The sequence below is a fragment of the Mytilus trossulus genome, chromosome 5 (genome assembly GCF_036588685.1).
Source record: "Mytilus trossulus isolate FHL-02 chromosome 5, PNRI_Mtr1.1.1.hap1, whole genome shotgun sequence".
Lineage (NCBI taxonomy): Eukaryota > Metazoa > Mollusca > Bivalvia > Mytilida > Mytilidae > Mytilus > Mytilus trossulus.
Genome location: NC_086377.1, coordinates 27,667,666 through 27,811,844, shown reverse-complemented (window position 1 = coordinate 27,811,844; position 144,179 = coordinate 27,667,666). Strand labels below are relative to the sequence as shown.

The 144,179-nt window shown below is 30.9% G+C and overlaps 1 protein-coding gene across 5 annotated transcripts; it reads left to right on the top strand.

Moving 5' to 3' along the window:
- Positions 1-83,483: 83,483 nt before the first annotated feature.
- On the top strand, positions 83,484-143,972 carry LOC134718720 (WD repeat-containing protein 49-like). 5 transcript variants are annotated; one of them, XM_063581402.1, is made up of 31 exons: positions 83,484-83,713; positions 89,976-90,059; positions 91,951-92,026; positions 94,576-94,626; positions 96,223-96,321; positions 97,062-97,216; positions 99,124-99,193; positions 100,274-100,430; positions 102,181-102,268; positions 103,611-103,744; positions 104,604-104,618; positions 107,772-107,885; positions 108,366-108,492; positions 109,266-109,301; positions 114,758-114,822; positions 115,292-115,356; positions 115,692-115,851; positions 118,953-119,131; positions 122,206-122,370; positions 130,345-130,460; positions 131,106-131,361; positions 131,923-131,985; positions 132,985-133,150; positions 133,760-133,894; positions 134,440-134,591; positions 135,688-135,753; positions 136,848-136,977; positions 137,778-137,896; positions 139,640-139,763; positions 141,384-141,493; positions 142,038-143,972. In XM_063581402.1, the coding sequence occupies exons 1-31, from the start codon at positions 83,625-83,627 to the stop codon at positions 142,230-142,232; spliced, it is 3,561 nt and encodes a 1,186-aa protein (XP_063437472.1). In that variant the 5' UTR covers positions 83,484-83,624; the 3' UTR covers positions 142,233-143,972. The 5 variants fall into 5 exon arrangements, with proteins under 5 accessions (XP_063437472.1, XP_063437475.1, XP_063437474.1 ...); XM_063581405.1 differs by lacking the exon at positions 89,976-90,059; XM_063581404.1 differs by lacking the exon at positions 94,576-94,626.
- The last annotated feature ends 207 nt before the right edge of the window (positions 143,973-144,179 follow it).

Genomic DNA, 144,179 nt, shown 5'->3' with positions numbered 1-144,179 from the left:
GTAAAATTTATGTTCCTCAATGCTCTTCAACTTTGTACTTGTTTTGGCTTTTATACTTATTTGATCTAAGTATCACTGGTTAATTTAATATACTGTAAATTTACTGTTAGCAAAAGTATATACTATATGTATTGGTAAATTTACTGTTAGCAAAAGTATGAACTATTGGTAATACTAAGGAAATTTTCTTACCAAGTATAGATTACCTTATCCGAACTTGGTACAACTTTGTAAAATTTATGTTCCTCAATGCTCTTCAACTTTGTACTTGTTTTGGCTTTTATACTTATTTGATCTAAGTATCACTGGTTAATTTAATATACTGTAAATTTACTGTTAGCAAAAGTATATACTATATGTATTGGTAAATTTACTGTTAGCAAAAGTATGAACTATTGGTAATACTAAGGAAATTTTCTTACCAAGTATAGATTACCTTATCCGAACTTGGTACAACTTTGTAAAATTTATGTTCCTCAATGCTCTTCAACTTTGTACTTGTTTTGGCTTTTTTACTTATTTGATCTAAGTATCACTTTCAATTTAATACAGACCAAACAGGTGTCTGAAGTTTCAAATAATACTAAAAGACAACCACGATATCGCGAGTCGTGACTGATTTAAAGTAACTAATTATTTGTAAGACTTATTTTAGCAAGTTTTTTTGTATTGGTATTGTCATCTGATAAAGCCAAGCTGATTACAAAATGCACAGTTTTCTATGCTTAAAGAGTCTCTCTGTTTGAAGCTGTCGACCTGGAACTTATCAATATTATTGGTAATATTAATTATTTGGAAAAACAAAAAGGCCTGGAATGACGTAATTTTTAATTAACATCATTGTCCTATTTTATTGTCTATTTGTTTTTTTCACCTTTAGCCATGGCGTTGTCAGTTTATTTTCGATTTTAGTTTGACTGTTCCGCTGGTATATTACGCCCCTCTTTTAGTTATTCATAAAGTTAACGAATTCTTCAATTCGTCGTGTTTACGTCATGACAGCTAACAAATTTGAAACTGCACCTACGCCTTATTTTAAGTGTAGATTTTTTAGTATTCTTATTGTCATATTATAAAGCCAGGCTGATTAAAATACTACAATAGGAAACACGGTTACAATGGTCGCATTAAGCAACGTCAACCCTTGGATTATGAACCGTTATGAACCGTGTATATAACAAATTCCAAATACAATTTTTAGAAGTGCACCTGGCAGATGCGCAACATAGAGATCAGATAATATGTAACATGTGATATGACACTAAAAGTAAATCGCATCGGATAGTTTCGGACCTTAATAATTCGTCTACTTGTTTATTGTCTGAAACAGTAATTGATGTAAGAGGGTGAATTTTCAGTATACCCTATCGAGTATATATACACGTATATAAGTTGTAGCTTTCTACGGTAATACGTTTATCAGGTGAACATAAAAATGGTCTTTAGATTTAGTAGTATAGAAGCCTGGTGCATTTGATAATTAAAATAACAATTCAATACTTCTCAATCTGCGTCTTTAATCCTTTGTTTTCTCTTATGGAAATAACATGAAATTAAAGAAAATCAAAAGGAAGTATGAATACCTCAAATTAGAGAAAAAATTTACTAGTGTTATAAAAAGGTCGCGTTGTTCATATTCAGGATCACTTATAGAGTGTGATTTGATTAAGGATCTAAATCATCTTTTAGGGAGGTAGCCAGATTTATTAATTTTGATCAAGCCAGTGAAGAACCTAGTCTTAAAACTGGCGGGAAAGCTTGACTGGCAGTAACAGAAAGAGGTATACAATTGAAATTAGATACTGAATCGTACAATACTAAATATGATGCTATTATGGCAGTGGGTAGTGAGAGGTTGTAAATAAAATTGCTCCCGATTTCTGCATTCCTATGTCTACATTGTCAATTTGCTTATTGTGCAAAAATATCGTTCGGGAGAAATGGTTTCAGAAAGAAAAAAAATCCAACTGCAAATTTCCAGATGAAAAAAAAACTCTTTTGAAAAGGTTCAATAAATTAGGGAACAAAATGTTGCTATATCGAGTGAGAAATCTATTTTTGTTACACATTTAGACATTGCAAAATCGCATTTGAATGATCCGATCAGATCTATAATGAAGATAAAACTGGGTTTTCCCCGTTATAACCAAATAAAATGGTGACCTCTTTAGTTTGTGAAAAAAATGTTTGGAAATGATTGCCTATTGTAGTCCTTGGTAAATCTACCAATCTTCGATTGTTTGAAAATGTTAAATCATTATCTACAGAGAATGTCGCCAACAAATTGGCTTGGCTGACTTCATGTTTTACCTATGACTTCATCATGTTGACAAACCAATGATTAAAAGAAAGCAATGTTTATTTATGGTAATGGACAATTATCGAGTTTATCCTCATGATCCTGGTTTAAAGTCAGTTAAATTTCACAACACACTAACAGTGTAAATCAGTCAACGAACAAATGTATAATGCGATAATTAGAACCTATTTTATCGAAAATGTGTTAATCAAAAGCAAAACTCATCATAAAAGCCATTTACAGTATGCCGTCCTTGACAGAATTTGTATGTTTAACTATGCCTTGTGTAAAGTTACACAATCAACAATAGCCAAGAGACATCCCCATGCATGTTTTAATAACCCGTGATTACATTCACTGACGATATCGACACAAACCACACGAGGAACGTCTGCTTTGCTATTTAGCATTTGGTTTACAATCGGTACCCGTATACACAGAGGACTGCAATAGCGTCGACGACAGTTTGACATCGTCTGTCAAGATGATACACACTGACAGACATAATAGAAGATATCATCTGGTACAGATCATCAAGCAACGATCAGAGTCGTCGACTGTAATAGTTGTTTCATTAGTTTATCATCTCAAATTTCACAAAGAGATACAAACGATACGAAAATAACATTCAAACTCATAATTCAAAAATAAACTTACAATGTCATGGTTATAAAAAGAAAATAAACAATTGAACAGACAAGCAATAGTACACAAGACACAAAATAGAAAACTAAAGACTGATCAACAAGAAACCCCACCAAAAACTGTAGGTGCATATTATTAAAAAGGGATAGAAGATCGTGCTTTTCATGTTTCACCGGTCTAGGTGCTGACGTAAAAGTACAATACCGAAAAAGTCTAATTCGGTGATGAAATTCCAATTGCAAGTGAATAATTTGACCTCATAGAATCTGTATTCATGTGAACTTCAATTTAACTCCTTAGCTAGAGATAAATTTATCCTGCATTGGCCATGTGAAGTTCTTTAAAGATAAAGAATGTCAACAATGAAAGTAAAACAAAGGTAAATCATTTGCTTGACTGATTCGATTCAACAAAAGTCATTCATATACACTTAAAAACCATGATGAATATATAGTTGTAATCTATAAAAGGAAATTGAACATACCTAGAAAAATTCGATTGCAAGATGTCAATATTATTATATCAATACTACTATTTCTAGCGCTTATATGGTAACCTGGGGTCGTCGGAGGTCAACTCGATAGATAATTAGGAAGTGTCTGGACTAAATTACACAAGCAAACTAAGTTTCACATGATTGACCACTTAAAACTAAAGTTCACTGAATATTAACTTCTAGGTCTTGCAAAGAAGTAACATGTAAAACTGAAATCATCAGACTTCTGGATAACGTTTCCTGAAGAATAATTAACACATTCAAATACATTATTCCACTGCAAGTGCATTTTAACAACAAAAGCGATAATAAAATCGAGAATGAAAATGAGGAATGTGTCATGGAGACAACACTGTCACGGATGGGTTATCTAATATGTCTGGACATGCAGTAAATAACGTTTGGTTCGTTTGATTTTATTATCTCAACTCCATATAGTTACATGATACATACCAATAGAACAACATTAAAAAAAGACATGGTAACGTTACAATAGATAAATGGCGTTAAAAGCAGTGTTAACGTTTGACGTGATAGCTAAACTCTCTCTAAATCTCTAACAAACACAAACAAAAAAAGACAGCAACAGCAGTAGTATACTGCTGTACAAAAGTGATCAATCGATGCAGAGAAAACAAAACAAGGTTACAAACTATAACTAAGGTCACACATCAACTATACGAACAGAAAACAGACCACGACAGCCAATGGATATTCAAGAGAACGACAAAATCCCGAACCAGGATGACGATCATATTAACAAAATTGTGCTATATTTTAATGAAAATGAACGTCACATTAAAGTCAGAAACAAGTTAAGTAAACCAATGTGGTTGTGTGGCCTAGCGCACCGGTTACAATGCAGGCGATTTGGTGTCACGATATCTCAGTAGCATGGGTTCGAATCCCGGCGATGGAAGAACAAAACATTTGCGAAAGCAGATCTACAGATCTAAAATTGTTGGGTTGATGTTTAGACGAGTTGTATATACATAATGTATACAGCCATGTGTCACCATCATTGCTGGTGATCCAATGGATAAATCTGTTGTAAAGTTGTCAATGACTCAGACGTACTTATACATATAATTATTTTCATTAATTTGTAGGATTCTGTACTATAGATAATTAGACTGATCTGTAACAATAACATCTTCATGCCTTATATATCGTGTACTGTAGTACGACGCTAGATTACAACTGACGAGGAAAGGTAACACACGACCACAGATAGCCTTATGATTGTGGTCGTGTGGTCTTGCGGGACGGCTGCAGTGCAAGCGATTTGGTGTCACGATATCTCAGTAGCATGGGTTCGAATTCCGGCGAGGGAAGAACACAAAAATTGCGAAAGCAAATTTACAGATCTAACATTGTTGGGTTGATGTTAAGACGAGTTATGCATATAAATATATATAACAAAAAACGAGATACACTTATGAACCTACACAACAAATAACTACTGAACATCAGATTCCTGACTTAGGTCAGGTGCAAACAAATGCACGTTTTTATGATAACAAATCTTCACTCTTATCTGTAAGACACACTATGAAATATCAACTGAAATGGTTTAACCTAATCAAAAGAAACATTAAAACAAGTGAGCATACGCTGAACGAAATAAATTTGATCAACGATACATTGCAAGTACAAAATCAATTAAATACGAGACGAATCATTCAAATAATAGTGTTATACTGTTGTGAAATGATAAACAATTTTATAAAAAAACAACATTAAACTTAAACAAAAATTCGCCATTTCTAATATTATTATACAGTGATTATTTATAAAAGCAAGCCGATAAAACCATTGTGTATAAATTGATTATCTATGTCCATAAAGAAAAAAAAGACAGTGGAATACATCCTTTAACTACCCTGCCTGAAGATTTCATTACCTCTTTTTTTTTAAATAGTCATATTTCCCTTTAGCAATGCCCTATCTTAATTTTTCCTTCAGGGAAAAGAAATAATTGAATAGCATTTAACGTTGATCGTTTTGTGAGTTACAATGATAACGACAAATGTATGTGTTGAAAAAACTGACATTCCATTAGTATTTCTAAGTTGTTCTTATGAAGAAAGATTAAAATCTGTGCTTCATTAACTTAACATTTACCATGTTAAACTGGTTGACCAATCCGTGTGTCTGTATAACTTGCAAAATGTTTTCACGCTCTCAGATCTTTAAAAAAAAAAGTTCAGTTTGCGAGGATGGATTAATTTTGTGATTTATGTATACATAGTAGATGACATTTATCCGTTTGATGAAACAGATTTCGCTCCTTTATGGGCGCAAACAGATCCCAACACTTATCTTAACTTTAGTTGCTTCTTTATAAATGTAATAATGTTTCTATATTTGTGAACTGCAATAACCTATAATTTAAAATTGTTCATATGTCTCTTGAAATATTGTAATTGTACCTTTTTTCCTTACAGGGTATTGTGTGGTCCAGGAAATTCCACAATTCGTCAAGGAACAACAATAAACGAATTGGAAATGGCAAGTGAGTGAACATGATAATTTGATTTTTAAATCTGATACTGATCTGAAGAAGTTATGATGACTCCAAATCCCTGTCCATCAAATGTCTGAAACCTCCGTTCGATTCAATTCAAATTTTATTTGTTGTGTAATTTATTACACTTTACAACCTTGAGTTCTTTGAAATAAAACCAAATTAGAAATCAGCCTGGGAGCCTGACTCACTACTCGATAGCAGAGCAAGTCGGAATACAACAACATGTTTTGGGAAATTGGAGATCAGAATGATGCTTCGTGGAATTGCGTCATGTCTTGACACATGACGGGAAATATTGATATTGCCACAAATTAATTCAAAATTGTTTTGATTTCATATCAAATTCAAATTTCCAAAAAACAAATTAGCTGATTTAATCCAAATACCATTCATGAACATCGTCATTACACAGTTGAAAAACGATCTAATCGATACATCCCTTGTTGATAGTACACTTAAATGCGCAGTTGTGCAGCCATGTATAGCGCCGATTATTGGTAACGTGGATTGTATTCACCTGGCCTTATCAACGAAGTATTAGATTTGGTCAGGATGCAAGGCTAATCACAAAAATCGTAACAATTGGAACTCTCGTCTGAAATAATCAAAAAGTAGAAAGACCCACCTAAACTTATTAAACTTCGAAAAAGTAACAGAGAAAGTACTTTATAATTGAGACATATTTAAATTGTATTGTGGTGCGTGACACAAACATTCGATAATAATTACATTAGATGTATGTTTTATTATAAAACGTTATTCTGATTTGCTAACTGCACAGCAGTGTTATTCCTTATGCAATTGCATTACTCAATAAAACTTGTTATTTATGATAACACGAGGTCCCACAATAAAGTGCACAGGTGAATTAAAAAAAAAAGAAGATAAAATTCGTATTTTCATGATCCTAGCTAAAAATGAAATTATAAGTATTGCATGCTTTTTTTTTTACTTCATAGGGTTGTAAAAGCGTTGACCGTGCGCACATTTTGAGAATCACGCACTTCCGCGCTTCATACAAAATGTACTTTTGTCAACGCTTTTACACCTCAATGAATTTACAAAAAGAAACATTCAATTATTACATAATCATCATGTATTTGGTACAAGCATGCTCGTAAACTGTTTTTGTGTATGGGATAGATACACAGTAGCATACCGGTGGTCAAAAGTCATAAATAGATTCCGTGAAAACAAATCCGTGTAACAAACTGAAACCAAGGGGTACATATCATCAATAAGATGAAAACTATGGAACAACATAAACACTTAACTGCAACATTAACAAAACCCAACATACATAGAAACGGAGTATTTAATATCAATTGCATATTTCTGACGCGGTACATGACCTTCGAGAAAAAAAAATGTTTTTGTAGCTGGTATTGCTAACCACATCTCCCGCTTATATGGTAATGTTAAAATTGACGATAAAATGACAATAATATTTGATAGGAATAAAGAAGAACCCAAGAACAACATGACAGAAAATTACATGCATATTTTTTCTTAAATAGATAAGACTGTTGGTTTTCCCGTTTGAATGGATTAACAATAGTAAGCTTTGGGACCCTTCACAGTTGTTTGTTCGGTGTGAGCCAAAGCTCCGTGTTGAAGGCCGTACCTTGACCTATAATGGTTTACTTTTATATATTGATATTTGGATGGAGAGTTATCTCATTGGCACTCATACCACATCTTCCTATATCTATAAATAATGTAAATGTCTTATTGGGGCCTTTTTATAGCTGACTTTATGCGGTATGGGCTTTGCTCATTGTTGAAGGCCGTACGTCAACAACTTCGAGTGTCAATTAGATTCTTAAGAACCATTTTGAAGTAATTTTAAGATGTGAATAAACATAATTGATGACTGTTCCATTTAGCCATTATAGTTTGGTACTTTTTTTGTTTTTGAATGGTGATGAACACATTTGTCGAAAGTCACAGCCCATTACAAATTTAAAGAAATCGCCCTTTACGTTTGAATTTTGACAGTAAGCGTTTTCGCAGTCATATAAACCCTTCAAAAATATGTATTGTAAAAACATGGCAACAGTCAAAATTATTGAACCAGATATCATATAATCTGTCGATACAGTTTTTTCCCGAAACAGACGTTCATGTTGCAGAGAAAATTTACAGCTTTCGGCATGTAAAAATAGTTCTAGTTAGTATATAAAGCATATTTTTCCTTACAAGACAGCTTCATATTTGAAACAAATATATCTGCTATTAGACATTTGTGTTCTATAAGATTGTAATATTGTAAGTATACAGAGTAGACAAAATGTAACTGTCAATCAAGCTAAACTAACCATTCAAATATTTGTATATGCTTTAACAAAAATTGATCACAAAATCTACAACAACAGTATTAAACAAGTTCAAATCGCTGTAAGATTATTTGTTTAACATTTTCTAAATGTCGAGATTGAAAGAAATTGTTTTAAGTAGTTTATTTAGCTAAACGTCTACTGACCTATTTACAGGGTTTGTAATTTCATGGGCAACGAGCCGGTTGCACATGTGAAGCAGTATCTGCTTACCCTTCCGGAGAACCTGAGATCACCCCAGTTTTTCGTGGAGTTCGTGTCTTTAGTTATCTATGTTGTTTCTTGTGTACTATTATTTGTCTGTTTGTCTTTTTTATTTTTATCCATGGGGTTGTCTGTTTGGTTTCGATTTCTGAGTTTGACTGTTCCTCTAGTATCTTTCGCTACTCATTTATATGTATAAGAAATGCAAGGTTACTCGATGTTACCAATATAGAGTGATGTAAAGTTTTGAACGGTTGAATCAGTTAACATACTAGACAAGTTGATCAAATCCTTAGCTCCGTATTCTAATTTGAGAAAATTTATTTCATGAATATCAAGCTTGTCACTACGAGGGAATGTTCAATGTTGACAAATAACACAAAACTGTTATGATACGTATACGCCTATATTTTGGATAAATGCGATACTGAGTCCAACTCGTTTTATATGTTTATTGAATTACTTATCAACGATGACCAACGTTGCATGATAGTATATGGCTACCATTATTCGAAAAAGGATTTAAATGATGCACCGCATATTATCTTAATGTTTAAATCGTGTACAAAATATGAAATTTTTGATCTGGCTCTGTAACTTTAATATTTAATGGATGAAGGAAAAAAGATTTGTTTTTGACGACACAATATGCAATAAAGTATTTATTGCGTAAACGGATTTCGGGAAAATGATACGCATGTATTTTTTTACCGTTTAAATTTCTTTTAAGTTAATTTTTTTTTTTTGCATTTTTAGCTTTGAATTCATATAAAACGATCACTACCATGATGATTAGAAAATATTGTCCACATACAAACCACTGGAAATCTACATTTGCCTCATTTTATTCGACTAAAAGTAAGTACAAAAAGCACTACAAACCTGTAAAAGTCAGAAATAGCCTATATCTGTACCCGACTGTACAGATTTTTACTCGACCAGTCTGAAATGGTCTGCAATTTACTTTATGATACACGACTGTAGTCTGAACCATACTTAATAATCTGAACTTGCACTCTACCTGTACTTAACCATTTTATACGAGTATGAACCATGCAATGCCTTGTGAACCACACTCGACTAATTTTATGTAATCTAAACCTATTTAGGGTATCTATGAACTGAATTTTATCAATTTAGGAAATGTTTTTTAAACAAATTAATTTTGAACAACAACTTGAAATTAAAAATGTATTCAATATTGTATCACAATAATCAATCATAATAGAACTTCATCTCAATATTCACTAATACTTACATGATTATATATATAAACGTTAAAATATAAATAAACCAAGCTGATCAAATAATCTCAAAAATTAATTTTGACTAAAATTTTCAATGTTATTCAAATTTGTTTTATGGTAACGTGACTTGTTTTACCATTAACTTAAGCCTAGCATAGATGTATGGTGTCAGTTGAGTTTAATTAATAATCCACTGAATATTTTTTTTTAAATATATATATATATGAAAAAGTATATAAAGCAACATCATAATTTAAAGAAAAAATAGATCTTTGTTTTGTTTTGTTAAACCAAGTATTTAATATAATCATGATAATATAATGTGAGTATCACTTACGACAAACTCAATTGTTTTAAGACACGGCTTTATAAATGAATGCTGTTTACCGGATAAAATATTAACTATATGATTTCATTGTTCTTTTCAACCTAAGAAAAAAAACAAGGAAAATACATTGCTCTCCACCCGATCCCTCCCTTCCCCACTCCGAAATCAAAAGAATAACTTACTTTATTTTCTAAATTCATTAAAATGGCCCTAAAATATGTTATTGCTCTTGTTTCTTAACATGTTGTATACTGCTTGTCGCTTTGTGTTGTGAATATACATCCATTAGTTTACCTATAGAATCGTTCTTTCGTCATATATCTGCAATTTTATTGTTGAAATTCAGAGAAAATATGTAGTGCTTAGATTGTACCCCCGTGGTAATTTTTCACCCGTTTGAATAAGTTTTCACTAGTGATGTTTGGGCCATAAGTATAGTAACTTGCTGTTCGATGTAAGCAAAGGCTCCGTGTTGAAGGCCGTAGTTTGACCTATAATGGTTAAATTTTTAAATAAACAAGTCAAGTCAGTCTATTTTGAAAATTGCTAAGAGTTCAAAGAAGATATTTTAAAAGAAACATGTACATCTTTTTTTTTTTTAAATAGTCAAGTCAGTCTCTTAAGAAGAAAATATTTGACAAGAAACATGTACATGTTTTATGAAATGTTTCTTTTAAAATTTCAAAGATATTTATTTTTTCAATCATTCACATCAAAGATGATGTAATGATATGGGTTTTTTTTTGTTCTGAACGCGAGAGAAAAAAATTACAAAACTGAGAGCATAGGAAATTTTCAGGAAAAAGCAACATTTTTTTTTAAAACTTTTTAGTTTAATCTTTCTGGTAGTTTTGATTAGCTAGATTTTTCCGATTGGTCCACTTCATCTATGGGAAGAAGTTTAGCTATAAAACTGTGATTTTGTTATTCATGATAATGGACCCAAAAAGGGTAGAAATTAATGAAAAATATGATCAACCGCATTGGGTACTTTAGAATAGCCGTTGAAACATAAAGTGCACAACCTCATTAGTTTTACTTCACACATTATTTTTTTTAAAGTCATATCAACCTGAAAATTTTATTTAAAAAATAATTCTTGAAATGTTGGCTCTTCAGAGGTGTGCATCATAGAAGCAAAATATTAAAATTAACTACAATATAAGAATCATACCTGTAAGTCCCCAAATATGTCCTGTACTAAAACTGTTCAATCATGTCTATTTAAAACTTTAAATTAAAAAACATATCAAAGTTCGAATAAATATACTTATCTGAAGGCCGTACTTTAACCTATAATGGTTTACTTTTTTAATTTGTTATTTGGATGGAGAGTTGTCTCATTGGCACTCACACCACATCTTCCTATATCTATCAATAAAAGAAACAATACAGCAAAAGAAAAATCACTAAAATACTGTACTTCGAGAAATATTAAAATAGGAAAGTTATAATCAAATGGCAAAATCAAAAGCTCAAATACATCGACCGAATGGATAACAACTGTCATATTCCTGACTTGGTAGTAGCATTTTCTTGTGAAAAAAATGGTGGATTTAACCTGGTTATAAAGCTATCTTAACCTCTCACTTGTATGACAGTTGCATCAAACTACATAAGGCAACGTCTTTCCCATATATGATATAATGAATTAAGATACACTGTACTAAGGTAAATAATTGCCCAATTAGTCAGTGTTTTTGTCTTATCAAAACTATGTATTTAAGGCAAATACGCGATTTTATTTAAATTTTAATCACCCAAAAATTTAAAATTCGATATGAAAGATTTTTTTTTAATATTCAACAACAATATATCACATGCTGTTAACAGATTTCTTCACTGGTACAGCTATTTCAGTAAAGATCCCTGTTTGTTAGTACCTTAAGACCAGGGTATCTTCAGGTAGTATTTTTATAATTTTGTTAGTTTATATATTATTTGTCATTTATACATTGTTAATCATCAAATACATTAATTTTCTATAGTTTTACAATTATAACTCTGAATATGAACTTTATATATATATATATTGTTACTATCTGATAGATGTTAGGGATAAAAACAGAATCAGGGGTTATCTTAGCGTGTTCCGAATTGATTTGTGGTTTAGAGTATTTCTCTGTTGTCCGGTAATAACGGTAATTCATTTGTTATTTTTTTTGTGGATTAATTACTTTCACCACGTGGTTGCCAAATTTAAATGATATAGCCACGGAAGGTAGGTTTACTTAAGAATCTTAAGATATGAAAGAATCTTAAACTTTCAATTTTAAGAAATTTTGAAGGCCTTCGCAGCTAATTCAATACTATATCCATCTTCGAAATTAAGTGCTTACTTTCGACATCATCATTCTCGACAAAAAATGCCCCCCCCCCCCCCCTTTTGTTCAATAACTTCGGGTTATCTTTTCCCTTTCAAGTTTAGTCAGATTATCATAGTCATATGCATTCGCTTTGCAAACGAATATTTCCATTTAAAAAAAAATCATTTTCCAAATCAATATATCATTACTTTTGTATCGTTTCTTTTGTTGACTATATAACATTATAACTAGAAGGTTTTTATCATGACATTTGAAAGAGTTTAAATTGTCATAATTTAGTCTTTGTGTCATGCAAGGATATATACAAAATTTTATTTAAAAAAAATATTTAATTGGTATTACGTCTGAATACTTTTTTTAAATTTCAGTTGTAAACCAACTTGATTAATTATAGTGACATTTTGCAATAAAACTAATTACAAAATTTGATTTTAAATCTACTTATTATGAGGGGCACATAGACGGGATTTATTAATAGTCCCAAAACCCATTAACTTTAAAATCACGCAATACTTTTCACATGTTGTTTTCTTTAATATGAAGAATCCATTTAAAAACAAGAGAACAAGGAATGTCATGATACAACTATTAACAGTAGCCGAACCCCTTTTAAAAGTGATTCAAACAATAAAACATCAAATACAGCTCTACCGCATACTAGGTCTGCAGTCATCCCAACATGTTTGGAAGTAAAATTAACACAGAAAACGAAACACAACCACAAAGAGAAAGGCTGACAAAACTAGAGGCTCTCAAGAGCCTGTATCGATCACCAGACTCTACTTGGTTTTTTGATTTCATATAAAAAAAGATAAAATTTGGCTACAAAGTAACAACACTTGGTCAGCACCAGATAAAAAACATTCATGCTATGTTTGGTTTGGTTTCATTCAGTGGTTCTCTAAAAGAAGACATTTGAATGTATTCCCTTAGAGTACTATGTTAAACTAAGTCCCCCGCTAGCGGCCATCTTGGATGATGGATCAGCTACAAAGTAACAACACTTGGTCAGCACCTCATAAGGAATATTCATGCAATGTTTAGTTTCATTTCATTCATTGGTTCTCTAAAAGAAGTCATTTGTAGGCATTTCCCTTAGAGTCCCATGTTAAACTAAGTCCCTGCTGGCGGCCATTTTGGATGATGGATCTGCTACAAAGTAACAACACTTGGTCAGCTCTTCATGAGAAATGATAATGCCATGTTTTGTTTTATTTTATTCAGTGGATCTCTAAAAGAAGTCATTTGAATGCATTTCCCAAAGGATCCTATGTTAAACTAAGTCCCTCGCTGGCGGCCATCTTGGAAAATGGATCGGCTACAAAGTAAAAACACTAGGTCAGCACCTCATTAGGAACATTCATGCCATGTTTGGTTTCTTTCCATTTAGTGGTCTCTCAAAGAAGTCATTTGTATGCCTTTCCCATAGGCTCCTATGTTAAAATAAGTCCCCCGCTGGCAGCCATCTTGAATGATGGATCGGCTACAAAGTAACAACAGTTGGTCAGCACCTCATAAGGAACATTCATGCCATGTTTGGTTTCATTCCATTCAGTGGTTCAAGAAGTTCAAAATGTAAAATGTTAACGACGACGACGACGGAAGACGACGGACGCCAATTGTGAGCTGAAAAGAACTTTTGATAACAACTGACAAATTTAAATGGTTAGGGTATAAATTAACTGCTTTAGATACGCACTTTGAAAAAACGGAGAGCATGTAACATGTTTAAACGGAAATCGTAAAAATAAAGTACAGTTTCATTAAAAAAAATGTAAACCGGTTTTTACAGTAAATTTATGAGAAAATTTCACCATGTATTAATTGTTTGGAAAAGATGGCGCCTATATAGGTTTGATGTTAGTTTTTGGCATATAGTTTTGTGTTTTCATGTATTAAGAAATATTCTTTTAATCGTTTCTTTAACACCGATGTTACTACTAATTGATTGGAATTGATATATTCAGAAAACAGAACTAAAATTAAAAACCAATTGTTCAGAGAACAATTGAAAGTCTTTCCACAATAAAGAAATTTGGATAAGAAGGTAGTTTCTTCGTACTGATGAGATAAATAATGGTTAAATTATCTTTTTGAGTGATGTAAGGGAGATAATATGCTACTTCCGGTCTCATATGATAGCTTTTTTCACACTGATTCCAAAAATATATAGTTTCTATATACTTTTGTATGTAGAATGGGAGATAATTGGTCACTTCCGGTTTGTTGGAAGTCATTTTTAGTCTTCAGTAATCTGTTTTATGTATCTATATGACAAAATATATGGATTATTGGTACTTTTAGGTGAACAAATTGCAAAAAAAGCTACTTCCGGTTTTCTAAAAGTCACTTCCGGTAGCCATTTTTCAAGGTCATTTGTCACTTGACCTTTTGTATGAGGTCAAATGTCTTTATAATGAACTTAATTGAAGTTATAATCAAATAACCTCATATCAAGACATGTCAGGGGCACCAACTCCTATAAGATGCCATTTAATTGTATAAGACTAAATGTAGCATATTTTCATTACAATAAAGCAGACATTTTGCACTTGTTCTTTTATATGTATCTCTCACAGTGTCAGAGAAAATGCAAAAACAAGCAAAAGTCACAATTGAGAACTTGACCTTGACCTTTGACCTTGACCTTATTTTCTAAGTTAGGACCCAGGGAACTCAAATAAAAACATTCCAGGGTTATACGGTTAACGGTTTATGAGATAAAAAAACATACGAACAAATTTATTCTGTAAAGGTAGATAACTCCTATAAAATTTTATCGAATCGCTTCGATCCAAATACGCCAAAAATTACTGAGGATGTAACGAACAATTTGTAAAAAGAATTTTATCGCTATCTTTTTTTGTTACGAAGGAGATACACTCTGATGATAAACAGTGAATAGGGAGATAACTCTTACAAAGAAAAGAGTTTGTCTTAGCAGGGTGAAATTTAAAAGCGCATAAACTATACGATTCAATATGAGAAATATCTAAGCGACATATTGCGAAACAAACATTTATCGCAAGAACAAAATTTGGCGGAAAAAAAAAAAAATAATAATAATAATAATAATAATAATAATAATAATAATCAGAAGAAATACAATAAGTCTTTCCACAGAAAAGTGGAAAGACTTAATTATAAAGATTACAGTTTAAATAACGCGTTATAAAATCGTTATACAATCGAGTGAGTAGTAATTAGCCTATGTTTTTTATACAGATGTACACATAAAGTGAACATTCAATAACACAGCAATAGTTTAAATCGCATTATGAAATATGTCTCAACAACAACAAATAACCAGTTTTATTTCTACTGCTTAAGTTGATAAACTGTCTAATAAAAAAAAATAATGCCAAGGAATCAACATTTACAGAGATAAACAAAATATCATAAATTCAGCCAAACTTCTACACTCCTGTCTCTCACGTTCCACAGGCCACAGTATTTCTAAAGAAAACGAACTTGACGACAACAATGGCAACCAAGCAGTCCCTGAAATATATACCGACAAAATCTGAGATATTTAAACAATTATCCGGAAAACTGAAAAAAAAATTAAAAAAAATGTCGGAAGTCAAGTCATACGTCGATAAATTAAAAACCAATCGATTTCAAAATATTTCATCTACATGACAAATTTAACACTAATGAGTTTGAAAATGGTAAATCACCTTCGAAAAAATGTTAGTCTGCATTCCAATGAGCGATTTTGTTGATCAAAACAATAAGAATGCCACCGGGCGTGTTCGGCTTGGTAACTGGCACGAACGATATTCACGTATAAGAAAAATGTGAAAATGAACCAATTACCACAAAATCGAAATGAAAACCTAATTCATTATCTTCTTAAAGAATTAAAGAACAAAGTCAAATACCAGGGAAAGAATTTAGTTCAAGACCAATTCTTACACAAAAAAATTTAAAATGGATACCAAAATTATACTTCTGCGTTAAAAGAAGAGTAAAACGAAGCGCTAAAAGTTAGAAGTGGTAATAATATTACAAAACTCATCCAAGGTCTCCAAAATAGACTGTACCAACATGACAATATTATCAGCTGCTTATATTTGAAAGGTTATGTATATGGATCAGACGAAGAAGGAACTAGACGTCAGTTCGAAATATTTGACGACATAGACAAAAAACTGAAAAAATAAAATGTTTGTAAATCACTTTGGACAATAACATGTTTTTCATATTTTTTTCATATTGTCAAGGACCATATGTATTTTTTATAATTCCTTTTTATTTATTTTTCTTTTTTGTCTACAACACAATTTTGAACCTTGGGTTGATATTTGTATCTTTGTCTCTCATACCACTCAACTATATAATTTTATAATATTTTCCGGAAAATATAAGTTACCTACTATTTGGTTTAATTTTTAAAATACTCATATTACTGGTTTGGTTGCTGATGGTGAACATGCATATGTTATAATATACATCATTAGGAAACTCGTTTTTACACATGATATTTACTCACAAACAACTGACAAATGGTCCATTGGTTGCAAGAGTAAAGGATGTCACATACATCTATCTTCCTAAATATAGTATTACCAGAACTAAAACATTATTTAATGTGTTTTTCACTTCTCCACTTGTTAATTGAAACTTAAGTCAAGTTTCTATAGATTATTTTAGTCAATTTCACTGCGCATTATTTAATTTTTTATTTTTTTTAAAGTTTTTTTAGTGTTTTTTTCTATATTTTACATTACTATTGCTACCACACATTATTGTAACTCTATTACTATTGTTAAGATAATTGCATGAACACACGCCTTACTCATTTTTTTTCAATAGTATCAAAGAATCAAAATATAAGTGATAATTTATATCGTTAACATCTGTTACTTATCAATGTTTTCCTTTTGTATGTACAAAAATGTATGTTATGTACATGTATGTTTTGTTTTTTACTTTATCTGATCTAGTTTCGAGTGTCCTGTTAATCAATGCATATGCCGGCTTTTGGTTTCAAAGGTCTGTTCAAAGTGTACATTTATATAGATAAGACCGTTGGTTTTCCTGTTTGAATGGTTTTACACTAGTAATTTTGGGGCCCTTTATAGCTTGTTGTTCGATGTGAGCCAAGGCTCCGTGTTGAAGGCCGTACTTTAACCTATAATGGTTTAATTTTTAAATTGTTATTTGGATGGAGAGTTGTCTCATTGGCACTCACACCACATCTTCCTATATCTATCGTGTGTTTATGTTGCACTATATGTTCATTATAAGCTTTGATAGTTTTGACTTATCAATGATTTTAACATTTATCTGTAAATGTGATAACTATAATATTAATCGCAATATAATCCTCTCTATAATAACAAATATTTTTATCATCAGTAGTGTTATAAAGTTTCTGCGACTGGTTGCTGGAATTGAGCAAAATACAGGTCCTGAATAGAGTAACAAAAAGAATTTGAAAATAATGTATGTAGTTTACTTTCTACGTTAGATCTCCTAAATAATGAACTACATGAGTATGACATTACTTGTATATCAGAATCTCATCTTGACAAGTCAATTACTGATGGTCAAATTAAATTAGATAGGATAGATAGAAAAATATATGGTGGAGGTGTTACCACCTATGTGAACAATAGTATACATTTTATTATACGAAATGACATATGTTTAAGCACACTTGAATTACTGTGGGTTAAAATGAGGAATTGAATTTATAAAACAGTTTTAGTTGGTGTTTGCGTCTGGCGTACAAAATTATAATCCTGGTACCTTTGATAAATATTTACACCACTGGGTCGATGCCACTGCTGGTGGACGTTTCGTCCCCGAGGGTATCACCAGCCCAGTAGTCAACACTTCGGTGTTGACATGAATATCAATTATATGGTCTTTTTTTATAAATTCCCTGTTTACCAAACTTTGAATTTTTCGAAAAAACCTGAGAATTTTTTTTTATCTCAGGCATAGATAACCTAACACATATTTGGCACAACTTTTTGGAATTGTAAATATTCAATGCTTTTCAACTTTGTACTTGTTTGGCTTTATAAATATTTTAATATGAGCGTCACTGATGAGTCTTATGTAGACGAAACGCGCGTCTGGCGTACAAATTATAATCCTGGTACCTTTGATAAATAATAATACCGGCCTTCAAACTCAAATTCGTATATATGGGACCTATTGAGTGAGTCAGTAGGTAAACCACTTGATTGTAATTTGCCAACTTTCTTTTGTGGTGATTTATATTGCGATATGATGTCAACCACACGCAACTCTTTTAAAAAGTTACCTTGTCGTGTTAACTTAGAAAATGATGTTTGGGAGTCTAACAACTTGAATTACTTTACAACCCAAAATGAAAGTGTATTGATTTATGTGTGACTAATCGCACTCGTTTAAAAGATAAATTCGTGATTTTAAGCTTGCAGACTATGAAGGGCTTATAAACCAGTTAAAACCAATCTGTCTCAAAAACTATATATAGATATGGGTATATTTGCATTAAATTCATTGACTGGAGATAAAGATGATTGAATGAAATTTAATGACATGATGATATAATTTTGTACAGGAAGTTTACTGATTAGTTGATATATGCTTCTTTTTCTCATCGATTTAAGACTTTTGAACACCGGTATTCTACCGTTGCAATCATTGAATGTAACGAATAAGTATTGATAATTTTCTTTTAATGTATAATTATTATTGACGGAGAGTTTGGAGGATTATCTTAATGAATGATGATCATGCATATTGTGTATGGTGTCATTCTTATCTGAAACTAACAAAATGTAATCAATATACCAAAATCCAAACCTCCTGAATTGTCCGTCAATGATGTACCGATTATCAGGTTATCTGCATGTTGATATCGTAAAATATCAGCTGCGAGACATAATATGAAGCTTTTTGTCGAGTGAGCGTAGCGAACGAGATCAAAAAGCCTTCATATAATGCCAAGCAGCTGATATTTTACAATATCATTATGCAGATAATCTGATAACCGATTTATCGGGCTATATTTGCTTGTTTCAGAAGTGTTTTCTTTGTTTCACCAGCAAACAGAAGATGACTTGATAAGTTCGGGTCAAAGTTATTAACGTCGGTTCAAACATTATGACGTCGCTGATATGTCCGGGTCAAAGTTATTAAGGCCGGGTCAACGTATTTGACGTCACAAAGACCTGATATGGAATAATATTAAGAGCTGAACAGAGTGATATAGACCGGGGGACGACCGATAAAGTGAATTAACATGGAGGATGAGCAACAGATATTTCATTCTTGCAACTTTTATCAGTCAAATTACATTTATACAATCTCTTGAATCAACCAACTTAGATTTGAAGCACATGTCAAGACGACTTACATATCATCTCATATCATCAATTAATCAGCTCAATCGGTGTTTATTACAGTTGAATCTTATCTTTTATATATCTTTAATAATCAACTGTTATTATAGAATTCATATCATATTTGGTTTCGCAATAATATATTTTTGTGAATGTTTAAAAAGGATGGATTGTAGTTTTTTTTTAAATTATTCTTTATTTATTACTTAAAATCATTGTTAATTTATGGTTATGTGTATCAGTTACAGTAAAGTAACCACCGAGACAAGAATTTCGTCTTCTGCTGCTGTTTTCATGAATTTCAATATTATTTTTTATTAAATTGCAGGCCTAAATTTTTTAACATGTTTAAGTTGAAAGCCATACATGACATTTTAACATGATTGCTGAATTATTTCTTACTTCACATTATATTTAAAAAGTCATGAACAAAAATGGTCTCTAAATTTAACAATAATGAATAATGATTTATTTATATCATCAATATAGATGGCAGAAAATTTTGAAAAAATAGGATTTTTCATACTATGACTGCTGATGGGTTTTATTTTAATTGTATTGTGCCTTTTATAATGTTAAAACTTGCTGTTAGAAGTACAAGTATGAACTAGAAAATCGAATTGAATTGTTACATATCATTCTTGTCAACTAGTACCACAGTATGTTAAATACATCTATCTTATGACAGTCGTCCTCCAACAATTCTAACTTAATGTGTATTTAAAGAAACAAACACAATTAACCTCATCAATATTCAAGTAGCAAAAAAAATGGTGAACTGATTGCATCTTTTGTAAAATTTGAGGATTTTTAAACAGATATAACGTGTTAAGGAGAGGTATTTTTTGCAAATACCCCCAAGAACATAATATATCTGTTTAATTACACCGAATGTTAATGATGTTTCAAAACGCATTGATGATCGTGACGTTACAGGCTTCCAATCGGAAAGAGAATTTTTTGGCAAATACCACGGCAGAGAGGGTAACAAAAGACACATCATTTTGGCAAATAGCCCGGCGGCGTTTAAAAGTGATCGATATTCATTTGATAACAGTATATTTGTGAAATAATTACACCTTATATAATAAAGCAAGATTTTGATTGGTTGATAGCCAGTGGTTTTTTTTCGCATATTCCAATATGTTTTCCTCATTTCAAACGAATTTGCTTGTTTATCACCAATGCCGGTGGATTTGACTCAAACACCATGGTATTTGCCATTTTGGATATTCCTTCTTTACCCGCGCAGGCATCTTCCCGCCAAAAGATTTCGGATATGACGTTACATTATGAAAGCAAGCTTTGGCGTTTTAGTACATGTATATTTTCCGCGGTTCTATGGCAATATCCACTTATACTCATAATTATGCATAAACATGTATAGAATTACAGCTTATCTGCACATGTACAGAGAGTTTCAATTTTGGGACAGAATTTCCCTCGCCTGGTGGCTCGGGAAATTTTACAGTCCCTTGACTGGTATTTTTCGCAAATACCTCTCCATAACATGATATATCTGTTCCAAATACACTAGCTATCAACCAATCAAAATCCAGGATTCTTACATAAGGTGTTTTTTTAACAAAACAAAATTTTTGTTTTACTTTTGTATATACAAAATGTATCATTGTAAAAGTATTTGTAAGTGTACTGGTACATTTCAAATCCTTCTTTTTGTCGAGCCTTCGACTTTAGTCGAAAAAGCGAGACTAAGCGATCCTACTTCCCGTCGTCGTCGTCGATGTCGTCGGCAGCGTCTACAAATATTCACTCTGTGGTTTAAGTTTTTGAAATTTTAATAACTTTCCTAAACTATACTTGATTTCTACCAAACTTGGACAGAAGCTAGTTTATTATCATAAGACAGTATCCAGAAGTAAATTTTGTAAAAATAAAATTCCATTTTTTCCTTATTTTACTTATAAATGGACTTTTAAATAGTTTGTTTTCTGTGGGGAAACATTACATATTCACTCTGTGGTTAAAGTTTTTAGAATTTTAATAACTTTTTCAAATAAACTATCCTTGGTTTGTATTAAATATGGACAGAAGTTTGTTTATGATCATAAGATAGTATCCAGAAGTAAATTTTGTAAAAAAAAACGTATTTTACTTTTAAATGGACTTAGATTTTCTTCTTAACATTACTCACAGTCTGCAATTAAAGTTTTCAAAACATTTATTAGATTCATTAACTATACTATATTTTCCTCATTTTTGTTGAGCCTGCGATTTACAGCAAAAGTAGGCGAGATACTTGGTTCCGCGGAACCCTTATAAATTTTTTACTTCAGATTTCACATTTGAAAAGGACAATTATTTTTTAAATATTATAAGTACTTGACCTAGGAAATTCTGTAAGAAAACTTTACATTGTGTAGTTAAATGGAAACAACTCGAAAGTAACTAATTTATTCACAGTTTTGACACCATTCTTTATTTTTACATTTATCTATAAGGGTTTTTGTAATTTTTATACATTTAAAATAGTACCATTTGTTACATTTATCATAACAAATACTCCTTGAGAAGCTGTATATATTTTTTTGCTCTTTAAAAACTGATTTCAAAACAGAACAGAAAACAATGCTTCCTGTCATATCTTCTCTAACGTTAACTGATGAAACTGACATTTTTTTCTTTCAGACTTTGACTTAAAAACTCTGGTACCATGTATTTTGCAAAAAAATGTTTGAAGTTTGTGATAAACTGTTCAGTGTACATTTGGTCAAATACAATTCTTTCTATAAAAGTACCATTACATGTTATAAACAAAAATATCACATCATTGCCTATTACAAAATGCCATTTGAGCTTGAACTTAAAAATATTTATGATTATGCTTACGAGATAAAAGAGAGACGAAAGATATCAAAGGGACAGTCAAAATCATAAATCTAAAACAAACTGACAACGCCATGGCTAAAAATGAAAAAGACAGAGATAACTGTCAATCTGTGCAATACAAACAATTTAAAAGAGTACAATGACAAAACCCTGAAAATTTTTTACACTCTTCAATGTAAAAACATTTCACTAATAATTAATCTTCACCACAACATGAACATGTTACAAGAGCATCTGAGGATTCAGCCAGGTATGAATAACGCTAGAAATAAGCTATCAATCAGACAATATAACATTTGATGATAACAATCATATTGTTGGTAACAAAATATTTTGCCTCAGGTTTTATTTCACTGCCATATTTTATTGACTGTATATTTGCATTGGGTTTAGAATAACCACACAATATACCAAGTAAATTATCAACATTCTCTCCAGGTTTTTTCAATACAGTGTTAACTCTGTTGTTCACAGCATAAAAATTTGATGCTGGTATCCTGCCTTCCTTTAACTGTACCGTTCAGGATTTTGAAATTGATCTTAAGTTGAAAAGTTGATAGATAGCTGTAAGTAAGTTCTGGAATAAAATCCATGAAATTCAAATGTAAATTGTCCTTTGTTGCCTTGAAGTGATGCACAATGGTAGCTAAAAAATGTTATGAGACATCAAATATAAGACGCGATTCCAGAGAATCTTCAGACACATTTTCTGCATGTGATGTATCCATAGTCACAGCTACTGTTGGTTCTGCTTTTTCATAAGGAAATCCTGAAGAAAGAACACATAAATGTATAAATCATTTTAGGCACTGTGAAGGCTTTGGGTTTACAAATTTGAAATCATTTTTCTCTTTGTGTTGCATTTTAACGTTGAGTCGTTTGTGTTTTCTCTTATCTTTGAGATATTGAGATAAGACGTGGCACGGTACTTGTCTATCCCAAATTCATGTATTTGGTTTTCATGTTACATTTGTTTTTCTCGTGGTGTTTTGTCTGATGATTGGTCTGTTTCTGTGTGTGTTGCGTTTCGGTGTTGTGTCGTTGTTCTCCTCTTATATTTAATGCGTTTCGCTCGGTTTTGGTTTGTTACCCCGATTTTGTTTTTTGTTCATGGATTTATGAGTTTTGAACAGCGGTATACTACTGTTGCCTTTATTTAAATAGTTCCAAAGACAGCAATTTTCTTATTAAGAACAAGTAGCTGAGGATATATCTTTGACATTATATGTAACACCAACAAAAAGAAGCTTTGTAGCGATTGTGGTTGAGGTTAATTGCCCGGACAGTTGAGGATCAAATCATTCATGGACCAAAACCATTTCTTCTCTAATACTTTTTACTTTTTTTAAGTCTTAGTGTAAATTGTTCTATTCTTGACAAATTTATATACAGTCTCATCCAGATGCACAAAGAGAAGTAATCAGTATATTATGAAATTATCTTCCCTTTTAACAATTTGTCAAGCTGTTAATCGTTATATCATGCAGTTCATCATTTCTTATTTGTCTATTGTCTTTGGCCACAAATTTTCTACTGTGAATAATATGTACAGTTTTATGGCCGAGTACCATAGTACATTGAATTGGATTTAACCTGTTGACTAGTTGCGTTGATAATTAATCTCATGAACAACAGTATTTGTTAGGTATTTTTTGCAATCGGTTGCTAAAATAACACTTTAACACGAACAAAAGCATGTGATGAAAAAATTTAGATTTAAATAAAGCATACCTTTAAACATACAGGAATTTGGCGTAACCGCTTTGAGGTTTTGGATCTGCTTATCAATATCTGGTATCTCTGTAACTGGTCTGTAATTCATGCTGTGTTCTAAATTAAAATAAAACCAACTTAAATAATCAAACCAAAAAATAACTTTACTGAACATGCTGTATTTTGCAAAGGATATCCAACAAATCTTTAAAATTGTCATTGAACTTTTATAGGCACAACAATTTCTAGTTTATTATATTAGATAGACATCCAAATTTTCAATGGACATTTTATTGAAGTAACTCTTCTTTTCTTTTGGTTTTCTGTCTTGATTTAAAAGTAATTATTTTTTAGAAACATTAGATAACCATGTAATTAATACATGGACATGTATGAAAATGGCTTATGTCCACTAAAACTATGAAATATATATACTTTTTCTAGCTGACATTTTTTTTAATTACCCATATCAAGTACTTTGTGTATACTGAATAGTGTTGAGACTGAGAAATTATCTTATTTTCACTTTCATGGAATAATTGGCTTTAATTATGAAAAACATAACTACTACTAGATATTTTCCATCGCCGTGGCAATATTCACTCATTTCAATAAATATTGATTGAAATTAATGGATATAATAATAAAATCTTCTTAGCCACCCTCTTACCATAAAATAAAATTATTGTGTCCTTGAACATAAATATCAAAACAGACATTATATTTCAATATGTAAACTATCTTGGTGACATTTGACCAGTGTATTGACTGGAGAGCAAACAAATATGATCTTGTTACCATGAAACTTACTTCTACCATGTCTTCACTTCACTCACAATATCTATTTCAACCAGTGGCTTATGGTGTAGTTCACTCTTTTCATTTGGAACGGTCCATTTTCTTTTGGAGGAAGTGTAACTTGTTAAACCAAGTCTGTTTGCTGATTCTATCATGAAGAGCAATCCTGTTACATTATTAAATGTGTTACCAAGCCTGAAATTTAAGCAACTATTAAACATCTTGTTTACCAAAAGGTAGTCTTTTTTTTTTAAATTGATGTAAGCAATTGGTAAAGATGTCGTACAAAAATGTCTACATGTATCTTGTATTTTGTTATCTTAACCATGTCAGTTTTCCATTTATGTTATTTCTTTGTAATATTAGTATAATAGTCCAAGATTCATGGTTATTGTAGAAATTTTTTAAAGAGATGTTGTATGAATGGCAATATGACAACTCTACATATATGCATGTAAATAAATTATACCTACCAAACTGTGCAAGAACAGTAAGCAACTTTAAGATCTCCAGATTCTTTATCAATACAGGCTCATATATCATGGTTTGTATCAGATAGTCTTGGTGATGGGGTACATTTAACTCTGAGTTAACAGGAAGGATGGCCTCTCTTTATGTTGTGGTAAAATACCTCCTTCGACCAGTCACTTTTGAAGTACTCATTGGCTTTGCCAAACTTATATTCACTGAGGTATTTATTAACTATTCCGATGGTGGGGTTCACAGTATTTATGTAAGAATGACATCTGATAAAAAGGTAGGTGGTCAGTGTGTTATACCCTCTTTCTCTTCACATCACTTTTCTGACAAAGCCAATGGGTCGGGAATGTCTTGTGTGGAGAGAATTTTATCATAATCTTCTTTATTAAGCCTAAATACTTCTGATTGTGATGGCACACAAGGTAATGACAATCGAATCGCCGCATATGTCAGTGCAACTAGTTCGGCCTTGGTACCTTCAACTGAAAGTCCACGAGAGCTAAGAAATTCTTTAAGTGAGGAAACATTTCAAATATTAAACTCATCTAGTGATTCTACCATCAATTAAAATTGAATTAATAGTTACAGATATTTACTTTGAAGTTTATCTACAGGTGTAGTATTAATGATTATCGATAAGTTTTGGCGCTATGCTGAGGTTTGTTTAGAAGTTGTCATGGAATTAGCTTCCTCCTCCGATTGACCTATTGACATGCGCAATAAACACTACAAGTGTAAATACGTCTATGAGGAATAGCAATCGCCACCATCAATGGTAAAATAGTTTTATATGGCAGTAATACATGTAGTTAAAACAAAGGCAGTTAAGTTGAGTTAGTCGTTGATAGATGGTAGTAAAGGGTCTCTTTTTATAGAAAAAAAGGAGTAGGTCCGAAAAGGGCCGATTTTGTCCTCAAATTTCAAGTTCATCTAACGAAAAATTTCAAACACTTTTTAAACACTTAAGTGTCTATTTCAACACTACTAAACTTGTGTGTACTTCTACTAAATCAATCACTGGATATAAATCCAAACCCAGGTGCAACACTAAATGAAACAAATTATAACTGTGGCTTCTGTAAAACAGAAGTATGCTGGTCAGATAAAGGATTTATGTGTGACAGTTGTGATCAATGTTATCACACATCTTGTCAAGGAGTAGGAAATGAGACAAACAACATGTTATCAGACAGTAAACACATTTGGTATTGTCTTCGCTGTGCACTACCCAACTATTCAGGCGGACTTTTTGAATCACTCGACACATAGTCGGAGACAAACATTTTTGACTCTCTAAATCTAGATGTATCATCATGTTCTGAGATTTTAGACCCACCTCAAGAACATCATCTCCAAAACCTATTATTAAAACAACCAAAAACCTAAAACAACAGCAAAAAAGGTGAATAAACGTCTTACAATATTAAATATAAACTGTTAGTAGATAAAATCAAAAGTAGCTGACCTCCATCAGGTAGTTGACCCAGTCAAACCAGACATTATAGTAGGTACAGAATCCTAGCTTACACCAGATATATGTAACTCCGAAATCTTCCCTTAAGACTTGTTCTGTATTTATCGTAAGACCGTACATGTCGTAAAGGAGGGGGTGTCTTCTTAGCAATATTAGTTGATATCTTGTCATCAAAACAACTAGAACTAGACACAAATTATGAATTACTATGGGCAAAAGTAGATATAATTGGAGTAAAATCAATCTATATTGGGGCTTATTATAAACTCAGGAAAATAACACTGAAAGTGGCGCTGAACTAAGCAAATCATTACAGAGAATACCAACACACAGTAATGTATGGCTACTTGGATACTTCTACCTCCCTAAATATGAATGGGTTAAACAAGAACTGAAACCAAATTGTAAATATACAAAAACATATAATAACTTTTTTGAAATCATAATCTTGAACAGGTTGTAGACATACCAACAAGACAGGAAAACACACCACATCTGTTCTACCTAAAACAGCCTTCACTCGTACAAAACATAAAAACACTACCAAGTCTCGAAACATCAGACCATGACATTGTCTTCCACGAAATGAACATCACAATGGGTAGAAAAATGAAAACACAATGAAAAAATAGTTATTACGAAATCACAGACTGGGACAAAATACGCACAGAAATAAAAAAAATTCCAAGCCGAATACTTTCCTCTTACCCTTCCTAATAACACCACAGAAGAAAAGTGGACACTGATCAAAAACAAAATACAAAAAATAACTGACAAAAATATTCCATCAAAAACAAATGAATCAAAAACAAGATATTCCTTGGCTAACACCAGAAATAAAGAGACTAATAAGAAAAAGAGACATAAAACATAAGAAAATAAAGGCAACAAAATCAGAAAAAAAATCGGATACTATCACAAAGCTCCGATCCTTAAAACACTTAGTACAACAAAAACTTAGAACATCATATACATACATAGATATCATTATAATTGAAGACAGCAAACTGGAAAATAGTAAACCAAGCAAGAAATTTTAAAAATTAATAAAAAAAAACAAAAAAAATGAAATTATGGATGTATCACCACTAAAAGTAAATGGTATTACAAAAACAAACCCCCAAGATCAGACTGAAGCACTTAATCACCAGTTTCATTCAGCATTTACAGCACCTAAACCTTTGGAATTATCTCACATTTGTGAACTAAAATCATTAAAATCAGAAACACATAAATTTGAAATTAAGCAAATAAACATCACCCCAGTAGGAACATCTAAATTACTAAAAAAAAACTTAAACCCATCAAAAGCAATTGGACTAGACAAAATATAACCTCATTTTCTGAAAGAAGTTCATCATGAAATATCACCTATAATATCTGACTTGTTTAACTCATCAGTAAATACAGACACAGTACCAAACGACTGGAGAGAGGCCTTGGTTACACCAGTTTTCAAAAAGGGAGCAAAATTTAAACCTGAAAAATACAGGCCCATCTCTCTAACCTGTATGTTTAGTAAATCACTAGAACATATAATTGTATCATCAATAATGAAACATCTAGACATTCACGATTTAATATACCCACTGCAGCATGGTTTTAGATCAAAATTAAGCTGTGAAACACAACTTTTAACTTTTACACTGAAAATACTTGATCAAATGGCAAACGGTAAACAAACTGACGTAGTTGTGATGGATTTTTTGAAAGCGTTTGATGAGGTGGACCATCAAAGACTTATCCCAAAACTGAAACGCATGGGAATAAATAACAAAACAACCAATTGGATTGAGGCATGGTTATCACACATATCCCAATAAGTGGTGGTTAACATTCACACATCAAATAATTGTCCTGTATTGTCAGGCGTTCCTCAAGGCTCTGTTCTCCGTCCATATATGTTCTTAATTTACATTAATGACATGCCCGACAACCTCAAAAGTAATATTCGCCTCTTTTCAGATGACACTATTGTGTATCTAACAATTTCATCATTAGATGACTGTCACATCCTTCAATCAATCCTACATAAACTGGAACAATGGGAGCAAGAGTGGCTAATGTCAATTAACCTAGACAAATATGAAATCATTCACATACATGTAACAGGAAAACATAAACTAATTATCTATAAATACACATTACATGATCATATTCTAAAATCAACAAACTACGCAAAATGTCTTGGCGTTTCCATCACTAACGATTTGACATGGAATTCTCGTAAAAATGACATCACAAACCAAGCAAATGCATCACTGAGATTAATCAAAAGAAAGGCCTAAAACAACAGCATAAAAACAAAAGAACTGGCTTACAAAACATACGAAAGACCAAAAAATAGAATACTGTAGTGTCGTCCGGGATCCCTGGCATAAACAAGAAATACATAAAATGAAAATGGTACAGAGAAGAGCTGCCAGGTATACACTCAACCAATACAGCTAGCAAAGCAGTGTTACAGTCATGATTGAACATCTAAGATGGCTTACATTACAACGAATAAGAAATATTGCATCAGTCACCTTGCTATCCCAGTAAGTACATACCTAATACCATCTAAAGAACATAAATTTATACAGCCATTCTTTCCCCCAAAAAAACTATCATTTATATTTTTTTCTAAACCAATAGGTTTGTGGAGTTCCCTACCATATCAATAAGCCTATAGCCCAGACTTAAAAGCTTTTTAGTCTGGTGAAAAAGCACATATGTATTGCTAAACCAAATCATGTTTTTATCTATATACAAAAAAAACAATGAAAAAAATATTTTTTGCAATTATTGTAAATACGTTTAGTTTTCAATTTGTTTTCCTGGAATGTGCCTTCTTGTAATCTTCAACATATTGAAGTTATGAAGTATTATGTAGATGAAGATGCAGACTGTAATTTTAAAGATTCAGTTTTTACTGTACCAATACATTTTTTAGATTTAGTCTTGAATAAATCGAAATAAGACTTCAAAACCTTTTGGGAAATAATACATACATTTTGGCACAGCCAAGAGGACTTGAACCTCATACTCATATAATGAGCCCAACCAGTGACTGTTTGTTACCTCTGTATGTTGTAGTTTTCTTGTATAATATTTTGAAAATTAAAATTAATCAAATTATCGTTAAAATCAATACTCACTACTGAAGGTATCTTTAAGAAATTGAAAAGATATTTGTTCTTCTAGAAATTATACGTTGTACATATCAACACAACCATGATAAGGTTCTTTAGTAACATTTGCAATGATAAACACTACCATATTCTATTGACTTTTAACCTTTCTATTATTAATGCAAAATTGAACACTTTTTGTATGTTTGCTCTCTTTTCTATGTGTATTATTCTAACACTTTTCAAATTAAGTAGATTTTAACAGTTAATAGGGATTTCAACTAAGGGTGGGGCAGGTGAGCTTAAAAAAAAGAAATTCAAATTGGGAATTCAAAAAAAAACAATGTTTACAATCGACAATGTCAAAATATTGAACGAAACATCCTTTTTTAAAGGGGGCAGCAAGTCCATTGTAAGGCTGGTGTAATCAATTGTGTTCAATTCAAACTTTGACAATGTTGACCACGGTAAGTCTTCTCGTATTTTAATGAATTTCAAAATGTAGAGATGCATAAAACTAGTTTGATATATATTCCTTAGTTTGAAAAATGTTAAATGCTAATTTTCCTTTACATTAAAAAAAAACTATTTGCTCTCAACTCTTCTGCCGTCTTTTTAGTTTTAGAAGATTTGTCTAAGAACGTGATTAAAACAACTTTAAAACTATCTTTATATCTTTAAAAAGAGTGTTTCATTATTACACAGTTTTCGTTTAAAGTGGCAAAGAGTTGGTACGGTACTGGCCGATTTCGGTATTAAATTTCAGGTTCAACTGATTAAAGATTTTGGACACTTAAGTGTCTACTTGAGTCGATTCAATTATTTTATGTTAAAAAATTGAAATGATTTAGTCATTTAAGACGCTCAAATTCAAGTTGAAATAGAAAAAATGTGTCAAATATACAATAATATGTCACTGTTGATATGATTTTTGTCAAAAATTAAAGTGGCCGCTACCAACCATTATATATGGTATGTCATATCATAAAATATAACTTAATTTAATAAATCAAGAATTAACATAAATACGGCCACTTTCATTTAAGACGAAAGCCGTCTTAAATTTAACTCGGCTGCTTAAAGTATGAAGATTTTAGTAATTAAGCATGACTTAAGATGATATTACCCGGTATGTGTGCATTGTATTGTAAAAAAAAAAGCCGAAATTTATGAAGCAGAAGTATTACACCTTCCAATTAATAGTTAAACGTGTACATTTCATCAATTTTGTAAAACTGCCATATTTTGGGACCATAAAGGGGTCTTACTGCACCTACTCCTTTTCAAAAAGCATTCATAGTTTTACTTGACAAAATGAAATCCCACATGATGTTTAAGAGTACCATATAAAAAGAAGTAAGAATATTTGGATTATTAGCTATGAGTATTACATTTGCATGATTTCAATTTCCTGCTAAATTAAGAAATATGCCCCTTCCTTTTCCTACTTCTTTTTTTCATATCTAACCAGTGGCTCTTACTTGTCATATGAATTGATTATCATAATGTATTATTTGCCATTGAAATAACATCTGCAACAATTATCCGAGTGGAAATCATTTCTGTAGGAAAATTTGTAATAGGAACACAATTCCTTCGTTGCCTTTTCATAGTAATCTCCCGTTGATTGCCTCTTTATTGCGAACAGATGAAACAAGTGCGTGTGTCTATGCAATCGAGGATCTATGAAGATAAAACAATAATATTGTTATTGCTGCTTTACCATCCGTACGCTTCCATACTTATTTAAAGCATAATTTGTAATTTTCGTAGACCTACACAATATTTCAGAAGAAATCTTCACTTCAAACATCATTTTAAAATTCTAGTACTCCTGTAAGCAATATAAAAAAAATGAAATTGAATTGACCAAGTTTTGATTGTATTAAGTTGTATTTGTGTACGAGGGAAAATAAAACGATACGAGTGACAATAAGCCGTCGGGTCAACACGTTCCAACAAACATATTAACTCTGACCTTCCGTCACGTGATTATTGTCTTAACCGAGGTAGCTATTCAATCATTTGCTGTCCAACTGAGAAAGCTAATGGTAAGTAAGCATGTATAACATAATAGAAAACAAGTTGTCAAACTCAGTATATTTGTTATATTAATGGTTCTTATTTATATTCTGCTGTTTGCATCATAAAGTTCAACAGTAATTTAAACACGTTCATTAAATCAGTCGGCATTTTTTTGTTATTTTCAATTATTGTATAATGATCGGTTTCAGTCTTTTGGAACTATTGACTTTGTTTCGTTTACTCTCTTTTTATCCAACAATTCAAAACGTATGCAAAGAAACAGTCATACTCACACAACTTCACATATAAACATACAAACAACTAAACGTGTTTCAGAGACAAAAATGTTCGTGGGTTTCAGTTTGAGGTTGTTATTTTTCATTCATTTATTCTTTAGATAGAAACCATGAAATGTGACATTAAATTATTATTCATATTCAACAAAAAAGATGTTATTATACAATTTTTATTGCTAGATATAAATGAAATAAGAAAGTAAAAATATAACATGGCTGATTATTTTTTCACATCCGGTTCATCCAAAATTAAATGTATTGGTCACGTAATATCTCATAGTAATACCTATATTTATAATGTTATTTACATAGAATATTGACCCGAATTCTACGTAAGACTTTTAAACTGTCATTATGAGTTCAATACCTTAGATTATTTCTCCTTTAAAGCTTAAAAAGAAATAATGTTCGATTCAAATATTTCAAACAAAGTTCTTTTAAATTTCTAAACACTTATTTTTTATGCTGCGATATATAAACTCCTGTTTATTATCAAATGAATATGATATTAGCAATTGAAATCGTGTTTTTTCATAGTTAAGAATCCCATAATTAACTCAAAACGGAAACTTTTTTAGTTTAAAAAGGATTGTTTTTAAAACAGATAGTCTTTTTAAAATGTTGTTTAAATTCTTTTATCTTTGCTCATCACTTATCGTTCCCTTTCAGTTGATATCATAAATACATTACAACTAAACTTTTTATAAAAACAAGATGCATTTAGTTGTAATCAGGTAATGGTTTTAGGTTTACGAAAGCTGTAAATAAACTAAAAATTTCAAAAATATCAAAGTATATTAATCAATAAAGGTTACACAGTAGTATATATGAAATATAACGAATTTAAAAAAGTCATTATTTAACACAATATAAACACACAAACAAACTTAAATCTTCGTTATCAAACTTCCCAACAAAACTAAAAAAGAAAACAGAATAAGCATACCTTATCGTTATGTGTACACTTCGGAAATCCATAATTAAGTACAGCGTTATTTAAAATAAATTCCTTATACTATTACTTATACATACAAACTTGTTGAACAACTTTAAACTCGAAACGGTTCGCTACTCTTTTTGTATAACAAAATTATTAAATAAAGAAACACGTCACGATATGTATATACATATCTATATATGCATTATGTACATATATGTAAACCTTTTGATGCGAACTTTAATTTTTTTCTTAAGCTTACAAATGTCAAATGTACTCAAGTTTTTATAATTCATTGTTTACTAATGATTTTGGAGTTGCGTGACTCTCTTGATCGGTTAAATTTACGGTCGGTTATTGTATACATACATACTTCCTGTAGAAATAGACTTTTGTCAAGGACAATAATACCTCTTTAATATGGATGCTTTCAGTCCTCACTTGCCGCTTAACGAAATTGATTAAGTCTTCCAAACTGCTCAGAATCATAAAATGATTCTGATAATTTGATAGGTCGTGATAAAGAACAGTCAATACGTTCCGTTCATAAATGTAATACGTGCCAAGGAAATATATAAATAAACTCATCATAGATACCAGATTGAAATTCAGTATTTGCGACAAACCCGCGTTTCGTCTACAGGACTCATCAGTGATACTTAAATAAAAAAATGTTAAAGTCCAAATAAAGTACGAAGTTGAAGAGTATTGAGAACCTTAAATTCCTAAAAGTTTTGGCAAAAATATCTAGGATAATTTATTTCTGAGGTAGAAAAGCCTTAGTTTTTCAATAATACGGTACGTTATTTATATTCTAGTGAAAGACCATTTTGATGCAAATGGGGGAACTGAAAACACTTGAAACATAAAGTCACGGTGTGTCAATAGCTCACATATGAACAAATGAATTGAATCACCCAGCAATCAAGAAATACAACACTCAGTAGGCCAAATCGAATACACAATATGGTATAGCATTAGTAACCAAACACTCCGATAACAAATATTTTATGCAGGATCAGGGCTAGAACCATTTAACCTGTTATATGATAAGTCGATTCTAAAAAAACAGGTGGTTAAAGGGTTGAATATTTGAAATACCACTAAAAAAAGTCGTTAGGTTTTTTGGAAAATGATAAAACCGGCCATCTTCGAACACATCCGAAACATATTAAAATCGCAGAGGGCGTGCTCTTTGTATTCAAAGGGTGTCAAATTTTAAACATTATCTCTCCTTTTTATAGTGTTGCGTATTCACCCATCCCTTAAAGACAAACAAATGCCACAATTAAGCTTGGATGTTTTGTCGGAACTGGGGATGGTCAATGAATATCCATATATCATACCGTGTCAACTATTGGTGTCAACTTGTTTTGACCACATATCATACCGTGTCAACTATTTGTGTCAACTTGTTTTATAACTTAATTACTTGTAAAGCTAACTATTTGATGTCTTTGGTCATATTTGTATCACGTATTACATAATTAGTATATATGGACAAACATTGTTTAAATATATTTCTAGCTTAAATTACTTTGCAGGACGAAATGTCTATTCCAGACCAACAATCACAGAATGTACCTTCTATTAGACGTACTCAGGGTTTGTTGTTACAATCTCGAAGCGCGACACGACCCGACAATAGTACACCCGAAGTCGTGGTATTAGGTATACATGATCCATTGCATGATATTTCAGTAACCAACGATGTAGTACACCTTAAGAGCTGTAGATTGATGGATGGCGACATTTTTCTTCAGCAGATTATATTACATATGACAGATTTAAATGTAAGAATCGGACAAACTGCGACTCTATGATTTAAACATGTAATAAAAATGTATGTATTCATGTTGATAACATGCCTCTGATGAAATTAGTCTTATGTTAAATAAAATGTAGCACCGTTTTGGATAAATAAATGCAAAACATGGATCAACGTTTGCTAATGATGCATATATTTTTATGATAATTTAGCAACTTTAATATAACTATTGATGTAGTTTGGAGAACAGTTGATCGGAAGTGTCTTAATTGTTTCCTTTATAAACATTGATAGTTAAATCTTAGATATATGTTATTTTTCAAGCTAAGTGAACTTGTATTATTTAACAAAAGTTCGATGGTGGTTTTAAATGCATTTTAATGACAGCTTATTAATTAAAGTAACATTATTGTGCATGTAATTGTTCGTCAGGTAATACTAGCTTAGATAGTGTTAACATGAAGAAGAAACAATGTGTGACGTTTAATTATTGTTTGTTTATATGTTATACTTTCAAACATATTCAAAATTATATACATTTTCTGTATTTCTTTAGTTATATACATTTTTTTAAGTCAGGCTACACATTTAATTATAAACTAAGTTAAGCTGAATTTGGAAAACGTTTTAGCAGTTTTGGTCCTCAATGCTCTTCAACTTCGTACGTTATTTGGCCTTTTGAACTTTTTTGGATTCGAGCGTCACTGAAGAGTCTTTTTGTAGACGAAACGCATGTCTTGCGTATATACTAAATTTAGTCCTGGTATCTATGATGAGTATATTTCCAACCACTGGGTTGATTCCACTGCTGGTGAAGATTTGTTTCCACGAGGGTATCACAAGCCCAGTAGTCAGCACTTTTTGTGCTGACATTTTCTCGTTGTTGCCACAATACGATTCCCTTTCAATTGATTTGAAAAGTTTACGATAAATTCATCATAGATACCGTGATTTCAATTTTGTTTGGTAAATATCTACCAAGGATTCGTCATTAACGCACTAATAAAAAATTTAAGAAAAAAATAAATTTGGTACTAAGAATAAAACATTGATGAAACAATACTCCTTAATACAGTATTGTCATTCTCCATTTATTTTTTTTAGTATTTCTGTTTACACAATTAAAGCAATTACCCTAGTCATGTTATTGTATATAAATGTTTAATACTTAACTTATTATGTATAACTGTTTGTTTAGTAAATAAAGATATTCAACTTTATGTTGGTTTTTTCTTTTACTCAACTTTTTCGTGTTATTACTGTAACATTTTGGCGATGACTTTCTGGTTTAGTTTAATTAATTAGTTTTCGTTGCATTTCGTACCAACCTTATAGCTATACGAAGATGTGGTTTGAGTGCAAATTTCTTTATCCAATTCACAATTTGTAAAACTAAACAATTGTAGGTCCAAATACAGTCTTCAACACAGGGCATAAATCATTGGTGTAACATTTTAGATAAAGAGTAATGATATATATTACGGAAAAAATAATCAATAACATCCCCTTACAAAAAAGAAAAAAATAGATCATTCTCAGTTTCTGTTGGGTTTTGTGTTGTTCAGTCTATAGCTTCCTTAAATGTTTCTTTTGTATCTTTCTTCTTACTTTGAAACAGTATAAGCATATTGAGAATGTTTTACAAAGAGCCAATAATCCACCAACAGTCGAAAATGTGTATAACTGCAGGTAACGGTAAGGAAATTCATATTGAGAATTAATTCAGAAAAAATCGGCTTGATAATACAACAATACCATTGCTAACAAAAAACGACGTCAACTATTGAATCTAAGTTTCTTGGCTATTACATATTTCTTTCAAAAAACTTGAATCATCAGACCAGGACGAATCTACCATGAAATTAACCTAAAGATCAATGTAGCACTCGCTTTTGCTAAAATCTTGTTGGAATCCGAATTCAAGTGATGATAAACCCATGATAAGAAAAACAAGAAAATAACCATCAGCACACATCTTCCAACTGTTATATTACGACGTCAAAACTTGTCTTAAAAATTACGACTTTTATCATTACAACAATATAAGAATCAACGTTATATTTTTAGTTGAATACTAGTTTTTTACATGAAATAAAATTAAAACCGATATTACTGTATCCTCATATAAACTACAATATAAGACTGATTTCTTTGTTTGACTACTCATAAAAGCCTACCAAAACCTTTCATACGAATTTATTGTTAAGACGTTATACGCGGCTAGAGATAGAATAACCTTGCGCAATTCCAACATGAATGTGGAAAATGTGCTTTTAAAGAATTTTAATAATAAAACATGTTATACATGTTATAATTATTTTTAAACTCTCTGGACTAGTTATCTTATATGAATTGTGTAGCAATTATCGCATTATTGACGAAAAATTATATAGCAGCATCTTAAATAAAAGCGGATGTGAAATTGTACGTGTTACAAAATTTCGTTAACTGCAGCAAGCTCTCTAACCATTTTTTTTTTATTTTGAAAGATTTCATTAAAAGTAATTATGGTCAACGAATTCCTTTCTTATCAATTGATCACTTACATGTATATTACAAGCAGTTGGGTCGATAACATCCCTTCAGACATGAATACAGCAAATAAGTTATGTATGCCTCTATTTTAAATAACTTAAAAGGACAAAATGTGCCCAAAAAAATACAGACATAAGAACATATGGTATAAGTGCCAATGAGATAACTTCCAATAATATACCCTGTTTTACAATTAATATATTTACATTTTTTTTAAACCTGATATCAATCTATACACTCCACCATAAGTTGACTATCACAGAATTTAATTTCGATTGATTGTTTTCTTAGTGATTTGTTTTCTAAAAAGAATACCTTATATACTTAAACTGTAAGGAATTGTAAACCTTTTGATACATAGTTAAATGTCAATCGATAACAATTTGATTGTTAAAATCCATAAGAAGAATTTACTGGTACGACGACACACGGGTAGGAAAGGAACGAAATACCTATAATTACGATATTATTTATATATCGTTTGTAATATAGAATATACCGTTGGTTCTCCCCTTAGAATTATTTAACACTGGTTATTGCAAGGACCTTTTATAGCTTGCTGTTCTGTGTGAGCCCAGTCGCCGTGTTGAAGACCGTTTTGTGACATGTCATGGTTTTTCTGTTATAAATTGTGCCTTATATGGAGAGTTGTGTCATTGGCACTTATACCACATCTTCTTATATCGATTTAAATTCTTAGTATAACCGTTGCCGGTTGGTGTCACAGTATGGGAATTTTTGTCTCGTGACTGTAAGCTTAGTATGCATGTTATTGGCGGTAGATATACAAACAGTATCAGTTTCTATTTTTCTATCGACAACTTCCTCACTTAATGAAGAATGGTGATTTATGCAAAGCATGAGACGATTACGTTGAAACTAATCATCTCTCAAATTTGTTCATGTATATTCAAAATGAATTTGATACCAATAAGAAAAGAAAAGCTCAAACTAAATAGAGAAAAAATTCAATTACAAATGTATTTGTATTTTTTTTTTAATCGGATATACATGATACCAACAAGGAATGTCTGATTACACATTACCTAATTGATGCCTCCGACAAAACGATGGGTTGACTGATGCCATGTTTTTGTGGTTAAATTTACAGAGGCGTGTTTTTTTATCTTAAGATACAAAACAAATGTCTGATTGTATCAAATCTTATTTTGAAATTTACACAGTAGAATTAATTTTGAACTTTAAACCATCAGTGATCTACTGCATAGTTTTGCATTTAAAATAAATATAATTGCATGACTTCATAGGCATACTACCACATCTGCATAACCTACATTAGCCTGTGAACGGTAGGATGTGATTTCCTTTTTGCTTTTTTTTATATAAGAAGTTTTTTTCTAAAATCTATTTGCCATAAATAGTATATTTATTTCGGTCGACTTTTTATTTATTCTATGATACGAAAAAAAAGAGAAAAGGGGTTAAAATTTATTAAATACAATGATCGAAATATAAATGGAGAGGAAGCTACACCGTTCTGTCAGACGGATTTCTGTTTTGAAACTTGCTGTTTGAAAATCAATCAATAGAAAAAATGAAATAAGGTATTAACCACGGAGACCATATTTCACTCTATGTAAAACATAACCAAAATTCATTCAGGTTTCGCATTCCAACAGACCATGTTAAGGTAACAGCAAAAATATTTAACTTGTTTGTTTAAATTTGTAAATACCCAGATAGTGTGGTTGTAAATAGTTCTTAATGCATATACTAAAAATAGCCGATAAATGCTAATGTATTTGAAATTCAACTACAGTGAAACAGTTAAAATAGTGTTAAAAACAAATCTCTTCGGGACTTTTGGTCGATTTTCAGTTATATAAGGTTCACAACGCATACCATTTGATATGACGGTTCTTAAGAACCTGTTTATTTTATACAGGTTTTCGTTTTATGCAGGATTTGGTTAAGCCAGGTTTCAGTGTATAAAGCTCATAGTTTTTACAATTTTCTAAAAAAAAAAAGCATTATCTAAAAAATGTGTCATGATCTTATGAACAACGATAATGGTACAAACATACAGTGTTCATAAAATGCATTAGAAAAGTAACCGCGAAAACGATTTTAAGTGAACTTTTGTTAAATGAAATGTTTGACAATCTCAAAAACTACAAAATAGTATTTTCGTTGCAACTAAATAATTTTTAGTCTACAGTTCAGTATGAAAATTATGTAAACTTCAACTGATGAACAGTCTGAACGTTGATTGAACCGATATTTATCGACTGCAAGCAGATTTATACGAAACAGTAATGTTATGTACCGCAATTGATCAGTTGGAAACTTTACTTAATATTGAAACTAACTTAATAGTTTACTTCTCAGTCTTTTAAGAATTTTCAGAGAAAAATTACAGATCAATCGTGTTTCTTATTTCTAGGAAATGCAAACATTAGTACTTTAATAACCATTGAAATACATCCTCTAGTAACTACTTGATTTTTATATTTCGCTCATTGCTACCTGTTCTGTCATTGTATTGGTTAGTTATAGCTAGGTATGTTTTATTTTGGAAGTTTACAAGTGCTATATTCATGAGTTGGATAAATAAGCAAATAGGCATTTTAAAAAGTATTTGTTTTAATAAGATTATGAACGAAAACAAAATGAAAGTCGAAATATGCATTTGGTTCAGTAACATATGCACTGGTGATGTTATTATGATGCTTAATAGGGAGTAAAAATTATCTATTCGATTTTTATCATTTGATCCCTAGCTTTTTTTCAAACTTCGTTTCACAAAAAATTGTTTTACTGTCTATATTAAAAGAAACAATTATTTGATTGATATGATTCGTATTATCAACATATGTTGAACTTACTCAAAGGCAGTAGTATTGATACTTAAATTCTAAGTTTGTCAATTATTCAATTGAAAGTGGTGTATGTACCAATTGCAAAGTGTTTGTAAAATACAGATGACAACAACAGTGCGTACTATATATACACCTGAAGGTTAAGGTGTAATACCACCATTGATTTTTCCCTATTAGTCTTTGTTAAATTGGCACCTTAAAAAAAAATTGTACAGTATTTACCTTTATTTCAACCAATGAAATACTTTGCATGTATAAAGTTTAATCTATTCCAGTGATACAGTGAACATTTCACACTACATTTCATTGCATATAAGAAAGTAACCACCACCAGAAGTAAACAACACAATTTTTACACTGTTATATACTGGTTACCTGCTTTGGTAACTATGTAACCTTAACGTTTCAAAATATTTTATAAGACCATCAAATAAAAAAAGAATGATGCTTTCAGACATCCAACACACATATTTTTTACGACTCAGAAAAATTTAAGTGCATTGAAATGCAGGGTTAGTTTTCTACAACTGTCAAATTCAAGAGAATATTTTTTATGCCTACTTTCGTATGCAACCGGATGTGACGTACCACGATTTGGTAGTATTACACCTTAAGGAATATAATTAATGATGTGTTTTCATATAAAAACTGCTAACATTATAATTTACTCATTGTATTATTATCAAAGGAATGCGAATTGATATAGTAAAAAGTTATTTGATTTAACCTGAAAAATATTTGTGTAGCCCATTGTCTCATGAATCCAAAAAGTCATGTTAAGGTTGCATGTTTCTTAAATATGTCAAACAATATGGTTCATGTTTTATCATTGCATATGTGGTTATCAAATATTAATACCATTCTGATTTTTTGAGAATCATAATAACTTTGTTCAAATCCTAGAAACATCATATACACAAAATGAAAGCGTATTCCAGTAATATTTAGTCAATTTAATGTCAAATTGAAGCAACTATTTGAAAACATACAGGTTCCTGTTCTGATTAAGACCAGATTGAATGTTGCGAAATACACCTATTTTTAGATCCAGTTGGATTATGAATGCAGTTATTGTTTGTATACTATAATATATTTAAAGTGATATCTGACAAAATTTTGAGATTGTTTAGTAATAATCAACATGAGAATCACCATTGATTGTCATTTACTGTTTTTGGTACGATAAATGCATAGTTTTAAATGACCAATCATACAATTACACTCCTGACATGTGTTAACTTATGAGTTAGACTTTCGTGACTACGTTGTTCTAAAAATAATCACCTTCCACTTAGCATTTCCTTACATTCATTATCTACTTGTATCACATCTTTACGAAGTAATATTTCAAGAAAACGTCTGAAATGGTAAAGTATTCATATCAACTTGTATCAATCGAATGCTAATAAACATGATCATTGATTGTTTTCTTATTTGAAACTACTTTGAATAAAACTGGCCAAACTAGATACACACACGAAATTTGTTGACCTAAAAACCCATTACAATGTTCTAAAAATAAACACATTAAACTGAGCATCATTGTACTTTCATTCCATGTTAACGTTGAAAATGTCCCAGATGTCTTCTGAAAAGGTACGGTTTTTATATCAGCTTGTATCCAATGCTTGCAGTTTATAAAATTTAATCCAATAATAAGTAGTGGTATGTATAGAAATCCAACGGCACTTGCCTTATTTCAGTTTTTCTCTGTATCTCTCTGATTCTACGTTGCACTTCTGTACATATAGACAATACAATTCCACATAGGAACTTCTTGAGCGCCAAATTTATACTAGTATATCTATGAAGTTTCGTAAAGTTTATTGTAACAAAGATATGACCAGTTTTTAAAACCATAATTGGGACAGTCAAAATATATAAATATACATTTAAGTGTAGAATTTTTAAACATTTAAAACGATTTTACTTTCTTCATATGTTGTTGTTTTTTAAGAATATATTCGAAACCACAAAACCATCAGCACATAACGATATATATTTGTAAAAATTGCTATTTTTACATGCTAATTTTAACAAAGGAAAGAATAACAAGAACAGAGGATATGAAAATCACCTTCAAGGATCGGATGACATAAGAAACAGAAATTCATCGAGAGAAATTGTTGTGAATCCGCCACAGAGAGCATTGGAATTAGGTCATTCAGTAGCGGACTTTCCAGAGTCTGACTACCTACAAGTTCATCCTAACAAAGAGAGGAAAACTATTCGTCTTACCATTAAAGTTATAGAATAACACTTTCTTAAAGACCACATTAAAAAAAAACTTAAGTTCAAATGTTCAATCAAAAGATGAATGTGATAATAAATTCTATAAACATATAGTTTATGATGTGGTTCTTTTTTATGAATAAGTTATAGTAATCAATTAGGGTGATGTGTGGAAGATCATGGGTATGAATCGTCCAAAATGGACGCTCAAACTCTCGTATCTGGATTATGTAGCTTTGTAAAAAAAATAATGTCATACAATATATATTATGATCATATGAATAATGAGAAATGTAGGATAAAAGTTCAGACATTAACCCAAAACAGAATCAAAGGTGTTCTGGAGATAGTAATATGGTTTCAACAGTAAACAAGTTAGATATTATATTTCAAACTATCAACATTCAAACAAGTTGTCAATATATAAAACAGAAACTTTTTGACGTTTTCCATCATCATCGACATATTATGCAGTGAAAGCACAAACTAAAGTTGAGAATAGAAAATGAACATGTCATAGAGAGAACAACCAAACCAAAGGGCATGAAACATCCGAAGGCCACTAATGGATCTTCAACGCAGCGAAAAAGTCTTACATCCGTAGGTGCATTAATGTGAATTAATTTGCAAACAAAGGGGTATCATAACGTCATTTGATCTTGAAAGTATAGGATGGACAATTTTTCCACAAATTAGTGTTAATTGGTAAAACACGTGTATATGGCATAAAAAAAATATAAATATAACACAATATTGAAATTATTACGATTAAAGGTATTCGAGCATCTTTCACTAGTGTCAGTGCCTTTTTGAGAGACATGAAGATTCTAACACAAATAGATATTTGAAATGTATTAGGTCATTACAAACATTCAGCTTCTATTTTTCTACCTCTTCTTAAGTTTATTAAAAATTTTGAATAAATGGTATTTTACTGCAAAAAATTTTGCAGATCACCTTGAGTTCCTATGTAAAGTTTTATCGTTGGTTTGACGACAGTTTGTGTAATATTCATTTCCGAAAAAGACGAGATGTCGTATAGAATAATTTGAGGTAGCTCCAACAAATAGTTTTGTTGATCAAAATTCTGATGGTTGATGACACTTTCAAATTTGTATATGAATCAAAAGCCTTTTCTTAACTTTCAAACTATTTAATCATAGTTTTATTTGTTTTAGATGAGCTATTTAGAAACCATAATTGAGGCTAACAATACCTTGTTTATTAATCAGTGGCCAAACTTCTTTATTACCCTTCATGGCGATAGTTTTCTTATGTCACTGTCTATTTCTATTCTATGTTGTTTAAGTCCAGTTAAGTAAAGAAATTGGAAATATGTTACATAGTCAACAACCAGACCAAAGAGCAGAAAACAACAGAAGACTACCAATGTGTCTTCAAGACAGAAATAAACTCAAACACCCGTAAGCTTGTTTTAGCTGGCCCCTAATTAAAATGTGTACTAGTTCAGTGATACTGACCATCATACATTTACTTAAACATATAACTGAACTAAATTTAAAAACGATACAGGATTAAAAAAGGCCATAGACTCCTGACATGGAAGAAGCGCAAATATGCGGCGGGGGTTAAACATGTTTTGTAAGATTTCAACCCTCTCCTACCTCTACCCAATGTAGAATAACAAACACACAGCAATACGTACAGTAAACATCACTTTACAAGAAATACGAGAACGATGTCAGGATAGGTAACAAAAAGAAACTAAGCCAATTGACAATGATATATGAATTAAAAAAGGACTTCTAGCAGTTACTAACATGACACTTCCAAACCTCAATTAAACTGATAAAAAGGTTATGTCTTCTTCATAAAAATATCAAGTTCAATCCCTCCCGTTAATTTGAGTATAAACTTAGAAGGAACACATGTCTGGAGAATAAAATTATACGTCAAGTGTCATTGGTGATTTTTGGTAGATACCATTGATTTGGAACTATTCGTCCCCGATAGTGTCACCACCCCTGTGATAACATTTAAGGAATGACTGTTATATTTTTTCGGTATATGAAGAAATAATATAAAAAAATGTGGTGCATACTGAATAACGCGCGTAGCGTAAACACAATATCATTGTGTCTATGATATGATAAAAAAAAACATCAGCCAATCAGAAGACGCTTTACGTCCAAAATAAGATTATTTGATCCTATTGTTACGTTTATTTACTGTGCAATTACTGTTCATGCAATGTTCAAATAATTCTCCTTCTAAACTGTTAAAAAAAGTCAAATATAATTTCTTTAACCAAATTTGGAAATTAGTTGTTTTTCATTTTGATTATAAAAGCTGTCCATATTTGTAACTATTTTTGCTGTTGTAATCTAAGTTGTACTGATTAGTCTTGTGTAGACCAAACGCGTGTCTGATATGCTAATTTTATATGAGTCCTGAAGATATTGAATATATCATTTCTGTAATAAAATTTCTTTATATCATTTTGCACTTTCGATTTACAAAACTAAACACTTTCGTTTTTTCCGTTTGAATAGTATCCAATCATATGACAAGACGTAATTAGATTTAAGTCACGTGATTCGTGAGCTTAACTTAATATTACGAAACCGGCGTAGTCGTTACAAAATAGCCGGTCTTTGACATTTAGATGCAAAACTTCAAAATCATTTCATTTATTTACATGTTTTAGTATTCAGTTCGCATTTTTGATTTACTGATACATTCTATTAACAAGCTATAAGATACAACTCATTTGCCTTATTTACTATGTGTGTATTTTTATTTTTATTTTTATAGGAAATAGGGTGAACTGAAATTCATTTTAACCTATTTACTTAAATGAAAAACGAAGATTGTCTGTTAATAAGTAACATTACTCCATGGAGAAATATAATTGACAATGAAATACCATGCGATTGACATTACTTCACATGGTGTTTTCACTAAGCAGGCACGGTGATCCTAATCTGTGATTCTTGAAACATCTCAAGTCTTTCATTTTGACATGTCTGAATGCTCTTTTGTCCTTGGGGAATGTTGTTTTATTCATTGTATAGACACCTTTATATTATTGTAAAGAATCAATTAAAAAGTCGTCATATACATATAATAAAATAAAGACCCAAACCAACTATTTAACAAGCTGAAAGAAATAACGCAAATAATAAATAAATTCAACTTACAGTCAAATATATACTGTAGATATGTTGTTTTCATTTACTTCTGGTAAATGTTTCCAATTTTTAATCCAAGTGTGTCCATGATTAAGGAACACTCTAAGTTAAATGAATAATTTCTATAAGTAGAAATAGTTCCAAACTAATTGTTCACAAATAGTTTCCATATACTTTACATAAGATTCTTTGCTGTAAAATAAAGTCCAAAGGTGATAAATCCATTGATGAATATATCTTATCTGCAAAGGTACAAAATAATATTAAAAACTGGAATGGAATATTTTCGCAGAAATTTTCAGTTGTACATTGATGTTTATACCGTGACAAATGTTATAAATTGTTAAATAATTAAGTAAACCAAGTATACAAAATTCATTATTCATATCCAGATCAAGGAAAAACTGCATTGAATATTTTTATAAACATATGTCTCTAATAAAGGTAAAATTCTTTACGATGACCGTTTACATTTCATGCAAAATATGTTACAATATCAATCTAACACGACTTAAAAAAAGAACAACGTTAACAAAAAAACATTGGTGCGAATAAATTCATTATCTATGTTTTGATAATGCAGGAAACTAACTATGTTACGTAGACACATAGTGTGTACGCCGCCGGAGGACGTTGTGGGTCCTATTTTATAAATCAAGTTCGTCCTTTTTGTCTATATGAACACATCTATCAGCCGCTACATTATTTGTACACTTTACGTATCAGCTGTTCTTGGTTTCAGAGCGTATGTTCTTTGTTGTACTATGGTGAGTCTTTTATTGTTTAAATTAACTGAGAAATTGTCTCGGTGTGTTAAACACTCATTGGTTGCTTTTGATTGTTTCTGTTCTTAATCGGGGCGTTGTCTCTTTGACAAAATTCCGATTCCCCATTTCCAGTTTAAAGTGTGCAATGCAGAAATATAAATATTAAAGAGAAGTAACAAAAGTATCCTTAACTGCAATCCCCAAATTTCAATCTCCATGAGAAGAGAATCAAAAGAAACCAGGGAGATTTTCAAACTCGAAAATAAACTGACAACGTCATGGCTTAAAGTGAAAAAGACCTACGAAAACAAAAGTACATGAAATACAATATAGCAAAATATAAATTGAGCAACATGACCCAACCAAATCGCTGGGAGGGATGATCTACAATGCTCTAGAAGGGTAAGCAAATTCTTTTCCACAGAGAAGTTAAGTGTATATGTCGTATATATGTTATTGGTTTGTACAGGTTATTACTTGTACACACATTTCAAATAAGTAATTACTTGTATGAAGCCATCATGCAAGTTAATACTTGTATGAAGCCATCATACAACTTATTACTTGTACAAATACAATTGTACAAGTAATAACCAGTACAATGTTTACTGAGCAAAAGATAATAACTTGTACAAATCATCATTCTACCGTGGCCTATTTGATGTTCTCAACAAATCGTTTTCCTTTAAACAAAACAATTATGACTAAAACCATGAGGTATGAACTTTCAACATGTTTGTAGTATTTGTATTACAAATATATGTGAAAAACTTCAAACAAACGTAAGATAAGATTCAGAAACAATCTAAGACATACCAGAGAGCACTGAGGTTAATGTCATGAAACAGTACAAGTGCTTTCTTGGAGTGGTGACCAAGGCCATGTTTACTGCAGCTGACGGGGTGGCTGTAAGACAGGCGAAAAGATTGAGCTAGCTTATTGTGTAATTACAGATGTCATGCTTCTTTGTCTTGTGTAAACAAATAGGCTATTTGATCTATAAGGCTTTTTTTCCAATCTATGATATTATATATGCGACTGTTTACCATGATTTCTGTTCTCCATTAGTCCCTATGTGATATCATGCTCTTTAGCTAAATTTGTCAAGTAAGTCATGTAAGCTTATGATCTTACTTTGCGTTCGTCGTTTTTCTTAAAGCTTCTAGTATTTAAAAAATGAAACTAATACATAAACACATTTGAAAACAATTATAATTTAACGTGCTTTATTCGCTTTGTGAATAAACCCATGTTCTAAATCAAATAAAATTAGTTTGCACACGCATATATTGACTACTGCAGAATAATGAATGTTATCAAAAATCAGCATGCATTAAATACATTTGATTAACTTAAAACACTTTTTACCTCTAAAATTATGTACATTTTGTTATTAATTCATTTATTATGTCTGTTATGTGTTGCAATTCGAAATTGCCATATTTGACCTAGATACGACCATCGTTCATGATGGCTGTTACAAATCTTCCATCTAAAAAACACATTACCAGTCGTTTGGTTGTTTACAAAAAAGGGCGGTCCATGGAAGGCCATACACAAACTCTCTACACTTATACACATTTGACATAGAAATAGCCTTAATTGTCCTAATCAGAATCGCTCGGGCAAAAATAATCACGAATATAATGCCTACCCATGTTAAAACAACAATAAAGTTTAGCTTGCATCATTTTTTTTCTTAAATGATCAGTCCTGTTGATTTTTGTTAAATTTGTAATACTAGTATTACATTCCTAATAAAAAAAACTTTTGAAGAATTGTCAATTCAGTCCTGTAAATGCCAAACCTCAATTTCTTTATGTACATTGACCTATAATGGTTTACTTTTATTGATTGCTTTTTGGATGGAGAGTTGTCTAATTGGCACTCATACCACATCTTCCTATATTTATGTTTAACTGCTGATTCCAAAAATTACAAACAAATGCCTTTGGAGTGTCCTTCCTTAACACTATACGTGTATTTATATGGTCCTTAAGTCACAATATAGATTTATAAAAAAAACGTACGCTGAACGATAAGAAAAATAAACAAACAAATAAACAAGAAAAAAAAATAACCAACAATTGACAAAACGAAATCCACACTAACAAACACAAAGAAACAAAGGAAATGAGTTTTTGAATAAACAGTTAAGTCAAAAGAAGAAACAAATAAAGATATTGTGGTGTACTAGTTAGTATCTGTTTCTCAACACAATTCGAACAAATAATTACTGGTACAATCATATCTACAAGTTATAACTTGTATGGTGGCATCATACAAGTTATTACTCTTACAAAGTTTTTGTACAAGTAATAAACTGTACGAAATAGTAAAATGTACACGACATATATATAAAGAACATACCTTCAATTTTGTTTAGATTTTATAGCTGAGTAGTGTTTGTATCTTTACCTTAGTGTTTCCTTTGCCATTATATTATCAGTCTGCCTTCGCCAACTTATTTTGATTGTATCTTAGTTTCATTTCATATTTGTTCAAGTATATGGTAGAACTTAAGAAAGTTTAACATTCATTTGTTACAAAATAGATGCAGACTCTATTCTAGCATACAGTGTTGCATGTTACTTAAAAATATTTTAATCAAATTGAGAGAACAAATAAGCATTGTGCAACAAGGCTACACTAAATGCTATTCAATAATTTAACCTAATTGAGAAAGAATTATTACTAATACAGTTGGCAATCTATCTTTTTTTTCAAAATAAAATGTCTTAGGAATGCATTTTTGAAACTTTGAATAATTTGAAATTGTATATCAACAGTGATAAAAGAAGTATTGGAGGTCTAATTTTGACTCGATGCTGTAAATTAAGTTTTTCTTTACATTAATCAGCTAAAATATTTTCAGGCTTATTTGCACCAAGTCAAAGAAGGTGGAAACGAAGATATCTTACTAGGTCCAGAACACAATAGAAGTACAATAAGAGAAAGTGCACCTTTACTGCCAAATCAAAAGATTAAATTTGGCAATACTAAACCTGATTATCATGATTATGAAGGAACTACATTTCTTCAAGTGCACCCGAATCCTCGGAGGAATGGCGCTCGTGTTATCCAAAATGTTTAGACAGCACTGCCTAAAGAGAAACAATTTAGAACTGTTTTGATTGCATTTTTTTAGAAATTAAAACATATGTATATGTTGTTATAAATTCAAGACAACTACTGTTTTTTAGTTATATATTAGTTACATAAGGTATATTTCGAGACTTTGGGATATTAGATTAACAAATATCTCAAGAAATAAGGTCACAATCATTATTTATTGACATCCTCATTTTTACGGAAATGTTAACCGTGCCCGGAAATTTAGAAATGATCCAAGTAATAAGATCATTGAATATTGTTTTTATTGGTATAAATATTGATTTTGTTATCAGTAAATTAAAAGCTAACTAAATATTACAAGTGTGTTATAAACATATACCCATTCATGGATCTAAAATATGTCGATACCTGTAACTTGGCAACATTGCAAAAGGTTATGTTTTTCTTTGGCTGTTTATGATGTCTTTACACTAAATCCATTGGATGTTGGATGTGTACAGATTGATAGTTTAGTCTCAGATGAATGATTTTTTATTAGTTGTTAGTGGATTTGAACAAGCTGTCTGATAACTGCGATTACTCTCAGATCTGTTTATTGTGTCGTTTTGTATTTTTGTCAATCTGATGAGTTTTTTTCAACTGATTTTTTAGTTCGTTCTATGTTGTACTGTTATACCATTGTCCAAAGTTAGTGGGAGGGTTTTGATCCCGTTAATATGTTTAACCCCGCCACATGATTTATGTATGTGCCTCTCCCAATTCAGGAGCCTGTAATTCAGTGGTTGTCGTTTGTTTATGTGTTACCTATTTGTTTTTCGTTTATATTTTATATAAATAAGGACGTTAGTTTTCACGTTTGAATTGTTTTACATTGTCTCATTAGCAATCATACCACATCTTCTTTTTTATATGGTTTATATAATGCAGTTTGTGTGTATGTTTCCAGTTTAATAAATCTTGTTTAATAAATCATATTTGACATTCGTATTATCATGGTTCTATTTTAGACCCTCATTTTATATCTTTTGATGTCCAAACTTTTGTTATTGTGTGTAACAGATCGACGTGTATCCGTATCACTTGTTGTCTGTTTTATGGTCATATTAAAGTGGTACATTATAATGGCTAGGAACTCTTATACAAAAATGGTTTATGAGTAAAAAAAATCATGTGTGCTTTCAGAAATAAGAGGATGAGATCTTGTTCAAATTTCAGTTAAAGTCTCAATATATAAAAGAAAAGAATTATAGGTCGAAGTACGTCCTACAACATGGCGCGTTGTTTACGAACATCCAAAAATTTATTGACATTACCTATATTTGTTATAACATTTAATATTTTGGTAAGTTTATAATTATAGTGTCAGGCTTATCAACATTATACATTTGGTAAAATATGAAACTTATATTGTAAATTTTACAAGTCAAAAGAACAACTTACTGAAAGTTCAGCATCCATGATAGAACTACTGACATTAGAAATGATTGGTGTTAACTCAATGAACTCTTAAAAGGAACAGCCATAACATAATCGGATTATATTCCTGTATACTATAACAGCAGAATGTTCCCAGCTAGTTATGTTAATTTTCAGAAAATGTCATTCATATATGTCTTAGACCAAAAAAAAGTTAGATATCGTCCATATCGAAAATGTTGACACGATATCGAAACGATATCGACAAACGCATACAGCATGAAGAAACACACTGTCGATATCGACAATTTCGGTCCGATATCGAATATATATCGACGAATGAAGATTATATGACAATACATACTGTCGATACCGTCGATGTCGACAATAACAACACGATATTGAATCGATATCGAACATTTCTGAATTTAAAATGTATAAACAAACAAGACGTTGATATCGTCGATATCGACAACAGCGATACGATATCGATTCGATATCGACACAGAAAATTTTAAACCTCTCCCGGATGGTATATGGTATATTGATATACATTAAATGAGAAAAAAAACATAATCTTAAAAGAAGTCTTGACAACCCATGACTATTTATGAAGAACAGAGGACGAAAGACAATCATGTCATAAATAAGACATACAAGGACAAACAACAACATTTGACATTGAAACTAAATAAATGAAAACTACAGACCCCAAAATATTTGGCCGCACTTACCATAAATTCTTTTGCGTTAACATCTATGTATGAATGAATGTTAAGTTAAGATGTTTTACATGATCTCTTAAATACATTGCCAACAACAATCGTATGGAAACTGGATTTTAAAAAAAGAATTACAAATTAACTTCAACCACAGGTTAAAATATATACGCACATAGTCCCCCTTTCGACTATAATCAAATTACCCAAGTTGTCAAATGAAGATCTTTATAGCGTTAAATATCTTTAACGATGTAGTTTTATAACTTAATAATCAACATAGAAATTTACAAAAAGAAAACAACATCATAAACAAAATGTCAATTGTGTCAAATTTTCAATTGATTTTAAATATTTCAAATTTGCTTTGCTCGTTGAGCGTTTTTCACCATTTTATCTTCATTGTTAATATTACATATTGTTAAATGAAAAGATTTAAAATTGCATATGTCATATGTTTTGTTGCATGCTGAATCGTGAAATAAAATTAGATGTTTGTTCGCAGCAATGTGATGTTTCTTGATATCGATTCGATGTTTCAGGTCGTTGTTAAAACTATGGGTTGTTAGTCGATATCGATTGGATATTGTCGATATTATCGATATCGATGGTATCGTCGATATCATCGATATCGACAATCAAGACAAAGTTTTCAGGCCGTTGTTGAAGTTATGGGATGTTTGTCGATATCGACAACAAAGACAGCGGTTTAGGGATATGGAATGCTTGTCGATATCGATTCGATATCAACATTTAAGACAGAGTATTCATTGTATGTGGACATAACAACATACATACGAAAGGTCATGTACCAATATCGGATCAACATCGTATCTGGGACATACCTCATGTCATTCAGAACACAAGTCGAAAATGACTTATCAAAAGCAAGGTAAAAGATTATCATATTTCCAATAACAAAATGTTTTAATCAGCAAAACAAATTCATATAAGCCTATAAATTTTCCTTTGTAAGTATTGTTCTGCTTAATATTCGATTCGACTATCACGACAAATTCGACGAACACAAATGCACAATAGATTTTGTTTGGAAAACTTTTACAACATTGTTCGTTTTATACGAGGTAAATATAACAACTAGCAGATATAGTATGATTGCAAGTGAGATTTAAATTAATCAATGTTCAAATGAAGTGAGTGATACTTACTATAAAAAAAACATAGGACTTTAACAATTAGACAAAACCACACCGTATAGTTGTCTTTAAAACTTATGTATGAAGAATACTAAGCAATTGCGGCATTGTTTGTAACAACACTAATTACGGAAATTACGTATGACAGGTATAAATCAACGACAATCATTAAACTACTGAGCTCTTTGATTTGGCTCTTGGATTTGGACTGGCCTAAAGCTGTAGTTTAACAGAAAAATATTAAGTTTTGAGTTATCGCTCTTTAATCACGGTTAAAGAAAAAATAATATGAAGGCATTACCGAATATGAAAATACGTTTATCAGATGAAAGGTTTTAACATGACATAAAAGGATCAATTATGGTCATATTACTCAGCTAGATCTGTAAGAAATAATATAACAATAATCTCCCCATTACAAGACCATTTCGTTTATCATACAAATGGGTGCAGTTATAAGTTAACTTGGAGCAGTCATTTTTACTTGAGAAATTTTAAGCAGCAAGAATGTTAATGTCATCGTCCATAGACCAGACCATGGTTTTTTCCGGTATACAACATGTTTTTACTTGTCGGACTCTGTGTGGGGAATAAACACATTAAAGATTTCTTTCGCTTCACATTTTTTAAACATTGAATAATGGATATAAAGTCTCAGACTTCTGATATACTAACAGTTAACTATTTCTCAGAAGAGAACTTATAAAGTTCGAATGAAATCAGGCATGTAAATGTTGGATGATGCCGTCAAATAGTTTTGTTAAATACAGACCATCCGGAACTTCTGACTTTCTTGACGTGACCATATTAGAAATAAAGAGAGGACTTGCTGGCATTCAAAATTGATGCAGACAACATTTTGTAGTCTTTGTGTTCCAATATTGTTGTCATTTGTATTTTACAATCACATATGACGTAAAGATATTACTGATTTACTATGCAACTAAAGATTTGCATAATAAAGGGCAATAATGGTCAGTTTTGGTTGGTGATATGATTTATTATACGAGCCAGTCTGAGGTATAAAAATAACCAAAATTATTAAGGATTCGATATTTGAATAAAAAATGCTTGAACTTTAAATTGATGGGAACAAAAGTTAGTAGTATATCATTTGTATTAAACAATGCATCCTGACATACAAATATTACTGATTTATTATGCCGCTATATAGAATAAAGTGCAATTTTGGTCAGCTTTGGTTGATGTGTTCAATAAATTGTTTATGTGAGCCAGTCTGAGATGTGAAAACTGACGGATTTATGTGATGACTGGTGATGATTTAATTATTTGAATAAAACTAGGACATGTACAGCAATATTGCTTTCATATATAATCATATCATCGCTTTTGGTATCTTATACCGGTTATATACTATTCGGGAGTGAAATTGCATAGAGATTAATACATGGCCTTCTCCATATCAGCCTGGGTATCGGGATGATACCCCCATATCAGCCCGAGACGGGGTTATCAGCCTGGGTGGGAAATTATGGCTTGTGTACTTCCGCTCATTACACATATGCAAAAGCTATCATATCAATGCTAAGTATATGATAAGTATCAATAATATATGATAACCTAGACTAGACTTTAATATATGAAGTACATCTATAAACGACTTAAAAAATTTGATATCTTTAAATATATTCAATTCCGTTAACAAATATCGATTCTGATTGATAAAAAAAGGCAGATCACGGTAAAATTTGTAAAACAAGCATGGGGGATGCAGTTTTTATTTACAAATACATGTATTTAATCTGTAGAGTGAATATTTTTTTAAGAAATTCGATATGTAGCGGTCCTGGTTAAATATTAACTTTGTGTTGAGCCGACCAACAAAAATAAACTGGAGACCAAGTCTTGTTCGATCGGAGTGACAAAATCAGAGTTAACTTATGTCAGGACTGGTTATGAAGTTAACTTATAATTTTAGCGGACTTGTATCCAAATTAACTTTTACGACAGTCTAAGTACCAAGTTTGCTTTTCAAGTTAACGTGATTGTGGTCCTACAACTGATCAGAGTAGTTCTATAATCTGTCGAGTTTTAGAAGTTGCTGCATAGATCAGGACTGCACCCATCAGTAATTTTTTCTGGTACGTTAGTTCTTTTGGAATTGGGAGGCCACTTTCAAAGATTTTTATATAAATATGTCTTCACAAAGATTAAAATAATGGCAGTCTCAAATTAGTGCTTCAAACCTAACTATTTCACCTAAGTTAATACAATACTGATTTGTTTTTACTCTTTATATATATTAAAAAAATGTTTATAGAAAAAGTCCTATATTTCTTGAATTAAAATAAATTCAGAATATACAAAGTGTGTATCTAGATTCGGTGAAGGAGTCATATATATAAATACAAAATTGAACAAAACTCTACCATTTTTCAAGAATATTATTTCCATTGATACACGTATATTTTTTACAATATAGACAATATAACGTAAATTTAGCATTTTACCATCGTGTTACAAAGACATAGTATGAAATTGGCATGGGGCAATTTTTTTATATACATGTATTATATAGAGCTATTTGATTCTTTAGATACCCTAAAAGGATTTAGTTTTTAGATAATACATTCATACGATTGTTGGGTTTTAAGATTAGGATATAAATTCAATAAAAAAAAAATCTTTTAATCTATTCACCACAGTTTACATATGAAAATCAATGTTCTATCAAAAGCTTGACTCAATTTTCCCAATCCTCAATCCTGAATGAACTTATTGTATTATTTTTTATCATAAAATATCAATATTGTTATTTAACTTCATTTTTGGGGGTTTTTAGTCTGTTCTTTTTTTTTCATTTGATTTTCCTACATTGGCTATTGATTAACATTTTGTAAATATAGGTTTATGTAACATCTCCTATTTCCAAATCAATTCACACATTGTAATTGCTTTTCGTATATTCTTTAATGTGATTTTTTCGGTCTCCTTCATATATGATAAATATGATTTTTAGAACATAGATTATACTATCAAGAAGATTGTAAAGACAAAATGTTACGCTTAGTATTGCATGTCTATTAGTGAGTTATCACTCTTCAATACGTTAAAGAGAATAAGGATAATTCAAAACCGATTGTTCAGATAACAATTGACGATATTTCCACCAAAAAAAGGATCTAAGATACAGGAATATTAAAATCCCGTTTCTAATGTCATTTCTAGGGTACACTGGTTTGAAAATATATGGTTTCTAGAAGAAAAGTAATAAAAGAAGGAATATGATATGTTATTTCCGGTTTAAAAAAATGACACTTCTGGTTTTAGTTGGTAGTTTACTTGACACTGATTCCAAAAATGTATGACTCTATATACTAGTATATTACACACAAGAATAATAGTTGACTACTTCTTATTATCACAAGTTCATTTCCGGTTGGCTTTTCCAAGATCATATGGCTTGCAACGTTAGTCAATGACTATCATGTATTCCCGGCGAGGGAAGAACAACAAATTTGCGAAAGCAAATTTACAGATCTAACATTATTGGGTTGATGTTTAAATGAGTTGTATATACATAATGTATACAGCCATGTATCACCATCATTGATAAATCTGTAGAGTTGTCACTGACTCAGACGTACTTATAAATGTAATTATTTTCAGTGACTGTATCTTGCATTAATTTGAAGGATCCCTTACTATAGATAATTGAGGTGATCTGTAACAATAACATCCATGCCTTATATATCATGTACTGTAGTACGACGACAGATTAAAACTAACGAGGAAAGGTAACACACGGCCACCGAAGGCTTTATCATTGTAAAGCTCAGGTGGTCGTGTGGTCTAGCGGGACGGCTACAGTACAGGCGATTTGGTGTCACGATATCTCAGTAGCATGGGTTCGAATCCCGGCGAGGGAAGAACCAAAAATTTGCAAAGCAAATTTACAGATCTAACATTGTTGGGTCGACCGGTGCCACATGTGGAGCAGGATATGGTCATCCTTCTGGAGCACCTGAGATCACCCCTAGTTTTTGGTGGGGTTCGTGTTGTTTATTCTTTATTTTTCTATGTTATGTCGTGTGTACTATTGTTTTTCGGTTTGTCTTTTTCATTTTTAGCCATGGCGTTGTCAGTTTATTTTAGATTTATGAGTTTGACTGTCCCTTTGGTATCTTTCGTTCCTCTTTTAGACGAGTTGTATATACATTATGTACACAGCCATGTATCACCATCATTGCTGGTGATCCGATGGATAAATCTGTTGTAGATTTGTCACTGACTCAGACGTATATATATATATATATATATATATATACAACTCGTCTAAACATCAACCCAACAATGTTAGATCTGTAAATTTGCTTTCGCAAATTTTTGGTTCTTCCCTCGCCGGGATTCGAACCCATACTACTGTGATATCGTGACACCAAACCGCCTGCACTGCAGCCGTCACTCTAGACCACACGACCACCTGGGCTCTACAATAATAGAGCTCTCGTTAAATATATAAAGTAAAAGCATAGGTTAAAATTTATTTCACAAATTTTACCTTTGACCTTGAGCTCAATTTGAAGGTCATAAACCAAGCACTTTAAATATAAAGATAAAAGGTCTTTATTTTATATGTTTAATGAGCAATATTGACGTACGCATAATTTTAGATAAAAGAGGGGAGAAATTTTCCATTTTAATGTTAGCGTACCATGTCATCCAAAATGTATGTGTTACGACATGTCGCAACTAACAATTAAGTAAACCTATGTTGTCGATATTTTATACTTTTGTAGAAAAAAAGGGAAATAAACCAAAATCTAAAATTAGAATATTACTGTTATCTCTGACCTTGTCCTATTTTTTTGTTGGACCTTTTATCAAAAGACCCTATGTCTCTATCACTTATGGTTTCCCAGTTAGAAATGAATATCACTTATATCAAATGCATAAGGGGGAATAACTTTAAGAGGAGCCCTCTGGTAGTTTACCTTCGAAAACATTAAACGTAGCACCCTGCAGATTTAATGAGCGTTTTGGAAAAAATAATTTATCGCTTTCTTTTGCGGTTGCGACAGAGATCTCCTAACAATGTACTAGGAGATAATTCTGGCACAGAAAAAAGTTGCTACAATTCTCTCCCCTTTATGAATGTGACCTACCGAATAAGATTATTTAACGGATTTGTAATCACAAAAGCAACACGACGGGTTCCATATTTGTAGAAGGATCTGCTTGCCCTTCCGGAGCACCTGAGATCACTCTTTGTTTTTGGTGGAGTTCGTGTTGCTTATTCTTTAGTTTTCTATGCTGTGTCATGTGTACTGTTGTTTGTCTGTTTGTCTTTTTCATTTTTAGCCATAGCGTTGTCAGTTTATATTCGATTTATGAGTTTGACTTTCCCTCTTATATCTTTTTTCAAAAACGTATATACTGTATGATTTTATTTGGCAATCGCCAATGGCAGTCAGCAGGTTAAAGAACGTCAGTTGTTCGACCTGTTAGTCAAATGCGTTTTGTTTAAATATACTTTTTCATTCTTTTGGTCTTTTGGAAAATGTTGTTTGTGCTGTTTTTAGACCCTTCTACAACGAAATTTGTTTGACATGCACACGTATAAAAACTGCGGTTTTTTATCCAACGCAGTCATAGGTTTGAACGTAGTTTTCAATTTAGACTCGTTTATACTGTATGATATTATATACAACAAAAATGTGTCCAAAGTACACGGATGAACCACTTGCACCATCATTTTCAGTGTTCAATGGACCGTGAAATTGGCAGACAATCCAATTTTTGCATTACAATTAGAAATATCATACCTTAGGAAACATGTGTACTAATTTTCAAGTTGATTGGACTTCAACTTCATCAAAAACTACCTTGGCCAAAAACTTTAACCCGAAACTGGTACTTTCATTTTCTATGTGCAGTGGAATTGGGGTCAAAAGTTTAATTTGGCTTATAGATTAGAAATTAAGATCATATCATAAGGAACATGTGTACTAAGTTTAAAGTTGATTGGTCCTGCAGCTTCGTCATAAACTACCTTGACCAAACACTTTCACCTGAAGCGGGACAGACGAACAAACACATGGACGGAATAACGAACGAACGGACAGACGAACGAACGCACAGACCAGAACACATAATGCCCTTCTATTATCAAAGGTGGGGCATAAAAACTTAGCATCATTTTGAAACAAAATTACAGCGCCAGAAATCAATTTGGCGGAAGGAAAATATACTAATTAGAACAACAATCCATGATAAAATATTGATATAATTACATATAATTTTATTGCGTGATGCTTCCATGGTCATCATTAGGTCTTTCACTTAATTATTTTTTTCATCTCAAAAATTCATTTCAGAATAATTATTGGAAAGATCGTACTTGTTCACCTTTTTGGATTATGTGTTACGATAAGTCTTGCATGTTAAGAATTGAGTTGTCGCTCTTTAAACGCGTTTATGAAAAAAAATGAAAAAACTTTGACTTTTGAGACATCACTCAATAAAGTTATATGTAATCATATCAAAATTGTCAGCATGACATTATATGAGAAAATATTATCACAATAAAAAATATTATATCTGCATTAAAACAATCTCCCTCCATAGCAAGACTTTGAGTTCGTCGCATCAATATATCATTACAAAGCATATCATCAAAGCAGGTATGATGGAACAGAAAAAAATTGCCAAAATGATTGCATGTGAAGATATAGTTATCGTTTAAAACTCAGTACAACACAAAAACTACAATATTGAATGAAACTATATGTTGTCATATGAATTTTTAAGCATATAGAAATGATAAGATATAGCCATAGTATAAAGATAGTTATCTGTATTTAAACAAATATTCAAATGCAAGTCTTCTCTTCCATTCCTCCACCTGAAACATTCCAGATAACGTTGATTATATACTACTTTATAAATGCCAAAACTATAGTTGTATATAAAAAATCTCATGTAGCGTGAACTCAAATGAATAGCCTTAAGATATAAATAGGCGATGGAAGAAGATGGTAAAAAAGATGAAAAAAATACCTTTCTGAAGAATGTAAATTCTGTTTCTCATATTTAATTCCATTTAGAACATTTCATGTAAACTCATTTTTTCTATGTGTACCAAATGACTACGTGAAATAGTGTCATGATTCTATTTTCTTATTATACTAATCATTGCTATTTGATTCCTTTTTCCACTCACTTGATTATCTTTTCAAATATATACAATGGTTGTGGATGTTAAGTGTATGAAATAAAATGCAAAATAATGAAAAATAATAACACAATTTAATCATGTTGATATTACATTTCATTTTGAATGATATATCATATTTCACTCTAATAAAATTCATGCGGTTATTTGACTGACTGTTTCTACTTACTTTACAGTCATTGTTAAATCAATGGTAGATATTTTTAACATTTCTACATTAGGTATTGATTAACATTTTGAAATACAAGTTTATGATAACCCCCTATTTCAAAATCTTTTTTCGACATTTCAATTGTTTTTCTTTTTATTCATTTATATATATATGTTTATTGTATTTATGATAAAAGTGGATATAATGAACTTTGGAACATATATGATGCTATATCAAATTTAAATCTAACCTATTTCACTGGAAGAGATTTAAAAGTTCCTTCTCGTACACCTTTATTAATTTGTTATATTTTAGTTTAATGAAATCTATTTGGTTATTTTTAAAACTACATTTTGGGGTCTTGTCTTATCTTGCTCTGTTTTAGGATGACTATGGACTATGTATACATTGGCTATTACCAATGTTAGTTCAACTGATCGGGCGGCGCTTACGTTTCAATTGGCATGAGGACAGTACTTGAAGATGTGATAAGGATGATTGACGTTATGATTGATATTGAATTCTATTCTAATCACCTGTCAGTGTCACCAAACGCATATACAATTGAACTGAGTGTATGATATGGGACGAATAACTGGACACTTCATTGATGAGTTTATCCAAAAACTTCTGCCTATATATGGACTGGTCTAAAATAAACAAACTTCTTTAACTCCGCCCAGTCAAGTGCAATAAATCTAGTAATACTGATTAACATTTTGAAATTATAGGTTCTTGTTAACTTTTTAATTAAAACATGTCGACATTGTGATTTCTTTCCTTTATATCTTTATACGATGTATTTCCATTGTATCTTATAAAATAAAATAATGGTCATCATGAATTAACCGACATGAATTATTCTATACTTTCATGAATCATGTACTAAGTAGTAAATACAGGTAACTTGTATGTGACATACAATTTATATCAGTCATGGTTGCAAAGATTTAAAAAAAACTTCTAATCTGTATTACGTCATGTGTCATGAAAACATATCAGAGAGATAAGTTATGCTTCAAGTACATGTATATGATAAGGTTTATATGGTATGTTTATTTCACTATCACATACCGTATCAACCCTAAACATTATAATTCCCATAGCAGAGCTCTCGTGACTTTATCAGTGTCTCGGATTGATACAGTTTTGATATTAAAAAAGCTATAAGATGTATTGTATCCTAAGTTGAGGTAAATTATATGGCCTTCCAAATACCGTTTCGATCCCTAACATCACTGATGAGACATTAATTCTTATAGATGTATTTATTTATGCATTTAGAGATGGAAACAATATGATATAAATTTTGAGTAAAACAAATTGTCAGAAATATTTTACTCACCGTCACATTTATTTCTGTTTATCAAAAATGGCAAAATTTCATTGACGTCGATCAGTTGTAAGTCATATGAATGAACCAAATATAAACTCTTCGTATGTATATTTATAAAAACACTTAATTTTCGTCAATAATCAAACTTTTGGTATTTTTTTTGGTGTTTGACGATCTAAAACATAAATAATATCTACATTGTATACACCTACGGAATTGATCCAAACACAACAGACATTAATTATTATTCAAAATTATGCGTGCATTAAAGAATAATTTTATTATATTAATTTGAAATTGTATATCTCAAGAAAATATCAGTATAACAGGTGTTGTAACAAAATATCTATTCCATTGACCCCTGTAACTTTGGAATACCATCTGGTATACCAATGCAATGATTGCTTATATTTGGAAATAATTGACATGCAATTCAAATTGAATCATGGCTAAACGAGGTGTTTTTTATCTACTTTTTAATCCATTATGTTAATACTCTTAAAGAAACACTGACATAATAGTTACTTACAAATCACAAAAAAAAGGGAAACCGTTATACTCAAATTCAATTTCGACGGAATAATCACCAAAAACAAAATTCCATGTCGGTCGGAATTTTAAACCTTTGTGAACAATTTAAACTGAAAATATAACAGATCTGCCATCGATGTTAATGTCTCCAAAAAAAAAGCAAACACTATCATAGGATAAGATACAACCACTAGGAGGTTTCATGATTTTGACACGCATATGAACATGGTGCGAGTTTTGAACCATTTTAAGATTGCATCCCCCTTTTCCCTATCCGGCCTCCGTAAAAGTAGGAGCATAATTGAACAAACACTACAGCATGTCAAAAATAAATTATTTTTTTTTTAAACCATTAATTTTAAGATAAGGTATTTTAATAGAGTCATCAAAGCATTATTTGAGTTGTGTCGTTAGATTGGTTTTCAATTGACGTACATCTGACATTATCTTCAATACAAGATGATTGTTTAATTTGATGAAATTTCAAAAACTATCAATCTACTCTTTTTAATTGATTTCCATCGGTCAATTGTTTCAGCGTACCGATTCTATACTTGTCCATCTTTTCTTAATAATCAGACCATGTAAAGAAGATGGAAGTGATTTTAACATATTACTGCCAATAGACCCATCACCCTTTAAAACCGAATAAAACCTTTACAAATACTGCAAATTTAATATATTGAAAATATTTTTAGACTTACCATATATATATCCTTTAAAAAAGATAAAAATTTCAATTTTTATATCAGAATTATTAAGTGTAAAAAACTTTTATTAAAAGATCATTTTTGTCACGTAATTAACAGAAATATCATACTTTAAACTTTCACACAGTTTTTGAGTGTTTAATTTAGAGAGCTAAGTTTAAGTTATATTATGATAGTCTAATGTAATTGAAATGATCATAATTCATTACCTTTGTATCATATTTAAGTCTCAAATGATTTTATAACTCTATTTTGATGATAAAATATGTCCACTTGAAAGCTGACAAAATATCTATTTGGGCTAGAAATCAATACATATTTTCTTTTGTGTCTGATGACTAATAAAAAATCATCATCATATGAATTGTATACATATATGGAATTGACCCGAACCCAACAGTCATTTTTTATGTGGAAAGACCTATTGTATTTCTTCTGATTATCATTAAAAAAAAATCCGCCAAAATACAAACTTTTATTTCGCAATATGTCGCTTAGATATTTTTTATATTGTATATTATATCGTACAGTTTATGTGCTTTTAAATTTCACCCTGTAAGACCAATTATTGTCTTGTGAGAGTTATCTCCCTATTCACTGTTTATCAAATGTGTGCATCTCCTTCGTATGTTTTTTAACTCATGAACCATTAACCATATAACCCTGGAATCTTTTTTTATTTGAGGTCCCTATGTCTTAACTTAAAAATTGAGGTCAAGGTCAAAGGTCAAGGTCATGTTCTAAATGGTGACTTTTTCCTTGTTTTTGAATTTTCTCCAACACTTTAAAATATATATATTAAAGAACAAGTGCAAAATGATTGCGTTTCGGTAATGAAGATATGTTACATTTGGTCTGATACGATCTTATAGCATCTTATAGGAGTGAGTGTCCCTGAAATGTCTTATTATAAGGTTTTTTCATTAATACTTCAACTTGGTTCATTAAAAAGCCAAATGACCTTTAATAAAAGCTTGGGTGACATATGACCTTGAAAAAGGACAACCGGAAGTTGTTTTTCATGACAAAAAACCATATATTTTGTAAATTAGTTACATAAACTTGTCACTCAAGACTAGAAATGACGTTCGATCAAAAGAAAGTGGCCAATTATCTCCCGTTCTACAAAAAAAAAACTAAATATTTTTGGAATCAGTGTGAAAAAAGCTATCATATGAGACTATAAGTGACATTTACTTCACCGGAAGTAGCACATTATCTCCCTTATTTTACTAAAAATATAAATACATTATTTATTTATCCTATCAGTATAAGGAAACTTATGATTGGATGGCAATTTAAACATTGAGTAGACAGGAACTAGATTCTTTTCAATAACTTTGATGTGGAAAGACCTTCAATTGTTCTCTGAACAATTGGTTTTTAATAACATTTGAGATTATACGTGCGTTTAAGACTAATTCTGTTATATTGATTTGAAATGGTATATCTCAATAAAAAATCAGTATAGCAGGTGTGTACCAAAATATCTCTTCCATTGACATCTATGACTTGTGAATACCGTTTGATATAACAATGTAGTTTGCTATTTCTACATTGGCTAGAGGATAAGGGGTAGGGTTAAGATCACTAGCTTCATTGAAGACCCATTGGAGGAATTCGGCTGTTGTCTGCTCTTTGGTCGGATTATTGTCTCGTTGACATATTCTTTATTTCTATTTTCAATTTTTATATCAAATACATCGAAATATCTAACATGCAATTCAACTTGAATCATGGTTAAACGAGATGTTTTTGATCAAAATTAAATGTTATTTTTTTAATAGAAACACTTACATAATAATAACGTGCAAATCACAATATGAGGGGACACCGTAAAACTCGTCTTCAATAACGAAAGAATAATCACCAAATATAAAATTCCAAATCGGTCGTAGTTTCAAAATTTTTCAATTAAAAAAAAAAAAATCTGCCATTGATGTAAACTTCTCAAAAAATCAATAATTTTATGAACTTTCAAAAACTATAAATCTACCCTTTTTAATTGATTTCCATTGGTCAATTGTTTCAGCGTACCGATTCTATACTTGTCCATCTTTTCTTAATAATCACACCAAGTAAAGAAGATGGACGTGATTTTACCATATTACTGCTAATAGATTCATCCTCCTTTAAAACCGAATAAAACCTTTACAAATACTGCAAATTTAATATATTGAAAATATTTATAGACTTACCATATAGTAATGATAATCCTTTAAAAAAAAATACAAATTTTAATTTTTGTGTCTGGATTATAAAGAGTGGAAATTTCCCTCATGACTTATATTAAAAGAAATGTATTTTTCTTATCAGGTCATAAACAGAAATAGTATACTTTAGAGATTCACACAGTACTTGAGTATGTAACTTGAAGAGCTAGTTTAACGTTTTATATTTAAGGATGATAGATTAACATACTTGAAAATATTCAATTACCTTTGTATCATATTAAAGTGTATATCAAATATGTTTTATGATAAAGTATGTCTACGTGAAAGTTGACAAACTATTTCTTTTGGGTGGAAATCAAGATCATTAGTATCCTTAGATCCCAGTCAGTTACTGTAATAATTCTATCGATCTGTCTGTTCTTTTATTTCTATCTTTACTTTTTTGGATTCGAGCGTCACTGATGAGTCTTTTGTAGACGCAACGCGCGTCTGGCGTATATACAAAATATAGTCCAGGTATCTATGATGAGTTTAATTCTATTTTTCCTCTTCCAAGCATTATTCAATGTTATTTCAGGACAAACGTATCTGGTTTGTGAAAGTAAAATCACAAAAATACTGAACTCAGAGGAAAATCATTTAGGAAAGTCCATAATCACATGGCAAAACCAAATAACAAAACGCATCAAAAACGAATGGATAAGAACTGTCATATTCCTGACTTGGTACAGGCATTTTCAAATGTAGAAAATGGTGGATTTAACCTGGTTCTATAGCGCTAACCCTCTCACTTTAATAACAGTCTCATCAAATTCCGTTATATTTACATGATGCGTTAAATAAACAGTCACTATTAATAAAATAGTCAAAATATGGGTACATCAGTCATCATCGTATAACAATTTTAAAAGGGGACAATTTAACCGAACACACAAACATCTTCTATCTACGAACACATTAATTGATTTGAGTGTCTGACGTCAGAAAATTTTATACGTCACATAAATTTGTCGTTCAATGTGCATACAAACAGTTTTAAAAATTTACATAGGCAATGTAAGCATACAGGATTAAAAAATCAAAAGTATGTAATAATAAATACCAGAAATAGACCGATATTCAAACTAGTCCAAAAGTTATGGGTAAAATTTATGAGAATCCAAAAATAGTTAATACCACTACGCGATTGAATGATTTGACGTTTGTGGTTCAACGTATATAGTAGTTCATAATAGAAATATATCATATAATAGACCAATATAATACTGACGGGATCTGATAAATCCTAATGTTTTGAATATCAAGCATACTTTTGTAGTCCTATCTTATAATCAGCTGTCTGTCAAGGAATGTGTAGCCATGCCTTCCATTTATCATATGTGGACTTAACGAGAGTTTTTTTGGTTTTTGTGTTTTGTTTTGCAACTGTATCCATCTGTCTGTAGCAGTTTAGTTTTATTTTTTACGAAATATACTTCTGCCATACTAAATTATTCATCTCTAACCTTGATACTTTAAATAAACTCATTCAACTTGCTGCAAACAAGTTTTATGGTCCACGGAATGTAAAATATGATAGTGCCAGTAGGGCATCCGTTCACTATGGACACATTCGTGTTTTATATAGATTAGATCGTTGGTTTCCCTGTTTGAATTGTTTAACAATATTCATGTTTTACGCTTTAAAGTTTGTTGTTTGGTTTGAGCCAAAGCTTGTGTTGAAGGCATCATTTTGATTTATAACTAGAACATACCCATGAAATCGCGGGCATTTTGAGCTTGGTTTAAAATATGTAAACTGATTTAGAGAGATTTTTTGTAAAAAATTCATGTCTGAAGAATTTCAGAAAAGGTATCAAAATTCATAGGTAGTTGGGAATAGTGTAAGTCCTCTCCGTTGCTTCCAAAGTCCGTTATAATTTTTTCTGTAAAATTCGATTATTTTCGCGTATACTATCAACATATGTATACTATACATGTAATTAAACTATCAAATTCGATTGTCTTCTCCTAGACGATCACAGCTATATTTTGAAATTTATGTGCAAGTATAAATCCGGAAGTCGTTTGATTAAAAGCAAAATCTCGGACACTTAACGCTTGGTTGAAAGTATGTTTGATATTTTAGGATGGTGTTTTGTAAAAGATTTTATGTCTGGAGAATTTTAAAAAGAAATGATATCAAAAACCATAGTCACTGTGGTACATAGATACAGGACGATGTTTTAAAGCCCTCTGTCTTTTTTTTCAAAGTCCGTTATTATTTTGTTTTATTCCATTGTTTTCGCATTTCTGTATACTATGAACATACGTATTTATATTATTAATATTAAAGTGTATTTTATTTTCTATTAACTACTAATTCTAAGTTTCTTCTCCATGGCGATCACTGCTATATTATATAGACAGTCTCTATTTTTATTATAGTAGTATATTAATCATAGTATATATAACAAGTCTAAAAGAATACAACATCACCAAAAACACGATAAAACGAACAATATGTTAGATATTTCGGATAACAGATATCCTTCTTCGGTAATTGCACGATGAAAAATGAATCATGTCAATTCAAATTAAGACTCTATCAAAATCTTGATTTATACAATTTAAGCGAACGCTGGAACAATTTTAAAATTTCCAAACACACCGCAAATACTACAAATAGTTATCAAAGGTACCAGGATTATAATTTAGTACGCCAGACGAAAATATGCCAAAAATAAAAAAAGTTATTAACGATGTGAACTGGCACGCCTCTAAATTCCCAAAGGTGTTGACAGTTGAGATGTTAAACAACTGCGTGGAAATACAGTCCCAATTAACAGTCCTGACCGATCTAAACCGGTATGATATTTAAAATATGACAACGGTAAGGCAGTAGTATCAGAGACTGCGTATTTAAACATCCCAAAAATATAGTAATTTGATGATAAGAAAATTGAGTAATAAATTTTTACTAAGGTTAAGTAATAGTATACATATACATGCAGATAAACGTTAACATAATTGTCCTGTCCTAGTCCGAGTACTTAAAAAAATTATGTGCAAGTTTAAACCGAGGTTTAATAGTAGTGGTTCTTACGATATAAAAACCACGATATGGACAACACTCTAATAGACCACTTTCGAGTTCATCCATCACCGGAAATCCCTGCGCTATTAACGTTTATCAAGCGTCTTAATATAGTGGTCGTAATTGTGCAGGATAATATAGAAATAATGGTTGTTCTGTAGGTACTTAATGACAATTCCCTAATGACAGCAGTGCTGATTGTCAATTTTGAGAATTCAATTTCCCGAATAATTCGTACAATATAAAATTATAGTTTTCCAACCACTCGCAATCGGCAATCCTCGGGTGACTCCGCTTCTCTCGTTAGATGAAGTACGGAATTGGCCGAGTTGTGACGATATCAATCACTCGCCGACGACCCCTAAACGCACAAATGATGTTCACTAAAACCAGAGTTTTTGACGGAAATGCATCGAACTCGAAAGTTGTCTATTGGCTTAATTTTTTTTTCAAATTTTAATACAATTAATATATCAATTATGTAACCACATTAGAATTCTTTCTTTTTTTTATATATATTCTTGTTTCTGTTTGATTTCTAGATTCACCTTAATGATATCAGCATAGTTTAAATGATGATTTTACTACAGATGTTCATACAAACTGCGAAATTTTTTGACTGGTTTCAATTTACTTAAAGCTTGAGAAATTGCACTTAGATATTTTATGACTAAAATTTTCAAATACAAATTGTAAACAGTGTATTTATATATTTAAACTTTTTACACTTTAGTAAAGTATATTATCAGTGCACAGAGTCATACGTGAATATGTAAATTGAAACCTGTCAAGACAAAATAGTATAATTTGATATGACAATAAGTATTTGTTTGAATGCTTATGTTAGTACTAGTAATAGGATATTTGTGACAAAAAGAATTAATATCACGAATAAATATATATTTCACAAGTGGCAGAATGTACATAACAATTTAACATTTCAAAGAATAATTCAAAACAATAACTAGATATCAAGATATAACAGAATGGCGTATCATCATTTCAACTATGGTTTTCGTTTATGAAAATGAATTTATGATCGGGTACTTTTCTTTCGTTCTCCCCGTAGAATCTGACGCTCTATGGACAGTTTTAATACGGAATCAGTATATGGAAGAAGCGAATCGATAAAAAACTTTTCTTATATCAACGAGCGATATTGTCTTATATCAACGAGTTGCATTGTAGGAAAATTCAGACGAATGTTAGCATTTGTACATTTTGTACGAAGAAAAGCAGATTTCTCGGTATAAAGTAATGACTCTTTTCTTAAAACAGGGTGACATTTAACATGACATACGTCTGATGTATAATTTCCATGAATTAATTTATATAATAACAAGCAAGGTGTATTTAAACGAGAAAATTGAATTGTTGAATAAATGAAACATAAATGCACGATTTATCATTTGTAGATGAAAACATTCAATAAATGTCATGTAGCAAATTCAGTGGAATGCAATTGGGATTAATTCAATGGTTTGCTAAGCCAAAATCACCTATAAGTCAAAGATACTACTATATTTTATTATATCAATGCGATGTTTGTCTTTAATATCAAAAAATTATGAATGAGATACTTTTCTAATATAACTGCTATAGTTTTCTAATATAAAATGAATACGATGACACGTCACAATGCATGTCAAGAAAACTGCAAACATAATTGAAAAACTTAGTCCATGACCGGCTTAAGGTTTGAGGATCAATATCACTAAAACTTTGTATCTGTAACAAAATTAAAGCTAACATGAACTTATCATTTTGAGAATGTTGCTTGACCCTATTGATAGTTGAAAGCGTTAACAACCTGTGCAGTCTATTGTTTTCATTCACATGGTTAACCGACTAATCCTATTTGAAGTGATGATGCAATGGCGGAATTTAAATGCGGTTGCAAAATAGTCTACCGACCTATTAGATTCTAATATAGTTCCAGTGGCGGATCCAGGGGGCGGGGTCCGGGGGTTTGGACGATCAATGCATTATAAAGGGGACATATGGTTGGAACCCCCTTTTAACATGGGTTTGGAATCACCCTTTTGTAAACGCCTGGATCATCCCTTGAGGTCACACTGCATGCTATCCACATGGGTATTATCGAAATAGACAAAAAATATCAATACTAAATGAAAACATTCATTCAAACAATCCAATCCAATACAGCTCCAAATAACAATGACTATTCAAATAGTAAAATGAATATTCTAAATAAATTAACATGTACAAATGCTGATGTCCCGAACTTTGAAGATTCGAACTGAGTAGCCTCACAACTTCAGAAACAACGAAAATCCAAAATCTTGTCAAACAGAAAATGTATTTATTATTAACATAGAAAAAAAATATTGCGAAGGAAAACAGTTCTTTTTGGATATCGAAGACTTTTCCCGTAGGTAAATTAATATCTCTATGAACATAATTCAGCTCGCCGCGTGGACGCTCTTTTACATCGCGATGACCGTGAGGGCAATCCGATTTATTGTTGCCACAGAGATTTGACTTTCGTTTTTGACTAGTAACCGATCATATAAATACGCGAACATTTCTTAGTGCAAAATAACAATCCGTATCGCTTGTTATAAATTAATTTCCTCAATGAATACTAAAAAAATGTTTAGAAAACAAATAAATAAGATGTAAATGTCTGTTGACGTTAATAGAAATGTGTATCTTTTCTATATTTATGAATTTAGATCGTTCAGTGCTGTTTATTTGGTATTTTAATTGACGCTCATTGATCCTACAAGAATAGCAAAGGATAACATTTTGTTAGGTTTAAATGTGTTTAATGAATTTATTTCAATCTTAATCATCAATTTCTTCGTCTGTTGAAACCTTTAAAAATTTTCTCGGTTCCATTTTGTTTTTATAAAGGGACGTAACACCAATACTATTCGTGGATTAATGGAAGTAGTTTCTTAATGCTAACAGTATTGAAGACTGACTTGCTAATTTTGATAGATCACAAGTCTAAATTTTACACGTTAAGATAGTCGGTAAGATAAATTCGGTACATAGTGTGCTAGTGACGTAATACGGTATATATGGCGTCAGTAGCACACTATGTAAATAATTATATCGGTATGTGATTTAAGTAAAGTTTCTATCGATTCGCTTCTCTCAAAGACTGGGAATCATATTTCGAGGAAATCACATCTCCATATAACTTAAACTACTAATAAGGATTCTGATTCGGATTGATAAAAGTATTGCTCGTGCCTGGTAAGATGCCGATTTGTTAGCACGATGCCCCCCAAAAACATAATTATTTGAGAGTGAGCAAATCTTCATTTCTCAATAAGCCAAGAGATATGAATGGTTTTTTTTTTGCACTTTTTAGGTTTTTTGTGTTAAATGCGGAAACTAATAAAATATTCAGTTAAATACTATCGGTCATATCCGCTTGCTAAAAACGATATATATATATTCTAGATATGTATTTCTGTTTAATTTTTAGTTACATCTGACATGTCTGAAATAATATATATTTTGAAGAAGAAAAAACATAAGTCTCTCTAAGATGACCACATATATGTTCCAATCGTCTTTTCTTCCACAATCCCTCCCTATTGTTATCAATTGTGACACTTATCTCCAAATTTCGTGTTGTTCTTGTTGTTTTGTGCAGTTGTTGCAGGTACATGTTATATGTAGTGGTTGCATACACACATCTGCAAACAAACAACATATTGGCATCATGAAGTATCCTTTGAATTAAGTGGTTCGTTAAATTTTTAAGTACCGCCGGCTTTTTTAAGCGACAATCGTAGTGCACAATGGTCAACGTCTAAAAGAACACATTTCGGCGTCGGTATGATCATTAATCATATGGGTCATTTTCAAAAAATGTCGAATTTTGAAATTGAAAAAAATATTAAAAGTTACTTATTCAAACAACCCTCTACATAAGCAAATCAAAACAAACAGTACTTTAAGGGCATATCCAACAGTTTATTTCTGACGGTGAGAATTTTTTCCCTTTAAGATATATTATTCTTCAATTGACAGAGAATCGAATTTTGCCCCAAAAAATATATGTTGTCGATTTCGTTTTTGCAAAAAATGCTGCTGAAAATTGAACATTTTTGGAATTTTGGAGTAAAAAACGTTTTTTATTTTAAAAAATTAAATATGATTTTTTAATCAAAATATACTTATATAATTGGGCTCAAATTGAAGCAAAATAATTCAAGATGGTTAGAAAAATCTAACTTGACCATTTAAAGAATTAATTCTTACTCAAATAAAGCCAAAAACGTCATGGTTACCCCCAAAAACGGTAAGAAATGAACATTTGAAATGCACATTTTAGAATTTTTTAAATATTTCTAACGGTGTCGATTTGACCAAAGTAAGATATGTTATTCTTTGAAAAAAATGGAACGTCATAACGTTTTGAAAAATATTTGTCACCGTACTCGTTTTTGAGAAAAATCGAGTAATATCATACTGTTTACTCAATCCCTTCCGTAAGCCTCACAAATTGCGCCAAAAATAAGACGTTTCGGAACGTAACGTTATAGTTCCCGCTAATTTTTCATAGGCAGTGCGACGGTGTTGCAGACAAATGTATTTTTACACTGTGACTTTGTTGGATAGTTGTCTCGACAGCAGTCATGTTGCCTCTTCTTCTTTATAATGGACCAGTATATGAACGAGATAATAATTCAGTTAGCTCTACTATAGTGTTCGTCAAAATTGTGAAACCCGGGTGTGAAACATGCAAACCATTAACCCGAATAATTCAGTCGTTATATTCCGCTGATCTACGATTACTACCTAGCAAGTAGGAGAGATCGATTACGGGGAGGTACTGACTTATTCGGTTTAGCAAACCATGGAATACTAGTAACAAACTATTAAAATAGTCCCCGGCTATCGTATACGGTATTTCATCCCTCTTTTACAACAAACGAATTACACGTTAGAAGTCCGTTTCTGTGTGTCGGTCTATAGTACAAAGCAGGGTTAATTTTCATATTATATTTACATTTGATGTTTTTCATTTAATATGCCACTTGACGTCCGTCGTCATTATTTATTTTACCGTTACTTTACAAAGAAGTGATTGTCTTACACTGATTTACATTACACTGTCTATATAATTTCACATATCGAAATCAATAAAGAGCACGTGAAATTTTGCAACCAAACACTTGTCTAAAATCTCACCCACTCCGTATTATTTCCTGTTGCAGTTTTGGCTCTTTCTCTTTACAGGCTTCTAGCTATAACAAAAATCTGTATGTTGACTCTTAGTGTTTTGAATTATATGTGTCGTTGGTTTGCTGACGTATTAATGTATACCTTTAAAATCTTTATCATTAAAAATGGATTGATTGGGTATAGAAATATTCCGTCTCTGGACTGCTCCTGTCCGACAGTTACGTGTATATATTTGCTAAAATTGGGTGCGGCCGTTTAGCTGCTCGGATGTATAAATTTGAAGCATCGTTTAGTCGAAATAAAAATGTAATATCAGATGCATAGAGTAAGGAGAGTTTCGCGCTATCTATACGATAAAATACCATCTAAATAAATGATTGAGGGATAAAGGAACTTCGAATAAAATCTATAAATAACAACAAAGGTCAGATGAAAATTGAAGTTGCGCCTTTTGCAGTTGTAGATGAAAACATACTTTGATGAACAAAACAGATCAGTTTGACATTAACTTGAGCATAAACAAAACGACCGAAAAATGTTGAATGTTAAAATAAATTGTGGACATTTTTTCGTGTGTTTTTGCTTTTATGACATATTTACTATAATGTATATAATAAGTATATGAAATTGAAACTGTGACAGTATTTTTTTCACCTAAACGAGCCTGACTGCCGTGGTATTACGCTTCAATATATGAGTTATTGCATATATACACAATGGAAATTGTTTTCTGTTCTACTGCCCTCTACATAGTTTGGCTGTATACAATGTAACCACTGATGTAGACTACTAGAGTAGGGCGCTCATATTCGCCGTGGACACAATTACGCCGTTTTATAATTTTAAGGTGTAAAAACTTCAAAGGATGGTTGAAATGGAAGAAATATGCCGATAAATTATATTTTTAAAACAAATATGGTTATTTTTGAAAATGAGACATAATTTCGGAACTAACCGCAAAGGACCGAAAAACGGACATCGATTTACAGCCAATTTCCTGAATGAAAAAAAAATTCAAAGAAATTTTTCTTAGTTATTTTCTTGACTGATTGCCCAAAATTTCATTTTTTTACACCTTTCAAATGTCTGCTATTCATCTATAATGAAATTTATTTGATAAATATTGTTTAAAGCTGCAGTTATTTGGTTTAAAATAGATATGCAAAAACGGCGAATATGTGTCCCCCGTTGACAAAAAATCAGGAAACACCCTTTAATCACACTTTTTAGATGATTTTTCTCAAAACAAACACGTTTTCAAGCTAAGAATAATTTGCATTTGAAGTTATTTTCATATAGAAATATCAGTATACTTCAAAAACATAAAGACCTGAACATAAACTGAAGAAAACATGGAAAGATATGGCGAAATTGAGCACCCCACTCTATATTATTATTGATTATTCAAAAAAGTGATTTCAAAGAGAAAGATGCGGAAAGAAATTCTAAAATTTTCGTTTTGAAATAAGATATAAAATAAAAATAAAAAACTGGAACACTGTTTGAGATAATTATCAGTTGAGAACTAATGATTATGCATCACTATATGAAACTGATGAATTGATTGCTGCCGTGCTCCAGTGGCAAATATATCACGCATATCTACGACGAGGCGAGAGTGGATCGATTGATACATTATCAAGATATAAAGAGTGTTCTAGCGGTAAAACGTATGCCGTACTAGATAAAGTTGAATGATGATCAAAATTGTGAGTAAAGCTATTAGCCCCCCCCCCCCTTTTTGAATTATGGTATTTTGTCAAAGGCTGTTTTTTTTCCCATCATGTTATGGACCTACTGACTGAAAAGGGCGTGTCTAATTAGTAAAGACACCTACACTGTTTTTTTTGTGTTTTATTTTTAAATTATATTTGTTTCCTCATACATAAGTAAACACCAACATCGTCGGATATTTTCTACTTGTATGTCAGTGTATATATTACAATGTTTTCCTATTTCAATATTTTTTTATTACTGTGTCATCTTTGGTTTTACATTGTTTACCGGTTAAAGTTCATATTCATTTAAAGAGCTACTGTATATCTATTAGCACTTCAACGCAAAGCTAGATGCATGATAAATGCTATTTTACGCCGTATTTTTTTTTCTCAAGAAACCTTTTTTTCATCTTTCTCAAGTAAAACCAAACTTTAAGTTTTCTATCCTGAATGACAAAATCTCGGAAAAAGTTGATAAAGAACTAATAACAATTTGTGTTACTTTCTTATGCAATAATAAATCATTATGCATTTGCTTTCGTTGTTTTCTACTGTATTGAAGATAATTTAATAAAACGGAAACTTAAGTGAGTATGGTCTAGTAATGATTAAGATAATTGCAGTTCTTTTATAATAGACCAAATGGACAAAGATATCTTTTAGTTTTGAATTCTAGTTCTGCTAATATTCTGTATGATTTTTTTGCCGATTCCCGCCGTGCCATTTCCAATGAGGAAAGAAACCGCTCTTTCCAAACGGCCATTATGACGTCGTTGAAACACCGTGAAATTACGGGAAACAATAGACGACGTTTACGTTTGTTATTACCTCCCCTGAAACTGTTGGATATGCCCTTAAGAACAACATATTAAAAGATGCAATCTTAATGATGTCACACAAGAATATGTTGAAACATTTTTTGATCGGTGGTACATTATTTTGTCTATCCTGTTACCATTTTCAAAAGAAATTTTGGATTATTAAGAAAATGTTTAGATAAAATGTTAAGCTTGTTTTACGTAGACAATTAGATGGTTTTCCAGAGAATAAACTTCTATATATATTCATTCTGTAATATGATAGATTATTTGCCAATTTTCCAGGTTGTACTGAAAAATGCCTCTAAAAATTAGTTTTCAAAGGTTGTAAAAATTACCACCAGTAATGCAAGTCTAAGATAGCAATTTATATTGTTCGGCATTTTTTCACCCTTTCAAATAAACCCAACATCAAGTAAATCCCTCATAAGTTAGTTTACTTTTCTCTATATGTCATTGGTAACAGGAACGTACGTTTCTGATATATTACTATATAAAAGTCTATCCTGTTACCTTTTTGTCTATCCTGTTACCGATATCAGTATTGCACCTGCGAATGCTTAATTGGGAAGATGAAGACGTTATAACCTTAAGATGACTTCAAACAACGAAATATTTCATTCGTTTTGCACCTATATGTTAAGATACAAAAATTAACGACGTTTTTGTCTACAATTGTCTATCCTGTTACTGTAACCATAGCAACCATAGTAACAGGATAGACATAACAGGATAGACAATTTTCCTCGTTTTTGATTGCTGTTGTGAAATAACTACTCCCTTTGGTGAAGTGATTATGTTTTTCTATTGTGAATTTGGTTTCCAACACGTTATTGCACTTTTTACAAGTATACTGTTGGTGTATTTAATAAAAATTGGTGGTAACAGCATAGACATGAAAAAAAGTACGCTATATTTTTTTCACTAAATGTCTTGAAATTTCTTTTCTCTACACTGTCGTTCAAGAAACGAAGCGTTTTAAATGTAACTTGAAAGATTACTTTGTACTTTTGAGATCAACACTGACTGATTCAATATTCATAGGGAGAATAATTTAACGGCTGATTTAAGTAGCGGTCACAGGAAAGACATGAACCTCCTGTACGCAGATTCGATTTAGTTTGTAGATAATATGTTACATACAATGATATAGAAGCTACGATTTTTCGTTAAAGTAATATTTAACGTTCTTAAAAAGTCCCTTTTGCAGATATCAAGCCGATCAGAAAATCGCAAAAAAAATCATTTGAAATGTGTTTTTCTGATACTGTACGCAGACAAATACCCCCAAAATGGGTCTTAAATGCAGTTTAATTTAATCAAAATATAGATTTAAGGTGTGTTTATTATTAATGTTCTGAATCACAAATCTGACAAGCTTTCATTTAAACCATTACAACTGAAATTTCCAATAGAAATAAAAAAAGTTAGCATGGGTGTACTGAAAATTCGACATTTTTTTAAAACGACCCATATATTTGAATATATCAGCAAGTAATTGTAAAAAGGAATTATCAAAATACTTCATTCAGAGGAAAATTACAAACGGGAGATTTTATTAATATGCGTGCAGTTAAAATGTACGAATAATCGTTACCAAATGTTCATATCGTAGACAAGTTTCATTTTAAGTTAAGATAAGGTATCTATTTGAAAATATTTTCCCTCACGTTATACAAATAACAATATATGATATCAACAATTTCATGGCATATTTCTAGAATATTCTTTATCATGCAAAATCAAGAAATGAAATTAAAAAATCATACCCATAGAATAGTAAAGGGCAAAAACATAACAGCTATTAAAAAAATAAAGTATATGGCTTACCTTATGGAAGAAATTGTAGCATTCGTTTTCAGTTTCCTAAGCAGAACATATAACCATAAATAAATTCCTTATGTTAAAGAATTGCAGGGTTGTCTCTCTTTTCAAAGATATATTACTTGTTTTGAAAAGATCAAAATAACCCGCCGTTTATTTAATTTAAAACTTTAATAGCAGGTGATCTTTCGATTGACTGCGATTCAATAAAGATAAATGGTTTGGTGTGTGTTCATTTATATTAAAATGTCATATATAACCCTAAAAAATCTAATTCATAAAAATCTGCCAAGAATTGTACACATTATGGCGCTAACGAAGAACTTGTCCATGTAAGTTAATGTTTCCAAGGGTCATAACTCTTTTACTTCTGGTTGACGTTTCGTCCCCGATGGTATCACCAACACAAGAGTCAGCACTTCGGAGTTGATATGAATATCTATTATATGGCAATTTTAATAAATTTCCTGTTGACAAAACTTAAAATTTTAGAAAAAATAAGGATTTTCTTAACCCAGGAATAGATTGCCTTCACCGTATTTGGCACAACTTTTTAGAATTTTGGGTCCTCAATGCTCATGAACTTTTTTGATCTGAGCGTCATTGATAACATAAACATAAAATATAAATTTCAAAAAAATAATCTGGCAAGAATTGTACATATATATAGAAGCTCTAAGGGGGCAATTTTCCATACAACTAATGTTCCCAAGGGCCACAACTCTTTTAAAAATAATTATAGTCTAGGATTCCAGGGTTGGTTGCTTAACTTCCAGTGGAAACTGAATGCAATATAAACTTTTTTAATGACATTGAAGACCCATTGGTGGCCTTCGGCTGTTGTCTGCTCTATGCTCGGGTTGTTGTATCTTTTGACACATTCCCCATCCCCATTCTCAATTTTAAATGGTATATTATTTTTTCTCTGATTTCGTGATATTGTTATAATGTTGGACTATATAGTTCACACGGATTATATATATAAATAAGTATCCTCTTCATAAGTAAACATCTTGAAATGACAATCGAACAAAGTTTTCCTTCAAAAGAAAAATCTAACACTTGTTATTATTATCTATTTTAAGTATGAACATGTGAACATTCGTCATTGCATCCTTATTATAGAGTGTTGTTTAACACTCATCTTACCTATTTCAACTATGTTGAAGTATTTTTTGTTACAATTGAATTGAACTGAAATACATTTATATAAGAAAATAATTATATGAACGGAAAATGAAAGTACGAATCAATAGAGAATCTTTAGAAACAGACAAAAAAGGGACTCCCTAAAAGATCAACTTTTAAGGTTAAACTTCAAGAAAGTAAATTTCTTTTCTAATGTATGGCAACAAACTGATTATAAATAATTTTGACCATTTTTCATTTTCATTAGGTATATATTGACAGTAGTCTTGAGATATCAAAACAGGCAACATCTGGTGTGTCGAGATGATTGTCCTGGAGCTCATTGCTAAAGACAAAAACATCTTTTAAATGTGTTTTATTTAGAAAGATGATGATCAATTGCTGGTATTTAAAGCTTCTTTCATCACAATTATTTAGTTATTCACTGCGTTTTTAGCTCACCTGGCCCACAGGGCCAAGTGAGCTTTTCTCATCACTTGGCGTCCGTCGTCGTCCGTCGTCGTCGTCGTTGTCCGTCGTTAGCTTTTACAAAAATCTTCTCCTCTGAAACTACTGGACCAAATTAAACCAAACTTGGCCACAATCATCATTGGGGTATCTAGTTCAAAAATGTGTCCGTTGACCCTGCCAACCAACCAAGATGGCCGCCATGGCTAAAAATAGAACATAGGGGTAAAATGCAGTTTTTGGCTTTTAACTCAAAAAACTAACCATTTAGAGAAAATCTGACATGGGGTAAAATTGTTTATCACGTCAAGATCTATTTTCCCTGAATTTTTTAGATGAATCGGACAACCCGTTGTTGGGTTGCTGTCCCTAAATTGGTAATTTTAAGGAAATTTTACTGTTTTTGGTTATTATCTTGAACATTATTATAGATAGAGATAAACTGTAAACAGCAATAATGTTCAGCAAAGTAAGATTTACAAATAAGTCAACATGACCGAAATGGTCAATTGACCCCCTAAGGAGTCATTGTCATTTATAGTCAATTTTTAACAATTTTCCTAAAATTTGTAAATTTTACTAACATTTTCCACTGAAACTAATGGGCCAAGTTCATTATGAATACAGATAATTGTAAATTGCAAGAATGTTCAGTAAAGTAAGATGTAAAAACACATCACATCACTAAAACACAATTTTGCCATGAATCCATCTGCTTCCTTTCTTAAATACTCACATATACTTAGGTGAGCGACACAGGCTCTTTTGAGCCTCTAGTTTAAAAGTGTTAAATCTTGTAAGGAGTCGAAAGAGAACCACGGCACATAGGTAGAAAAACTAATAATCCTCATCAATAACAATTGACGTCATTAATGTAGACCATAAAACATTATACATTTACTATGAAATCAAATATAATACTTAAATAGCTGCCGATGTATACTTGTATATTATTATAATGCCTATGTACACTTAATTTTATGTTGTGCCAAAGACAAAATTTTAATATAACAAATATAAGAGGTAACATTGACTTCATCGTTTATTTGATTTTCAAAAATTGAAGTTTAAATGTACAATATCCGTAGAGTATAGGCCATCTCAAATTTGTTTGGCAAGCTGAAAAAATAGAGAAAACATCGAGGCTCGAAAAAGAGAAAACAATGGACGATGAGACATCCAACCACTCATACGTCAACGAGAATCCGACAATTTACTGGTTTAAATGAAACGAAAGAGGGACGAAAGATATCAAAGGGACAGTCAAACTCGTAAATCTAAAACAAACTGACAACACCATGGCTAAAAATGAAAAAGACAAACAGAAAAACAATAGTACACATGACACAACATAGAAAATAAACAACACGAACCCCACCAAAAACTAGGGATGATCTCAGGTGCTCCGGAAGGGTAAGCAGATCCTGCTCCACATGCGGCACCCGTCGTGTTGCTTATGTGATTACAAATCCGGTAAATAGTCTAATTCGGTAGGTCAAATTCATGAAAGGGAAGGGGATTGTAGTTACGACGTAAGGAACATATCCGATATCATTTGTGAAACGGTTATTCCATAACGGTCAACCAACTTGTGATGGCGTCCGTAAAATTTACGAAGGGATGATTTCAACTTCACCATTTGGAACTCTTGGTTTAATAGCTTCCTTGTAAGCAGTAACCCTCTATCAAGAAAATCATGATAGGAAATGCAAGCACGGGAATATCGTATCAATTGGGAGATATATACCCCGTATGCAGGTGCTGCTGGAATGTTGCTACTTAGAAATGGAAAGTTCACAATTGGAAAGCTGAAATCATCTCTTTTGTCGTAAAGTTTTGTCTTCAGCCGACCCTTATTGTCAATTTCTAGATGTAAGTCAAGATATGAAGCCGACTTAATTGTATCTGTAGTATCCTTTATCTCCAATTCGATGGGATAGATGCGATCCACATAGTCACCAAATTTTGAATTGTTTAGTGAAAGAACGTCATCTATATAGCGGAAAGTAGAGTTTAAGGATATTGCTAACTTCTTATCTTTCTTCCTAAGAAGTTCCTGCATGAATTCAGCCTCATGATAATGAAGAAACAAGTTAGCAAGTAGAGGGGCAAAGTTTGTTCCCATTGGGATGCCGACAGTCTGTTGAAAAACGAAACTACGTATAATATACAAACCACAACATAAAAACTATTGCAGAATAAAGCTAAAGCAACACATTTGCCCCTCCCCCTCCCAAAAAATAATAAATAACAACGTATTTAAAGTTGCAGGGAAGAAATGATATTTAAAAGCACAATTCACATTCATAGTTAGGGATAAATTGATACTCACAGTGTACCAAGTACCATTTTAATATCAAATCCAAATCAGATAGAAGTCTCACTGTTTCTCTTAGTCTAGAATTTTGTTCTGGGTACATATTTTTTCAAAGGAAAAGATATTTCACATATGAATTAGGGACATGGGATAAAATGTGGCTTCTATTATTGTTATACAATGTTTTATATGCAACACACTTAAACATTATTGTACCATAAACAATTTTCAAAAGCAAACAAAAGCACTATAAATGGAACTGCAATTTATGGAAAATATGAAAAATATCAACCAAAGGAAATCAAAATAAGAAGATGCAAAGGGGCTAGGTAAGAGAAAATCAAATTCATGCTTCGAAACACGGGACAGACAACATAATGCCACAAAAAGAAAAGATAGACGGGACATTCAAAAGTCAACATAAAAATACATAAAAACTAAATTTTGGCAACAAACAACATTGCTCAAAAGGTGACCCCGGGTGTTCCTTGGTTTGATGAATACGCCACGGTTTTACGTTATTATTTCATACAATTTTATGCTTATCTATTTATATCTTTACTTGTGTTTCAATTTCATATAAATCTAAAGGTTGTCATAAAAACAATTATGGATACAGCTTTGAAATAGTTATGAGGGCATAATTATATTTACACAAAACAAATAAAACTATCGTTTAATTTTTATCTGTCCATAAATTTTGATTATTTTATATATGCTTATCCTACTCTGTATTTATTTGTACCATGGAGTGTGAGTTTGACAAAAGTTTTTAAAATGGCTGGATCCGCCCCTGCAAACCCTATGAAACTTTTATGAAACAGTTGAATAGATGGAAGTAAGCTACGGGTTTTTTTTTCAGAGTTACGAACTTTAACCATCAAATTTGAGGCAATATTTCACATAAAGCACACTTATTACATATAAAATATTAAATATATTACACAGCTACTTTTGCATAGGTACTATTTCTGTACTTAAAAAATGCAGTACTGGAAATTAACTTTTAATATTTAGTATTGTGTGAGTCTATGTCCTTACTTTAAAACTATTGTAATATTTAGGTATACTTGTATTTTACAGTACTTGTTTTGTACTAAATATTTTGGTACAGAAATAATACATTATTCCATGTTTTAAAATCATAATTTTACGAGATTTAAAATAGAAAAACTATCAAAATGCTGAAAATGTAACGGTAGTAACCAAACATATGTATAGTACCTAAATTTCAAGTACAAATAAAGTATTAAAAAAACGGGTACTTAAATATTACAATAATTTAGTAATAGTACTCAATTTTAAAAGTAGATTTGCTGTACTACAAATTCTTAGTACAGAAATAGTACCTATGCAAAAGTACTAACTATCATGAGATCTGTAGACTTCTAGATCTCAGATGATAAACTTATTTACAACGAACTGTTCTTTGAAGGAGGGATTTCTTAAGACAGATACGATTCTGACCCGAGTTGTCTTTAATAGCTGGTCCGAGTTTTCTGTGAATTGGTCAGAGTTGACTTTATTTCGAGTTGTCCGAATTCGTTTCAGGGGCCTCCATTTTTTTAAATTTCATGGTTATTTTCAAACAATATTTTAATATTCGTGCAATCAATGATATAAGCATAGATATGCTTATCTTGGTATGGAAGTTACACAACCAATTTTCTTCTGAACCGAATAACTTTACTATTCAAACTGAATTTTTATCGGCGTTGAAAAGTTGCGTAGTTCGTTTCATACGTATAAATCCGTAAATTATATCAAGCACCTGCATGGCAACTTGGTTAACAATATGGCCGCGGATTTAAACCACTGATGACAATAATGTTTTACCAACTAATTTGCAAGAATGCGACTGAGAACGAAAATTGCATAATTATATAATCAGAGTTTGAAAGAAAATGTCAACGTCAAGTTCAGTCAGAAATGAATCAATTGGCAAATCAATTGAGCAATCGAAAAATCCTAAAACACCAGAAAAAAATGAAAGGTAAACAACCAATTATATAAATATTGACAATAATACTATGATATAAAAAACGTGACATTGGTTAAGTTACTTTTGTTAGTAGCAGGTACCCTATCTAACAAATTAATTATGAAACACGCACATTATTCTGTGGTATGATAACATTTTAACCGATAATTACTACTACAAAAGTAGATCGTGAATTCTCAACACTGCAGCTACAGGGGAATGATCTTGAGCTTACTTTCCTCTATAAAATATTGCATCTGTCCCTTTCACTTCAATACTCCATCAGATAAAGGTGTAGCTCTTTAGGAATCTCTGACATTTGATCCAAGAATTTGCAACTCTTGAACCATTGACAATCACATTTTCTTTGATATATATATTCAACATTTTCTCATAATTTTAAGGGCGTTGTCGTAATTTCTGCTTCTTGCTATGTTTTGGTATAGTTATAAAGCCAGCAAATACGAATATCTCATAAAACTAGTAAATACACGGGGTAATATATAAATACAGACGTCAAAACTGTTGTCTGTTCTCTCTCGTCATTGGTAGCGTGAATAAATGACCAATAGTAAAAATGATACTTTTATTAAACAGCCAATATGTTTCCATACAAGTACAATATTCCAACAATAATATATAATAAACATACGGGGTGAAGCTACTAAAATAATAATCTTTCTCATGTATTTTCGTATGGGTCAACTGGGATTATCTTAAATATTACAATGATAAAAACGGTAAATGAATGCAAGGCATACAGCTAATGCGCTGCTTCTTACCTATAGGACCCCCCGGGATGAGCCTTGCTGCAAGCCAAATGTAAACACAGCAAAGACTGACGGAGGTGTGGTTTCACTGGTATTTATTTCAAATTACCAGAAGTAAATATTCTAAGCAGGAAGAAAAACATAATGTAAAACGCTGACATAAAATATAGGAGTCCTCGACTCAAAATGCTTATAATAATACAATCTTATGAATAATCAAATCTAGACATATTAATTCTTCCAGTTAAGAGCTCGCAAATGAACACTTTTGGGTTCACGCTTAAAATATTGACCCAACGGTAACGTTCTGAACAATACATGACAAAGTTGCCAGAGGCGGAATTAGGGGGGGGGCAGGAGGCCCGAGCCCCCCCCCCCCTTTTTGAAAAAATATTTGGTTGCTTATATAGGGAAATACTGGAGTGTGACTGGAGTGGGCCCCCTCTTAGGTCAGTCAGTGGGCCCCCACTGATGAAAAATCCTGGATCCGCCACTGGTTGCGCCATATTATATACGACATTATCGATACAACTAATAACATAAAGTAAAACGTACGTTAATTACTCATTCAATATACTAAACACTATAGAAATAACTTCTGTCAACTTATATAAACTCTTTTATTACAATAAATAACAATATTCTTTTACTTGGAAATAACCAAGACACCCATTTACAACAGGCTTATATGATTTCAAGTAATCTGACAGATAAAATAATTAGACATCCCCAATCAGTCACCCCTCTTAAGATCTGACTTGATGTTTGAAAACTGTCTCAATAAATCTGGGTCAATTTGCCCCAATTCCTGTTTGCCGAGAGTCCATTCACCCTGATTGGTTTTTTTTATATATATAAGTTGTTTACTTGCATGATGTATATATATTATTTGAACAGAGTATGGTAAAGAATGTTGAATTATTTCGGCAAATTATGTGTATTGCTGCAAACAAAATTTATTTTCCCTTTAATTTTATTAAGTACTTATATTTTATCTTTATTGATATTTGTTAACTGTTTCTATAAAAAAACACTTTTGTGTCGTTGTCACTTTGACATATTCCCCATTTCCATTCTCACATTTATTTTAAATGCTTTTAATGATTTACAATTCATGTATGTACATCATTGTTTTGACTTATTTTAAGTTTATCAAAACAAAACATATTTATATTACAAATGTATATTAATCCACCAACGACAAGTATTACAATTATCAGTGAGAATTATTATTATGCCATTGAACAATTTTAAATGGTCCAAAACAAGCAATTAACTTTTAAATCTTCCATTTTATTTTCATGAAATTCACACTTTATAACTATTTGAATAAGTTTAGTAAACTTTAATTCCCTTAATATCAATATTTTTCAATAAAAGGTAGAACCACCCCATAGCAAACAGACTCTAAGGGCCAATGAACTCAGGTCTAATGGACCTGATACCATTCTCAAAGTAACCTGTTTTCTTTATGTGTCAGAATACCTATTCTGACTTTACTCACACTTTAAACTGGCCCTTAACGTAAATAAAATTCATACATGCAATCTCATTTTGTTGTTTGAAAAAACGTTTGGGAGTTCTGTGAGTGTGTATCAAGGTTACAGTTCTGATTTATTATACCCACAATGGAGCACAACTTTCATTGTTGTTTAATCATTGTAATAAAGCTAACTTGCTTCTTGTCCAATTTGCCCTCTTTACAGGCTGTGATATTGAAAAGTTTAGCTTACATAGTAGCTTTACATGCATACAATATTATCCACTGGGGGTTAAGTAAACATGCATCAATTTATAACTATTTCATGATCTAAAGCAGGGATTTATCAGTAAAATGCCCAATTTGATATAGGAAAAAAGGTTTTTTTTTTACTATAACAATCACAGATTCATATCTGATACCTAAGGGATTCAAAGCAGGCATTTCAGTAACGGAAAAAAACCTGATTGTAAATTTTGTGATTCTTGTAATAATAGTAATAATAATAATAGTAAAAATTTCTATAGCGCCCTATATAACAATAAAATCACTCTAAGGCGCTTTACATATATATATACATGATAAAAATATAATAAGTTAACCACAAAACAAAATGGAATAAAAAACGTTATGTTTAAAAGAACTAAAAACGTATATATGAAAGATATATGAACATAAATAATTTGTGTGTTGTGTTTAAAAAAAACCTCCTAACTTCTTAATTTTTTTTCTTTCCTGGCAAATTTTATTTTTTTCTGATGGTTGGTTGTTTTAGGGAAAACAAACACCTGACTATACAAAGACCATGAACAACAAACAAGGCTTACTCCACACTGTGATATTTAGTTCCATCTTAAAAATTTTAAAAGTGTGGGGGGAGGGGCTTTAGTATTTTTGAATAGCAAAATGTATAGTTGTATCAAAATTTATATCCTTACCTTTAAAATTTAATTTGATGTACAATGTATAGTCTTTCCATGTAATGTCTTTATTCCCTATATGTATTTCATTTTTGCTCATTTCCTGTAAGTGCTCAATACATGACATACATGTCCAGTTTCATGGATTAGTGTGGCTATATAAACATCTATAGATGCCAATTTAAAAAACATGATTATTTATATTGGAACTTTTAGATTAATGTAAATTATTTATATTGGAACTTTTAGATTAATGTAAATTATTTATATTGGAACTGTTAGATTAATGTAAATTGAGGAAGTTGGGCACATGTGTTAGTTAACAAGAAGCAATGTTTATTTTATTAGCAGATGCAATTTAACAAGAGGAATTATGTTAGTTAGATAAATTGACGAAATCGTATATTGAATAAAAATAAAATATGTGTATGTACAATGTATCACAAAAATGCCCCTGAAAATATTAAACAATTTTTCTATAGCTGTTTTCATTATATATGGTAATGAATGTTTATTAGCTGCTTGTCATCCAGTTGGAACTATTTATCCATACTAGGGATCAACATAATGGGTGAGGTGATTTTTTTAACAACATGAACAACATCATGAGTTAAAGACAGTTATATTTATTATTAATTATTATTGATATGCATACATGTACAATGCATGGTCAGATCATATGTTTTTCGTAGGTCATATGAATTCGTACTATGCATGCTTTTTCAATGGAAATTGTGACGTCACAATACATTTTTAATACATGTAGTAAGAATACCCATGAGACGAGAATAGATCTCAATGTTTTACAATATTCCCTTTAAATACCTGTTACAACGTGCACATTTCAGTATGCATTATTTTGACAAAAACTCATTACTTTTGCTCCTAAAAGCTACAATGCATATAAAACTCTTTAGCTTAAAAAAAGACCAATTACACACTCCTATTTATTATGAGCATGTCAATCCTAAGGCCAAATAAAATAATATGTGTGTTTCCTGTTTCCTCTTTGAAAAAAATAGGGTAGGTAGGTAGGGATTTTTTTTTATTTTACCATTTTTTTTTACATTGAGTCTATGGAAGAGAAATCCTGACTTTAACAGTGCTTATTGAAAAATGACCAAAAAAACTTTAGGGTAGGCTATTTCTAAGCTTAAAATATAGGGTAGGTAGGGAAACAGGAAACACACATGCTTTTTTATTTGGCCTAATACATATGTACCACCATGTTGAAACTCTTATATTTCCCCTTATGAATTGAAAATAGTTCTGCTTGTATGCCAAAAGACTAACAAGGGGATATGGTATTTTTATAAGAATAAGATAACTCTGTGATTTTTTTAAGAATTTAATATTAATTTCATCCAAGATAGCACAGCCTTTAGTTTCTACCCATGGTAAAGTCGACTATCCAAATGTTATATATAACTTATGGATAGTCCTTTCCATTGATAGAAACAAGTGCCTGTGCAAGATAGATATTGATATGCCTGTTGACAGTCACACAGTACATATCTATGAATGATAATCCAATTCATTAGATTAAATTAATTATTTATTTCATAAGCCAATTATGATATAAAGGTAAACTCTGGGTGACACCTGATGTCAGCAAATAAAATTATTTAACTGCTAAATTTGCACTGAAAAACTTTAGGAAAAACTCTGAACTGATGAGTTTATTGTAAAAGAAATATATGTACCATCTACATGTATTTTTAGCTTGCTTGGTATCTTTGAAGTGATTTTTTGCACAAATAAACAATTTATAAATGAAAAACTCACGTATATTTGTAATAGAACTGATGAATATAAATTTAGGAACATATAGTTTGCTAAGGAAACAAATTTTTATAATAGAATTAATGAAGTGAATAGATTTAGACATCTGATTCATCGTAAAAGTAAAGAAATCTAATAATCTAATCATATATATAACATGTGGTCCAAATTAAAGTAAACTGACCTCCAAAATTAAAAACTTAACTGTAACGTCTGCAATGAATTTAAATGATTTAAATGTATCATCATAAATTATATCATGTTATTTTCATTTATACAAAGTTACAAGTTAATATTTTGATATTTACAAAACTGTATGGAGAACGAGGCTTGATTGTTATGGTCAAGGAAATAAGTTGAGAACTTATAAATTGTTTATACATTGTACTAAAATTAACTTACTGAAAAACGAACATGCAACGATTTTGTCCAATTTCCTGAATGATAAACATATGTTTTAAAAGAAGTGTTCATACCACATCTTCTTTTTTATATTTTCTTAGTAATTCTTTAACTGATTGTTCCAAATTTCATTTTTTGTTCACCTTTAAAATGACTGCTTTTCATCTGTATTAATGTTAAATGAAATTGATTTGGTAAACATTGTTTAAAGCTGCAGTTATTTGGTTTAAATACATGTGTAAAAACGGCGAATATGTGTCCCCCTTTGACAATACATAACAAATTTCAAACACTCTTTAATCTAACTTTTCAGATGATTTTTTTCAAACAAACACGTTTTCAAGCTAAGAAATATTTTGCATTTGAAGTTATCTTTATATAGAAATATCAGTATACTTCAAACATAATGACCTAAACATAAACTGCAGAAAACATGGAAAGTTATGGCGAAAATGAACACACCACTCTAGATCTTGTATCCAATATTTTAAATTGTGCAATTTCAACATTTATTGCTATTTTCTGCATTTTTCACTTGATCTTTTTTGTGATAATTTTTCATATCTTTCTACTCACTTGAGATGGAAAATTATCTCAGAAACTAAGGATGCATGTGGCGTTGCTGATGAAATTGACCATGTCACCATAGGTAAAATAGCGATAAACAGATTATCATTGGTCATCTCAACTCAATAATCTATAAGTATCATGTAACAATGATTAACAAATTAAGGTATGTCTGATAATTGGGAAATATATAAATGGAGTGGGTTTTAAATCCAAGCCAGACACATTTACCTGAAATTGTATCATGAGGCCCCAAGTGATATATTGACTAAAATACATATGGTAATATTTTGTAGACGTAGACAAATCTTAATTGACTCATTGCTAACATAAAAGTTTCTACTTTAATGTAGTGTTGTAAGTGATGTAACAGAAATAAAAATTAAACCAAAAAGAAAACCTAAACCAAAGAAACAAAAAAAGGAGCCAGATGAGTGGTGAGGATGTGCACATATAATGATATTTATCTTCCACGATATTGTCACACATATTTATCATACATATATATTTTTCATAAAATTTATAATTATATTTTATTTTCTATATTATAGTGGGTTTATGGGTTCTATTAGCGGAAGATATTTGCAAGTTCCATGTTTTTGTTTAAAAGTAGAAATTCTAACTGTGATTTAATCTGAATATTTCTCCTATGAAATATTTTCATATAAGAGAGTAAAATTGATGTTATGCATGATCAGACAATCTTTTGCCAAGACTAAGTTATTGATTATTATAATTTACTTGTAGATAGAAAACATGTTGCAAAGATTTTCAGCTAATTGATTAGTATCATTTTAAATTTCTTTATTTTTGTAATATCTTTATACAGATGGTTATAGTCATATACTCATTATAGTTAGATTGGTTTCTTTTTCTTTTTTGTGAAGTAAAATAAAGTATTGCTGCAAATCAATTAATTATCCTGCAATTTATAAAATTGAGAATGGAAAGTATACTATTGCTTTTCCCGTTTGAATGGTTTTACACTAGTAATTTTTGGAGCCGTCTATAACTTGCTGTTTGGTGTGAGCCAATTTAGGGCTCCATGTTGAAGGCTGTACCTTGACCTATAATGGTTTACTTTTATAAATTGTTACTTGGATAGAGAGTTGTCTCATTGGCACTCATACCACATCTTCTTATATCTATATAGATGTTTATTGTGCAAATGATGGTATATTATAAATAAGAAGTTGTGGTATGATTGCCAATCAAACAATTTTCCACCAGAGACCACATGACACAGAAGTTAATGTTGGGTCACCACGTACCCTGCCTTCACCAATGAGCAAAATCCATACTGTGTGATAATCTAAAAGAAAGGCCCTAAAATGACAAAATTAATGTAAAACAATTTAAATGGAAAAAAAAGGCCTGATTTATGGACAAAGCAATAGGCGAAAAAGATAAATATGATGCACAGCATCTGAATTACAATCTCCCTGACTTGAGACAGACACATAGAATGTTGCTGGGTTTGAAATGTTTGCTGGTGCCAAATAAAACATATTTATACTAAAAAAAACTACTTTATACATTAAATGGCAGATGATATTTAATTTCATCTTTAAAGGTCCCAAATAATGAAGAAGTTACCCCCCAAATGCAAAGCAGTTGGGAAAAGAGTAGGCTAATGCCGCTACAAAGCAGCACTCGCACCCGCAGAGTGGAAAGGGATTAATATAAGTTGCAAAACTTGTTTCCCAATCCACTCTAAATAAATATGTGTAAAATAAAAGAAAGCAAATTCTAAATTGAAAACTAAGAAAAACCCTTTATCTCAGGAATAACCTTCTCTAGATCTAGTTTTCTCTTCTGGAATGTATGGTTAAGGGGGAGCTAAACTAACAGACTTTTATTATTAGTATTAACATTTTGTAGTGACATCTTATTTTTAGAGGTGTATTTCTATATATTTTGTGATTTAGACAAAAGAATATAGTTAAGAATTTTTTTTTGTGCTTATTTGAGTTTTAGGAGAAATAGTTATTATTTGTAAATCAAATATTAGACTTTTTTTCATGGCTTTCAAACATACTGCTTAGAACTTTTTTTTATGGCCTGATTTGCAGAGCTGGTTACAAAAAAAATCAGATGGATCAAGATTAATTTATTAAGATTAGTAGATATTAATTTCATTTATAATTTAAATAATTCATCATTTCTTCTTGACTTGATAAACACAGGAAGTTTAATATAAGACTGTCTGAAAAAAAAACCTGTTCAATTAAGTAATTCATTACACATTAGTATGGAGTTAACAGAAGAATAAAGGTACATTAAGATTGTAATTTTAAAGGTTTAAACTTAATTTTTTTACATTTTCAGGAAAACGTTGTCCATGGATAAGCTGGAGAATAGGCTGACGATGAAAGACCTGAACAAGTTACAAAGAGGTTTTATGGTAAGACCAGAATGATTGTTCTTTAATTTTATCCTAATGTTCTATTTTTAGTAATGTCAGCCATCTTGGATGGCAGGCTGAGTCAATGGACACATTTTTTTTTAAACATTATAAAAAAAAAGTTTGCTTTTTTTTCATTTAAACTGTTTTAAGGAAAACAAGTATATTGCTTCTTTCAAGTTCCTTGCACCTCATTGAAAAACCTATGTCATTGTCTCACATATTTTGCCTAATATATTTAACTGCTTGTTTTGAACTTATGATTTTTGAAACCAAATTTAAGTTTAGTATACTATTGATCCGTTCATTTACCTTGATACCATTTTTTTGTTGATTGAGGAAAAATTAAATGTTAGTTGATATTTGATTTCATGGTTTTTGCCGAAATCTCAATACAATTCAATAGAAAATGTGAACATTGTAGAACATTTAAATTCATGCTTTACCCATATGTATGAAATCCAAGAAAAATTGGTATCCTTATACGAATAATAATGGATCAGCAGCATTAGAATTCTGTCCTGTTTCTTAGCTAAATAGACAATCAATAAATAAATAGTTTGACTTTCTAGGTATTGTATATTTCTGGTTTTGATTGGGAGGCTGTTGAAGCGTGGACTGCTTCTCAGAAACTTCCTGTCATAGAAACTCTTAGTTCTCGGGTAAATTGTTGTAATGGATTATTTGAGCACCACATCAATTAAGGGTATATAATCAGTAGGGTTGCAATTGTATGATCACAGTCTGCAGAATTTAGCACAAGATTTATGTTGCAATTTGTCTTAAAAATAGTAAGATACTTTATACAATTATGAATAATTAAAGTATTCCATAATAGCACATTTGTTCTTTTAAAGGGAAACTTTTCTGGGGTTAAATCATGGAATCAAAGTTTGCCTATGAATTTGAGACAGATAGTAAGGGGACTGTTTAAACTCATCAAAGGGAGGTAAACAACAATGAGACAACAACCCAATAACAGATCCCCATTTAGCCCTTTCAGGAGAAATATTTTGGTGACACTCATTTTTCTCATTTTCTTCAATAAATTGCTCACAAAATACAGTTGGTTTACACTATTAAGAAGCCTGAGAATACATGGCTGAATTTCCCTCAATCTGGTAAAACCCATTAAGATTTATCTTTAAGGCTACGTACATGTATGTTCACACAGAGGCAAATTAAGTAGAAATGGTTAAATGGCACCAATTTTATATGAAGAGACACTTTATTGACTCAATATGGTGAAGGGAGCATCAATGTTTGAAATGCAGGTCTCTCATAAAATTTAATATGTACTGCAGTAGCAAGTCGTTGATATTGTTTTTTTGGGTTTTTTTTTTTTCAACTAGAAGGGACATAACCGTTTCAAATCACCGGTTAGTTTGTGTCAACAATTTTCCTAGATTTATTATTCTAAGCTTCTAAGTTACACCAATTATTTGATCCTGTTTCGCACTGGAATGCTTAAAAAGTTTGATGAAACTGTCTATAAAAAACCCATTACTGATAGAAAAGAGTTATATCCCTTACCAATGATTGTACAAATTTTTATGAATTGTATATTTCCATTTCCTTGTTGGTTACAAGAAATTGTGTTTACAGCAAAATACATCAAGTGTGTAGGTATAGGTAACAACTTTGTCTAGCTTGCTTGCGAATTGAACTGTGAAGTCGTATACTACCCTCCTTTCGGGGTTGTCTAGTCCCTAGAACAGATAGATCGGTTATCTGTCAGACTAGTCTACTCTTAAAGGAGGGAAGTATATCCTTAACTAAGAATGACTTTGTGTTTCAGCTAGAAAGCAAGCTTGTCAGAGATATAACCTTTAACTAAACACTCAATGCATTTTGCTGTAATAACTTATATGCACTGGATAGTTGTCTCACTCTACTGTATGTTTATGGGTTTGTATTGTATATTCATTAATTTAATATCACTGGTATTGTTTTATAAAGATATACTACATATTCAAGGTAGGATGGTGTTTCAGCTGTATAAATATTGTAAATACATTTTGCCAGTCTGCAATTTTAAGAAGATTTTTTTTGGGAAAGTTGTCATGCCAGGAATGAAAGGGTAATATTGTTCTAAATTAAATGTCGTAATCAAATTCAAAAATTATTAGAATATATCTTTTATAATTTTAAACCAATCAAAATATTCCAATAAACAGTTAGAGAAATATTACCTAAAATTTATTATTTTATGAAAATATGACATTTATCAAAAGAATGGAGTACGATAAGTAAGTTACAATTTGATTTTTAAGTTTTTTTGCCATTAAAACGATCATATGTGTAGAGTGAAATTAGCTACAATTGTTAAAACTACAATTGAATTTTAATTTGTAATTGTTTGTTGGCTTTATTGTTGCTAGTAATTTGATGGTTAGATGTATTGAAGAGTGATACGTGGCTGTATTTATGTTATGATGCAAATTACAAACTGTCTATTGTATGTTTTACTGCTTGTAAAAATTTATGTAATTTTACATCAAATGATAAAATATGTACATGTTAAAACAGTATTTTACTAATGATTTCAGTCAATAGGCGGAACACATTCTCAATATGACTTTGAGGATTTTCAGAGTGTGGTAAGATCGTAGGTGATGGACAACACTATTTAGTTATATGTAGTGACACTACATTCATCTTCTATTGTGCTATCTTTAGAATAACAGTTTAATAAATATCATATATTGTAATAGGATATTATTATCATGGTAGAAAAAAATATAATATCTTGTAGACATGAAAATATTTGCGTCATCCTGGCTTTCATTTGTGATGTCCTGGTTTTTATTTGAATTTTATTGGTCAGTTAAACTATTATTTTTTAATTTCAAGCTAATTTTTTTTTTAAATATTTAAATTAGAGGTGTTTTTTTCTCCATTTAGATACACACAAAATTAAAATTCATTATGAAATTACTATATGTATTACATGTATTACTCAGAATATATATAATATAGATCTACTATTTAATACATATATTATTAAAACAAAATCTTAATAGCCTAGTATAATAGTTTCATAATTGATACATGTTTAGCTGTTTGCATGATACTCTCATCAAATATTTTCTTATTATGTTAATATTTAACAAGATAATAACCCCACCACACACATTCCAGTTGGACAGGTGTCCTGGCCTTTGGTGTTGAGATAAAAATGGTGATATAAAACACTATTTAGTTATATGTAGAATCCACAGTTTCTGAATTTCATCTTTCACTTCTAGGATCTTTACTTACTAATATTTAAAAAAAAAGAAATTATTTAAATTTGGATTATTTTTGAATTCTGGAAAATTAATAAGAAGTGTATGATGAAAACTAGCCAATCAGAAGATTTAAGGTTAAAGTTAGATTCACTGATATTTTAAAGTATGAGCTAAATAACACTCCTTAGTCAACATACATGGCTAACCCTTCTTTGTGAGTCTTATTGGGGTCTAAGCATGATGCGAAATTACCAATTTTTTGTTAGAGTGACACGTGAAAGTCAAATAATTGTGTTGTGAAAACAGGAAATGAGGTCTAACCGGGAAGTTACAAAAAAATGAGAATTGCTTATGTACATAGTGTAAGCGGGATATGGGAATCTGACAAAACAATAAGCGGGATCCAGGATCTGAACCCCCAATGAGACCCCCTTTTTCATCTGGTTAGTTTTCATCAGACATTAATTATCAATTTTGTAGAGTTCAGAATTATTCTAATTTATCAAATGATTCATGGGAAATCTAAAAATTCTTCTTTCTTTCAGTATTCTTAATTTACACAAAATATATAAGTTTCAGCATTTGGGAATTTCTGGCAGTATTACTTAAGAAGATGTATTTTCTTTATATTAGATAAGACTCATGATAGTGAGAAGATCATCTCAATATTAATAATTACTGAAGTCTTGCAAGTGGTCAATTATATTTTATTTTTTTGAAGAATTATTTAAAAAAGATATATCAGATTTTAAAAATCAAATTGATTATGTAATTTTGATATAAAATGTTTGAAAACACAAAAAAAAAAAGCAGTTGTCCAGTTTATAATTAGAACGTTACTGTGTTTATCATACTTTAATATTTTAAGTGATTTGCCAATTATAAACCTTTTTAGAATTTATTTATTTAAATAATATTTCAAAATAATGAAGTTGAAGTAATAACACCTTGTTTTTTCCATTTTAGACTGGTGGTGATGGGACACAGGAAGGGAAGTTAATATTGGACAGGGAACAGTTCTGTGATGCTTTATCCATTTTGTTGGACAAAGGAACAAAGGAAGAGGTAACCAGTATATAGAATCATTTATTAAATCATGTTTGTCGATCGCTGTCAGTCATTTATTGATGTTGAAAATTTTGTGATGATCAGCCATTTGAAAAAGCAGTTATGTGCTTACTCAAATAATTTGTATAGAATAGAGAAACATTAAACTACTGTAAGTTTAGAAATTATTGTGATGTTTTTATTATTGCAATAAATGAGACAGGGTTAAATTTATGATTGCATTTTATGATTTAAAATAACATTTTGAAATTTTTTGTGTAAATTAAACAGGATTTTTCTCAATATCTCAATAATTGAGATTGTATTTTAGTATAAAATGACAAAATCACAATAATAAATGCACCTAATAGTAATTTCTGAATTTACAGTACTATGTAAGTGAATTATTTATTATAGTGACATGTGTAAATTATGTACAGATTATAAACATATAATATATGATAAATAGTAATACACCTGGCCCAATGGACCTATAAGTCACCTCAAATAAAGTAAAACAATTATTAAACAATTATATCACGTTCTAATCTTTCGTTGACGTAAGTAAAATTTAAGCTCTAATATGTAAAAAAATTAAGTGTTATATAACAACTGATGTCTGATATGAAATGCCCGAACTATATATTTTGCTAATTTTCTTATGTGGAAAGACATTAAAAAGTTCAATTTGTCAGCATGATTCAAATCTGTGAAATTTTCCTCAATGATTTTTATGCAATCATCCTTTCTCTACACAGTATGGAGAGCTGTTTGACAAGATTGATGTGGCCAGAGAAGGGACAGTGGATTGGGACAAGTTAGCCTCACACATGTTGTTAGAGTTTACAGAAAGGGATGATAAAGTCAAGTCCACACAAGTTCCTCAGTGGAAAGATCTTAAAACATTCCAGAGGTAAGCACCTTCAAAGTTTCAGTGGAATGACTAAAAATTTTGATGAAGTAAATTAGACATAGTCCCAAAGTGGAAAGACCAGTGCATTGAATAAATAAAGATGTTAAATCATGCCGGTTTGTTCAGAATAAATCTTAGGCTATGTACACCATTATTTTCAGATTTTGGTTTTTATTGCTATTTTTAATCCATGATAACAGTTGAGAAAAAACGTTGGAAATATCTAAGGAATTTAACATGTCTGATTGATGTACAAAACATGTATATGTATATAACATTTAAAGAAAGTAATCAATGCAAATCATGTTTACACTAAAAGAAAATCTGAAATTTATTTTTAGCACTCAATTGATTTTATGAAAACTGTAGATGCATATAAGAGGTCTTTTACAAGAGTTTTATTTAAAATTTGATTTAATTATTTAAACAAGTAGATACTCTAAAACAAAATTAATCTTACTTACATTAATTAACCCCCTAGTTGAATTATGTTAAAATTAGAAGACGAATCTGGCCCTATTATATTTCCCAGGTTTCAGACAAATACAAAGAATTCACCCAATAAAAACTCAGATTGTATTAAATCAGTGTTCTCCCCAGGATTTTTGGATAGCACCAGGGTGACGCGTGACAAAATGAATTTTACAATATTTTGTGTCGCGTTGCGTCGCTTATTTTTTTCTTGTTAGTTTTTGTCACAACCTTTTTGCCTTTGTTTTGTTTACTGTCTGTGGTACTGGGTTGTATGGTTTTTGGGTCAGGAAATTATTGGTAGAAAAAGTAAATCAATAAACAGTTTAAATATCTTTGAAGAATAAATAAAAGAAAGCACAATTAGTCTTTAAACTAAAGTCACTTCTTATATTTTGATCAAGCCAGTTTGTCCCGATACTTGTAGTTACACTACATATTCCCTATGTTAGATTTCACCATACATATAGCTTTGAACTTTGAACAAGATTAAATTTTGATACAGAACCTTCAGTAAATTAAAAATATTTTCCATAGTTTGAGACATGATTGTAATAAACAAAACATTGATTTTCTATAGTTAACACATTATTACAGTCACAGAAATTGCTTTAAACTTTTATCTCTTCATTAAGTTAATTAATTCATAGCTTAAATCCTGTGTAAGCTTGGCTGTTTAGAGGCATTCACACATACAGTCCATTAATTCTTATTGAAAAAACTACCGATTTATTACATATGTCTGTGAATCAATAAAGGTATGATTCTAAAAAATAATTTGCAAAACATTTTTGTTGGTATGTTGTAAGAAAGTTTTCATCCTGAATATTACATTTTAATATAATTTTGCATTCAATTTGTACTTTATTTTTATTTTCAATGAGAAATTATATGTGAGGAGCAATTATTTGTAATAAGCAAAATCAGGGGAAATAACTCCACAATTAATTTTAAACAGGCAAATTTTTTGACTAAAGACTGACGTAATATAGTTCATTAAAAAATGCTTGCTTGTCCCTCACAAGTCTGTTATTAAAATTATGATCTCTTAATTATAATTAAAACACAAAAAATCATGTACATCAATTAATCCAATCATCAAGGTTAACCTCAACAGGTAAATCGATCACGTGGTGTAAACAATCTACTTGTCAATACTGGATTAAACTGGTTAGAACTGGTCAATTTTCATGTAAAATTTTACACCTGACTGAAAGTTGAAGTCATCCGAAACTTTACCGATTTTAATACGATTTTTTTACCGAAAACTTTAGCACCACGGAAAAAATTTATACATCGCGGCAAGAACGATACCACCGCGGTAGAAAATTATACATCGCGGGCCCGTGGTCTTTTAAGGGCCTGGGGAGAACACTGATTAAATTAAAATGTCATAGTTTTAAGGTAGTTTCGTCATGGATTTATTTTTATTTCAGTCCTCACAAGGATATTATCCAGAGAGTTTCCTGTATAAAGAATAATAACAGATATGTGGCTATAAGTAAGGTAAGCTACTCATGATATAAAATAACAACATGGTAGATGTGGTAAAAAAGATGGTAGATGTGGTAAAAAAGATGGTAGATGTGGTAAAAAAGATGGTAGATGGGGTAAAAAAGATGGTAGATTTGTAAAAGAAACATGGTAGATGGGGTAAAAAAGATGGTAGATTTGTAGAATTAACATGGTAGATTTGTATAAAAAACATGGTAGATATGTAAAGGAAACATGGTAGATTTGTAAAAAAAACCATGGTAGATATGTAAAAGAAACATGGTAAATTTGTAAAAAAAAAAATGTTAGAATTGTAAAAGAAACATGGTAGATTCGTAAAAAAAAATGGTAGATATGTACAAAAGATATGGTAGATGTGTAAAAGAAAAACATAGTAGATTTGTAAAAAAAACATGGTAGATATGTAAAAAAATAAACATGGTAAATTTGTAAATGAAACTTGGTAGAATTTTCAAAAAAAACCATGGTAGATATGTAAAAGAAACATGGTAAATTTGTTAAAAAAAAACATGTTAGAATTGTAAAAGAAACATGGTAGATTTGTAAAATAAACATGGTAGATTTGTAAAATAAACATGGTAGATTTGTAAATGAAACATGATAGATTTGTAAAAAAAAACATGGTGGATTAGTAAATGAAACATGGTAGATTTGTAAAAAAAACATGGTAGATATGTAAAAAAAACATGGTAGATTTGTAAAAAGAAAATCATGGTAAATTTATTAAAAAAAATGATGGTAGATTTGTAAAAAAACATGGTGGATTTGAAAAAAAAGCATGGTAGATTTGTAAAAAAAAAATTATGGTAGATTTGTAAAAAAAAATTATGGTAGATTTGTAAAAAAATTATGGTAGATTTGTAATTAAAACATTGAAGAAAACCCCTTGTTTAAAACTATATGACATTATTTTGCAGCTTTCAACAATGAGAAAATCCAACTGTAAAGAAAAATTTAAAGGCATCACAATAGCAAAATGTGAATCAATTCTAAAGTGAAACCATGTGCTAATTTATGCTAAAAGAAACATTTCTTATATTTTGTTCTACTATTTCAAATTGTTCTTTTTAGGAGGGAACCATATCAATGTGGGGACAAGATTTGAAACCCCAGAGGGCCATTAAAACACAGACAGATTCTTGTAAAACAAGAGATTTGTGGGTTACAGATTTCGTCATTTTACAAAATATCAATAAAATTGCTTTATCCTTCACAAGTAAAGAAATAGGTAAGTTCTGGAGTATTAAAATACTGAAACTTTCTAAAAAAAAATTAATTCCAAGGTTGCATTTTGATAGAGACTACCTAGACAATTTTTTTTATCCTACAGCCTTTAACAATGAGCAAAACCCAAATTATTGTATCTATTTAATCTTAGGTATCACAAAATGAAAAATTTCACAAGAGAGAAAACCATGGGCCTGTTTTATGCTACAGATGAATAAAGAATATTGAAAGGATTGACATGTTTGTGAGTGTTCAACCCTCCCCTAACCTAGAATTATAGATTATGGTTGATCATCTCAACGAGATTGTTTTTCTCGCTTTAGCTGGTACAGCGAAAGTGAGAAAAGTAATCGAGTTGAGATGACCAATGATAATCTGTTTTTGTCGAGCCTTCGACTTTCGTCGAAAAAGCGAGACTAAGCGATCCTACTTTCCGTCGGCGTCGTCGTCGGCGGCGTCCACAAATATTCACTCTGTGGTTAAAGTTTTTGAAATTTTAATAACTTTCTTAAACTAAACTGGATTTCTACGAAACTTGGACAGAAGCTTGTTTATGATCATAAGATAGTATCCAGAAGTTAATTTTGTAAAAATAAAATTCTATTTTTTCTGTATTTTACTTATAAATGGACTTAGTTTTTTCTGCGGGGAAACATTACATTCACTCTGAGGTTAAAGTTTTTAGAATTTTAATAACTTTCTTAAACTATCCTTGGTTTGTTCCAAACTTGGACAGAAGCTTGTTTATGATCATAAGATAGTATCCAGAAGTTAATTTTGTAAAAATAAAATTCCATTTTTTCTGTATTTTACTTTTAAATGGACTTAGTTTTTCTGCGGGAAACATAACGTTCACTCTGTGGTAAAAGTTTTTAAAATTTTAATAACTTTCTTAAACTATCCTGGGTTTGTACTAAACTTGGACAAAAGCTTATTTATGATCATTAGATAGTATCCAGAAGTAAATTTTGTAAAAAGACAACTCCATTTTTTCTGTATTTTACTTTTAAATGGACTTAGATTTTCTTCCAGTGAACATTACATACAGTCTGCAGTTAAAGTTTTCAAAACATTTATTAGATTCTTTAATTATTCTAGATTTTTACCAAACTTGGACAGAAGCTTCTTGCAATCATAAGATAGTATCAAGAGGAATATTTTTATTGATTTTTTTCCTCATTTTTGTTTAGCCTGTGATTTACAGCAAAAGTAGGCGAGACACTGGGTTCCCCGGAACCCTTACAAATTTTTATAGCTATTTTACCTATGACGATGTTGTCAATTTCATGTCAATTTCGTTAGCAACGCCACGTGGCCTCCTTAGTTTCTAGCGATCATTTTTCCATCTCAAGCGAGAAGCATGATATGAAAATTATCACCAAAAAAGATCAAAGGAAAAATGCACAAAACAGCGATAAAGAGGTATAACAAGAAAATATATGAACAAACTCATAATATCAAATGAAAAGAACTTGACTCTTCAGATTGGTACTAAGCTCAAAAATCAAATAAAAAAGAAAAAAATGATACAAAAGTACTGATCTAAGAGTCCAAGTTACTTCAGCCAGTTCATAGCCTGATAAAGAAGTAAAACCATGTTCTCCTAAACTAAAATCAGTTAATTATCAATCAGTAAACCTCTAAAGGATTTAGTGTAAAAAAAAAACTCATAAACAGACTTGGAAAGGTTGGATCTTGTGCTTTTCCAAATATTAAACTTATTGTTGAAAAAAAGATTGTTTTTATTTCAGCCATTTATGACATGAGTACAAAAATGGAGTTTAGTCCACAGTATAAAATACAGAATTTACACCACACACCACTAAGTCTGGACTACTGGTAAGTATTAATATAAAACAAGACCTGGTATAAAATACAGAATTTACACCACACACCACTAAGTCTGGACTACTGGTAAGTATTATAAGTAATATAATACTAAACATAATTATAGTATCTTCATTTTAAGGATCAATAGTCTTAGTATAGTTTCCATTTTGTATATCTAATTGTAAAGTGTTTTTGATTTTTTGTGTTCACAATTTCTAGGAACAAGCTTATTCATGCTGTTTTGTTTTACTTTCTCTTTTCCTGATTCTATTCTTTCTTAAAGAAAAAAATTTATATGAGAGACTACTTTTCATAATTTTGTTTTAATCTTGAAATCTACAAGAATAGACCACATTAAAACTTTCCACTTTACATAAATTGCTATAGACCTTCTAATGTTGCATCAGTTTTGTGGACCAATGCAGTAAGCCAGTATATATAAATATTTAAGTTTTAAGTTGATAAATGACTTGCATTATTTATACATCTGTACTTATATACTTTTTGGTAAATCTTAAAGGAGCACTAGCTACGATATATATAAAAAAATAAAGTATATTTTTTTTTAGATTAATCATTAATTAAATTGGAATAATGAAATAATAATCTGCTTTTAGCAATCAATTTGCTTTAATTTTGTTGAAATAAGCGATTATACATAATTTTTGACTGATTCACTTGCAAGTGAAAACGTCATCATCATTCTAACCGGTATTCATGTGAACTTAATTTAACCCCCTAGCTAGAGACTGACAACGCATGCATTGTACGTGAACTGGTTATTTAAAGAAAAAAATGTCAACAATGAAAGTGAAAGTACGGTAAATCATTTGATTACTAATTCGATCCACATAAATCATTCTTATACGGCTAAAAACAATGAGAAACTTATATTTTTAATCTATAAATTCAAATCAAACAGACCTATAAAAATCCAAGTGCACGTGCTGGTTTAACCTATTCATATCTTTATTTGTGTTTACATCGCTTATATGGTCATCTGAGGTCAAATCGATAGTTAATTAGATGGCGTCTGGATTTAAATACACACGAAACGAACCTACATATTATCTACCCCATGCTCTGTAAACTGTTTATTTTAAACGTTTGATAGATTGGATAAATGTTTTACATTGTTATTAATCAAATATGAGAATTTGAGTCAAATTGGTGACCATGAATTTGACAGCTAGTGCCCCTTTAAAAAATGTCATTGAGGCCATGTTAGTTTCGGGAGATGTCTAATATTAATTTATAAATTGATTAGTGTATAATTTCATGAAGGTAACTTTATACTGGTTGAGATAGCCAGAGAGATGTCTTAATATATTTATGCATTTTTATGTTTCAGGTCCAACCCAAACAATGTGAATGAGGCCATGTTGGTGTGGGGAGATGTAGGAGGGTACATCAATGCTTTATACTTTAGCTCCGTTACCATGGCGTTGTTTGATAGACCACCAGCTCCAGCAGGAGAAAAACAAGGTAAAGAGTTGCTTCCCTTAGTAGATTATTTTTAATGGGTACTTCTTTTTTTTTTAAATATTTTAAGTTTGGGTTTATAAGATTTATTTTGTAACTGTATAGGAGGTTTCTATAGAGGTTAGATTTTTTTATTATTTGGTTTATTTTATGGATTTTATTAGAAAAATAGAACAACTAAATGTTAGGATGTGTTAAGTTTGTAAATAGTGTTATAAATGATTAGAATTTGACTTTATGCATTTGAAAAATCAAGGTCTATCAGCTCTCAGTCTGTGGACTAGAAGAATGTCTGCAGATATTACTAGGTGATTAGCTAATGTGGCGAAATTGATCTAGAATACATACTATGAACTGAAAACTTGTAAAAAAAAATATTTCAGAAGATGTGCTATGTTACTGAAAATAGTTCAAACTATTTTAAACATTATATTTTTGATTTTTGGACCAAAAAATCAAGGATGGGTTTGTGGAATGTTTATCTGGCTATATCTATGTTACACAACATTCTTTAGAGTCCTTAACAGATACCTAAATGAAGCAGCATGGTAGAAACCGGTTCGGATACAAGCAGTTCAATGAAATTTTACCCGACATGATGAATTAATGAACGAACAACAGTTTTCAGTTTGGCTCACATGAATTATCTTTACTGTTGTCTCTCTAGTATTCTCCTCTTTACAATTTATTGGTTTTGAATGGCTACAGCTATTGTCACATGGCTCTTCAAGAAATAAAAAAGTTGAATAAGTTATAAATAAATTCGATCAAATAGAATTTAATTTATGAAAAAGAGACTATACTGTTTAACCAAAGATATGCTCATAATTTCCAATAAAATATTGTATTTGATGATTTTCAGCATCTGCATTAAGTGGTAGGTTGGTTGTTACATGAGGGAGGATGAACATCATTATTTATTGTTATGTCCATACTTGTTATAATTTCCATTAACTTGTTACCACATGTTTCTAACACAATTCAAGTATTTCATTTAAGTAACTTTCAGACATTTCTTTCTTTTTTGAATTTTCTTGACAAAAAATGTTGTTTTTTTTTGTTTTTTTAATTAGACGAAATGATGAAATACTTGAATTAAGATGATAAATAATACACAGTCTAAAAGGTATGATGTCTGGTTAATGTCTGCCACTCACGAATTCCAAAATATTTCACTTTTCTCTCAATTTATACTTTGGATTGAATCACAAGTATTTAAAAATTTGTTCGTTATTCAGAATATATAAGAATATTCTTTTAATTTGTATTATCTACAAATATCTGAAATGAAAAGAATTTGGTTTTCATATTCTGAAATATTTAATTTTTTGCATGGCAACAATGTCACCTTTTGAAATCTTTTTTTAAATAAGGAGATTTTTTTCCGATATCCTGAAATGTTTGATAGTTTTTTTTAGTTTAGCATGACAGTTGTGTAACCATGACATCACATCTTATTCTAAGGCAAATTTTTTGTCTCCTGTCTACAAAAAACATCGCTGAATAAAAGGGGGGGCAATATATTTGAGGTGTATTAACAGCATGACTTTGTAACAATATAATTATTATGGTGGCTGGCTTGGCATTTTGAAATTATATTGATTTATGGAGTTCAGCTATCATACTTAGCAGAACTGTGTAGCCTATTCTTTTAACAAATGTTCTTTATATATGCAAATTAAATGGGTTTCTTCCATGGTCCTGAAAAAAAAATCCACAAATAATATTTCTGTCACTGTATCTTTTAACACTGAGAAGAAGCTGTTATTTTAAATTTAAAAAATGGTAAAAAATTGTGACTTCGATGTCTCATTGGCACTCTTACCAAATCTTCTTATATCAGGCATATATATTGAGCAACAATTGTAATTTCTTTAAATTAAATATCAGATCTAAAATGCCATTTTTCAATCTTTCAAAATCCATAACTGCTGAACGGTAAAAGTCAAAATCGTCATTATTGAACTTGACCTCCATTTTGTCATCAGTAACAACATATTAAAATTTGAGAAATTTTGGTTGAACAGTTCATTGGTAAATGCATGGACACGACTGGAAATGCCATTTTTCAATCTTACAAGAACCATAACTCCTGAACGGTAAAAGTCAAAATGGTCATTTTTGAACTTGACCTTCATTTTGTTGTCTGTAACAACAAATTAAAATTTTAAAAGCTTTGGTTGAATGGTTCATGAGTAAATGCACGGTCAACATTTGGTTGCTGCCGACTGTACATCCCTAAATCAATAACCGACATTTTTGTCACAAAAATCCGGTTGAAAATTGTTGCAAAAAGAAAACAGTAAAAAAAAAACAGTTATATGAAAATGACTGCTTCTTTAACTCTTGTTATAATTTTATCTTCTAATAGTTAATCTCATCTAATTCTAATTAATTTGTATCTTTTTCTGCTGTGTGTGTGACCTCTGACCTCTAACATTTAACTTCAACAGCTTGGCAAGGTAAGTTATTCTGGTATTTAGATGAATTGTTGTACATTTCCATAGATTAGGATTAGATTTATCGGCCATGAAAAGGCCATAGAACAATTAGTTAGTCAATCAGTCATCTTTTTAAGTTCCCAATGTAGGGTTATAACAGTGTACAGATACACTTTAAAATAAATATATACATGCTCTAAACCTTTAACTGACATTGTTCAAATTTTAGTTATTTCACATTTGATTTTTTTTTTGATAATTACATATTATAAACTTCATGTTGGAATTTGTTATCAAATAAATTTAAGTAGTTTGCCATTTTTGGGTCTTTTCTTAATGATTATCTGAGAAGTTGAAACTGGGAGGCCAAAGAGCTGTCAAACCTAATATTGGATGTCCCTATTATGTGCAAAAGTTATTACTCCAAATTTAATAATTTGAGGTTAACAAATCTGGGATTATTTAATAAAGAAAAAGAATGACCTTTTCACAAACTTTTGTTCGTCTTAAAATATGACAATTTTCATCAAATAGGATCAAATACCGATTCTTATTTCAGATATATATTTGTTTAAAGTTCTATGATTATAACTGCATGTAGATAAATATAAATGAATAACACCATGCTTTATTAATTTACACTATTGCATTTTTAAATATAAATAATTATTATGCATGCAAAGATTTAAATTAAATATTATTAAACTCTGTTCTGCTTGAACTGCATGAATATAACATTGAAAATAACCAACTTGCTTACACCTTGCATGATATATCATATTATAAACACTGTTTACATATTATATGTATAACTGGTTATCTGTCTGTTAGACCTGGTAGGAGTCCGCTAAGGGAGATAACTGACGACTTGAAGCAATCTGTAAAGGGAGATAACTTTTGACTGGTAGGAGTCAATGAAGGGAGATAATTGGGCCTTGTAGGAGTCAATGAAGGAAGATAACTGATGACTGGTGGGAGTCTGCTAAGGGAGATAACTTATGACTGGTCCGTGGTTTGAAGGGAGATAATTGGGTCTTGTGTGAGTCCCTTAAGAGAGATAACTGATGACTTGAAGCAGTCTGTAAAGGGAGATAACTTATTACTGGTGGGAGTTTTGAAGGGAAATAATTTGGCCTTGTAGGAGTCTGCTAAGGGAGATAACTGATGACTGGTGTCTGTAAAGGGAGATAACTTATGACTGGTAGGAGTATATGAAGGGAGGTAATTGGGCCTGGTAGGAGTTTATGAAGGTAGACTACTGATTACTTGCCTTTTTTGTGGAATGATTTCTTTTAATTCCCTTTCATAAAATGTGAAAGTCCCAACAAAACAGATTTTTAGTCACAGTTAAATGGTTGTATTCCTTTTCTCTAAATTACATTCATTTCCTGGGAATTTTTACTCATTTTATTTGAACTTTGTTTTGTTCTACCTTAAAGGCATACAGAGAGTCCTTTGCCTTCACCTTCCAGAATTCCCATTGAAACAATGATAACCAGTTGATATATATATGTAAGCAGTGAAAATGATAAGACATTGGAGATATAAAAGATATCCTATCTTACTTTGGTTTTTTTCTCCCTTTGTAGAGCCTTGTTTGAACGTGAACATCAATGATGTATCCAGTGACGTTGCCAATGCTAAGTACAAGAATGTGGTCTACTTCTTTAAAGATTGTCATAAAGGACAGTGGGTCAGGCAGGGTGAGATATCTAAAGTTTTGTAAAACGTGATCTTTGTTTTCCTCAGGATGATTATTATCTCTGAAAATGATGTTTCCTGATTCCTAATTATATTTTTATAATTTACACTATATAACTAAGAAGATGTGGTTATGATGATTGCCAATGACTGAATGAGACGACTTTCCACCAAAGACAAATTAATGTAGATGTTAAAACAACTACAGCTCATCATACAGCCTTCACAACAAACAAAACCCACACCGCATAGCAAGCTATGCAGGCAGCAAAATGACAAATGTAAAACAAGTCAAATAAGAAAACTAACAGCCTTATTACATACCGGTACATGTACTTCATCAAAACTTGATTCTTAAATCAAAACTTAACAGTATGGCTCAATGTGGCTTAATTTTTTTGTTATTGTTAAGAACATTTGTTTTGTGAGAGTATCATTTGTTTCACTATTTACCTGAATGAATTATTTATTTTGTATTGCAGTGAAGTACTCCCAGTATTTAGATGCCTTTATCAGCTGTTCTACGACCAACAATAACTCCATGGCCATAGCTAAGATGGAGAAAGTAGGTACAGCAGAGAAAGGACCTTCTGGACAACAAATAGACAAGTAAGATACATGTAAAAGTTAAAAATTGAAACTAGTGTGCTTGGTAAAATTTGTCAAAAAGATGAATAGACAACTTTCCAGTTTGATGCACTTCTGTCAAAAACTTTGGTTTTAGTGAACGTCACTCTTGCGTTTAGGTGCGTTGTGACTTCTGTTTCAATGTTGAGCGAGTGGTTGAAAAACTATAAAGCTATATTGTACGAATTATTCGGCAAATTAAATTCTCATAATTGACAATCTGCACGTCTGTCATTAGGGAATTGTGATTAATTACCTACTGAACAAACTTTATTTCTAGTTTATCCTGCACAATGACTATCACTAAGACGCTAGATAAACACTTTATAGCTCAAGGATACAGACGAGCCCTTCTACCTGTTAAATGCCTCACAAAGGCGCGTATAATTGACGAGTTTTTCCGGTGACGGATGAACTAGAAAGTGGTCTATTCTGTGAAATGTTTTTAACTAAGTTTGCTGTATCCCATTCTGGTAAAAAGCTCAGTGAATGTCATATTGTGCGTATTGGTTTTGAATATTACGATGATGGAAATTTTTAACGACCTTGACTGGCTTTACAGCCCTCGCACGCTCAGTACATTACCAGCTTTTGATTAAATTTAAATAAGGTACTTGTGTGTCATAAATTGGAATGGTTTTCTTTTTGTTATTTGATCCAATTAAATATACATATCCATCTGAATGTAACACAAATATTGATATCAATTATACCTTTATTTACGATAAACTTATATGATTTGTATTATTTTACAGAAACAAGCCAGTTAGCCGAAGTATAAGTCGAAGACCGTAAGTTTACAAGTAAAAACAAATTTTGACATACAAATAATAGTTACCCTGGCATTTAGTCAAGGAAAAGAAGTTAAAGGCTGATACATTTATGCATGTGAGACAATAAGAAATCCATCTTGGAAATAAGGGAAGAACATACGTAATACTTTCGAAAAGATGCAAAAAACAAGAATCATGGATGATCTAAATTTAAAAAAAAAAATAGGAAAATTACACCAATTACTTAAGGGCATGCGATACAGTTACAGGGAAGGTAATGACATTGCTAACGTAATTTGTTATTTTCGCAACGTCAAACTGTGACATATCGGGAAAAGATGCATTTTTCGACTGATTTTTATCATTCAAACTGATTTAATTTGAAAACGAGTTCATGGACCCCTATTTTTCAAAACGGCATTTGGTTTCATTTTGCAGGGAGATTATATGACCCAAATTTTATAAAACTGTAAATAGAGGATTTGTTTTAATTGTGATAAACATGCAGTAAAAAATTACGTTTTTTCCTCAATGCATTAACATTTGATAAATATGAGTTATTTTTTAATAAAGAATCGCATATTTTTTTAAAGATATTCATAAAATACAGAATTAACGATTATTTAACAAAAAAACAATTTGTTTTTATCTTTTATAACAAAAAAGTTATGTCTTTCCTTCGAAAAAGAAATTACGGCCACAAATCTGAATTTCGAGCAAATGTACAAAATTTCGATCTCATTTTACTAAAAAAGTAGCACATGAAGGTATATTTTTTATTACATATTTGATTTAATCAGGTAAAAAATAGCCTATTTGCAAATTTTCATGAACTTGTAAATACAGGATCAAAACTGTATCGTATGCCCTTAAGAGTTGCTTCTTGATTTTGCCCCTTCTCTAAAGTGTGAAATTTTTGTGTCCGAAAAATAATCTAAATTGAAAAATAGTACTCACTTAGCTGCTTAGCTAATAAACTAATAAAAGTGGAAACAAAATAATCCTAAAACACAGTTGAATATATAATCAAATCAAATATGTTTATTTCCTAATCAAAGGGCCCTTATAGGCATATGAATTACAAACAAAATGGATAATAGACAAAACATAAATTAAAATACATATTTAGAAACAATATGAAATTTAAACATTATAATATGATTTATATAAAAACAAAACAATAGTACATATATATACGACATTGTCAGTTCAGCAAAAGAAAGATAACTCTTCCCCAAATATTATCATTAAAACCTGTATTAATTCACTTGACAGTATTATTTCTCACTTCTAAGTTTGAAGTTAAAAATTTGCATAATTTTTTAATAAAATTATCATTATCATTTGTCATAATCCATATAAATAGGTTTTGCGAATTAAGTATTCTCAGTTTTGGATATTCCATAAATAAATCATCAAGTAAAATGGTTCTTGAAGTTACATATAGAGGACATTGCAATAAAAAATGGTGTTCATCCTCAGTCACATTCAAATTACAATATTGACAAAGTCTTTCACATCGTGGAATACTCTCTAATTTACCTGACATATTTACCCTGCGTTCATGACGACCAGTTTCAACTCTTAATTTGTGATTACTTAACCTAAATTTAGTAAGAATTCGACAATTGCCATTATTTATAGAGGATAGATAGGTTTCTTTACCAAATGAAAATTTAAATTTGAAATAAGTACTCAATTTACCTTTATCCTGTAAATAAGAATCTCTGGTTACTTTCCAAGTCTCAAGAAAACTGTTTCGGAGACATTGTTTAAGTGATTTTTTAAATTTATATTTACTTAGGGTTTTACAATAAGCCAAATTAAAGTTTAACTTTTCCCCATAAAAGAGTATATTAGTGTACCAGTAATTATTACCTTTGTTTAAGCTATGTAAATGCATATACTCCTTATATGCATTATTCAGCAGGTTTAATGGGGAATTCTCAAGTCTGTGCCAATACATGAAGACTTGTTTTAACATGTCTATGTAAAGAGGATATCTTCCTAGTTCTGTAAGAACTCCTATATTAGTGCACAATTTAGTAACTCCAAGGATATATTTACAAAATTTATGGTGAAGTTTTTCAGACTCCCAATCCTTAAATATATCAAAGAGAGATGATGATTTTCTCTTAGGGGTTATATTAATAGTGCCCCAGTTTTCACAACCATATAAAATAATAGGTTTAATACAATGATCAAATAAATGAAGAAAAGTACCAATACTAGGTTTTGAGGATTTCAAGTCCTTATAGAGCTTAAAACAGGCTTCAAGACTTTTTTGGTAAAGTTGTTTTCTAGCCTCAGTAAATTTACCAGTGTTTTGAATTATAAGACCCAAGTATTTATACTGCTTTACACAGTCTATTTTTTCCTCCCCTATATGGAAGTCATCTTTTATCAAATGTCCATTATTATTAAATATAATTATTTTGGTTTTTTGGGAGTTGACTTCAAGACACCATTCATTACAATAGTTATATAAAATATCAAGTTTGTCTTGAAGCCCTGCTCTAGATTCTGAAAAAATGACCAGGTCATCAGCATATAGGAGACATGGTATCTTTTCGTTATTTAAACAAACTGATTCTGACTTTTCCAGCAAAATTTTTGGAAGTTCATTTATGAAAAATTTAAATAAATTTGGACTTAAAACGTCCCCCTGCCTTACACCAACCCCTGATACAAAGAACTCTGTCATTTTATCATTTATTTTTACACATAATCTGTCTTTGGTATACATAGATTTTAATATTCTATAAAAATAATTATTTATATTACAAAGTTGTAGTTTATACATAATACCAATGTGTATGACTTTATCAAAAGCTTTTCGAAAATCGACAAAACATGCGAATAATTTTTTATTTCCAGTCTTTAAATATTTTTCAATGATACATCTTAATACAAAAATATGGTCAGAGGTACGTGCTTTTTTGGAGAACCCTATCTGGGTTTCATGAATTATATTATTTTCATCTAAGAAAAGGTCAAATCTGTTATTTAAAATAATATTAAATAGTTTTCCGATACTATTGTTTATAGCAATTCCCCTGTAATTTTCAGGTTTTTTTCTATCATCGGCTTTGAATATTGGACAAATAAAACTCTTTGACCATTCACTTGGGTATATACCAGAGGTGAAAACTGCATTATAAAGTTTTAGTAAAATTGTGTTTATAAAAGATTGAGATGCCTTAAGCATCTCATTGCTTATATTATCTAATCCAGGACTTTTGTCTGATTTAAGCTTTTTAAATGCTTTATTTAGTTCAGCTTCTGATATCTTGTTATCTAAATGTGTGAAGCTGGTTATATTACTTTCTAGTAACTTTAATTTCTCTTCAATCTTTTTTATTTGATCATGTTTGTCTATTGGAATAGATGCTAAAGAAGCAAAATATTTGTACCAGGTTTCACCATCAATATTATTTTCTGGCTTATCCGTGTTCTCATTGCGTAGGAGGTTCACAAGTTTCCAATACTCCTTAGGGTTTTCAGTTTCCAAATTTTCTAGACGATTTAGAATTACATTTTTAAATTCCCTTTTTTTATACTTTCTAAGTTTTGCATACTTTTTATATGTTTTAAAAAATGACCCACGAATAAATGGGTCTTTAGGATATTTATTCATCAGTGCAGCTTTTCCATCAACATTTTTTTTTAACGATGTCAGTTCATGATCAAATCATTTTTATCAGTTTTCGCTCTTTTCTTTTTTTTCTTAAGGGTGATTTTACAAACTTTTTCAAACAGTGAATGGATTGTTTAAGTTGCTTGGTTTATACCAGCTGAATCAAAACTTATATCTACTGTTATAAAGTTTTTTAACTCGTTTTGGATAGCGGGATGAGCAAAGGCATTTTGAAAACTTATTAATTTTTCCTCATTCCACTCATATCTTGTTGTGAAATCTTTTAAATTTGAGTTAGTGTTCTCGTTTGTAAATGAGGCTAATAACTTAAATGATAGTTTACAGTGGCAATCGGAAAAAGTTGCCTTGAAATCTGATACACACATATATAAAATGTTACAAAATAATTGTTCTGATGCTAACACATAATCAACTACACTACAACCATTATACTTAAAACATGTATGCTTGCCAGTGCTATTACCTAATATTCTCCCGTTCAAGATACGGATTTGATTACATATACAAAAATCAAGAAGGTCTTTCCCTCTAGAATCTACAGTATTATCGCAGCTGGCTCTTCTCTCATTCAAAATATCAAGGTTATAATTGCTGTTGTTTAATGGAATGTGGTTGGTATTGTCCCCTTCAATAAAATCACAATCATTTCCAGTTCGGGCGTTAAAATCGCCAAGCAATATGATTTCTCCCTTTTTTCCATATTTCTCAATTATGTCTTTTTCTAAGATTTCTATTAAATCAATTGAGCATTTAGGGGCGTAATAAACTATACAGATAAATATGTCTCTCTTAAAGTTAAAAAACTCCTTACAGAGTTTTAACCATTGATATTCAGATGTACCATCATTTTGAAATTTTACGCCTTTTCTGATACTATTACGTATCAAAATGCCTAACCCACCAAAATATCTGTTGTTCTTCGACTTAGTCCTACAAAAAGGGTAATACTGAAAATCTTCAAATGAAACAATTGAATCGTATCCGGCATGTGTTTCTGTTAAAAATATTAAGTCATCATTTTTGAACTCTGCTAAAAAGCTAGGGTCTGTTGTCTTGTCATGATTTTCTGATATAAGACCCCCGACATTCCATGTTGAAATATTCAATGATGTTCTCATTTTAATCTCCCTAAAGTATTAATATGTGATATATAATAAGTTAAATTACACCTTCTAAATTCTATGCAGTTAAACAATTAACTGATTTTGTATCTAGTTACAAATGTATATATAAAAGAGTGTTATATCTATACTTTTTTTTATAATGTTTTATGGTGTAATAATTAAAGATAAAAGTATCTGTACTTTAAAATAGATCTAAATGAAACACTCTTGGTTTTCTACAGTAATAAAAATTTCAATAACAATACTTAAACAAAAATGAAACAAACTAATGTTTCTCAATGAATAATATCTTCACAGATACTAGTTTGTGATATTATTTTTCCAAATACTATTTAGTCTCATCTGTATCCACCACGGCCACGTCCACCGCCTCGTCCACTGTAATAAGGGTTGCCCCGACCTCGATTGCCATTTTGTTTTCTTGGTACACTTGGTATTTTAACTTATTATTTAATATAGACAGACAAAATCAAGGCCAAAACAAAAGGACAAAAAGACAAACAAAAGTCAAATAACTGAAAACTGAGCAACAGGAACTCCTCCAAATTGACTAGCTAAGTGGGTGGGGGTAAAACTTGAGACCTATTGAGTGTCCACTCCACACTAATTAAAAAGAATTATAAATATATTTATACATTAGATAAGACATCAGACAACACATAAAACAATGATTTTTACGTTTTCTTTTTCAGGACATATTTTGACATATCACAAGGAGTCAATGCATTTGACTACAGCCAGAATTTGAACTTGATTGGTAAGCATGTTGTGTTAGAAATAATAGAAAAAATAGGCTGATGAAATCAAAAACTGTTTCCTTGAAATTCAATCAAATTCAGAAGTTAAAATCTCCACTAATATTTCCCTGATAATACTTCAGGTTACTATAAAGTCTGTCATTGGAGTGTCCAATTTCATTTAACATGCAAAAGTCATGTGGTTAAAGAAGAAATTTATGCATTGTTGGGATAAATAATATGTTCTCTCCCTGAAAACATCAAGTTTTGCATGATGTCACCTTGCAGAATCTTGTCCGAGGTAGAAATAGAAATGTATGGTTGAATATTTCAAGTTGAAATCTTAAAAAATCGATTTGTCTGTCTGAAAAACTAGATGCAAAAGAAATATTAATTGTTACAACTTTGTTAACTTTCTCATTGAAACAGACAGCAACTATCACAAAATCTCCTATATTGTATAATATTGTGTTTCCATTTCTTTTACAGCTACTGCTGGTGTAAATCATCACATATGTCTGTGGAATCCTTATGTCAACTCTAAACCTAATGGGGTAAGTTAAACTTCTAGCCTATCAGTCATATTCTGTAAACCAACCTCTTTTTACAATTTCTTTATTTTGCAATAATCTCTTTGCAGTCGCCATTTATATCAAGTATCATTGCAATCATGTGTCTTTCTTACTTTAATAATCTTAATTTTTGTCAGTTACAACCTTTCTACCCTAATTTTCATATCAGAAATTATTACTGTAGGTCAGGTGGTCATATTGTCACATAAAAACAAACTTTAGCTGTTCAAATCTTTGCTTTCATTTTCAGGTGAGGATAAGGTCACATCACCATTTTGGAACAAAATTAAACTGATCAAGATTGTTTCTATTTTTAGGTATTAAGAGGTCACATGGCTAGTGTTGTACAGGCCCAGTTTATGAAGTCCAGAAGTCAGCTAATCAGCTTCTCTAAAGATAAAGTGTTACGAATCTGGGACGTACAGCTACAAGTCTGTATACAGAGATTAGCTGGAATGTTCCCTAAAGGACCAGAAGGTAAAAATATGTGAGGGATTCATACAAAATAAGATTGATTGATAGGGGTTCATACAAAATAATATTGATTGAAAGGGGTTCATACCAAATAAGATTGATTGATAGGGGTTCATACAAAATAAGAATGATTGATAGGGGTTCATACAAAATAAGAATGATTTATAGGGGTTCATACACAATTAGATTTATTGATAGGGGTTCATGCAAAATAAGATTGATTGATAGTGGTTCATGCAAAATAAGATTGATTGATAGGGGTTCATACAAATAGGGGTTCATATAAAATTAATTTGATTGATAGGGGTTCATACGAAATAAGATTGATTGATAGGAGTTCATACAAAATTAGATTTATTGATAGGGGTTCATACAAAATAAGATTGATTGATAGGGGTTCATAAAAAATAAGATTGATTGATAGGGGTTCATAAAAAATAAGATTGATTGATAGGGGTTCATGCAAAATAAGATTGATTGATAGGGGACCATTCCATGTATAGGAAATGCATATTCCTATAAGGACCAGAAGGTAAAAATATTTAAGGGGTTCATATGAGTCGATTGATTGATTGCTCTTTATTCAATGTATAGGAAATAAAAAAAAACAAGACCATAATACAACCGTAAAACTTTTATAAGTTAATAGAATAATGAATGAAAAGGAGGAATATGTCACAGAGAAAACAACTCAACCAAAGTGCAGAAACAACCAACAGTCACCAATAGGTCTCAGGGCTTTCCATTGAAGCCGGTAGCCGGCGGAAATCCGCCGTTTACGGTGGCTTCAAGTGCCGGCTACTTCACTGACAAAAATATCAATTCAAAAAGAAAAAAATATCTTTTTCAAATGTTTACAAGCAGCCGAGAGACGTATTGTCACAAAGTCGCGGTCACGATAAACAAGGATGAAAAGTCAGTGTTTACCTTGGGCTAATTATAGTTCACATGAATTCAGGTCACTGATTGGTTGTCTATTTAAAGTCAGAATGCATCGTTTCTTTTCAAAGATAACAAGAGAGACGTTCCGGTGGCCAGTGAAGGATAACAATAGAGACGTTCCGATGGTCATTAACTCGTTGGCTTTTTTTGGCTTTTAAAACGTGAAGACAATCAGTTTGGATGACAATCTTATGTTATGGAATAATATCAGTCAAATTAAAGAAAGTGTAGTAGATCATATTGTTCAGAATCTGGAAAACAGTCTCTTTTGAAGTTCATTTTTCAAAGGCCACGTGGTGTTCAGAGAATCAAGGTCAAAAACGAAAGTAGAATATTGTCGACTCGACCTCAAATAAATAACATTTCCAAATGATTTATGTATCTGACTTATTGAATAGTTTACAAAAAAAAAGGGAAAATCAGGGGATATATCAATTTTCTGTCAATGCTTGAGAAATAATTGTATGGTTTAAATACGCGTAACAGTCTTTAGAGAGAAAAGGGGGGTCATTTGTTTATAAATGCACGTAGTTATGCAAAATAAATCGATCAAGATTTTTTTAACAAACCGGATTATTATATGAATAAATCTCCTTTAAAAGTAAATGAATTTTAAGCATAAGGTAATGAAAATTAAAAAATAACAAAAAAAAAATGAAATTTCTTTGAGATTTTTTTTTCTTTCTTTAATTTCATACATAAAAAATTCGTAAGGGTTCCACGGAACCCAGTGTCTCGCCTACTTTTGCTGTTAATCACAGGCTCAACAAAAATGAGGAAAAAAATCAATAAAATTATTCCTGTTGATACTATCTTTTGATCGTAAAAAGCTTCTGTCCAGGTTTGGTAAAAATCCAAGATAGTTTATGAATCTAATAAATGTTTTAAAACTTTAACTGCAGACTGTATGTAATGTTAACTGGAAGAAAAAATAAGTCCATTTATAAGTAAAATACAGATACACAGGTACAAAATTTTAACAAAATTTCCTTCTCGATACTAGCTTTTGATCATAAAAAAGCTTCTGTCCAAGTTTGGTACAAATCCAAAATGGTATAGGAAAGAAGAAAGTTATTAAAAAAATTCAAACTTTAACTACAAAGTGCATGTGTTGTTTCCTGGCAGAAAATCTAAGTCCATTTAAAAGTAAAATACTGAAAAAATTGAAATTTATTTTTACAAAATTTACTTCTGGATACTATCTTATGATCATAAACAAGCTGCTGTCCAAGTTTGGTAGAAATCAAGTATAGTTTAAGAAAGTTATTAAAATTTCAAAAACTTTAACCACAGAGTGAATGTAATGTTTCCCGGCAGAAAAACTAAGTCCATTTATAAGTAAAATACGGAAAAAATGGAAATTTATTTTTAAAAAATTTACTTCTGGATACTATCTTATGATCATAAACAAGCTTCTGTCCAAGTTTGGTACAAACCCAGGATAGTTTACGAAAGTTATTCAAATTTTAAAAACTTTAACCACAGAGTGAATGTAATGTTTCCCGGCAGAAAAACTAAGTCCATTTATAAGTAAAATACTGAAAATATGGAATTTTATTTTTACAAAATTCACTTCTGGATACTATCTTATGATCATAAACAAGCTTCTGTCCAAGTTTGGTAGAAATCCAGTATAGTTTAAGAAAGTTATTAAAATTTTAAAAACTTTAACCACAGAGTGAATATTTGTGGACGCCGCCGACGCCGACGGAAAGTAGGATCGCTATGTCTCGCTTTTTCGACTAAAGTCGAAGGCTCGACAAAAATGGTCATTTGAAAGATGAAATTAGGTGCCAGGAGATTGCGAGAATGCAGGATTTTGCTCAATTATACCCAGACCCCCTGCTGTAAGGCACCAAGCTTACAGCTTGGTGGACGTCAGGCTTCGCCGAACGCATGTTACAGCCGCCTATAATTTTAATTCAGCCTTCTACTTCAATTTCAATGGAAAGCCCTGGGGTCTTCAACGCAGCCAGAAAATTCCTCACATAGAGGTAGGCTTCAGCTGGCCGCTAAATAATAATGTATAATTGTTCAGCAAAGAATTTTTCAAATTGAAGTTAGCAATTCAGCATATGGCTGTTTAATTTATATGGATTATTCATAATATGTATTTTTGAAATTGAATACAAAAATATCAATTTACATATTTCTGCTTTCAGTTCACAGTACTCTGTTCTTTGACGAAGGAAAAGATAGGAACGGGTTGGATAGAAATCGTTTGTTCCTGACCTTCAACTATCAGCTGACCTTGTTAGAGATGAAGGCCGAGATCAGAGATAGGATCCTGTCACATGACAAACCAGTTATTGCTGCTATTTACAACGAAAAGAAAAGTCAGGTGATTAATTATAAAAGAATACAAATTTAGGTGAAAAGTTTAACAGAAAGAATTAAGCAATACTTTTAATTTAAAAAAGAAGATGTGGTATTATTAAGAAATAATTGATGCAAGCTATACTTTATTGTAGTTTTAACATGGGAAGGCATAATATTCATGATTATTTTTGCCCAAGCTATAGTGAGGGCTAAAATAACACAAATATAATGCCTACCCATGTTGAAACTACAATAAAGTATAGCTTGCATCAATTATTTCGATTCTGATTAGGACAATTAAGGTAATTTCTATGTCCAATGTCTATAAGTGGAGAGAGTTTGTGTAGGCTCTTCCATGAACCTACCTCTTTTGTTTGTAAACAAGCAAACGACTGGCAACATAATTTTTCAAAAGGAGGGGTTTTGAACAGCCAGCATGAACGGTTGTCGTATCTAGGTCAAATCGAAATATGTCAATTTCAAATTGCAACACATTACATGAGAAATGAATTAGTAACAACATGTGCATCATTTAAGAATTTGGAAGTGTTTTAAGTTAATGAAATATTTTAAACACTTGCCAATTTGATAAAATTCTTTATTCTCCAGTAGTCAATATACAATCATATACGCATGTGCAAACAAATTTTATTGGATTTAGATCATGGGTTTATTCACAAAGCCAAAGAAGCACGTCATATTAGAATTGCCAATGAGGCTACTCTTCACTAGAGACCAAATGACACAAATTAAAAATTTTGGTCACCAGATGGCATTCAACAATAAGAAAAGCTCATACTACAATGTCTTTTTTAATCATTTTCATGCCAAGTTTATCTTTATTTGAAACAAAGATAAGTTTAGGTAATTTTTTAAGAAAATGCTAATTTAAAACCAGATGCTCCCCAGGGCGCAGTTTTATACGACCGCAGAGGTTGAACCCTGAACGGTTGGGGCAAGTATGGACACAACATTCAAGCTGGATTCAGCTCTAAATTTGGATTGTGATTAAATAGTTGACACAGCATAGGTTTCTGACACAGAATGAATGTGGTCTAATGAACTTAAAATTTTTGTTTTGCCTTTGAGCAATTCACTATGCTGTTGAATATTAATCCTCTCAAAAAAAATGTTAGAAGAATTTTTCTTTTTATTTATGAAATTTCAAATTAGAAAATTCACCCCCCCCCCCCCCCCCCCTTCAATTTTTTTTCACATCCCCCTTTCCTTTATTCAAAAAACCAATCTCAATTCAAATTTCCAATGGAGTTTGCAACAATAATTACTCATTTAAATACATCATAAAGTATTAAAATGTAAAAAAGTGTTTGTTATCACTGAATGGTAAAGATTGTTTTAATTTATCAGTTGGTAGTAAAAGTGAATATACATTGTATATTGTATAAAACAATGATTTAAGTTGATTCAACTACTATTCTGGACAAAGAAAGATAACTCCAATTGAAATTTCTTGCTATTGCACAATATTGTGCAATTAGATATTTCTTGCTATTGCGCAATACTGTGCAATGGAAAATACTTGCTATTGCACAATACTGTGCAATTGAAGATTTCTTGTTATTGCTGAGTACTGTGCAATTGAAAATTTCTTGCTATTGCACAATACTTAATATAATAATTTTGGATCCTGATTTGGACCAACTTGAAAACTGGGCCCATAATCAAAAATCTAAGTACATGTTTGGATTCATCATAACAAAGAACCCCAAGAATTCAATTTTTGTTAAAATCAAACTAAGTTTAATTTTGGACCCTTTGGACTTTAATGTAGACCAATTTGAAAACAGGACCAAAAATTAAGAATCTACATACACAGTTAGATTTGGCATATCAAAGAACCCCATTTTTTCAATTTTTGATGAAATCAAACAAAGTTTAATTTTTGACCCCGATTTGGACCAACTTGAAAACTGGGCCAATAATATAAAATCTAAGTACATTTTTAGATTCAGCATATCAAAGAACCCCAAGGATTCATTTTTTTTCAAAATCAAACTAAGTTTCATTTTGGACCCTTTGGACCTTAATGTAGACCAATTTGGAAACGGGACCAAAAATTAAGAATCTACATACACAGTTAGATTCGGCATATCAAAGAACCCCAATTATTCAATTTTTGATGAAATCAAACAAAGTTTAATTTTTGACCCCGATTTGGACCAACTTGAAAACTGGGCCAATAATAAAAAATCTTAGTACATTTTTAGATTCAGCATATCAAAGAACCCCAAGGATTCATTTTTTTTCAAAATCAAACTAATTTTAATTTTGGACCCTTTGGACCTTAATGTAGACCAATTTGGAAACGGGACCAAAAATTAAGAATCTACATACACAGTTAGATCCGGCATATTAAAGAACCCCAATTATTCAATTTTTTATGAAATCAAACAAAGTTTAATTTTGGACCCTTTGGGCCCCTTATTCCTAAACTGTTGGGACTAAAACTCCCAAAATCAATACCAACCTTCCTTTTGTGGTCATAAACCTTGTGTTTAAATTTCATTGATTTCTATTTACTTAAACTAAAGTTATTGTGCAAAAACCAAGAATAATGCTTATTTGGGCCCTTTTTTTGGCCCCTAATTCCTAAACTGTTGGAACCAAAACTCCCAAAATCAATCCTAACCTTCCTTTTGTGGTCATAAACCTTGTGTCTAAATTTCATAGATTTCTATTTACTTAAACTAAAGTTATTGTGCGAAAACTAAGAAAATGCTTATTTGGGCCCTTTTTGGCCCCTAATTCCTAAAATGTTGGGATCAAAACTCCCAAAATCAATCCCAACCTTCCTTTTGTGGTCATAAACCTTGTGTTTAAATTTCATAGATTTCTATTCACTTATACTAAAGTTAGAGTGCGAAAACTAAAAGTATTCGGACGACGCAGACGATGACGCAGACAACGACAACGCCAACGTGATAGCAATTGTTTCAATTTTTGCGGTCGTATAAAAATCTAATAGGTGAAAAACTATGAAAGTGTTACCCCTATTTTAGTTCAAACTTGAATGGCATTCATGATAATAAGACATATTCTGTATAACTCATTTCATAATTTTTCTCTCCATTTTAGATTATAAGTGTCTGTCAGCAAGGAACCATGATTGTATGGATGATTGATACAGGTCAAAAGGTCAAACAGTTCAACAATATTCATGGTACATCAGAAGTCACATGTTTAGCTCAAGATAGTTTTGGCTCCAAAATCTACACAGGTGGAACTGACGGTCTAGTCAAGGTAGGGTTCATGTTTAGTTTGTAATGGGAGGGTCAAACATCTGGCTGAGGCCACCCTTAACAAGTTCTTTTTTTTTTTATATTACCTACCCATGCCTTGTACGGTCTTGCAGGAAGGTAATGATTATTTCTAAGTGCAAACAATATAAGGTACTTACTGACAGTGTTCTCCCCAGGATTTTTGGATAGCGCTGTGGTAAGCACGTAATTTTCGACAACTCTCAGTAACTTTATCGTGGCGCGCGGTTTGTTTGTAATTGATTTGTTATGTGTTTTTATTATATCATGCTGTTGATGTTTCCTCTTGTAATGATGTCCTTGTCATGCTCATGAAAGTTACAGTGTACCCCTTAATGAGGCTTTGTTTGTTAATGTTATTGTCTGGATATAGAAGAAGAGTCTTTTTTTCTCCATTGTAAATTCAAATATTAAATCCTCATACTATCTATGTATCAAGTCCCGCGGAGTTACTTTAATACAATGGAAATAATTTATTCAAAAATCGTAAACCAGTCGATTACGTGATCCGAAGTGAAAATTAAGCGGGAAATATGAAAATTTTGAAATATACGAAAAAAAATATAGCGAAGCGGTGGCGTTGGATAGTGACGCGGTCAGTGCAATAGGACAGCGGGGAATTGCAATAGCGCTGAAAATCGCTGTGCTAAAATGGCCTGGGGAGAACACTTACATGTATTAGTTAAGAAAAGGTCTCAAGAGCACGAAAACATCTTTGAATAAAATTTGAAATGATTGTGTCATCAAATTTTTCGGGTAGGATTCTTTTAGGTGGATAGGTAATTCTAATTTTATTTTTGGCCAGAAGTTTGAATGCTGCAATGATAAATCTGACTATTTATTTAAAGTAACGTCTAATTCAAGTTTGTATTCAGCGATCATAGGCCTGGCTACACCTTCACATCCATTATCTATCCTGAGGCTGTTAATCCCACTAAAGCTTGTTTTATCGTAAATCTAAATTGATTTATCTATACAATGGTGTATAACATGCCTACATTTATTGTCGAAATCATCCGTAGCAATCCTACCAAAGTATGTCAATCGTTATAATTTTGCAAACCGCTGAAGAATTGGCAATAAACGCGTCATGCTCCTTGTATATCTCGGTTTTCGATTGGTCAATTCTATGGGAAAGTCTAAATGAATCTCGGAGTTATCTGATCTTGTTTCATTTCATACGTTCAGTCAAGAGAGAGTCTGAAAGACATTGACGTCATGGGAAAAATTGTAACTTATTAGACATACCACAAACAACACTTGTTAGATTTTTTTCACGGTATATCATACAATTTTACTAACTGTATGATAAGTTCTAATCATACGAAAACTAACAGGTTTTTTTAAAACGATTTTTATAATAAATCATTTACTGCGGCCGTTTATTGCCAATTCTTCAGCGGTTTGCAAAATTATTACGATTGACATACTTTTGTAGGATTGCTACTGATGATTCCGACAACAAATGTAGGCATGCTATACATCATTGTATAGATAAATTAATTTAGATTTACGATATAACAAGCTTTAGTGGGTTGACAGCCTATAAAGCAGCATATAACGGAACTTCGTCACCACCTAACATTTTTCTAAAATGCAAGTTAAGTACCTTGTGTTATAATAAGGTATATAGGATTTTTTTTTTTCTGAGACAAGTGCCTGTGTGATACAAGTAGAAGGAGTGGCTGTTTATGGTCATTCTTTTGCATATTATTTCTGAAATCAATTTATAAAAATATGCTTCATAAAAGTATTGAATTTTACAAATAACCTTCCTAGATGCACTGTTTTTAGCAGTCTTGATGTTTCAATAGAACCTAAAAAAAAAAGATAATTGTGAATAATATTGTACGAGTAAAACATGACATATTATCGAAACATTCTAATTTTTATTTCACTTTATCTGATAAAGAGAGTACAAAATAAAAATAATGAATACAAGTTTACAGCATAAGCACACAATTTCTATACTGTTTTAATAATCAATAAAATTTCATTCTTTTAAAAATATTAAAGTTGAGTTACTTCCCCTCGCATATATTTCTTTTGTTTTTCCTATAGTTATCATACTTGTATTTGAGTTTTGTATAAATGACAAGCAAATTCTGTCTGTTTATAATCTTAGAATAGTTTAATCCTGCTGATTTTTTAAATATAGAATCAAAATTTTAAAAAGTACTATAAAATAATATACCATTGTCCTATACCTTCAACAAAAAGTAACATATTTATAGGTTTCTTTTCAAATTGATAGTACAGATTGCATACTTAGATGGCTACAGTGGTCCCATTTTAGATAACTAAAGTAATTCTTCATAAATGAGTTGAAAGTGGGTCTAACTTAGTATTCTAACATGACGTCCTTCAAACGCTTTGAGTGCACACCCGTGGTAAAATATGAATATACAGTCGACTCTCGTTATCTCGAAGTCAGCCGGACCGGAGAAATATTTCGAGATACACATAGTTCGACTCAAACGAAAACCGGAAGTTTGACTGAACAAGGGACACAACTCTTGCTTAGCATGGTAAAGCTAAAATAAATCAGGGTGAATATGGGAAGGGGATCGATATTCTGGTATCAGATCGATATATTTGTATGTCATGGTCTTTCGTTATTATAATAACATTGTTTTACTTATTCAATTGTTTCAGTTACAATTGTTTCCTATGGGTTTTATTCGAGAGAGTAATTTCCAATCGATAGTTTCGTTATTCAGGTCGTTTAAAGTTGACAAAATTGGTTATTCTCGGATACAAAAGACTTTAAAAAATTTAAATTCCTCTTCATTTTGTTTTATCTCACTCTTTCTTTTAATAAAAGAAAATACAAGATTAAAGACGCTGATTGAGTAATTTTTAGGTGATCATCAACGGAAGTCATAATCCTTACTTTATACACACCCAAGCTCATTAGTGTAAATCACAATTAATTGTTTTGTAAACATTTTAAATACTTTTTCATGAACATAAACAATGTATCACTAATTATTTATAAAAATTCTATAAAAGATAATCTTAGGTAAATACTCGTGGAAACAGCATGTCATAAATCAATACAGTGGTCAGTGACTGGAAATTTAATTACACGTGTATTGTCAGATTAACTCTTCAATCCATTTAAATGCCGGAGGTCATGTTTGACATATGTGTATTAGTTCGAGATAAATAATGAATTTTGAATGCTTTTGTTAACCTTGGGATCGTAAATTTAGTTCGACTCAACCGAAATTTCGACACATCCAATTTCGACTCATCAGGAGTCAAATTACATACATTTATATGGAACAAAGTTCGGGACCATGTGAAAACTTCGACTCATCCGAAATTTCGAGTCAACCGAGTTCATGACAACGAGAGTTAACTGTATTGCATTGGCTGTTCCGATCGTACTCCCACGTCATATGTTTTTTTATGAATGAAGTACCCGACGTCATAGAATGATGACGTTATAATTTAAGCATTTAACGGGAAAATACACGCTTCTGATACCGAAAATCATCACAACAAGGAAACGTCAACAAACGATGCTAAAATGTGGTATAAGCCCATTTTTTTATACATAGAAGACATATAAATTAATTATCATTAAAATAAATTCATCCAAATCTATCTAAATAAGTTTTGTGAATAGTTTGAGTATGACACTATTTCTGTTTGCTCCGTTCTTTTACGCCAATCTAAAAGTGCGTTAATTTATGAGAATGGCAAATAATGGCCTCCACATAGAGCGTTTCGATCTAAAGCAGTTGCCGTATTTGTCCTATTAGAATCGAAATAATTCATGGGGGCTTGAATATATCTAGATTTTACCACGGGTTGTCCCTTTATGCCGATATTTTACCCCTCGCTATTGCTCAGGGTAAAATATTTGTCATAAAGGGCCAACCCGTGGTAAAATAACGATATATTCAAGCCCCCGTGAATTATTTCTTAAATACCATCCATTAAAATTATAATGTCTGTGTTTTTGTATTTCAAATTCAAACCAATGTGTGAAAACGCTGCATGTCAGCTACCACAAACCTTCTGTTTATACATGGCCTACAAGTGCATGGTAGAAGAAGTAATACATTATTTTTTATGTTGATTGAAAGAAAAATTGTTGCTAAAGACACATTGTGGATTTTGTAAGAAATATGTGACATGTTTTGAAAAAAAATTTGAAGAAGAAAAAGATTAATAAAATTGAGAATGGAAATGGGGAATGTGTCAAAGAGACATAAACCGACTAGAGGACAGAAATAAGTGGAAGGTCACCAATGGGTCTTCAACTCAGCAATCCCATTTCACAGTTATTAAAAAAAAATTGCTCATGGTAAAGACATATTTATGACTTTGACAGAATATATATGAGTGAAAATGGGATAACTTATCTGTAATACTAAAATTATGAGGTCCAATTTGTCAGCCGTCATCACGTTACAACGACGAATCAAAGAATTTGACTTTATATATAACTAATATAGTACAAAGGTGTAGATTAAAAATAACACCACTCCAGGCCCTTTTGTTTTCCACGTAATTAATATTGCAAATAATTAAGAAGTTCCGGATCGAGTCCGATACCGATATCAATAGTATATTCACCTGTTAACGATTACCTTATCTGTACGTTCCGCATCTGACAGGCGCACCTGACTAAACAGTGTATTCAGGATTAATATGGCATTATTTTAAGATAACAATACGAATACTAACAATCTGGACTAAAAATAAGGTGTATAGGTACAGTTTTCAATTTGTTAGCCGACATGACGTAAAACAGCGAATCAAAGAATTCAACTTTATTTAGAACTAATATAGGACAATGCTGTTGATTAAAAAATACTCCATTCCAGGACCTTTCGTTTTTCAAATAATTAATATTACCAATAATTGATGAGTTCCAGTTCGACGGGTTCAAACAGAAAGATTTTAAAGCAGAGAAGACTGTGTATCGTATAATCGGCATGACTTTATCAGATGACAATCACTGGTATTAAAGAGATAATCGTAACTGCAATTACGATTATCCCAATATGGGGACGGTAGATATAGGTAAAATCTTTACACTCGTTTTTCTTAAATGTAGCATGTTTTTGTCAATAGTTACTCAGCTGCAAGGTTTATCTTTACCATTACTTCATATTGAAATCGTAACGGTGCACTGGAATTGTCTTAAGTGCTGTGAAAATAGCTGTTGAAAAATTCGTAATGATAATCGTAACTCTATGGTATTTTTCTCCTTTGATAATTGTAATGTTCTTAATTGGATAATAGTAACTGAAACATAAAAATGTGTCTTTCAGCCTTTCAATGGTATTTTGTGTAAAAATGTAAATGCCCAGTTTAACGATGACATTTACGCATATAAAAATAAATGAAAAAACTTACAGGTTAATATCTAGGATAAATTTACCTATATATCTCTATTTGATGAGAAAAAGGATGGATTAGCTATACCCCATATTCCAAAAGTGCAATCCTTTCAATTCATTGCTCAAAATGAAAGTCACGTATACTACATTTTCATATGTCATATGTTTTGCCTCTTATATCACGTTTATACTAAAATTCTGTGCGAAATGAACAAAAGTTTCTGTCAATAACTTTATAACTGCATTATCGGATTTAGTGTTCATATCTCCCTTTTCCTTATAATTCAATAAATTCAGCCGTCCATATTTTTCCCTTGGATTCACTTTTTTCTTTTTTATACTGATATAATATATGATTTTAAAAATTAAATTCAAATGTTTTGATCAAATACCCATGTATTTTAGGAGGTTTCTTTAAACAGTGTGGATGGTAAAAGATCTAGAATAGTTACCAGTTTATTGTTACTATTGTAAATTGTCACTTTTGTTTTTTGTTACTTTTGTTTATTGTTACTTTTGTTTTTTGTTTTTATTAGCCTTACCTATAGTCTTGCGAAGCTTTTGACAGACGAAAAAAAACCACAAATATGTTTATTGATAAAATTTATCAAAGGGCATAACATGTAGATCATCACAGTCCGAACTGGTTTAATTACAAAGATTTTTATAGATTTTAAAACAAATATTTTGTGCTTCAGAAAAATTCATGAAAATTAGGTAAGGCTAATTTTTGTTTTCATTAAATAGAAAAGAACTAATTATATGGCAAGTATGCAAATACAACAATGTTCCTTGTTAAGTACCTTCAATATTTTTCTCTACAATATATTCCATGCATATGTATGCAGCATACTTTTCATATACGGAGTGTTTATGAATTTTTAATAAGTTTGTTTCTAATTTTGCGGAATATGCGTTATTTTATTCTCAACTTTGCAGTCATTCTTTGAATAAGTATTTCTTGTAAGAAAATTTAAAGCTACATCAATTTTATTTCTTGATTTTTCAGGCTTTTGGCATAACTATAAAAGAACACAAATCCATGTTTGTCAATGAACTCCACGTTACTTAATTTCATAATACACAAAGAATCCCATTTAGGGTCAATCTTTCTCTAGTCTTATATAGCATTAAATGTTTTAAGGATGTCATATTATCATAATTCAAAATTAAATTTGTGTTGTTTATAGTTTATATCTGAGATACTGAAATTCAAGTGACAGTCATGAAGTAGCTAATATAAATAAGAAGATGTGGTATTTTTGCCAATGAGACAACTTTCCACCAGAGACCAACATGACTCAGAAATTAACAAATATAGGTCATCCTACGGTCTTTAACAATGAACAAAGCCCATACCGCATAGTCAGCTATAAAAGACTCCGAAATGACACTGTAAAACACTTTTCAAAGTTATCCTTTTTTCATCATAACTTTTAAGTTGTGATATCATCCATGAAAAATGATCGAAGTGACATGAAAACTGTAGCCACTAATTTCTTGTCAAACAGTTTTTGACGAATACTAAATGTCTTTCCTACTTCGTTATGGCATAATAGGGTATGTTCTAGAATTAAATCAGCAGTGACTTCCCGGGGGGCAGAAATAGCACATATAACCACCTGCAATAAATGAATTTACACAATATTAACTATATTTACTATTTACTTCAGGATAAATTAATTTTTGTTAACTGTCTTAATCAGAAATCTGATGTAAGGTGACACATGTGTGTCGCCTGACAATTATTGTCATGTATAATAATTTCCATCGCTCATTCACATATTTTGTGGCATACCTAGTTCTTGGAAATTTCTGTATATTAACAAAGTCCGTGTTTTCCCATTTCCAAATTTCTTGAAGCTTGTTCACCCTTCCAATTTTATGATATACTAGTATGTAGCTGTTTTCATAAGAACTATTAATTATATATGCATAAAAAGGAATGTCATAAGATGTTGGGACGTTTCGTAAATAATTCATCGCCATAGTTTCATAATATGCTATCAGATATACGTTTTTAGTGTCAATATTAGTAAAACAGTTTTCAGTTACGATTATCTTTTTTAATTTTAAATACCATAATTACGATTATCTTTTTTCCAAGTTACGATTATCATCTCAAATTTTTCAACGGCTATTTTCACAGCGCTTAGACAATTCCAGTGCACCGTTACGATTCAAAAATGATGAAATGGTATAGATAAACCTTGCAGCTGAGTAACTATTGACAAAAACATGCTACATTTAGGAAAAATGAATGTAAAGATTTTACCTATATCTACCGTCGCCATATTGGGATAATAGTAATTGCAGTTACGATTATCTCTTTAATACCAGTGACAATACTAATACTAGAATAAGGCTTGCGCACAGTTATAAACTTTAATTCAGTCACGGACCCGCGATACCACGCCTGTGTTCTAGTAATATTTAATGGTCACCAATGGGTATTCAACACAGCAAAGATCCATTAAACAGTTATTTAAAAAAAAAATCTCATGGAAAAATTGCTGGTAAAGACATATTTATGATTTTGACAGAATACATATGAGTGAAAATGGGATAAATTGTAATATATACAAAATATTTTTTAGGAATGGGATTTCAATGGTCATTGTTACCACCAGTTGGAGTGTTCTGGTGGTAATCCTGCGGACATTGGTCAAACCTTAATACTCAAAAGATCTGTAGTGTCTGTAGGATGGACAAAGTGAGTTCAAATAAAAATAAAATAAAAAATTAGATGTTATTTGAATTTTAAATTATATGAAGGAAAGGAGATACTTTGAATTTCATTTATCTTCATGGTATTATTTTTCATGAATTAAAAAAACTTACTTTTCCCTGGATATTTGATTTCATGGTTTTGCAGAAATCTGCATTGCAGCCTGTGTGAAATTTGTCATTTGTTTAACATTTTCTTTTGTGGTTCACCTTTCCCACAAAAGTCCAACAAAGAAAGTAATGATTCCACAGTACTGATATATATGCAGAAAAAAAGATTGGATATGTTGAAATTAATGTAGCACTACCAAATCTTTTCTCATAAAAATAGAATTAAAAAACAAACAAAAAAGCAAGTCATAGCAGCATACCTAAATTAAAGAAGAACATAATTTGGTTTGAGCTAGTTCTGACAAACACAAGTAAATAAGCAATAATACTTGATCTAAAAACAATCCTGCAGAATGTTACCTTGTGAACAAGCAGGTACATCATTGTCGATCAGCTTGTCAGTCTAGTACAAAGCAGGGTAAATAGTAATATTAGATTAACAATTTTTTGTCCTGAATATGCATTTAATTTGTAGCGTGTTATTTGTAGTCAACGCTCAACTTTTTATTTTGTTTTTCAGATACATTACTCTATTCCGTAATGCAGCGTTTAGAGAGCACCATGTTCAACCATCAGATTGGAAAGGAGGCCAGGAACATGTAGAAGATATCTTATGTATTGCCTACTCAGGACCTAATTTGCTTGCCACAGGATCTTATGATGGAGAAATTATTGTGTGGAACCTAGGATCAGAACAAGTGTCAAAGAGACTAAACGTCAGATGTCGTAGAGTTTTGTTGAAAGGCAAAAGTAATGTTGGTGCAATGAGTCGTGAGGTAGGTTAGGTTTTATAACTTAATAATGGTGTTTATGATATCAGTATAATGAAAATGACTTAAAAAATGCATACAAATGGGATAACATTTTTAGCAGGGTTATTTCAAATAAATTAATCTTAGGAATGTGAAATGGTAAATGTCTGTGAAATATATTATGGTTTTTAGACAAAGCAGGAACATTTAATCATAACTGCAACAAGTTACTAGTTTTAAGCAAACTTCTTGCGTACTAAAAATTTTGAATGAATCACACAGGTATTCTGTTTCATGTTAAATTACTGAAAAATAATAATGTTTCAGTTTTATGCACTGTTTGGTCAAGACAATGTTTACTGTAGTAATGGCTGTATTACATGAGATAACAATTTTAATTTTATGAATGAACTGCCACAGTTGACCTCATATCATTCTTTCTTTTTTGTTTGGAGGGAGTAGCATATATAGATATATAGAATAACGCAAAGATATGTGTTTTGGGACGTGAAATTCATCCCCATGAAAAAGCACCAATTAGAAGATCATGTAGTTGTGGGTAGTTAAATTTCTTTATATTTTTAGGCTACCCATATGTCAACAAAGAGTCGACCCAGGTCAAGAGCTTCACAAAGACAGGAAGATTCTGTAAGTTAGATGACAAATATTTTTAAAAAATCACCTCTAGTTCTAGTAATAGATACCTATTTCTAGGGTGAATCTTTTAAAAACATGCAACTTATTTGTTTATTACAAAATCAGAGGAATTTTGATGATTGATAAGTATGTTGTTAGTTTTAAGAAGGTAGACCTAGGTTAAGGGAAATAACTCTTAAAATCATCAATACGTTTGTATCCACCATTTTCATGAATATGTCCTAAGCTTCTATGTTCTATGTTACATAGATTATTTTCAATCTGTTTCAGGTAAATGCTTAAAATACATTGATGAAACTTGACTTTACAAACACATTACTGATTTAAAGAGTTATCTCCCTGAACCAAGGTCTACCACCTTAAATTAAGATATAGCTTAGGTTCCAAGATATATCAAGCTTGAAGAAAAAAAAATCATTTTACAAAGCTTATTTGAGGTCATCTATAGATTTACACTATAATAGAAAAAGACCAGAAATTATAAATTTTTACATTTGTAATATCAATTCTTCAAATTTTGATTAAAGCTTCTTATCAGAATTTTCATTTTAACTGAGGTGTACATACGTGGAATGCATAAAAAGTAAGAGAAAAAAGTGAGAGAAAAAAAAAGGGAAACTATATCAATAGACAATGACAACTAAAGGGAGATAATTATGGTCTTGAAGCCAATTATTTTGATGTTTCTCTACACATTTATCTCAATGGCAAGTATTATTTATTGGTAAAAAAAATCTATGAACAATCAATATTTATATAATTGAAGCAAAACAGATTTACTGGACATTCATCCTGCACAGTAGAAATCACCAGTCACCAATCTGACAAGCATTGCATTGGTAGTGTGCATCAGAACTTTAAAATTACTTTCTTCTGAAAATAACATATGGTAAAAAGACTTAGCTACCAACAAAAACACTTCTTTTTAATGCTAAAATAGGATATAATTGAAACTAAAATGTTGTATTAATGTATGAATAATATTTTCAGAATGACTTTGGCTATGCTGTAACGAGGTTACAATTTTTAGAAGAGAGAAAGCACCAGTCTGCAGGGGGAGGAGCTAACTTGGTTAGTTGTGGTGGTAATGGTTGGGTCAGGTTTTGGAATACAGCTAAATCAGAATTAATGGCCGAGTTTGTTGCTCATGCACATGGTAGGTAGATACCAGGATTGAAATTTTATATTTGTGTGCATTTTGTCTACAAAAGACTTATCAGTGACACTCATATAAAAAAAGCTTAAAAGGCCAAATAAAATATGAAGTTGAAGGTAGCTAGAAGAGTGGCGGAAGAAACAAAAGGGAAATTCTAACTAACTAGTTTATGACAAACTGACAATGCAATGACAAAAAACGAAAAATGACCAACAGACCGAAAGACAAAACAACAGTATAAAAAACACAGATAATATAGAAAATTAAGGACTGAGCACTACGAACCCGGTTATAAACCATAGATGCTATCAGTTACAAAATGTTCAAAATAATCTTATTTTCATTAAATTTTTATTTTTTTTTTGTCCGTAAATTATGTTATATTTAAGAATTGAATGCTTCTATTTGTAACTTCATTGGGGTGTAAAAGCGTTGCCGAAGTACATTTTGTATGAAGCGTGCAAGGATTTCATTCTTAAAATGTGCAAGTTGATTAAGAAATAAGGCGATATTGCAGTTTGCCAATCAGAATAACGTATTATAATGAAACATACATCTAATGTACCTGTAATTATTAGCAAAAGATACATAAACTGACTTATCTTGTAGCTGGCAGTATAATAATGGCTATTGATGCACAGAACAAGTATTTAGCGACAGGCGATGTCGATGGCAGTATCAAGGTCTGGGACATCAAAGAATATTGTTTACATCAGCAAGACGAAATTGTAACAGCCCCACCTAGTGAGTATAGATATCAAGGGGGGATAAATGTATAAGGGTGGTATCAATGTCCAAGAAGGTAAACAAATTGAAGAATAATGTCCGATACACAAACCTTTTTCACATAAAGAAGAAAACCGTGAGAATATTTTCTATGCATTACACTACTTTATAAAAGTAGACAAGAAGACTAAATCATTTTTACTAGACTGAATGACATGCCTGCTGGCTGGCTAAACATGTCTACCTCTAAACTCTGAAACCTCTAACCTTAAAGGAGATACACTAAAATTAAGTTCAAAGATCTTTGGGGTGGCAAACAGTCAAAAGCTTTGACTGCATTTAAAATAACTGTTTATCTGTTTAACGACATAGTATATTACATGTGAAACTGTTTTGTACTTTATATCATTTCAGAGCTTAAAAGTCAGTTCAGCCCCATGTAGATATGATTGATATGCTAGAGATATGTGAGCGTAAAGTACATGTATACTTCCACTTGCACAAGGTCGATTTTTATCTGATGCTGCTCAAATGTTAATCTATATTGTACTTTATCATTTCAGAGCTAAAAAGTCAGTTCCAGCCCCATGTAGATATGATTAATACGATAGAGATGTGTGAACGGAATGGTAGAACTTTAGTGATATCAGCATCAACAGATTGTGGTGTGGCAGTGTATGACTTCTTAGGCAAGAGGATTGGTGTCTGTGGACAGGTGAATACATTGTTTTACTAAGTGTAGATTTTATGCCCCACCTACGATAGAAGAGGGGCATTATGTTTTCTGGTCTGTGGCTCCCTTCGTTTGTCTGTGCGTCCGTTCGTCTGTCTGTACGTCCGTTCAGGTTAAAGTTTTTGGTCAAGGTAGTTTTTGATGAAGCTGAAGTCCAATCAACTTGAAACTTAGTAAACTTGTTGCTTATGCTATGATCTTTCTAATTTTAAAGCCAAATTAGACTTTTGACCCCAATTTCATGGTCCACTGAACATAGAAAATAAAAATCAGAGTTTCAGGTTAAAGTTTTTGGTCAAGGTAGTTTTTGATGAAGCTGAAGTCCAATCAACTTGAAACTTAGTACATATGTTCCCTATAGTATAATCTTTCTTATTTTAATGCCAAATTAGATTATTACCCAATTTCACGGTCCATGGAACATGGAAAAGGATAGTGCGAGTGGGACATCCATGTACTTTGGACACATTCTTGTTACTGCTATTATTATAACTGTTAACATCTTTACATATATTGCATAGCTAAAGTACATCTAAAATTGAAATGTAAAAATGAGGTTGAAGATATTGGTAAATCGAAGAAAGAAAGATTATTTGTCGAGGAAAAACACACAAAATCATGATTAATATCGAAAAATAATCACACAAAACACAAATCATTACACTGAAAACTAGACTGAGCAAATCAAACTCCAACAATTTACCTAAATGGAAATGCATTTGGAAATACAAAGTACATAATTACTGGGTTAAAAATTACAAAAAATTACTATGAATTAGTCAGAAACTACAATTCTTTAAATAGAAATTATTGTTAAACTACCTTCCTGTTATATACCTTTTCTACCCTTGAGGGTTTTAATACTATCCATACATGACTAAAACATGTCATGAATCCTGGGTTTTGATGTGGATCTCCAGATTTGATCCTTAACCAACTCCAAATGAATGAGGATTTTTTATTGACTAGTTATTCAGGGGTTAATATACTTATTGTTGAGTAGCAAAATATTACCACTAATTTACAATTATTTGTGTATGTTAAGCCATTGTTTTTATCATTATGATTTTATTATTAGGAGGAGCATTGGAAAGTGGAACAGTTTGATCCAGCAGAAGAGATAGAGGAAGAGGAAGAAGAAGAGGTCAGTTCTACACTCCTCCTTGGAAACTGTTTTATCATCTGATTTTTTTCATGGAATAAAGTAAAGGGGGATGAAATGAATTGGGGATATGGGATAAATTTGGTAAAAAAGTGTGTATTTGTCAAAACGAACCAAAAAAAACTGGAGATAAGAGAAAATAAACAAACTTTGTAACAAAGGAGTTTTTTCATTAGAACTTTTTTTCCATGTGCATGTTATTTCAATCATATTGACTTTTGTGTGATTATTATTCAATATGAGTAATTGTAGACAAATTAAGTAATTGCTCTTTCTATGTAATTGTGAAATAGTAAAGAATGCATGGCTAGTCATGTTGTTTCCTGTGTTGGTTTATTTGATATTAGGTCATTGTAATGCAGATCCTTATCATACTGAAAGTTTATATATATTAGAAATTTAGCATTTTCATGTTCATTTTTGTCATCTGTCATGAATGAGGTAACAAAAAATGGGTACCAGATTTTTGGAGTGTAGAAAAGAGCTATTATAGTTTCTTTACTAATTTTAACAAACACATATGCAAATAAATCAACATGAATTTATATAATGATTGTGCTTTTTTTCATTTTTAAGTGCTAAAAATACTAATATTTGCTATTTGTGGTTTTTCGCTTATAAATTTTTTATCTGTCTTTCATTTAAAGACTGAGAGATACTGGTACAACTTTTTGATATCTTTGCCACATATGGAATATCTATTGTGGATCCATAATTATTCTTAGGATACCAGTGTTCGTGGATATCAGAGAATATAAAGTAAACCACAAATAATAAAAGATCACAATGGTGCAAATTTGCTGTAGGCTTGTATGCAAAAATTGGCAAAACCACATAATCAAGTATCCTAAAAAATTGAAAATAAAATCTATTTATCCATGAAAAATTGGTACCCAAGAAAACGAATAGGTCCACAGTATTTCCAAATGAACATTTTGATTACTTCCCATTTTAATTCTTATTCAAATTCTTATATAAATTTTTATGCAAATTCTTATGCAAATTTGTATGCTAATTCTTAACCAAATTCATATATATTCTTATGCAAATTTTAATGAAATTCTTATGAAAAATAGGAAGAAGAACAGGAGGAGAAAGAGACAGAGGAAGAGAAACCCTTACTAGAAAAGGACTGGAAACCAGATGAAAGAGCAATATCAGATTTACAGGGATACAGGATACATGTTTGGGACACCACCATTTTAGGTATGGATTGAGACTTTGGGACAACAAGTAATTTAAGAAATATGTCTGGGTCCCCAATATAAAAATTGTAGATATTTTGTATGTACCATTGAGACAACAACACATTTACACAAGAAAATAGAGGAAATTTAGAGATATAGATACAGTCTACATCTATAGCCAAGTGTCAACAGAATATGATAAAATAATTAAAGATGAACTTTGAACTACATAAAGTCTACCAAAACCAATGGTTTTTGTCTCGCCTTGACAGAGTCAAAAAAGCATGACATTGGTATACTGTTTTTGGCAATGGCAGTGTTATCAGTTAGTGATTAGATTATTTTATGGGGAACCAGTTGTATACGCATTGGCACATCTCATTTCCATGGAAATAGTTTGGCCTTATACCTTTATAAAAAAGAAGATGTGGTATGATTGCCAATGAGACAACTCTTCACAAGAGATAAATGACACAGAAATTAACAGGTAACCATACAGCCTTCAACAATCAGTAAAGCCTGTAATGCACAGTCAGCTATAAAAGGCCCCAAAATGACATTTAAAATAATTTAAACAAGAAAACTAACTGCCTAAGTTATGTAAAAAATAAACAAAAAACAAATATCTAACACAGCACCAAACAACAACTACTGAAATACAGGACTTGGGACAGTCTAGTTCATGACTTTGAAAATATTGCATAACTTACATGTTCAAGTATTAAATGCAATGTTTGTATTTTACTCTCAAAATGACATACAGGTGAGACATATCTCTGTTAGAATTTATTTTGATAAGATGTTATTTGAATATTTAAGGGAAAGAATATCAAGAAACAAGAACAAAGAAAAGAGAAAGAAAACAGCCAGGCAATATTCCAGATTTACCATACTTACATTGGGAGAGAACAGGACAAGCACCTGCTGGACCATACTCAGTAAGCTAAATCACAATCATTCTGTTTTTGATAACAAAATGCACCTTCTACATATGCATTGTCTTTGAAGGCACTTTTGGGGTAAAGATTGCATGAAATTCAATGAACACCCTATGGTACTGACTTGATGTCTAAATCTTTCAAGTTTGATCACTACTTTTGTGACACAAATATAGTGCATTGATCATAAGACTTCAAACATCCTGTCCATAAACATTTTCAGACATCTATCAATAATTACATTAGATGTATGTTTCATTATAATACGTTATTCTGATTGGCTAATTGCACATCACATGTTATTCCGTAAGCAGTTGCATGAGACAATAACATTTCATTCATGATGACACGAGGTTCCACAATAAAGTGCACAGGTGAATTTAAAAAATTAACTTCATGAAAATCGTGTTTTTATAATCCTAGCTAAAAAATGTAATTATAAGTATTGAATGCTTCTTTTTGTAACTTTATAGGGTTGTAAAAGCGTTGACCGTGCGTACATTTTTAGAATGAAGCGCTTCCGCGCTTCATACAAAATGTACTTCGGTCAACGCTTTTACACCCCAATAAATTTACAAAAAGAAGCATTTAATTCTTAAATGAAACATATGCTCAGGTAGTTAAACCCCAAGAACATAGCTGTCAGTGTCCAAGTTTTATCACAAGTTACTTGCCATCTCCAGCTGATGGTGAAAGTGGGATAAAGCAGTATCTGTCTTGTTAAAGGTTATTAATGGCAAGTCATTTAGGTACAGCTACAAATGTTGAAGTGGAATGTAACCAAAACAATGGTGTGTAAAGTTTCAATAAAGATAATTATATAGAGTGTTTTACACATAATTATCTTTTGAAGTTATGATATGGAATAAACTCTCTGTATACCTGTATAGAATGTAATTCCATTCTTGGGATAAATAATTGATATTTTAAAGTTTAATGTCTATGCATCATTCTGTAAATTTAAGATTTTTAATGTTTTCACAGCAAATGTTTGAAAGTTTCTTTCATGTTGATTTTATTCCAATTTTATAGCAAAATAAGAAGAATCTCTCCTGCATAACTTTGTACTTAGACAGTTTTTTATTTGGTCTTCCATATTGTTTAGGTAATTGTTGATTAAATAATCATTTTTGGCTTTGAACATCATCCCATCTTAATTAGTTCATGTAGTTATGCATCCAAAAAATGATATATAATTTATCAAGAATATTACATAACTTTTGCAAGTTTCAAGAATATAATATCTGTTCTAAATGAGGGGCAAAAGATACCAGAGGGTCAGTCAAACTCATACATTGAAAATAAAGTAACAACGCCATGGCTAAAAATGAAAAAGACATAGAAAACTAAAGACTAAGCAACACAAACCCCACAAAAAACTTGGGGTGATCTCATGTGATCCAGACGGGTAAGCAGAACCTGCTCAACAGTCACTGTTAAAATCATCTTTATTCCTACAATACAATATTAATTTTGATTCCCACTGATAAATTAAAGCAATTTTTATCCCTCAGTGCTTGCTAGTATTTTGATTTAAAGTCCCCATCACTGACAGATATTGTCCCTTTTAAAAGCTAAAATATGTTCTATACCAAAATACCCTTAGATATTTATATGCAATTGATTCAAAGACACCCAGATAACTTTTCCTAGTATATACTTAAATAGAAAGTCTATCCCAAGTTTATGCAGCACTTTGACCTTCTGTTAAAATTTAGTTTACTGTAAATTTTGTTTTTGTAGGCATTGGAAACAAAAGATTTACAAGACTTGGAGAATTTGAAAGTGTCTAAACAAGATTTTAACTATGTACCTAAACGTAAAGATAGTCACTTGAGACTACCTAAATTACCTAATCTCATAGATAGTAAGTACATTGTATAATGAAATAAGAATTTGCTTGATTTTTAACTGTATCACAGAATTTTTTTATACATGATTAATATTTTTGCAATGTAGTTAGAATATTGTTTTGTTTTATGGCTTTCTTAAAAAGTTTTATCATTGTCCATTGCTTTTTCCATGAAATATGAAGAAGACAGCTGCATTGTAACTGTTTTTCTTTTTGTTAAGGACTAACAAATTTAAATAGACGATTTAAAGTTATATCTGACCAGATATGTTTTCAAACAGTTAAGAAATGCTATATTTTTATTAAATGAAATACAGAAAAACTAGTATTTTTTGGTGATAATTTTCCATTTCAAGTTTCTCAGAGTTAGAACAAGATGACATCATGAGCCAACATCATTGACAATGTCTATAAAAATTGTGATAAACAGTTAATGTATGGTTTTTCATATTGTGAAAGTTAAGTTTAATTTCTTGTCCTTAAATGAGACTGTGGCAGAGAAAATCTCTTTCTTTCGAAACTATAGTTTAACTATAATTCTCTTGTTTGAGAAATTTACAGTTGATATTTTAAAGCAGGGGTAAAATTATTTATTAAACTGGATTATTATCATTACAATTAAAGAAAAGCGAAAACCCAGTTCTGTCTTTTCTGAAAGGAATGTAAGTAAACTGGTTTTGGGGCGACACAAAACTGGGAATAGTAACTTATAACTGCAACTCTGTACTTCAATAACCTCATCTTCCTATACTCATCATTACATCAGACAATTATATTATCAGTTTATCAAATGACAATTTCACATCTGATGTTAACACAGAGCTGTGTGAGTCATAAAAGATTGGTGCTTTTGAAACATTATAATTTTGTAATAGAGAATCACAAAGTGAGAAGATCTATAAGATAGAATGGATAAAAGTTGAAAAATAACTTTCATATTGCAAATGATTTTTACTTAATCATAATTATGTTTTAAAATTAAGTATTATTAAAGTCATGTATATTAATAGCATAGTTAGTACAAATTTAACATATCTCTCTGCTTCACACTTTCCATTCACTGGTTGGTACTTTTTGCACATGGGACGGGATGGACATTCAAATGACTGTTTCCTAATAAAAAAAAAAATGAAAAGTTAGAACAAAAAGCTTGAAAAACCACTGATAATAATGAATACAAACTAAATGGAACTGATATTTTGCTCTTTTACAAAACAAAGATTATATTTTAATTGGTCTACACTCAAATAAGAATATTATTTTTTTTTTAAATGCTTGCTTTTTCGGTGTGACTGCCAAGGCTCCGTGTTGAAGACTGAACTTTGATCTATTGACACACACAATTATGTGTCTTTGTTTTACAACAACATAACGACAAGTATACCTTATTGAAATAAAATTATGAACGAAAAATTACTTCTTTACTGCCTATGATATAGCTGATGAGCAAGTGTAAGATAAGATAGATAAAAAATGGCAGCACGGGAGAATTTGAGGTTTAGTTGCAAAACAGTTCCATCATAGAAAAAAATTATGCCTATATTTGACAAATTCCCTAAACATGCAAATGTTATAAGAACCATGATTAAGTTATGTTTCGGAAACAAAAATTAACAATTTTTTCTATGTTTTTAGCTCTACAACAGCCTATTCCTGAGAAGGAGATTTTCCCTAAGTACATCCTTGACTTCGAAGCCAAGATGAAAAGTTATCATAAAATGCAGTTAGAAAATCAAAACCAGCCAGTAAGTAAATCACTTGTTATCAGAAAACTAGTGACCTCAATTGGTACAATTATAATGGTATGATCAAAGACAATGTCGGTGGCAGATCCAGAAATTTTCATAAGGGGGGACCAGTTCCAGTCATATTTCAGTCATTCCCCAAATAGTCAACCCATAAAATGGGGGGACTAGAAAACACTCTCAATCCGCCTCTAAATGTGCAAATAAAAAAAAAAAAAAAAAAAAGACTTGAACAGTTTTCACCATAAACTTTTAAATCTACAGGCCTCAACGTTTAGCTAGATTCTGTTGGCCTATAGAGTTGATTTTGACAGTCTCAAAAGAAATTTTGCAGGGCCTAAAGTTATGGGTGAAGACTGCTAATAGCAGGGGTATCATTATTGAGCAATAGCTCACAATTAAACTTTTTAGATTTTTTTCTACATTACATGTGAAAACAGTGTTCATTGTTTGACTGATTGATTTTTTATTAAGTCTCCCAAACAAAGTTTGGAGACTTATTGTTTTTGCTCAGTTTTTTTTTATTTTTATTATTTTCTTGTAGATTAACATCAGAAATAAATTAGCAGGAAGTTTGGCCAGTGGATTGACCAAGTCTAGTCTACAGAATATAGGACAAATGATTGGACAAAATACTTCTGTTTCTACTAAATCACGTTCTGTTAAAGGCATGAAAATGAGCCGAGGAGTTTCTAGGCGAACATCTGTCGTGTCAAGTGTTGATGCCTCAGTCATGTGATCTGTAAATTTAAATTTGATTGGACAAAATAATTCTGTTCTTGTAAACTTCAATATCTTGAATGACTAAAATTGAGCTATGGCATTTTAAAACAATATCTATTGCACCTCTGATATGTGATTTGTCTCTTTGTTTTTGATTGGATGAACCACTTCAGTTTTTGTAACACTCATTTTCATTGGAAAATTTGTCTATTCAAAGACTCATTAAATCAGGTGATGCTGTTCTGAGGGAAAAAAAATGTTATAAAATTCAAATTTCTAAAAGACTTTTAAACCAAATGTATTGGTTGTCTTATGAACTTTGCAAATGCAACCATCATACAAGGCATAAACAAATGAAGATGGTTGAGAAAAGTCTATAGTGGTCTGTATGACTAGTTGAATTTATTTTTTTGAAATTTGCTAACAAAGGGAACTAACTCTTTTAAAATCACATTTTTTTTTACTGAACTTAATTGTACAAAGATGTTTAAGTTTTATTACTTAAAACTGCCATATTTATGTTTAATTGAACTGTGATATTGAATTTATTGTTATTTGCATAAAACAATGCTAACTTATTGTGATAATAAATAATATATTTGTATGTAAGATTCTTGTTGATTTTTTTTTTTATAAAAACCTACATGTCTATTGTGATAGTGACAAAAACCTCAGTGTGTTTATTTTTTTATTTCGAAAATGTTTATTTGATATTTAAATCTATTTCCTTGTTATATGTCTAGTAAAAACTTGTGGAGTATTAAAAGAAATATTTGTGGGAAATTATTTTGTTTCTGTTTTTTCGAAAGTATTTTTACTTCATTGAAAATGTGGACAACTTAAATAAACCAATAGCAGAGTTTTGATAACTCAAAATCTTTTCATTTGGGTAGTTTTTTTATAATTCTACAAATTGTTATAAAAACCAAATCACTGTTTGTACTTTCACCTATAATATATGATAAAAATCAACACAAATAACTTTATAATAAAATTATATTACCTTATAAAATCACAAAGTAATCATAATTTTACAAATTTATCTTAATTCACGAATTATCATAACTCAAAACTTGCATTAATGTTTCCAATTGCCCCTTTCCATTAAGATCAGTATTAATTATAGTTTAGTGTAGATTTCAGTATATTGAAAGGGAAATGCACAGTGTTTAAGTGCTATTTTAATTCTCTAGAATTGCAATATTTTTAAGATGCATTTATATGTTATTCATGTCGTCCAAATTCTGGTTATGTCTCTTTTCAAGTGTAATGTATCCAAACATTTAGAGTTAAAATTGATTTTAACTTGGACTTAACCAAAATCGCTTTAATGGTAAAAAGTAATAATTTCAAAAGATTTCTTATCTTTTTTCATCATTTTGGCCAAAAATTAGCTTTGACATATTCATTTTTGTATTTAACTTGAGATTTGAGGTGTTAAAATTAACTTAAGGTAGAAACTTCTTCATTGGCCAGAAGACAATTTCCTGATAACCGTTTTTGTAAACTTAAAGAAAACGAGTATTTCATTTTCGTTCATATTATTGGTTGTTCAATTTTTATAACAACTTTACATAAGTTTTGAATCACTCTTAACTTTTTAAACAAAAGAATATTTTTAAAGAGCAATTTAATATTCAGGTTTATAATGTTTGATGTTAAATTTAATATTCAGGTTAGAATATTTGATGTTAAATTTAATATGTTTTGTATTTTTATCTGTTTGTCTAATTTTAATAAAATGTTACAAAGCTGATACTTCAATTTTAATTTTTAAACAGCTGCTGTTGATGTTACTAGGTAACAGAGTATAATATTAAAGTGTGATAATGAACTAATTCACTAATTGGCCATTTCAGAATCTAATGCATTCTGGGTAATATTCTCAAAAGTGTACACCAAAACGTTGTGATTGGTTAAAAATGTTCCAAACAATTGAAATTCAACCAATGACGGGATGTTG

What these genes read in the sequence shown, in the direction of transcription:
- LOC134718720 (XM_063581402.1), top strand. Translation starts at nt 83,625, where the DNA reads ATGTCAACGTCAAGTTCAGTCAGAAATGAATCAATTGGCAAATCAATT. An exon ending in ACAAAGGAACAAAGGAAGAG is followed by an intron (nt 96,322 to 97,061) that starts GTAACCAGTATA and finishes TTCTCTACACAG; the next exon opens with TATGGAGAGCTGTTTGACAA. An exon ending in GGATTGGTGTCTGTGGACAG is followed by an intron (nt 134,592 to 135,687) that starts GTGAATACATTG and finishes TTTTATTATTAG; the next exon opens with GAGGAGCATTGGAAAGTGGA.